The sequence below is a fragment of the Heterocephalus glaber genome, unplaced genomic scaffold, assembly GCF_053883595.1.
Source record: "Heterocephalus glaber isolate CG9 unplaced genomic scaffold, H.glaber_assembly_v1.0 deba00001532, whole genome shotgun sequence".
NCBI lineage: Eukaryota > Metazoa > Chordata > Mammalia > Rodentia > Bathyergidae > Heterocephalus > Heterocephalus glaber.
In genome coordinates, this window is record NW_028258330.1 from 25,173,282 (window position 1) to 25,317,460 (window position 144,179).

At 41.2% G+C, this 144,179-nt stretch overlaps 2 protein-coding genes across 5 annotated transcripts; one reads left to right on the forward strand and one right to left on the reverse strand.

The window, feature by feature from the left end:
* Window positions 1-1,025: 1,025 nt before the first annotated feature.
* Window positions 1,026-79,358, forward strand: Raly (RALY heterogeneous nuclear ribonucleoprotein). 4 transcript variants are annotated; one of them, XM_013066709.3, is made up of 9 exons: window positions 1,026-1,698; window positions 34,196-34,278; window positions 71,558-71,822; window positions 72,661-72,733; window positions 74,927-75,093; window positions 75,735-75,848; window positions 76,091-76,353; window positions 77,669-77,717; window positions 79,005-79,358. In XM_013066709.3, exons 3-8 carry the CDS (start codon window positions 71,567-71,569, stop codon window positions 77,711-77,713), a joined length of 918 nt encoding a protein of 305 aa, XP_012922163.2. In that variant the 5' UTR covers window positions 1,026-1,698; window positions 34,196-34,278; window positions 71,558-71,566; the 3' UTR covers window positions 77,714-77,717; window positions 79,005-79,358. The 4 variants fall into 4 exon arrangements, with proteins under 4 accessions (XP_012922163.2, XP_087045010.1, XP_021102593.2 ...); XM_087188884.1 differs by having other exon boundaries at window positions 1,236-1,360; XM_021246934.2 differs by lacking the exon at window positions 1,026-1,698 and adding an exon at window positions 2,066-2,446.
* Window positions 79,359-85,705: 6,347 nt separating this feature from the next.
* On the reverse strand, window positions 85,706-104,188 carry Eif2s2 (eukaryotic translation initiation factor 2 subunit beta). The gene is made up of 9 exons (XM_004867922.3): window positions 104,010-104,188; window positions 98,107-98,284; window positions 95,384-95,487; window positions 92,127-92,262; window positions 90,845-90,945; window positions 90,247-90,395; window positions 89,336-89,392; window positions 86,896-86,981; window positions 85,706-86,169 (listed from the first exon to the last, which is right to left on the reverse strand). Exons 1-9 carry the CDS (start codon window positions 104,022-104,024, stop codon window positions 85,994-85,996), a joined length of 1,002 nt encoding a protein of 333 aa, XP_004867979.1. The 5' UTR covers window positions 104,025-104,188; the 3' UTR covers window positions 85,706-85,993.
* Window positions 104,189-144,179: the final 39,991 nt, after the last annotated feature.

The following is a 144,179-nucleotide window of genomic DNA, read 5'->3' on the forward strand; positions in this document are numbered from 1 at the left end:
AAAGTTGGCTGCAGGTTCATTGGCCCTGAATTTACATCTCCCCTCAATACTGAGGACATCAAGATAATGGATTTATAGGGCCTTTAAAACCCAGAAATCTAAACCTGTTATCACCTGGATACCAGAAAAAGCAGAGCCCCACGTGAAACCACAACAAACCCAGACAATCTTATCATGGGAACAAACCATTCCTCAGCCATGAGGATTCCAGAGCTGAAACCAGTACAGAGATAACGATCATCTGGGCCTCAGCTCACCAGCTAATCAATCCTTAAAAGCTGGCCTCCTGCCTTTGCAGTGGGTCAGTCTGATCCCCTTCATCACAGGGTATCCTTTCCCATTTTTCTTACTCTCTTTGTTGAGCCCTGGCCTGATCTTTGTCAGATTCTTCAACTAAAGCCCCTTACTATTTTCTCTTACTTTCTAATTATAGCTTTTTCCTGCAAATTTGTGTAGTTTTTACTTCTATTATTACCAAAAACAAGGACCCATGCAGCTGGTGATAGTGGGAGACCCTAGAGGTTGGAACACTGATTCAAGTGTGAGACTCCAACAGGAGAAATGTTTAGGAGGAAGGCCTACTACCAAGATCAACAAATAAGACATCTTCTGCACCCCACAAAGGTAAAGCTATTTGAATATAACCAACCTTATTTATCATATTTTTTGGAGGAAGAGTGGCACCTCCTCCCCAGACCACCCTCACTGCAGCCTCTGCTCAGTCTCCGCTTTGGCAGCTAGGGAAGACAGTCACTCAGCTCAAGATCCAGATACTTCTCGCCTCTCCCGGTTCGCTCTGGCACTGCCCCTAGACTACAGTTTTGGGTGCTGTCTTCAGGCCTCGCCCACCTCAAGCACCACCCACTCGGCCCTCCTGCGGGGCCCGCCTCCTTCCGGCTCCTCCCCAGAGTGGCTATCCTAGTCCCCCTCCTCCCTGCTGTGCTTCCGGGTCCGCCTCCTCCAGGCATGTTCCCCCTGTAGCCCCGCCTACATCCCCTCCTTCTTTCGAGCCCTGCCCCGGCTCCGGGCTCTCTGAGGCCTCCAACGCCTTCTACATCTGTCGAGCGTCCTTTTTCCCTTGGCACCACCACCCTCTCACCCGCCCCGCCCCCAGATCCATACTGGTGAAAGCAACTCTCATCCCTCCTCTAGCCCCGCCTCCCACCTCTGTCCCTCCCTCCTGCCAGACCCCGCCCCTGCCCCTCCTCCCTGCTCTCCGCGCCCAAGCTCTGGGCCTTTCCAAAGCCAGGCTCTGGGGGTGGGGAGGGCCCGCACTCCTGGGAAGCCGAGCTGGGTAAGGGCGGGGCTGAGGACTCTTCAGGTTGTGTCTCCGGGTCCTTCGCGGGAGACAAGAGGCGAGGTGAGGGGAAAAGCTGGTGTCAGGACGACAGGCGGCACCAGCGGAGGGAAGCTGCTCTGGGCGCCCCCACCCCCGCGCACCTGAGTGGTGCCGGCCAAGGGAAGGACTCGCGGCTGCGGGGCTCGCGCCGCTGTCAGTGCGGCTGGGCGCGCGAGCGGCGCGGCGCGGGGCGCAAAGCGGAGAGGAGCTGAGTGGGTGGTAGCGGTGGCGACTGGCGCGCGTGTTCAGCCTCCTCAAGCCGCAGTCGGGGCCACCTTTTAACCCCTCCTTCCCTTCCGCCCGAGTGCGGTGGCACCGCCTTCGGAGTCGCGCGGCTTCCTCCAGACCTTTCGGCACCGGTAAGTGGGGGCCGCGGGCGCCTCCTTAGGGGTGTGTGGGGGTGTTCCTGGTGTCTTCTGGGTCGCCCACATCTTCAGGCTGGCCGCTGCCTATTTTTAGAAACTCTTTTTTTGGCCATTCGGGAAGTCTTGGGAGCCAGAGTAACTCCAGGCCCCCTCCCCCTCTGCTCCTCCCTCCTGGGTTCACTGCCTTCCGTCCCCTGCCCCGGCCCAGCAGTGCTCGCTCCCAGCTCCCCGGGCATTTGGTGCAGGCTTCCTAAACGCGGACCGGGCCTGGGCCAGGAGTTGGCGGGGTGGGCCCGCGCCCGCTCGGAAGTTGGAGTCTTTTGTGCTCGTGCCCCGCCCCGCCCGGCGAGGGGAGGAGGGAGGAGAGCGGAGGCTGCGCCGGGAGGCCTCGGGCGGGCCCGGCCCCGTTCCTGCGCGGGCCCAGGGCTTCTTCCGGCTCTCCCGCCTTGCCTGGGGCTGTTCTCTCCCCAAGGCGTGCAAAACTGCTGCTGTCTTCGCTCCCTGCGGGCCAGAGCGCCTCAGCCCCCGCCTCTGTCGGTCCTGGGCTCGTGGCACACCTTGATCTCGGAGAGGAACAACAGGCCCTCGAGCTCGGGTCGTATTCCCCACTTCACCCAGACCCTTCGCATCCAAGTCTTAATTTGCCCCACTTTGAAACGGGATAAAGAAAAACTAATCTCACAGGGTGTTCGCGAATTCAGGGAGAGAACTTATATGTGAGAGAAGCGGTTAAAACCAACAGGTAACATTTAATAAGACTGAGGAACTTGATAAGACTATCATTTAATGCTCACAGCGGCTTTCTACAATTGCCCCCATTTACAAAAGCCGAAATCAAGGTGCAGAGAGGTTAAATAATTTGCTCCAACTCGCAGTAGCCAAAGAAGTGCAAAGCAGTGGTTATTTATATTTTATATTTATATTTTCTGGTGTATGTGTCATCACTTAGCATAGGGAGTGTTTGGATTTACCTTTAGGTAACATTTTCCCATTTAGTTAGAGACTCTGGCTTCTCTCTGACTCCTGGGCCAATGTCCCCTGTATTATGGATGAAGTTTCATTCTGGGACTACCAGGGCTTCAAGGGAAAGGAAGTTCGGATGAATTTCTTGCTGGTATTTCCCTTACAGGTTGATGAATAGAGGAGACTCCATATCTCAGACACAACTGAAATTATCTGGCCTTTGGCTCAAGGAACACTTAATTCTTTATAAACAGTGAAATTGATCCTGTATTTTGTTCATAGCATGTTCCTCCTCCAAACCTCGCATGTTCTCTTTGTTGTTTTGTATGGGGGGGGTGTCACAGTATAGCTCAAATCATCTTCTTCTACTTGATGCCTTCAAATAGTTTTTGTTTTTCCTATTTTCAGATAAGGCCCAGAGGAGTTAAAGTAAACTAAAATTAGCTTTGCCACTCTTTCAGTGTGTTTGATCCTGGTTCTGAGGAATGTCTAAAAATAAGAGTTCTTCAGCCAGGTCTTGAGTCTGCTAATGTTTGCATTAACTATTTGGAGCTGGTAGGTCTGCTCTTGCTCCCTCCACCTTCCAAGAGTCTAGATTTATATTTAGGAGTGGTGGCATATAGGAGGTTGAAAGGGTCTTACCAACTATCTGGTCCAGCTTTAGTATCTGCCTTCCCCCCCTTTTCCTGTTGACTGAACCTTGGAAAGGAAAGTAAGTTGTCAGATTCACAGATTGCTTAGTGTCAACAGAACAGGAATTCCCAGTCTTCTTCCAGTCTGGTAATTATTTCTCCCATACCTTGCCACCTTTAAAATGGCACTAAACCACTTACTTAGGGTTTAAGATCAGGAATCCTGCGTAATTGGAAATCTAAAGGAGATTGTATAGTCCCAGCCACTTCTTGTGCCTCACATTTAACATTAAAAAGAAGCCAGGTTTTGTGCACAGGTGTACCAGTTTTTGTAAGTTCTCACTTTTTATATTTATAATTTACAGTACTCTTCTGTAACCATTATTTGATCTTTAATCTAGTTGTGTAGGTTACCTGATTTTTATTTTTGGGGGAGGGGGATCGAACTCGGGTCCTTGCACTTGCGCAGCAAGCGGTGAAACCACTGAGCTAAATCCCTGGCCCGGTTACCTGATTTTTAATCTAGTTGTGCAGGGGAATTTGCAGAGGCTAGGGCTTGGCTTATGTCTCTCTGTGTACTATATGGCAGTGGAAACATAGCAAGATTAGGGCACTTGCCTTCCATCATAGAATTAATAAATGTAGAGTACAAGACGGCTCATGGGTAGAGGGTTTGGTGTGGCATCTTGAACTGCGCTATTCAGTGTGGACTTCTGGGCCTCATGGCCTCATTTTCCTTATCTGTAATCTCACACAGGATTGTTGTGGGGACAGTGAGAAAGTGTATTGTTGTAGTAAAAATGGCCAGTGTTTATTAACATCAGTCACTGGAATGAGGACCTTCAATGGAGTATGTCATTTAACTCAGAGCAACCTATTAATTAGGTATTATCATTATAGAAGAAGACAGAGAAGTTAATATGACTTGCTTGTTACATAGCCAAACCGGGATTCAAACTGCAGACAGTATAAATTTAAAAGTAGCTTACTTTTTAAAGTTGTGGAGTTTTATATACATACATATATTTCATTTATTAATTTAACTTCTTAAATGTACAGTTATGTAGCATTAAGTGCATTCACAGTGTTGTACATCCATCACTACCATCTATCTCCAGAACGCCCAGTAATTCCCCTTCCCTTTTGCCTTATCCCCTGGCAACCACCATTCTAATTTCTGTCTGTGAATTTGTCTACTTTAGGAATCTCACATAAGTGAAATCATACAATATTTGGCTTTTTGTGACTGACAGAGCTGGTACTCAGTGCCTTCATCTCAGAGTGCTCTGTAAATGCAAAGTGATTATTCGTCCTCATCTTCAGTAGGGTGTGGCATGAAGCCCCAGAGCATGAATCTAGGCTTGGTTCTGTCTCTGAAAGCTTTCTCTTCTTTTTTTCCCCTTCTGTGGATTGAAGTTTCTTATTGCTGAAGCCTTTCCTGGATTTGTACTAGCTCCCAGCTATATCTTCAGAAGAGACCTCCTACTCTTGAAATAGACACCAGACAGTTCCCCACCTTTACCTTGTTTGTTTGCACCTGCTTTTCTGACCAGGGTTTGAGCATATGGGGCTGCAGTGATCAAGAATAGCAGTGCTGTGACAGCAACTTGGATCAGACTACAGAGGCTGGTTATGTGGATTAACTTTATGACACACTCCTCTGGGTTTTCTTTCCATAAAGTTACATAGGAAGGATTAACATTTAGGTTCTTAGAGGGTATTTATCAATTCTTACTGCTTGTAAGTGTATAGGATAGAGTTAGATGATGCATTTAGCCTTTCAAAGTTCTCTTTGGTTTGACTGTTTCTATGTGTGGGTGTTTGGGGTGGGTGAATTGTGTATGTTTATGAAAGGTGCTTGGATTTTGTCCACATGACAACATGATTGAGGGTAGGGAGTATTCTGGAGATGGGGACTATACCTTATCTCTAGAACACTCCCTACCCTCATGTTCATATCCATGTCCATGCTCTCCTTAAAACTCTGATGGCTCACATTGCCTACATATTAAAGTCCAAACCACTGAAGTCAGAGTGTTGAATTGTTAATTAGGTAGAATCTTGTAGTTGAAGGGCCATAAAGTCATTTAGACCACCTGGCCAACATTTGAATTGACTACTTGAGACTACTTGAGACTGTTTCATCGGACATGTCATTCATTATTGGAAAGTATTCCATTCACTGAACAATTTAAAACCATCTGCCAGCATGTACTAATCTTGGGAATTTGGATGCATACAGCCTAGTGGGGAAGATAGGCAAGGAAACAGACATGTGAGAAGGGTTGTGACAAAGACAGGCATCATAAAAGTATGGAGGAATGGGATCTGACCTAGCATCGGAGGGTCAGGGAAAGCTTCCTTGGAGAAATTGACCAAGCCTGGACTTTAAAAAAATTAGGAAAAGAAGAGCCAGGAAGGAGGCATAGTTAAGACTGTTCTGGGCAGAAGGAACTACACAAGTCCAGTGATGGTGATGATAGGTGAGACCTTTGGCCATTTACCGTATCTGTCGGTTACTATTCTAAGCATTTAAATGTAATAACTCATTTCTTCCTATAACCACCCTGATAGGTAGGTGCAGTTGTTCTCATCCTGTTGGTGAGGAAATAGGCCCAGAGGGGTTAAATAAATTTCTCAAGATTTCCTGGGCGAAGCATAAAGCATCAGGTGAATGGGTGTGATGAGGGAGAAGACTGGCAAGTTAAGCAAAGATCCAATCACAAAAGAACCTTGTTGCTCCTCTGGAAGACTTCAGACCATATCCCAAGGGAAGGAGTCCGTGACTGTCTTAGAAGGATATTTCTGGCTATCTGTTATGGCAGTGGACCAAGAGCTAGAGCATCATGGGTAGAGACCAGTTAGGCTGGGTGGAGTAATGCAGGCCTGAAGTGATGGTGTTTTGTATGAAGGTTATGGTAGTGTATTATATATATGTAGGAAACAGTGGAATTGAGTGATAAGGCAATCAAATGTTTGTTGGTTTGTAGGGTAAGGAAGGACTTAGGGTGGGTGACATCTAAGTTTCTACCTGGTGCAATTGTGTAGATAGGAATAGAGCACAAAGGAGCCCATAAAGAAAGGGAGAGAGGGCCTGGGGATTTAGCTCAGTGGTTTTGCCGCCTGCCTCGCAAGCTCAAGATACTGAGTTTGATCCCCGGTACCAAAAAAAAAGAAAGGGAGAGGGTTTCTCATGCTGAGTCTTCTCCATCTGATTTCATTTATTACGGAACTGTGTTCTCTGTGTTAGATAGGAGGTGGGGGAAGGAGAATGAGGGAGAGTGACAACAAAAATCTGATAACTATCCCTGGCTAAATTGGATGATATAAACACTAGTTTTGAGAAGGAGAAATACTAGATCTTAGACATCTAGGCCCTGCACAGTGCTGAAGACTGCTGTGTTGAAGTCAAGAAAAGCATACTTTTTTTTCTCCCCAATGCCCTTTAGCACTTTATATGTACCAGAGTATCCCTTTTTAAGTCTGAAGTCACCTCTTCCTAGGCATTGGGAGAACAAATATGAATAAAACAGCCTAAGGGGTTCATGTTTCCAAAAAATTCAGGAGATCTCTGTAGCTTAGATACCTTGGTGGTATGGTGAGAAGGTGATGGGGTGAGGCAGACAGGGCAGAATAGGGAGAGATGGGTGGGTTTATTATAGATCGGTGGCAGGTCTTGCTCTAATGCTTTAGCTTTTTCATCAGATGGCAAATACCTAGGTTTATTTATCTAAATAATGAGTGGATGATCCCCAAGGTCTCTCCTAACAATAACGTTTTATGATTTTAGGTGATGATTTAGGCAATAAATATATCTCTAGGAGAGATATTCCCTCTCCTTTCTTAGGTAGTGATTGGGATTGGGAATAGGGTTGAAGATAGTGAGAGTTTCCACATGAGTATCTTTAAAAATCTGCCGTTATTCAATTTTAGCTTCATGTATAGAATGTGTAACTGGAAGGGAGAAAATGACAGCAGTAATGTTAGCCTGCTTTTCCTTGGGTACTTTGAAGAAAGTTTCAGACCTGTGTTCAGAGTGCAGTTCACAGACCCTGAGGACGTGGAAGAGGGGGCTGTGGGATACATTGAAAGTTTACTTAGCTGTGGGATCATTTGATCCGATCTCTGCAATTTAGTGTGTGGGCTTGACCAAATCCTTTACCTTCTCTGGCTCTGTTTCTTCATAAAATAATCTAGAGGTCCCTGAAGTTCTATAAAGATCTAAAGATTAGGGATGGAATATGGGGACAGAAAAAGGGTCTAGGGTTCCTTTGAATTTACCTCCCCCCAACTTAATCGAATACATAGAAATAGGAATCTGCCATGTATCATTCTTAGTTATCATTTCTGTCTTCACAGCCTCTCCTATTTCCTCAGTGTTAGTATCTTATTTCATAATGGCCTTCATGATTATGAATATCTGTACCTCCTGGAAGGAAAAGACGAAGGATGGTCTATTGTCCTTGGGCTCTAGTCTCCATCTTCAGAAGAGCCATTCAAGCTGCCAGTGCCCCTTGCTCTTTGTGCGGGGGTGAAGGGGCTTGTGGCTAAATACTCAGGTTTGGGAGTGCTCCGCTAAACTGAAGTGAAAATCTGGCTATCCTCCCAACATACCCAGTGAGTCCACTGGGGAAAATAGCACTCAGTGGGTTTTTGAGTCTTGCCAAGCTTACATTAATTGTAATTACCTAATACTCTCTGGGATCTTAGTCTTCCTGTTTGTAAAACGAGGATGAATTAGATAATCTGTAATGACTTTTCTACCTTTTAGCAGTCTCATAATCTCTGGTTTTATGGAAATAGTTTAAGAATTCTTCTCTGGAAGGAGAAAGAGCTTTATTAGAATCTCAGGGTTAAATTCTGGTTCATGAAAGATACCTTTTTATGTATAAACAAATGGATATTACTTTTTAGAGTGGATAGATTGCTTATGAGATGAATTTATTGGATTGTCTGCTGAGTTCCATTATAACTTGGAATCATAGTCCCATGGAACAAATTTGAGAGTCTAAGACTCTAAAAAGTTACATTTAAACATTTAAAAAACTATTGAAAGATCACACAATAAAGGGAAAATTTTAAGAAACTCTTCAAGATTTTCAAGGGACCCTCTAAGTTTCTCACATAGTAGGACTGGAAAAGCACTAGACCAGAAACTTACATTTTCTTAGAGGTGTAGTCTTATGAGGTAGGTATCCCTTCTGAGGTTACCTGGCCCTTGAAATGCCATCTGTTGAGACTCAATAGTTCTGTTTGTCAAGGTGGGAATCATTGTTTTATTCTCTTTTAGAAAGCTAAGTTTGAAGCTTAATGTTGTTGGCTAGGTTTTTTCATTCCAGAGGCATTTATCTGGTATTTATCTCATATTTATTTGTTGTATTAAGGATTTTAGTAAGCTTAGTTAAAGGTGCTCTTTGTATGGTTTCTCTTGATCTGTTTGTCTAGTTTCCTTAGTAATTCTTTGTGCTAGTGAAAGCAAACCAGCAGTAGATTTAAAAGGGTCATTTTCATAACATCATTTCTGTAAGTCTGAATTTTCTTTGTGTAAGGTATGATCATTCTACGCTGAGAAATCAAATGTTCCTGCTCCTACAGGTGATTTAAAGGCTTTTGGACTGCTATCAATATAATGAGGATTTCTGCATGAATCAGTTGAACACAAGAATAATTTTTCTTCAAACCTTAAAGACTCACCCTAAATTGATTTTCACACCAATTAAAATCACCCCTAACTACAGTTAGGTAGAGTTAGTTACCATTCTGAGTAGTTTACTTAACTGGTATAACATTATGCTTTGAAATTCAGCTGCCTTTCATATCTAAGTCGACCATTCATTCTACTAATTTGGAATACCTGCTATGTGTTCTTCCTATGTAGAATGTAAAAACCAGGCAAAACATGATTCCTGCCTTCAGATTATTTTTTAGTATTGAGAGGGAAAAACATGTAAGTAAAACAGATCCTTGGGCCAGGGATTTAGCTCAGTGGTGCCGTGCCTGCTTCGCAAGCGCAAGGTCCAGAGTTTGATCCTTGGTATCAAAAAAAAAACAACAAAAAAAACCAGATCCTGGCCTCTTCCTGCCTTTGCTGCCCTGGCTCAGATATTTGTGTTGTGAGTTCAGACTGGAACTAACATAATTGGTAGATATTGTATATCATTAGGCAAGAAAATTTGTATAATTATTTGACTTCTGTAGATTTATTTTTGACATACTCTTTCCCTCTCCCTTTCTTCTGTCTGTTATCCATATATTTTCAGTTGTAAAGGTGTCTGCCACCCAGTGTATAAAGCCAAGAACATTCAGGTAGGGGACAGCATTGTCCTTTAGGTTTGAGTGGCAAGACGTCTGGTTGGTAACTTCCCTATTCTCCTCACATTGATTCTCTGGCTGGGTTCCAGAAAGATTTGGTATTGTCTAGCTTCTTATTTAGAAATGAAGAAAATTAAGTTTCATATTGAATTATTTTACATTTTATTATACTATGTTTTGATAGAAAATAGCTCTTTTGTTTGCAGGTGGAAGTGTGATTTTTATGTGAGGTGTGATTTTTGGCATTTGATCAGTTTATGGCATAACTAATTGTGATTAAATTGTTGTTTGCAAAGCCCATTGCTATGCCTCTGTTAGATTTCTTTGAACATTTTGTTGCATGGAGCCCTAGGAAATGGAGATGGAGAGAGGGAATATCGAGGCTGCCCTAATCATAAAGCTCTCTTGTTCCCTCTACCACCCTAAAAAGAGAGATGTTATTTAGGATATTGTGTTGTGTTCATGGCTATAGGGTTTAAAAGGACAGGAAGTATGCCTGTGTCAATCCCTGAAGGTTGGGACAGTATTGAAATCAATCGGCCCAAGTGTTTGCATCCTACTAGGTACATTACTTGGTGCTGGAAGGAATATAAATTTGTTAGGCATACTCTGGTCTTCAGGAACCTTACAGTTTCTTTAGGGGAGATAATAACATTATGAAGATGTAAAATAAGCTATAAGGCAGTTAGGTATAGACGTGGCTCAGGTGACTTAAGTTCTGTTCCTTGGCACTAATAAGGCCAGACTGGAGAAGTCATTTTCTCTCTGAACCTTTCTTTTCTCATCTATAAAATATCAGGAAGAGTGGTCTGAGCTAGTCTCTTATGATTGGGAGAAAGAATGAGGAGGGAGTATTTGAGCTAACTGGGCTTTGTAGCACAAGGATAGTGACTATATGTTGTTCAAGACCATCCTAATCTAATATTCTGGCAGGCTGTGCTTATAATTTATGATATGTTAATATTTCTGTTTCTGGACTGTTATCTCTCAGACTACCCAGAAGCAACAACTATATTTCTTTTCAGTTGACATTCTTTCTCCTCCTCTCTTCCCCCCTTTACCAGGAAGTCATAAGAGATTTAGGCTGTAGAGATAGAAGATGTTTGTATAATGGGAACAACTGGAGCAGAGACAGATGCATGACCAAACAGTAGCATTCTTACTTCTCCTAATAAGCAGTGGGTACAGCAGTGTCCCATACTTGGTGAAAGGGTAATGCATTTTTATAGCCTCCCAGAGGGTGGAAAACATCATACTTTTCTGAAGCCAGTTTGTATGTACATCATAGAAGGATGAGAATGACCTCTTTACATCATTTCAGGGAAGAAAATACAGCAAACAGTTATATACTTAAAGTATGTGAAAAGAGAGTTTGTGTGCTCTTAAAATGGAGGGAAGGAAACACCAGAACATAAAGAGCTTAGTCTCTCAGAGCTCATCTATTACTTGTATATTTGCTCAGGAAAAGATTGCCATTTCTAGTCTGCTTTTATCCTGCCAGTCGACCCTGGCTGGATGTTTTTCTGTAGTTTTACCAAATCACTTTGAAGGCTGGCACGAACATTGATCATGTTTTAGAGCCTTTCCTTTTTGTTCTGTCAGCAAATATTAGAAAATGTACCTTAAATTACCTGGTTGAGGAAAATAAGGTGTCCCTGGCTGCTCCCAGGAAGCGGCACTTCCATGTTGAACATTAGTCAGCTCCTAATCCTATAGGATACAGGTTGTTTGTTAAGAGAGACTGGGGGTGCCAGAGCTGCCATGGACATTCGCCAGAGGGTATCCAGGCCCCATGTCAAATTGAGTACTAGATTGCAAATCTGATCTAGGTTCAAAACCTAACTGCCTTTCATATTAATACAGCAGTACCTTGGTGGTATTTGTTGTAACTGTTTCTAGGAGGCGTGATGAGTACCAAAAATGATGAATACCAAACAAGTTGTTTTGGCTGGAAAAGGGTATTGTGTTACAAGGCAGACGACACTGACAAGTTCTAGCTTATATTGAGTACCAAACAACTGAGTACCAGGATAAAATTTTCATGTCAAAATCTGTGAAATATTCAATTTGATAAGTTTCAAGGTATGCTATAATAGCTACCTTGAATTGTGTGCCCACTTTGTCAAAATACCATACTTGGTACCCTGTGTTCATGCTATAGAGCTAATATTTATTGAAGGTTATCTTGTGGTAGGCCCTTTGTACATACAAAATCTTATTTTTCATTTCAACCCTAAGAAGCAAGTTCTGTTGATCCTTTTAGGTGCCTTTTCCTGTAAACTGAGAGAGAGAGAGAGAGAGAGAGAGAGAGAGAGAGAGAGAGTGTGTGTGTGTGTCTTGTGTACCCTGCTCATTAGTCTAAATGACTTGGTAAATAGAAAACAGAGGTTTTCTTGGTAATAAAACAGTCCATTCTTGGGTTGAGTTACTATTTCAAGGGCAGCTGGCCTTTTTTTTTTTTTGCCCCCCCTTCTCTTTGGCAAAGGTGTTACTGCATTTATGGAAATGCTGAAGAAATCTGTAGATGATAGAATAATGATGGAGTGAAGCATGGAAATACCATCTTGCTTCAAGAAAGAACAAACATTTAGCATTGGTACTGTTCATTCCCAAGGGTATCTGACTGGATTTTCCTCTTTTGCAATAAAAGAAAATTTTAATTGTAAAGTTCAGGAAGAATTTTAAAGGTAACCATTTAGGGGGAACCAAGCTGCTCAACCTTCATCTCACTGGGGATTCCTACATGCTTTCTGCTCCAGAGTGTCTTGCCCTCTACATAAGAGATTGAAAACTGGCAGCCCCTTGAGTTGTGCTAGGCCCGCATACATATTTTGTTTAGCTTACAGTATTTTTATTTTGAGTTGGTCTCCAGCCTGGAGAGATTGGTGCTGCCTTTCAGTGGAGATAGCCCTGGCATGTCTTGTGAAACAGGGATACCATATGAAGAGAGCAGGATTTTTGAGAAAGTAGCAGAGGTTTGATGATGCTGCTGACCATGAGCAGTTCTTCACAGGAGTAGGAATAAGGCTGTACCTATTCTGCTGAAGACTTCTCTCCCTGAGTCTTCTACCAGGGTTCCATGTATTATGGCTCCTTATACACTGTCTTGTCCATGTTTAATCACTTATTACCTGTCTCTGAGGCAAAGAGATGTGGCTGTGATCCTTGGCAACTCTTTGGAACATCAGCCTGAGTTGGCAGAAGACTTTAGTTTGCAACATCTTATTCTTCATTTCTTTCTCTCTGTACTTACTGCTTCCTTATTGGCAAGCTCCTTCAGGCAGGAGCATATTTTGTTCTCAAGTTTGTCAAAGCATATTGTTTCTTATTGTCTCTTTGATGCCCAAGCCCAGAGCCAGTTGCTGTTTATCACCAGGCTAGCACTTTTTTTGTTTTTTGTTACTGGGGATTGAACTCAGGACCTTGTGCTTGTGAGGCAGGCATGGTGCCACTGAGCTAAATCCCCGGCCTGACTAGCACTTTTTTTGAAAATACTTGGTCAACTCAGTTTGCTGCCTGCTTAGCCCTCAAAGACCAGCCTAGCTCTAGATGGAACTCTCTCTAGTTATAATGTTGGTAAATCCTGTGGGACTAAGTGAATTATCCTGGTTTTACTGAGAACTTTTAATTGGTCCTGCTGCTGGTTACTGTGTCCTGGCCTGTGGTAGGATGTCCTAAGAACAGCAAACTAGCTGAGACTTACTGGAACTTGCTCTTAAGTTGCGCGTGCTCTGTCTCTGTCTCTGTCTCTGTCTCTGTCTCTCTCTCTCTCTCCCTCCCTCCCTCCCTCCCCCTCCTCCCCTCCCCCCTCTCCCTCCCCTCTCCCTCCCCCCTCCCTCTCCCCCTCCCCCATGCTCTCTCTCCCTCTCCCTCTCCCTCCCTCTCCCCCCTCTCCCCCCCTCTCCCCCCTTCTCTCCCCTTCTCTCTCTCGCCCTCCTCTCTCTCCCCCTTCTCTCTCTCCCCCTTCTCTCTCTCTCCTTCTCCTCTCTCTCCTCTCTCCTCTGCCTCAGGCCCTCAGCTAGAATTATATCACTCAGCTAAATTGGCTGGGAGGGGCCAGTACTGGGCATAGAATTTAAGAACCTTCACATTGAGTCATATCCCAAGCCCTTTTGTTTGAGATAGGTTCTTGCTAAGTGACTGAGTTGCTCTAGATGGGCTCAAATTTGCCATCCTCCTGCCTCAGCCTCCTGTAACTTGGATTACAGGTGTGTGTAGCACCTGGCTCTAATTATTTGTAGTCCCTAATACTTACAAGTTAGGGCAAGGGCAGTGGATCTGGTGCCTCCTGAAAGAAACTGTGACATCTAATTAAAATCAAAAGTATTTTACTTAGGAATTAATGCATGGTCTTTTTTTTCTCTTCAGCTGCAATGAGATGCAGCTCCTATGTGTTGGAAGTAGATGACTTTCTGAGTAAGTGACTTTTCTCACTGCCTGTGACTTCTTGTAATTACTGTAACATCATCATCCAGTATGTGGAGCACCATGGTAATTTCCATGACAACTGAACATGATTTCCCAAATAAAAAGAGAAAGCTAATAAGTGTTAGGAACTCAGAAAGGGTATTGTGCTAAGTTCTTATGATGGTAGAATTTTGAGCTGAAAGGAATTTTCAGCAGCAAGTGCCTAACTATACTTTACAGAGGAGGAAATAGGTTCAGAGAGGTTAAGTACCTTGTCTAGGTTGTTCGTGGAATAAACTCTAGATCCTCAGCATAGTTTTGTTTTTGCAGTACTGTATATTGAACCCAAGTCTCCACACATGTTATGCAAGCAGCCTACCACTAAGCTACAGCTCTAGTCCCTTTTTAGTTTTATTTTATGTTTTTGGTACTGGGGATCGAACTTGGGACCTTGCACTTGCGAGGCAGGTGGTGGAACCACTGAGCTAAATCCCCGGCCCCTAGTTTTATTTTTATTTTTATTTTTGGTACCAGGGATCAAACTTGGGTCCTTGCACTTGTGCAGCAGGCGGTGAAACCACTGAGCTAAATCTCTGGCCCCCTGGTTTTATTTTGAGATAGAATCTCATTAAGTTTCCCAGGCTGGTTTGAAATTTGCAATCCTCTTGCCTCGCCCTCCCAAGTAGCTGCCACCACTCCCGGCTTCAGTTTAGTATCTCTTTGTTCCTCCAGAATACTGTATGACTTTTCCCCATTACACCTCACTGAACTGTGAATTCTGTGAAGGCGGGAGCCATCTGCCTTATTAATGTTTTCCAGCTGTATGTGGTGGTGTACTCCTGTAATCCAGAAAGATTGAAGATAGCCTGGGCTAAATAATGAGTTCAAGGCCAGCCTTTCTTAGGTGGGACACATGGCTGCATATTGGATGATACAAAAAAATAACAGGATAAAACATTATTTTTCTGAAGTGTCAGTGTATTCATATTATTCTTGAAGTAGGATTACTTTAAATATTATAACAATTTAAAAGCTTGCTCTTTTTTTAAGTAAAATATCCTAAACATTTAGATAGAACATTCTCAGTGCTCAGGTTTATAAAAACATGAGCATAATAAAAACTAAAGGCATAGTAAAAGTTTCCTCTTAACGCTAAATTATTATGGAGTAGATGATAAATTAGCATTTTTTCAGATAAAATGAGAAAGCATATAATTATAAGATTATAGCAGGCCTCTTGACTTCTACCCTTACAGGCTAGTGTTGCCAAATCTCGACAATTTCAAGAGCAGGTAGAAATATAAATTTTTTAAAAAGGAAGGTCTGATTTTGAATGTTTGCAGTTAACTCAGAAGTTTTTAAACAAGTTTATGTGGATCAGAAAAGACACTGGTTTAGGGCTAGGCATTTGTGTATAGCCTGCGAGATAAAATACAGGTCTGGGCAGGAACTTTAGACTTTGGACAGGGCTAAATAGGTGGTGGTATCAGGAAAGCCTTCCGTTATGGGCGTGGCTCCTTCTTAGGTTGAAACAGGCCATAGCTCAGACTGGAAAGAGTGAAGCTAAGAGACGTCCTATGTTAGGACAGATTTCCCACATCACTCTTTGGGAAGCAGCTTCTATAGTCTCATAGGCTCTCTCAGTCCTTGTTTACTCCCTTTGTTTCCCATGTGAAACTGGGGTAGAGAACGAACCAGAGTTTTCTTCTAGTACCCTAATCAGTAAACATAGATCTTGAGTGGGCCCCGTTTTGAACTCCACACCTTTGTGTTTCTGCCAAATGTATATTTAGTGCATGAGGCAAAGGGCTTTGGGTATACTTTGGGATAGTTGGTAAAGCTGGGCTGACACCTTCCACCCTTGCTGCAGTCCTGTCATGCTGGGGAGGAGAGTTGAGGTGGCAGTTGGTAATGCGTTCAGCCTCTTCTTTGTGCAAAGGTTTTATTTCTGTCAGTAGCATCAGGTTGATGACATCATCATCATCATCATCATCATCATTTTTTAATCTAGAAAGATGTAAAAGATAGCTCAACCCCAAGGAGCCTCAGTGTGCCAAGATAGATGTTTCCTCCTTGTGCCTTTCTTGCTTCTCCCTCTTTTGTTTCCTTCCCATCACCTCCTTGCTTTTTACACCCTGTTGCACTCCTTTTTGCATCCTTCTGCTCTCCTGCTTTGTGTGTTTTCTCGAAAGTTGTCTCTCCTGGGAACTTCTTGTAATGCCACTGCTATGGGCAGAATTTTTTTGTGTGTTTAGAGAACTTGTGTAAAATAGGGGGAGATGAGACTTCTTTAAACTGTCCCTTCCTCTCCACCTGAAGTTGTAATGGATAAAATTGAAACACTGGCCTTGACTCCTAGGTTTACAGTCTGATGCCGTCTTACTTTGCTGCCTTATGTCAGCAGTATAGTGGTCAACACTGAAATTTTCCTGTGCTTGTACTCTAAAAATTCCTAGATGTGCCAGGCTCTGTCATTACTTTGTTCTATTTCCTCTAAGTAAAAAGCCCTTTCATCTCCCTTCCCCCTCTACCTGACAGATTTCTTTTTATCTTTTATCGTAATTCAAATGCCACTTTTTCTGTGAAGCTTTCCCTGATCACTACACAAACAATTAATTTTAATCTTTTAATCCTCTCATGATACTGAGACCTTACAGGCCAAGGGGCAGTGGGTGTGCTCCTAATCTTGTTTTTCTTGTGACTCTATAGTAGTACTAGTACAAATAGTGCTTGTAGAATGAATGACAGAAGTTTATGTTAAATGCTATAGATGAACTACTACGGAGTGCTCTGGAATTACAGTGAAATTCCTTTTTTTTTGTTTTGTTTTGTTTTTGTTTTTTGAGACGGGGTCTCACTATGTAGTTCAGGCTGGTCTTGACCTCTTGGTGATCCTCTTGCCTCAGCTTCCTGAGTGCCAGGACTACAGGCATGCTAGGTGTATAGTGAAATTCTTGAGAGATAACTGGGAGAAATCTTGGATGCATCTAGAAGTTGATAGTATTTGAATGTAACTTTGAAGATTCAGATGGTGAGAAGAATAAGATGGAGAGAATAGTTGGAGTGGAAACAGTGAAGAAGTACAGAGGTCAGGCCCACCTATTAATCCACCCATCCCATCATCCAGAATTTCCTGTTAGAATGTGTGGTAAGTCTCTAGGATAAAGGAAATACTCTTTCTTTTGCCATTTGTTTTTCCTTTCCTTTTTCTTCTCCCTACCTCCTAGGACCTTCTTAATTTTTTTTTTTTTTTTTGGTACCGGGGTCCTTGCGCTTGCAAGGCAGGTGGCGGAACCACTGAGCTAAATCCCCGGCCCATGACCTTCTTATCTTTTTAGTTTTGGTTTCTTTCCAACCCTTTTCCTTTCTTTCATCTATCCATTTTCCAGTTCTTTTTTTATTTTTTACTTTATCATTTACCTTTCTCTATTTACTTTTTTCTTTTTCTCAGCTAACCCAGGAAGTCCAGGCCTATGAGTGGAAATGTGAATTACACAATATTTAACTCCAAACAACACCTCCCTTTGTGAAGCTGAGAAGTAATTGTGGCATAATTGTTTCTCATCTGTCTCTTAATGTTTTATTGGCATTAACTTTTTTTTAACCTCCCACAATGCTGGGGGTGTTGTTATTATTTTATTTTATTTTTTTTAGTAGTAGTCAGAATGTCAGTTTTAATGAGAAATTTCTGCAGACAGGGCTGCTCCTGACTAGTATGAGCCTTCAGGCATAGCTGGGGCTGAGGGAGTCAGAAATGCTTGTGGATGTCTGTTTTCTCATGCCCACAGGTGTATGGGCCACACAGATTCACTCTTCCTCTTGCTGCATGGGGCTTATATGCCTTTATGGGACATGCATACACACATAATTGAGTCATTATGGTGCACACATTTCTTCTCTTTCATATACATCAATACTGTCTCCCTTACACTTTCAAGTCATTCCTTCCCCCCTCCAATATATACACATATTTACTCTCTCACGTGCCCTGTCCCACTCTGTTTTATCCAGGTACCTAGAATTATATGTGCTGTAAAAGTATCTGCAAGCCTTTCAGTTACCACACTCTTCACTCCTGTACATACACACATATGTCTTCCCCCCACATACCTACACATCTACTGACATTTCTAGCCATACCTCAGACCATACATATACTCCATGTAAGAGTATATCCCACATACTCCTTACACCCTGGTGCTACTACTGCCCTTCTTAAGTTTGTCTGTCTTTAAAGACATTTCAGACTAGTTTTGACAGGAAGTGTCTTTGCTGACAACCAAGTTAGTGGACTATTAAGTCTGAATTATTTATCATGACAGATCTTTTTTTTGAGATAGGGTTTCCCTATGTATTTTAGGCTGGCCTTGAATACACTTTCGCCTAGACTGGCCTTGAACTCAACGGTCCTCCTGCTTCAGCCAAGTGCTAGGATTCTAGGTGAGTGCCACCATGCCTGGCAGATCCTTTGGACTTAAGCCACTAGAACATGGAGGAGAGGGAGGGCTGGATCAAACAATGGTAGGTTGCTTCTTAATGACATTATTATGACCCAAGATGGTTTTTTTGGTTTTTGTTTTTGGTACCAGGGATCACACTCGGGACCTTGTGCTTGCAAGGCAGGCTGTGGAACCATTGAGCTAAATCCCCGGCCCTATTATGACCCAAGATGAATTTGAACCTAAGTCCAAACCAGATCAGTGATTTCGGAGCTCATTTCTGTTGGAAGATGTTCACATATGTAGCAAAAGAGCCACAGCCATTGCATGTACCCAATCGGAATCTCTGAGATGGGCCCTAGAAACTAGAATTTTTAACAAGTTCCCTGTGTCCTTCTGCTGTATAGCAAGGTTGGGAAGCAGTTATCTAGAGGAAAGAACTAGAAGTAGGAAGCTCTGTATTGTCTTCCTGTACCAATTTGGACAAGTTACTTTTCTGGACCTCAGCTTTCTTGACTAGTGCAACAAAGCTGATGTTCATAAGGGACTCTTTCCATTTTTAAAATTTCCTGCTGTTTTATGAAGAGTTTAGTCTGGGATCTTTTTCTGCTTCACTGAGGGGTAATCTGGAATCCTCTACTACACAGGAGTCTACCATGGGCAGGGCATTTCAGGGCATTTGGCCTGAGGCCAGCAGAGGCAGCCTAGGCCTTGACCTTTTGTTTGAATCACTGACACACCCAATTAGAAATGGATCAATATGGGCCTACAGCCAGGCCTGGAGAGCCTGGGAGGAGTCAGGGGAGTGAGTGCTTCTAGCTCTGTTAGTCTTGTGTGCATGTGCGTGCGTGTGTGTGTGTGTGTGTGTGTGTGTGTGTGTGTGTGTGTTGGGGGGATCTGATTACCATGACATGGTTCTGGTTACACTTGTCAACAGTACAGTAGTTCTGGTATAGCCCTCCTCTCCTGGGACTAGCTGGCTGTCCTGGGCAAGTGATAAAATGAATACCTTGTATCTGCCTTTGTTAGGTTTTCTTCACTTTTTGTTGTTATTTGAGACAAGGTCTGGCTGTGTAGTTCAGGCTGGGCTTGAACTCACTATGTAGCCTAGGTTGGTCTTGAACTCACAGCAATCCTCTTGCCTCAGCCTTTGGAGTGCTGGAATTATAGGCATGTGCTACCACGCCCAGCAGTTTTCCTTATTTTTGTGAACATATGTAGTAGGGTTCTAAAGAATAGTATAGGCCCCTTCCTCAGATAGGAAAGTCACTTAATACCTACAGAGTGTTAAGTGCTGGGGTAATAAGCCTATTTGTGTGGCTATTTCTCCCAGCCTACTGGGAAAAGGAACTGAAACTGAGAGACATCAAAATGAAGTCATTAGGCTGCCCAGTGTCACATAGCATATTCTCTGTGGTACTGTAGTACAACATTTGCAACCCCAGTTCCAGCTGATGAATTGTTTTGTGCCCTCTCTTAACCTCCTACAGACTAAATTGGAGGGCAGGCCCCTCTCTCTGGAGCCCCACAAGACTAGAGGAAATTTTTAAAAAGTGGTGAGGCAGATATGGAGTGAGGGTAGGCGCAGGAAGGGGATAGATTCTGCTTGGTTTTCCTTTCTCATCTTTTCCAAGGTCCCTGAGAAGTGAGCAGACTCTAATGGGAGAGATCAGTCATTTGGGATCAATGGGAGGGCTTTCTTTGTGGAGTGCAGAGTCAGGTTTCTGAATTGGTCCTATATGAGGAAGGGGAAGGAATTTATGACTGTATATTTCTAGGCATTGGAGAACCTGAAGGCTTAACATGTGCCCCAAACACCATGGTCAGACAAAATTCCCTTTTTTTCTTGATTGATCAACAAATGTTTGTTGAGTCGGGACTGTGTGTCAGGATTTATGCTAGTGTTAAAGACTTCTAGATTACTTTACAACCTAGCATCCTCGTCCGAAGAATATAAACCACAGTTTATTTTGTGTGTCTTAATAGAAGCGTGCACAAGGAACTCTGGGATTACAGAGGTTTGAAGTTGGGCTTTTTCTAGGGGACATAATTCATCTGTGTTTTGAAGGAAGCATAAAAGTCAGGAAAGAGCATTCACTCCAGACCAGGGAACCAACAGAAATAAAAACATAAAGATGTGTCCTTGAACTTTTGGTAAAGGGGTGGGCATACAGTTCCTAACATGTAGCAAATCACATTGCCCTGAGCCCTTTCCCTTTGCCAGATTTTGGACTATAGAAGTAGCCATTGGATGTCAGTAACACTGGAACAGCAGGTAGGAAGGAGGCGTTATACTTATTAGCCATACCAGTTGAAACTTATTTCTAGAATTCTGTGGGGAAAAAAGAGAAAAGCTAAAGAGCAGCAGCCCTCTCTGTCTTCTGGGCCAAGCTTGCAGAGGTGCTCTGGTTTCTTGGCAGTGGTTTGAAATTTCTGGCCTGGGCAAGGAGTTGGCTTCGCTGATGGCACAATCCTGTTTGCTACACACAGCCTGCCCCTCCCCTCTGTGTTCTTTTAAAAAGAGAAATTAATGGAATCTGTTCAAAATACCCCTGAAATGAAATTACATTTTTAACTCTAATTACCCTAATTAAAACTTGACAGCCATAGTCCTGGAATGGCAGATATGCTAAGTACCCCATGCCTGTGACATGTTCACTTACCCAGATGGAATAGTGTTCTGTTCCGTGCTTAGGAGAAAAATTCTTTTGTAATTGTTTTGTTTTTCTTTTTAGCAGTTTAGTCTTTGGTCCCACATATTTCCCAAGCTAGGAGAGTTATTCTTGTGGGCCGCAGGCTTACCTATGACCCCTATTTTCTGCATCCAGAAGTGATATTCCTGATGATTACTCACATACCTCTGAGTTTTCTCTTCAGTAGGAAAAGATAAGGCTGCAGCCATTTCCTTCAGTAAAATTCAGGGCCTTTGGGGACCAAGGTTCTGCACTTGTTAGAAGGCTATTTTTTGGTCTAGGGCTAAATCTGGATTTAGGGTCAGTATCAGATGTATTTCCTGTGTCCAAGTGCTCCCAGTAAATTAGGACAGGTAGGCATATGAAGGCTTGCTGTAACGTGAACATATGGAGACTGTGCTGGTCAGTTTTACCTGGGGAAGATGCTGCTCAGGAAATGAGAAAGGATTAACTCCCATAGGTGAGGCAAGTCGTTAGCAAAAACTTGCGACAAGTTTTGGCAGTGGGCTTACCCCTTAATATAGGGAATATTGGCAGAGGGATAGAGAAGCATATTGCAGGAGTTAAGGAACAGCTTAGCCAGAGGTCAGAGCTGTTCAATGACAGCCTGTTGTGATCAGAGTACAGTGTGCAGGGAAAGGATATAATAGAGAATAGAGTAGAGTTTAACCCACATCCTAGAAGCAGGAGGGTTCCATTGAGGATGGAGGGGTGTGATAGCATTGTGTGTGATGAATTGATTGTTGGATGGAGGTGATTGGAAACAGCAGATTAGTTAGAACAGGCATCAGCAAACTGCCCATTGGCTGAATATAGCTATCTGCCATTTTGGAACACAGCCACAGACCCAGGGAACTTATTTGTTCATCTATGATTGCTTTTGCACTACAGAGGTAGAGTTGAGTACTGTAGAGACTACTGTAGCTCACAATGCCTAAAAGATTTACTGGCCCTGTACAGAAAAAGTTTACTTATCTCAGAGTTAGAACGTAATTATGTCTTCTGTAAGAGAAGATAAACATTAGAACTAGGCCTGAAATGGATTGGAGGTATTAAATGAGAATCTTCCCTTCCCTTCCCTTCCCTTCCCTTCCCTTTTCCCTTTTCCCTTTTCCCTTTTCCCTTCCTTTTTCCCTTCCCTTTTCCCTTTTCTGTACCAGGGATTGAACTCAGGACCTTGCGCTTGCCAGGCAGGTGTGGCGCTACTGAGCTACATCCCCGGCCCATCAAATGAGAATTTTCAAAAGGGACAACATAACTTAGTGGGGAACACTTATTTACCTGCCCCCAGAACTTTGTAAAAGTCACATTTATTGAAAGTCACTATAGTCACAAAAGGACACCCAGTACACAGACAAGTCCTGATTTGCTTTTATTAGCTGTATGACCTTGGACCAGTCATGTAACTGGCTGGAAGGTCAGGTGAATATAGTGAGCAAGATAAATAAAAGCCTCATCAATCCAGTTCTTCATGGGACAGAATTATTACTCTGCCTATTTGTTTACTTTACCCCTAGTTTATATGTCTAAGGGCCCTCTCATGGAAAACTCAAGATATCTTAGAAAAACTGGAACATAGTTTGAATTGAGAAGTTGGGGATGGGTGGGGAAAGGGCTTATAATACTGTGAGGATACACCATACCCTTCCGTGAAGTAACTGCTGACATTTGTTGTGGGCAGATTGAGTTTGTTTCTACCCTTCAACTGGCTGGGCAGTTAAGGCCCCTTAAAACCAAAGGCTGGGTTTATCCCTCAGGCATCTTTCTAGCCAGAAACTGTGTAAGTACCACTTGACATCCTTGTGTGCCTCTTCCTGTCGCTACACTGAGATCTCTGTGTTTCACTCCCTTTTTCTATAGCATTGTGTATCGGCCCTGTACAAGGGAAAAAACACTAGGGAAATCACATTGGTAGGCTCCAAGCTCATTTCTGCCTTCAGCTTATTGTGTGACCTCAGCCAATTCATTTCCTATCTGGCCCTTGTAGGCTCCAGTATAGACAGATGACTGTGGTCAGTTTCTGAGCACAGCCTTTTTTCCTTTTCCCCCAAAGTTCTCCCCTCCTTTCAATCTAGAATATTAGTATCTGCCTGCACATTTGCTTGGAATTCACGGCATTTAACTGAAGAAAGTCGTATCTCTAGCTTCATTACACTTGATCTTAGTCAAAAGGCCAAGAAGGGATTCTCTAGCTTTCTTCTTTGGGAAGGGTCTAGGAACTAGCAGTTGATCTGATTACTAGAGTGGAACAGACCCTGGGAGTCAGGTCCAGCTGACTCAAGTTTCAACAAAGCATAATGTCTCTGGGATGTGCAGTCTAGTTTAGGCAAATACTTGGCTCTGCGCATCCAAGATACAGTGGAAGGGCCAGACACTATCTAGAAAATTTACGTAGTACTCCCTCTTCCACATTTATCCTCTTAACTCTGTTGATTTTATTACCATTTTATAGACATGAGAACTTCTAGAGTAGTGGTGGCGAACCAATGGTACACATGTTGTTTTTAAAACAAAAGATGTTAATGTATGAGTTATTTTTCCTAAACTAAAACCTTAGTTTTCAGGTTTAATTGTGGTGTTGGAACTTTGCAATAAATAAGTGAGTTTTGGGTTGCAGTTTGGGTACTCATCTCTGAAAGGTTTGCCATCACTACTCTAGAGTATCTTTTGGTAGACAGTGGCTATTGTTGACTGACTCATTGAAGATATAAGGCAACAACTAGACATCCCTTGCTTCCAAGTAAGAAAGAGTGGTAGAGGAGGCAGACAAGTAGTGATAAAAGTACTAAGTTTACTCAGTTTGGGTGGCAGAGTCAAGGCTGAAGCCCAGGTCTGTTCACATGTTGCCTGCCTTGCAGTGGACGCCCTGGCTAGCAGTGGTCTCTAAAGAGTGGCCATTGGTGGAGGCCTGGCCTTAGATTCAGAGCTGGACTTTAGTGCTGGGCAGCTGACCAAGGTAGGGGCTCTCATGTGGACCTGGGTCTATTCATAGATTATAGCACTTAATTTTGTTCCCTCTAGAAGATGAACTCTGATGGTCAGCACTAACCGTATCCCGGAGTATCACAAGAGCCCCATTTGGTCTATGATACCAGATAGCAGTGAGGAAGTGTTGATACCCAGAGTTGCGTATGAGATAGGAGTCGGGGCTAAGATTGCTTTAAGGTATTTTCTGCCTAGAGTCTGAGAACTGGATTTAAATTGCTGAATCCTTCCCAAAGTGATAGAGGTAGGTTGGGTAATCAGTGAGACAAAAGCAAAGGATGTTAGAGACTGTCGGGATCCAATTTTCAGGTTGAAAATCAGGCTTTTTTGGATTCTATAATTTATTCCAGTTTAAGAACCTTAACTGTTGTTTTCTCAGCACAGCATTTATAAGTGTTGGCTCCTTTTGTTAGAGATACATCATCCCTGGGCTATAATATCTTTTAATCTTCCTGCTTCACCTTGGGCCCTCTTCTGTGTAGCTTCTGATAATGCTGGGTTTAGTTTCTTCACTGCTAAGATGAACTAACAGACAGGTTCTTGTGTGCTGAAAAGGTTCTTTACCCACCAGGCTGAAGTTCTTTTTTTTTCTTTTTTTTAATTTGTTTTTGAGACAGGGTCTCCCTTTATAGTTCAGGGTAGCCCTGAACTCACTGTGTAGCCCAGACTGGCCTCCAACTCACAGCGATCCTCCTGCCTTAGCCTCCCCAGTGCTGGGATTACAGGTGTGGACCACTATGCCAGGCACTGAAGTTCATTCTTATGGAGAGCTCCACCATTCAAACACTCCACCATTGTACCTATAGTCTTCATATAACTGAGTTGATTTCCAACTAAAATTTAGACTCTCCTCCTCCCCCATCTACTTGTGGTTTTAATTTTGGGGGTAAAATTAGCGTCATCTCAGATTCTAGCCTTCCATCCCAGACCTGGGTTTCAGGGGTAGGGGGTTGTCAATATCTGCAGGACATTGTCATTGCTGTTTAAATACCTATTCAAGGACTGTTATGAGAACTTGAAACTTGTAGTTTTAGCTTCTGCATTGAGGGCACTTCCAGTCATTCTATATTGTAGGAAGTCTAGGAGATATGGGAAATGTCCTGGTTGGGAAAAAGGAGACTGGTTCTGGCCTTGCCACGGACTTTCCTCTGTGACTTTGGGTTTTCTGTAAAATGGTAGAGGGCATTCCAACACTGGTCTCATCAGGGACAGAAAGCCATCCTTGACACAGTCTCAGTTGCACAGAGCACTGTCTGGCCCAAGCTACAGTGTGTTGGTTACTGATTATAACGCTTTAAGAGTCTTGCTTCCAACTCAAGAGGGGGAAGGGGAACCATCCAACTGTCTCATTAGCATGGAGAAAAGAAAACAGTAATTACTTGTGCCTCCCTTGATAATTCCTGCTGGGCTGGTTCTTCTAGGGAAGGAGGAGGGGAAAACGAGATAGCTTCAGCTGAGGAAGGAGAAATGCTGTTAGCTTTCAGAGTGTGCAAGAATGGTTATCTTGCACGTCTGTTGTATTCTCTGGACATTCCTCCAGGCAGCCTGGAGATTGCCTGGATTGAGTTTCATCTGTTTATGGCATGCATTATGTTCCCATGCATGGACATGGGTTGGGGCTCAAGAGCCTTAATATCTCTTGTTGAAAAACCAGCCGCTTTTCAGGGCCTCTTGTGATATGTTGGGCATCCTGACACCTGCCTTTGTTGGAGTTTAGGGAACGATTACTGGGCCATTTTTTGTGACTTGGCTGCATTTTTATTATGTTGTGAGGTCATCTTTTTGACCCCCATGGCAACACAGCAGGTTGGTTTATTACTGTAATCACAAGACTCAAGGTCAGAAGCTGGGTGTGGTGGCACACGCCTGTAATCCCAGCACTTGGGAGGCTGAGGCCTGCTGAAACTACCTAGCGAATTCAAGGCCAGCCTAAAGGCATATTAAGACCCTGTTTCAAACAAACAAACAAACAATCAAGGTCTGGTATCCTTGTGAGTGGGAGGTGTTTGGTAAGGCTGTAAAACCGCAGGGTTTGGTAAAGGCTGAGAAAAGCTGGCCTCTTAGAAAGATTGAGGCAATTTTGAAATTAGAAGGTTAGGGGCAGCTGGAACAGAACCAGCAAATCAATTGGCAGCTTGGCTTGCTGAACAATCAAGGGCTGTTTGCTTTGTATCAGTCTTTTACTCCCTGCCTGTGACCAGTTGTGAGACCTCAAGTGCTGATTGTAGCAATCTGCAAGTGAGCCCAGGCCCAGGGAGCCTGGAGGTTAGGCTATGATTATCTTCTGTGCTGCTCACTCTGATCCTGGTTGCCACCCCAGGGGCTTAGAGAACCCAGCTTCCATTTCCTTCTCCTCCTGAGGAAGATAGTACTCTCCAGCAATACCCTTTTCTTTGTCCAGTCTTCCTGCAGCTCTTGGAGATTGCTACTCTATAAACAGCAAGTGTTCTACAGGAACATGCTACTTTTAAAACATTTCTTTTACAAGTGTAGTAGCTAGTTCTGTCAGTCCTCTTGCCCACTGAAGTACTCACTGTCTTTTGTCCCATAGCTTTTGCTTGATTTTCCTCCCTTTGATGTCTAGGCTCCAGTCTTCTCATAATTTTCTCTTTATATCCCCCCCCCCCCCCCCCGGGGATTGAACTCAGGACCTTGGACACACCAGGCTCTTTATATTCTCTTTTGGGCTCCATCTCTTAGCCTCCAGCTGTAGATTCCTGGTTTCTCTATCCTCTTGTAGAACCTGTTCCCTATTATTTTTAGATGGAATGCTTGAAAATAATAGCTTGGCCCAAGGGAGGAGCACTTCTTTTTCAGATTGACTTGGAATTATTTGGGCCATAGTAAAGTGCTTTTCAGAAATAGGGATGGAATGCCCACCAAGGACACAGTCCGTACTGATTCTTGTGTCCATATCATTGTACAAAATGTTTTGAACCAGTATTTCTGTTCAGGCCAGTCCTGCTTGTTTTAGTAATGTCTTGATCTTTAGGGTGTGATATCTAAATTGATAAAAGCCCCTGTAAGGTAACTATAGGAGGGGGTGGGGGGGTGTTTATATGTCAAGTTAGACTACAATTTGCTATTGTACTTGGCTTATGTCCCTGCCTATTTTGCCCTAGGTATACAAGACCAAGTATAAAATGGGAGAGTTTAATCTGCTTCCTAAAATGTTATTGTTGGTGCTTAATTTGATATGCAAGAGGCTTCTTATCTTTGGGAATAAGAAAGTGCAAGGTCCATACAGTAGTAGAAAAGACATTTTGGAGCTGACCTATGTTCCAGTAAATTATGAAAATAATTAGGGTTTTGGGTGCAGTGCATGATACATAACAGGTGTAATAGCAAATTACATTTCTCTCCTTTCTTTTAGGACTTTTAAAAAATTGCTTCTGATTCGTCCTTTTGTAATACCTGAGTGAAATAAAAATATCTATCATTGAGTACTTATGCCAGGGCCCTGAGGTAAGAGCTTCTTTCATGATAACTCATTTATGAAGCAGGAACCTTTTTAAACAAATGTGAGGAACTGTGGCACAGAGTAAGTACCTTGTCTAAGGTTACAAAGTAGTGAGGCAGAGAGGCCGAGCTGGGATTGAGACCCAAGTATCTCTCAATCTAGAGCCTGAGCTCTCTCTCTCTTTTTTTTTTTTTTTTTGGTACCAGGGATTGAATTTGGGTCCTTGGGTTTGTGAGGCAGGCAACTGGAAACACTGAGCTAAATCCCCCCCCCCCCCGCCCCACTTTTATTTTTGGTGTTTTGAGGCAGGGTCTCCCTTTGTGGTTCAGGCTGGCCCTGAACTCACTATGTAGCCTAGCTGGCCTCAAACTCGAGGTGATCCTCCTGCCTCAGCCTCCCGAGTGCTGGGATTACAGGTGTGCGCCACCATGCCCGGCTAGAGCCTGAGCTTTTTACCGAAATATTGTGGTCATTACAGTGGTACAATAAGTACCTCAATCTTTATCGTTAATTGGTGAGAACCACATTGTTTTGGCTGGAAAGGATAGCAAGTCATGAGCCAATCGACACAGACAAGTTCACAGACATGTGAAGTACCAAACATAAAACAAGGACAAAATTTTTGTGCCAAAATGTGTCGAATATCAAATTCAGTGTGTTTGAAAGCAGTTGAGTGTACCAACGTATTGCTGTATGACCTTTCTGTTATTTTTCCTGAATAATATATGATTTTTAGTGGTTCTTTGGTTCTCTCTACTTGCATCTGTTGAGATTTGTGTGCACGTAGTTTTATTAGTTTTTTCTGGTTTGGGTTGGTTCCTGTCTTCATGGAGGTACAAACAGTGCCACTGTCTGCAGTAGCACTTCCTAATTCTTTCACCCAGAGTTAGTTAATTCCTGTAACTGAAAAGGTGATATAGCTTATTATAGAGGCCATCTTCTTATTCCTTCCTTATTGCTTCCTATCAAACCATAGATTTAAATGTTAACTTGTTTTTATCAGTGTTCTTTGATTCTTCAGAAAGAGGTAGGATCACCCTCATTTTACAGATCTGAAAACTAAGTTTTGTTCAGTCACACAGTGAATTAGAGGCAAAGCTGGAGCTAGGCTTTAGATTTTCTGACTCTCAGCCCAATGCCCTTGAAAGGAGAAGTTGCTAAACTGATTTATCTATCCTTTGTTGAGAGGACATTTCTACCCTTATTCAACAGAACCAGATTTTCAACATTTTTTCTTGGCTCACTGATGGGCCAAAGTCTCTGTAAATCTGCATATGCACATTATTTTCTGGCTTTTGTTTTATCCCTCCTATAAGTTAAAGTACTTCATTCTGAAAGGGGGTGGGCCACCTGCCTTCTTTGTTTGGTCAATTGTAAATAAATTCATTTTTCCATTTTTTATGGGCTTTTCTGGCAGGTGGCAAATGAATCCCAATAGAATGAATCTGGATATTCTGTGTTCCAAATTCAGGCCTCTGGGGACACTTTTTTCACTACTTTTAGTAAAGAAACATTTATATAATGTGCAGGTCAGGCTTAAAAATGAGCTGATCTGTAGATGTAGAGTTCCAAAGGGACCCTGGCTCCTCCATCCACATTTTTACCCCAGTTCACTTGTACATATTTAAGAAATTCACCAGACCAGGGGCGTGGTGTGTGTGTGTGTGTCTGTGTCTGCCTGTCTGTTTTTAGGCTTCAGTAAAGCTTTTGTGACAAGATGTGGAGAAGGTTCCAGAACATGATTGTTTCCCCTTATCCATAAGGAAGGATTGACTCCTAGAGTTTATTAATATGTAATAACCTTGGAAAGAAGCAGTGACATAGAAGAAGAACCTACTTGTCTTTCTACCTCTCCAGGCTTTCAGCCTATACCAGGCTAGGGTTGGCTGAGACAGAACCAAATTCTGAGGAGCTTGTTGTTACCTCCTACTGAAAGAGTTGGTCTGGGGTTTGGACAGGCAGGTTCCTTTTGTTTACAAAAAGGAAATTCTGGTACTCTTAAAAATTCTTGGTTTTTAAACCAAGAGGAAAAAGAAACCTTTTCCAAAGTCTAGGCCTCAGACATTTTGGTCCTATCCAGTATCCCTTTTTTTGTCTCCTTCCTTAACCTCTCTCCTTTTAGCTCTTTTCTCTTCCTCTCTTTACTTTGCTCCTTATGCAACTTCCCATCTTGTCTTCTTTCTTTTTCTCTACCTCATGAAAACAACAGTGGGAAAAGGACACCTTCAACTAACAGATTAGTAGCTCTTTGAGATTGATATAGATTATGAGGCTGAGAGTCAGAACATAGAGCTTGAAATTTTAGAACTTCTATTCCTCAGAACAAAGATTGATGGGACGGGTGTTAGTTTTTTTTCATTTGTTCATTCGTTCACATGTTCTCCACATACTTAGTATCCCCCTGTCTGCTAAGCTGGGAGTTAGGTGCTTGGGTTTTTACTGGTAATAAGACCCTAACTCTGCCATAAGATCAAGTCTTGAGGGAAAGACATAGAAACAGGCAGTCCCCTTTCCCATAAATCAAATAGTTGAATTTTAAGATAGAAAGAACTTTAGAGTTTATCAGGTGCTGCTTTCATGTTATACTTTAATGAAGTAAGGCAGTCCATAAAGTAAGGGAATGCACATAGGCTTTGGAGTAAAAGTGTTCCCAGAGCTTAGGGCAAAAGGCCAGCTCCTGGGGTCCTATCAGATCAGGATTGGCCACCAGTACCATAATACCAACCAAGGAGATGAGCAGTGGGAAAACCCAAGACGGGAGATTTAATCAGCAGCGCCAGGCTGGGAAACACAGATGAGATTCAAGATCTGTCTTTGATTGAGGGCCTGACAAAAGTTTTGGGGTTTTATAGAAAAGGGGAACAAAGTCAAGGGTTGAGGTTAGCATAGCTGGCACTATAGGTAATCCTGGTCAAATTGTGGTCTAGTTGAGCCATATCTCCAGACTGATTGTGCAGGGTTCTGGGGGAATGTTATGCTTGTGTCTAGATGTCCCCCCAAAGCCTCATCGAGTCATAGGTGGGGCTTTTTCAGAGGTGGCTGAATCTAGAGTATGTGATTGATTCATGGTAAAGTGGTAGGATTAAGGGTGGTTACTAAATCAGTCCACTGATTGGTTTGGTACTGCCCTAATCCTAGTAGCCTAGGTAGAATATAAAAGGGGCAGATAAAAGCTGCTTAAGGTTCCCTGATTGCTTTGCTACCTTCTGCTTGCTGTGAACTGTTTCTCCTTTGCAGTGCCTGTCCGCCATGCCACCTTCCCTTGGAGCCAGCCAGTTATGGACTGAAACTTCTACAAACTGGGAGCTAAATAAACCTTTACCCCTTTAACTTTGGGTGTCAGGTGTTTTATCTCCGCAATGAGAAAAGTAAGACAGCCATCATCGTTTGAGGGGATTGTTCTGGTTCCTATCATGAGATGATGGGTTCTGCTCATTAGATGGGCAGAAGGGGGGAAGATGGGGGGAAGCCTTGGTTTCTCTCCTGAAGTAACTTTCTTGTAAGACATGGAGACCAAATCATGGGGTGGTCTGCAAGGCTCTTCTTTCCCGGGAATCTGAGGTGGCTGCAGGTTTAGGATAATGACTGGAGACTTACAGGCATCCAAGGGGGTCTGGATCTGGATGTTGTAAAAGCTAACAGTTGGACGTCTCTCTGCAAATCGTGAAAATTACTTTTGTTCCCTGTATCTTGATGTTCTCAGTTTTTAAGGGGGATAAGATAGGCTAGATAAATTTAGGGCTAAATTTAGGGCTAATAAGCCAGTTGAGCAGCAGTATAACCCAAAGTTTTAAGGTAATAAATGGGACAAATATAAAAAAAATATAAAGGGCTGGGGATTTAGCTCAGTGGTTCCACTGCCTGCCTTGCAAGTGTAAGGTCCTGAGTTCAATCCCCAGTACCAAAACAAACTATAATCAACCAATAAGATTACAAGTATAGCTACTTAGCTAATATTGATCCAATAGGGAAGCAGGTCAAGTGGCAAAGGGTACATGGAAAGAACAAAGGCATCTTTAAGAACAGATGGGTCTAAAAAAAAAAAAGAACAAATGGGTCTAGATGCTCTGGTCACTCACTTGGGTGCTTGATGTCTATCTGGACTTTGCTGGACCAGGTAATACCAATTATAATACAATTCCAAGTTACTGTTTATCTCTTAGGGGGGCATGTAGGTCTGGTCATTGCATACTCCCCCACCCCCAAACTCAGGACCTTGTGCTTGAGAGGCAGGTGCAGTGCCACTGAGCTAAATCTCAGGCCTCAGGTCATTACATCTTTATCTTAAGGCCTGGTCTTCACATGTACCTCCAGTCACAATTCTGATGTCTTTATTTTTCCACTGACTTTCTTAAGAGCCCAGTTCCTTTCTGACTGTATACTAATTTTTGTCTAACTTAGCTGCCTGTTATATTAGTATTGTAATTGTGTCTTCCTCCATCAAGGCCTTAAATCTTCACTCCTCTGTGGAGTTTCTGAGGCCACCCCACATCAAACTTAATTTCATTGTCCATTTTTTGTAATACATAAAATTATTTAAATTGTTTAATCCTGCCTAATAGTCTCAGATAGTTGATATGGTCTCACCCTGGGTTGCAATCTGCCTAAGAATAAGTTCTGTTCTCGGTCACTTTGCATTTTCCACAACCCCTAACTCGCCTGTTTACACAGTAAGGCTGACCGGGAAGGCAATCTCAAGAAATATTTCTTGATTGGATGGAAGGCTCAGGGGTGACAGTGTTTTTCAGCTGATAGGACCTGTTATAGACCTGGGTGGGAGTCTCCCATCCAAACTCCGCGTTTCCTCACCTGTCATCAGATTTCTCACAAAATCCCTGTATTGGCAGTATAGGAATTGTTTTGAGACAGGATCTCACTAAGTTCCAGGTTGGGCTTGAACTTGCCATCCTCCTGCCTCAGTCACTCAGAATGTTGGGATTACAGATTGTGCCACCACCATGCCTGGCTATTTTCTTTTTAAAAAATTTTTATTGTTACATTTTAGATATACATAATGGTAGCATTCATCATAGGGAATTTGTACCTGTACGTGATATATCTTGATTCTTTTTTCTCCATTCCCTTCCCTTCAACCCCACTTCCCCTTATTTACAAAAGCTTTGTTTCCATTTTTTTCCTTCTATTCTCCTTTACCTAGTCTATTTTCAGGTGTATAGTAAATGTTAGTGGCTGTTAAATTGCTGTTGTTTTCCCCATAGCTTTGCATCACAGTACTTTGAGATTAGAGAAGTCTCTGGAACCACCTGGCTAAAGGCTGATAGACTTGAGTCCTTCAATTTGTATGCAGTAAAAAGCCTGAGCTGGGCATGGTAGTGCACACCTGTAACCCTAGCACTCAAGAAGGCTGAGGCAGGAAGATCTCAGTTCATGCCTATCCTGGACAATTTAAGGGATTTAGTGAAACCTTCTCAAAAAAATAAAAAAGGGCTGGGGATGTAGCTCAGTGCAAAGGCCCTGGATTCAGTCTCTGTAAACCCCCCCCCCCCCCCGCAACATACACAAAAGCCTGGAACTGCAAGAAAATGGAGATGTCAGGCTTACTTGCAAAGGAGTGGGGAAGCTCCAAACCCTGTCAGCTAGAACTAGAGAACATGTTTCCTGCTTGCTTTCTTCTGTTTTTGAGAAGTGGAAAGTATAATGTGTGGTTAAGAGGCAAGCTTCTGGAGTTGGACTTCCTGGGTTCAAGACTCAGCTCCACATTTTATTAGGCTGGTATGTGTGCTGCCAAAGTGAGTACTAGCTGTGAGGCTTGGGCAGATTTACTTAATTTTTCTGTGCTTCATTTTCCTTACTGGTAAAATAGAGACTATAATAGACACTGACCTTTATAAGATTGCTTCAAAGATTAAATGAGTTAATAGAAACAAAAGAGTGGCAATAGTACCTAGCATGCACTGCACTTCTCTTTGCACTTCTCTCTCCATCCCACATTCCTGGAAATTGATCTGTTCTTAACCATTCTCATCCAACAGAGGGGAAGAGTGGTGTAATCCTAGAAACCTGAGGTCAATATCAGAGTGCTTGAAAGATTGTTCCAGCTAGGTTAACATACTGAGCCTTATTCTTGCCTACCTGTTACTGGCTTAGAGTCTACACTTGATGTTGCCCTCTTTGGGATACTCATCCTTCAGGATTTTGTATGTCCTACCCTCTCACTTTATTCAAGTTTCTGTCTGATGTCATCTTTTGGAAAGGCCTTCCCTGACCATTTTATCTGGATTAGATGGTCCTCTTACCCCTTGCCATTTTTTCTTTCCTTACCCTGCTTTAATCTTCTTTTTTTTGTTTTTTTTTTTTGATTTTGGTACCGGGGATCAAACTCGGGTCCTTCCACTTGCGAGGCAGGTGGCGGAACCACTGAGCTAAATCCCAGGCCCTGCTTTAATCTTCTTTATGGCACTTAGCCCTATCTGAAATGGTATATTTAATAAAGTGCCTTTCACTAGGGTGCAGTATATGAGAGAACAGGAACCACTGAGCTAAATCCCCGCCCGAGAGCAGGAACTTTGAATGCCTATATTATCCTAAGTAAATGTCTGTTTATGTAGAACCCCTAATGGACTTCTCTGTTTGTTACAGGTAAGCCCTCTTCCCAGAGGCAGCTGCTGCTGACCTGATAACCCAAAAGAGGAAATAGCTGGCTAAGCTCCGCCTTGGTACTGGTAAGTTGACAAATTCTGGGCAAGCTTGGGCTAAGACACAGGTAGAGTAACTAGTTTGGGGACTACTTTTACACTTAGTACAGATAGCATACTGGTCATTAATCTACTTTATATCTAAGAGAATGACTTTTTTTTTTTGGTACTGGGGATCGAACTCCAGTCCTTGTGCTTGCAAGGCAGGCGGCGGAACCACTGAGCTAAATCCCTGGCCCCAGAATGACTCTTAGCAAAGGTGGCCTCCTATTCTGAGAGGGGATTGAGAACACTTTCGTGGAGTTGTCAGTAAATGTCTGGTATCATTTGCCATGAATACGGCCAAGCAGGCTTCTTGTTTCTGCCAACTCCTTTCTAGTAGAGGTATCCTGGACCTGGCAGTGATACCTTTACTTCCATATGCTTTTTTTTTTTTTAATGTGACCCCACAGGCCTCACAGACTTTCTGACTTCAGTCTCTCCCGTGACCTGCCAAGCCTGGAGGTCAGCTTAAAGAAGTGATAGAGTTCTTCACTCCTGCATAGTGTGATCCTGAATAGTGGTGGGGATTGAGTGATAGAGTAGGGCTTTCATATGTGCACCAGCTCTGCAAGGATGTTGTAGAGAATCAAAAAGAGAAGTGCAAGTTGGAAAATTTTGTGAATTGTAAAGGAGCATGAAAGAAACCAGAAAGTAAAGAGAAAGCATTATAATTACCTTGCAGCATTTCAGTCCCTGACCTTTTTGCCACTTTACTTACCAAAGGTGACAAGGAAAGGTTTTCCTTTAGGAATTTGTGCTATAAATCTTCTCCAATGTCCTCTTCTTCCTCTGGTGCCCTACTCACAGCTCAATCTGTTTGTAAGGAAAAAGATTGCAGGGGTCAGGTGGCAAATTCAGGCAGCACTGGCAACCACAGTTTGCAGCATATGGGCTACAGAGTGCAGGTTTAAATGCATTCAGGCACCCAAGTTGCAAGGCCACTCCTGGCATAGATACTAAAACAGTTTCCAAGAGCCCATCATAACATGATTCTGCATTCACTCCTGAGATGTTGTCTTGTTCCCTACTGGCATTGGGGAAGAAGAAAGCTATTCCTATTGTGGCCCTAGGTATCTTCTGCTCCCAGCCCTCCAAGCTGCTAGTGAAAAAGGCAGTTAAGCTGTAGCCACTATGTTATTGAAGGCCCCAGTCATTGCAGTTTTCCTACCGTCTTGCTCTCTGTCTTTGCTAGTGATGTAACAATGGACAAGGGCATTTTTTCTTTCCTCTGTCTGCCTGAGGTATGCATCAGAGGAATCTTGTCTCTTGAACTTCACATTATCATGCTCCAACCTTCCTTCCTACTCTGAATTTCTGGGTTGTTACTGCCATTTCTTTTTTTCTTATTAAAGTTCTGTAGCTTCCAGCCTTTCCATCGCCTGGGTATCAAAGTTGGATCTTATTTTTCCTACCTTGTGAAAAAATTTCACTTTTGACTATTTTAAAATATGAATGATTCCATATATATAAGGATATAATACACAGGTATGCATAAAATACATAGCTTATTTATCTAACAGCCTCATTATTCCAGAGCCCAACTAAAAAACAAGGAAACAAATCATTGTCATCCTTAGCCCTTACAGTGGTGCTGATTTATTCTTATTTTTATGTATCATCATAGCAATCTGGTTTCTAACCCCCCTTAAGATTAAAAACAGCAAATAAAAAAGGAAAGGAGGTGAGAGCTGAAAGCTGGCAGTATTGGGGGGCGGGTAAGAGAGACAAGTTAACAGACTGAAAGGCATATAATGCAGGGGCAACACCCTGACAAGCACCGGTGCCTCAGTAAATTGGGGTTAGGTAATTTCTATGTTTGTTTTAGATTTCTCTTAAAGGCTAGATTTTTCAGAAAATGTTAAATTAATTATTTATAGTGTCTACTGTATTGCCAGGCATAGTGTACTGAATGCTCTACATAAATTTATTTCATTTTCACAGTAATTTGAGAGGTAGGTGGTGGTTTTCTTGTTTTATAAGTTACTGAGACTTAGGGACATGTAGGCAGTGCTTGAAAGTACAGTTGTGGAATGCAGAAGAATCTGATGCCAGAAAACTGAGTTGTTTCTGTTACTTTATATTAGCTTTTTTCCCTGTGACCTAAACTTGTTGTCCTGAGTCTCTTGAACTGAGTTTTCACTTTTTTAAAAATTTATTTATTTATTTATTTATTTATTTATTTATTTATTTATTTATTTTTGGTACCTGAGATTGAACTTGGGACCCTGCGCTTGCACAGCAGGTGGTGGAACCACTGAGCTAAATCCCTGACCTGTTTTCACTTTTTACATTAATTCTTATATATCAGTTTTTCTTTTTGAAGACACTTATTCATTATTCATTCACTAATTATTATCTACTGTGAACTCTAGGTACAGTTTCGGGTGTTTGAGATATAGCAGTAAATAAAATAGTTCTACTGTAGTTTACATTCTAGTGGAAAAAAGCAGACACATGAATAAATATGAAGAAAAATAAAGCAGGATACGAGAATAAGGAGGGACTGGATTATCAAAGAAGGCCTGTCTGATCAAATAAAATCTGTGTGAAGATGCAGGAACTGAAGTAGTGTGCTATGTGTGTGTCTTGGGGGAATAACATTCCAGGAGTTAGGAGTTCAGCAAGTTCAGAGGCCTTGAAACAGTAATGTGCTTATTGTGTTTGAGGAGCAAAAGGAAGCCAGTGTGGTTAGAAAGGAAATGAGCAAGACAGGGGAGTGGAAAATGGAGAAATCACAAGGATAGACAGGAAAGTCTTTCTTCTGAGTGAAATAGAGAGCCATTGGAGAATTTTGAGTAGAGGAATGGACAGATGTCCATTTAAAAAAAAAAAAATCACTGATGCATCAGTTGGTGCCTCTACTACTCTCTCTAGGACGGTGTTGAATAGAATTGGTAAAAGCAGACAGCCTTACCTCTCGGTACCAACTTGGGGAAGGGGATGGTACTCAGTCTTTGACCATCAAGTTTTTTTCCCCTTGTGGATGACTTTTATCAGACTAAAAACGTTCTTTTGTATTCCTAGTTTGTGAGGTTTTATATGGATGGATTCTGGGTTTTGTTGATTATGTGGTTTTTGTCTTCTGTTCTACTGACATGGTTTTATAGTAATAAATTTTTGGATAGTAAATCAACTTTGTGTTTGTAGAGTAAATCCAACTTGGTTGTAGTATATTAATTTTTAAAAAAATGATAGTGGGTTTGATTTGCTGGGGGATTGGTTTATAGTATTCTTGTAATGTCGTTGGTTTTGGTATGAGGGTAGTAGAGGCCTCAGGATGAATAAGACTGTTCTCTTCTCTATTTACTGGACAAGTTTGTAAAACATTAGTGTTAATTCTTCAAGTGTTTGATAGCGTTCACCCCTGAAGCCATGTGAGCTTGGGCTTTTCTTTGTTGGAAAATATTAATTACTATTTCAGTTTTTTCCTTACCTATGGGTCTACTTAGATTTTCTTTTTTCTTTTTCTTTTTTTTTTTTTTAGTCATTTTGATTTTCTAGGAATTTGTCTATTTCATCTAAGTTTTGAATTTATTGGCTTCAAGTTATTTACAGTACTTTGTTAAAATCCTTTCAATTTCCATAAGATCAGTGGATAACCCCCCCTTTCTTTTTTTTTTTAATTTAATTTAATTTTTTTTTTTGGTATCAGGGATCGAACTCGGGTCCTTGCGCTTGCACAGCAGACGCCGAAACCACTGAGCTAAATCCCTGGCCCTAACCCCCCCTTTCATTCCTGGCTTTGGTAATTTGTGTCTTCTATCTTTTTTTTTTCTTGGGCCAGTCTAACTAAAGGTTTATCAATTTTGTGGATCTTTTCAGAGAACCAACTTTTGGCTTCATAGTTTTTATTTAATTCCATTAATTTTCTACTTTAATCGTAATTATTTTCTGATTTCTACTTGCTTTTGGTTTAGTTTGCTTTTCTTGTTTTAGTTACTGATTTTTGAGGTGCTACACAGCTCAAACTTAGCTCTTCTTCAAGCTTGACTAAAGTTGTTGGTGGTCAGTGGACTGTCAGTTTGCCCTTCTGTTGTGGTAGCCTCTGGTGAAGTATTTAGAGCTTCCTAGAAGGCCCACTTCAGAAACAGTAGGGATAATCAAGCGGTCTACATTACCCATAGAGAAGGAGCAAGGCCTAGACCCATAGTGCTTGGCATCCTGGATCCTGCCTGCCCCAAATCAACACTGGGCAGGCAATGGAGCAGGCGTGAGCCTTGACCTGGGGTTATGGGGGTGATGGCACATGACAAACCAGAGCTCCCCAGGCTTCTGAGGAAAGTTGACAGAGCTACCAGAGACAGCTGCCCACCTCATGGACTTCCCAGATTTCTGAATGACTTTCAGGGCCTTGAGAATACCTCTGTTGCCTGTTACGAATGAAATTCTAAGTGGAAATTTAATTCCATTACAGAAGAAAGGTTTAAAGAGCAGGTGCCATAGGTAAATAACATTAAGATGGGTAGAACTCTGGAGCAGTGCTTGGGCTTACTGGTTATTTACATGTTTCCTTTCATCTTTAAATGAGAAATAATAGTTTCTGTCCAGCCTGCTGTTTAAGGCACATTATGATTAAGTGCTATATAAAGCCATTAGGTATTGTACAAATGTAAATTACTATTAATGTTAGCAATTATAGTGATAAGGACCTGGAACAGAGTCTGAGCAGGTCCAAGAGCCGTCGCAGTATATCATCATCCTTCAAGGTATAGGAATGAACATCTGACCCAAGTGGGATTGGTAGCTTCAAAAGGCAGGAGGCCCATTGTCTGCCAGTATAATCATCATATGGTGTCTAGAGAATTAGTGGGGGAGTCTAAGGAAAGCTGCCAGAACAGCTCATATAAGAACCAGCTGTCCCTATTCACTCCACACCCAGGAATTCTGGCCACATCTTATTACTTTGGTTCCAGAAACAGCTGGCTCTTTCTTGAAGGTTGCTATCACAGCAAAGTAATAAAGTCCAGTTTTCTTATGGAAAAAGAATGGCAAACAAAAGGCTCTGGGCCCCACTTCCCTCCCCTTTTCACTAAAACTAAAGAGAATCTTTCTTGTTTCCCACTAGGACAGCAGACCAGAGCAAAAGATCAGCCCAATAGGAGAGAGACTAACTTAGCCTATGTAGATAGATAAGATCAACTAGAGGGCGGTTCTAGGGATGTTGGCTATAGCAGAGAGAGAGAGAGAGAGAGCGAGAGAGAGAGAGAGAGAGAGAGAGAGAGAGACCGACCTGAGCCTGAGACTAGGGTCCAAATATCAGAATCCAAGCTAGGAGAGTGGGAAATTACATTTCAGAAAAACAAGGTCCATCAGCAAATGTGGTGCTAGAATCCTGAGATGAAGGGGTTTCATTATCTAATGGGACAGAGGTAGGAGGGAAATACTGTTCTGTAACAACAAAAGACCCCATTAACACAAAACAAAAATTGCTTCTTTGAGGTTATCTGTTGTCATTTTGTATTACCTGAGACTCCACTCCCCATACTTAACCCTCATCACTACCTGCTTCCATCTCTTCAGTTAGCATAATCTGTCGAGAGTTAGAGCATAGGCTAAAGACAAAAGCTATTGATGGGATATCTGGTCTTTAGCGAGATTAATTAGCTGCATCTTTCTCACCATTGTATGTATTCTTTAAAACCATAGGCCATCTGATGTTGGAGAAAGGGAGGTTTTTAGAACCGAACCAGATTTACCAAGATCTGAGTCTTTGCTGACATTTATTTTCTGTGTGACTAACCCTTTAGTTGTACTTTCCTCAACTACAAAATGAGAATAATCCTACAGTGTGATACCTCAGTACTTACTAATTGTTCCTAGAGGTGTGGCAAGTACCAAAATCAGTGAGTACCAAACAAATTGCTTTGGTTGGAAAAAGGAGTAAGTAAATCAGGAGACAGTTGACAGTGACAAATTCTAGCTTGTGTGTGGAGTGCCAAACAAATGACAAGTACTGAGACAAAATTTTCATGTCAAAATATGTCAAGTACAAAATTTGAAGTTTCAAAGCAGTCAGGTACCAAAGTATAACTGTACTTTCTGTGGTTATGATGATAATAGTAGATGGGAAAAAAAAATGTGGCCTGGATTGGTTCTCAACTACAACTGACTGAAGTAAATTTTGAAACTATGGGTTCAGCGTTAGATTGAAAAAGCAGAGTATGGTGACTCAGGCTCTGAGCTTTATTCTACTAACTCAGCCTTTGGGAACCATTTTATTCCCGGGCCACAGTTTCATCAGTTCTATAAGGAGAGAATGAAGTAGAAAGGTGATCTATAGTTGCTGATGTCCTTTTTTGGGGGAGGTGGTCTCACTTTGTAGTTCTGGTTGTCTTTGAACTCACTATGTAGCCCAGACTGACCTCAAACCTCACGGTGATCTTCCTACCTCAGCCTCCTGAGTGCTGGGATTACAGGTGTGTGCCACCATGCCCAGCTTCTTTCCAGTTTTGTTTCTCCAACCAAAGACATATTGTTCTGTGGTCCTAAGGCATCAAACAGCCAAAGGAGAAGCCTCAAATTCAGTCCTGCTTAAGGCTTTAGCAGGGACTGTTAAAACATTGAGCTATTATCTGTAATGAAAGGATGTGGGAAGTGACTGGGTTTTTGCTGCAGGGGCAGTGACCTGCTTGTTACTCAGCATTTAGGGAAAAAAAGAAAAAAGAGAACAGTGATTTGGAAGTTTGGGGACTGAGTAGCTAGCAACTGTGAGAGAAACCTTGAGCAGAGGTCCCAGGTTGTGCTCTGTGACCCACTCGCTAGGAGTTCCAGTCAAACAAACACTTTCTCTTTTTGCAGCCTCCACATCCTCATCTGATAGTTAATTTAGTTAGGAGGTGTTTTCTCCAAGGGCCTCTTCATTGTCCACTCTCTTGTGGCTCTTAAACTCCGTTGTATCCCAACTTTGTCCTTGGTATTAAGGGTTTCATTGTGGAGAAGACTTCAACCAGCCAGACTTTGTGTAGCCCTAGAATATTTAGAATGTTCTTGAAACTGTAATTTCAAGCCACCCAGAACCATTCAGTTTTCAGCTCTAGAAATGTCTTGGTCCATCTCATCTAATCCCCTTGTTTAACACTGAGAGATAATGAAGCAGGAAAGAAACGTGGCAGAGTCTGAATACCAGTTTCTGCCAATACTAGCTTAATCTTTCTGAGCCACAGTATTGTCATCAGAAAGTGGGGATAGTGATATAGAAAATTAATATTCAAAAGAGGAAAGTAAAAAGCAGGTCTGAGAAATGAAGTCATGGCCAGGGGTTTGAGCTCACACCAGAAGCCAGGTCTCTTGTGTTACATTTTCTTCTAGATCCAAGGTCAGTTGCTCCTATCTGTATGTAGTAGCAAAGATTGGAACTGAAAGCATGTCAGCTTTCTTAACCGCCAACAGCTTCCTCAAATCCCCTGTGGCATGTGTCAATAACACAGCCTGTACTTGTTTTGGAAACAAGCGCTCCATAAGCACTCTTGTTTGATTTGCTTTGGCTGGTACAAGATCCAGATGCTCTTAGAATAGCACAACAGATTCTCCAAATCAACCCGGTCCCATTCTCATCCACTCAGTTCTGATCTGCCACCTGGGGTTTGTTGTCTCTGAGTCTTCCCTGCCTGATACATGAATCATATTCAGTGTTCTTTTGCTAGTTCACCCTTTCTCCCTTGAGTAACATTTATTATGCACCTACTGTGTGCCTGGTATTGTGATAGGTACTTTAAATAGATTATTTCCTTAACTCATTAAGTTAATAATAGCTCCAGTGAGGGTGGGGGAGCAGAGGCTTAGTGAGGTAAATGGACTTATTGATGTCACATATGTAGTGTTTGAAAGAACTGAGATTTGAACTAAGAACCTCCTTACCCTATAGACTGAGCTCATTCCTGAATACCATACTGCCTAGCTGGCCTCTGGCCACAGCCTTCTGGGAGGGTAGAGTGTTCACAAGTCCCCAAGAACAGATATTGGTCCCTGAGAATAATGGAAATATCTTCTATGCCTTCAGTACATTTTTTTTTTTTTTCTGGTACCAGGGATCGAACTCAGGACCTTGCACTTGCAAGGCAGGTGGCGGAACCACTGAGCTAAATCCCCAGGCCCCTTCAGTACATTTTCTCACTGCTCTCCTTCAAACAACCTCCAGAACCCAGTTGTGGGGTCCAGAGATCCAGGCACTTGAGAGTCTTCTATCTTCAACAATTTAAGTCCTCCCTGGGAGGGTTCTCTTCCTGGCCTTGGGCTTACCTAGATAGACTTCAGTTACAAAAGGGGCAGGCCTTCCTTTGTCTCTGTCCCTTTCTGAGCCCCTCCCTGCCCTTTTGTCCCCCTCCTCACTAATTCATACTCAACTGTGAGACTTCTTAATGAGACCCCCTTCTAATGATGTCTTTTTAGGGATAAGATGAGAGGAGATATTTTTATCTCTGCATTTCCCTGAGCATCATTTGCCATAAAGCTATGGAATTTTAGGATATTAAGAGTTAAGGGCTGGGTGTGGTGGTGCAGGCCTGCAATCCCAACACTCCAGAGACTGAGGCAGTAGGATTGCCGTGAGTTTGAGGCCAGCCTGGGCTACATAATGAGTTCAACGCCAGCCTGAACTGCATTTTGAGACCCTATCTCAAAAAAAAAGTTAAGGGACCTTAACTGACAGTCATCAAGTTTACAGAAGGACCCTTTATTTAAACATGTAACATTCAAATGGAGCAACACTGATTGAAGCAGTAGTAGTAGGCTTAGTGGCTCAGCTTCCCTACTACCTTTATCAAAAACAACCCCTGAGACATATGCCTTAAACTTGCAGGGATCCTAGGTACACAGTTTATAAAACAGCACTGACCTGCACCAACTTTCCCATTTTATAATTGTGGAATTGAACCCAGAAAAAGGCAGTGATATGCCTAGGGTTACCCCAGAAGTAAGTGGTGGGTACCCTGACTCTCAGCATGGGGCCCTTTCTACTACACTGGCCTTTATGTCATTGTGTCCTTTAAGTGACCATCTGTAACATTTCACTGGCATCCTGTGCCAGGGTGTCAGGCTTCTCCTGACTCTCAGTGTCTGGTTTCAGTGAGGTAGGCAGGTCTGTGGCTATATATACCGCTGTTAAGGCATAATTCTCACATACAGTGAGTATATGTCAGCTTTGTTTAATTGTTTAATGTGGAAACCATTAGAAAGAGAATGGCTGACAAATGGTTTAGGTTGTTAGTGGAAGAAGGTTATTGTGCTAAGATTGCTAAATTAGGTCTAAAATCGGCTCATGTCCTACTAAAAATGTAACCCATGGAGTTACCTTGTCTGTTTAAAAAAAAAGTGTACCCTTGTCAGTTTTTGATACTTTAACTTCTAATGTTGTAGAGCTTTAAAACATTCAGGCCCTAATCATTGGTGAATAAGTCAAACAAAATTTCATTTTCTGTCAGATGACTCACAGATACATAATAAAAAATATTCTAATATGACTTTAAAAGGTCTCATAATGATCTTTTTGCCTTACATCCAAGTTTAGGATAATTTTCCTTAACATACAGTCATTGAAAATGATCAGAATCTATTAAAACTAGCTAGAGTCATGCCAACCCAGGAACGCACATTTCTGAGTTAAATAATGTATTTCTCTACTTTTATATATCACTGTGCACTAGGATGTGTGTGCTGCATCTGAAGAACCACTGAGGCAGAACATACACAAAGCTGGAGCCTGAAGAGTAGGTTAGACCTAAGCTCATCTAGGCTTGGAACTTTTAAAATGGTTCCTAGTTCCAGCCTATAAGTCACAGCATGTCAGAATTGGAAAGGACCTTAAGAACTTGAAAATATATATATTTTTAATATATGCAACAAGTGCTTGATATTGCTCTTAGAGCTGAGATAGTTTGGTTTTTTTTTGCTACTGGGGTTTGAACTCAGGACCTTGCACTTGTGAGGCAGGTGGCGGAACCACTGAGCAACCCCTGAGATACAGTTTTTGAAAATGAAAAAATGCAAACAATAATAACATTTTCCCTTCCTCCCTTCCTTCCTTTTTCAGACAGGGTCTCACTATGTAGTTCAGGCTGGCCTTGAACTCTCTATGTAGCCCAGCCTGGTTGTGAACTCTAGGTGATCCTCCTGCCTCAGCCTCCTGAGTGCTGGGATTATAGGCGTGCGCCACCACACCTGGCAAGGTAAAGTTTTTAAAAGTGGCCAGAGAAGTCCTCTCTGAAGAGGAAGCTCATTTCTAGCTGAGAAAAGAACAGGTGAAAAGGCCCTGAGGTAAAAATATAGAATGATAGAAGGCAGGCAGTATGGCTGGAGCAGCACCAATCTTACCTCTAGAGAAGCAGTGTGGAAGAGGCAGAAGAATGGAGCAGCCATGGCCAGAACAGAGCTCTGAGGCTTATTTTTCTAATGAAATGATGCCAGCGCATAGCCAGGGCACTGGAAGTTCCTCCCTACCAACTTTTTTGGATTTTCCCCAAGATTAATTTGAAGCCCATTTTAATATCTTCATTCTCATACAGCTGTCTTTCCCAGCATTTTTCAGACCCACATTTGCTCACATGACCTGGTAATAGTGTGTTCCTTGGAGGGTCAGAGCTAGAGAGGTTCTTGGACATGTTTCAATTCAGAAACCCAGAGAAGGCAAATGATTTGCCCATGGCCATTTATATACTTAGTGGCAGAACTTGATTTATTTTTCCCAGTTCTCTTGCCTCCTTGTTTCTGGCTCATACTTTTCTGCCTGCTGTCTCCCTTTCTTTATTCTCCAGCAGAAGGGAATCAAGTTGAGACCCATGTGGTTGGCAAGAGCAGCTAGGTCCTTTTGCCATTTGTTTTCTTCCTTTAGCTTTTTATTTGGTCTTTGTTATGTGAATTTATGGTTTTATTTTGGCCAGCATATTTGAACTACCATCCTCTTTGCAAAGAGCATGTTGCCAGTTCTCCAGCTGTGTTCATGCTACCCCTATACTTGAACTGGCAGCCTGCTCTTAACCACCAGTTGTCGTGCACACCAATCTTTGAAGGCCAGCCTGTCTTAACCTCCAGAGATGCAGTGTGGAAGAGGAATAAGATCTGGAGTTGACTGTATTTGGGTTTGAGTCCTAGCTTTGGCACACACTGGGACAAATCTCAGACTAGGTACTACTTCTTTGTTTTGGGGGGGGGGGTTTTCTTTTGGACCTTGATCATGCAAGGCAGGCGCGGTGCCACTGAGCTAAATCCCCCCGCCCCTTTATTAGTACATGTTTGTAGTGCAAAATGTTTACATTCCTTGGGGGGAGTTGGTACATGTATGTAATACATCCCAGTTCCCTTTTTCATCCTGTTTCTCTTCCCTCTCTCCCTCCTCCACCCAAATCTTGGAAGTGGCCTGCCTATATGTCCATCAGTAGATGAATGGATGAAGAAAATGTAGTGTTTACACACGATGGAGTACTACTCTGCCATAAAGAAAGGCAAACTTGAGTTATTTGTAGGAAAATGGGTGCACCTTGAGATCATAGTGTTAAGTGAAACAAATCAGACACACAAGCTTGAACAGCAAATGGTTTCTCTTATATGAGAAATTCAAAGCATAAAGAGCAAAATAGTAGATAGATAATAGGAAGCAGGGAGACAGATCTTTCTCTAAGGGGAAAGGGATCAAGAGTTGGAGGGGAGGGGTAAGGATGGGGAGGGAAAAGGGATGAAAAGGGAATTGGGATGTGTTATGTACATGTAGCTGACTCCACACAAGGAACATAAATGTTATATATTGCAAACATGTTCCAAAAAGAGGGGGAAGGGGATTGGACAAGTTACTTCGACAGTTTGCTCATCTATGAAATGGGGCTGTTAATAACTTTTCATTGGAAGGATATTTAAGGTATTATATGTGTACATTTTAAGTACACTGTTAAACTCATTCACTCCTTCTCAAAGGCTCCTCTTGGAAGTGCTCTCCCATTTTCTTAATTTATCCAGTAGCTCACATTTCTTGTTTGGTGCTTCCTGGAAGGTCAAAGATAAAGAGAGGTTTTAGTTCAGTCTCTTAATATTAGAAACCAGAGACACTGTGCTAAATGTTTTAGCATGTGAATCTATAGTTATTTCAAATTAAATGTTAAACATTTTTTTAAAGCACTGATTTCAGTTTTATAGATTTGGGTTATTCTTGTATATAGATTGAGAACAGGTTAGGATTTAGTATGTTGTTATTCTGTAAACTTGAACAAGCCTCTTGACCTCACTGTTTTGTGTTTCTCACCAGAGTCCTAAAATTCAATCTGTAACCATTTGGAAACCTGACTTGTTTATCTGTTCACTTTGGAAAATGTCTCTTGAAGACTGAGCATTAGCAACTGGGCTGGCCCTGCATGATTTGGAGAACAGAATGGGAGGCGAAAACTGGGTGCCTGGGAGCTCTTAGATCAAGGATTGGAAATTCCTCACAAATCAACTGTATAAAAAGATTTGTAGGGTGGAAGCCAAGGGTAGTATTGATGATGACTCTTTGAATTATCTTCTGGGATGGGGATTACCAGCTCTGAGAGTGGAAGGACCAGTGATGCACAGCTATACTTGTACCTGGGTAAAAGACAGTGTGGAGACAAGTGTTCAGCCTTATTGTGGTTGCCTACAGATCATCTCTACCATTCAGGATATGAGGTTCTGGCCTTTGTTCAATGCTGCTGTTTTTTGACAGAGCCCAGTCTTTGGAATTGCATAGTTCAAATCCCTGCCTGCCAGTTACTAATTGTGTTCCTTAACTCTTACTTTCCTTCTCAGAGCTGCAGTTTTCTTGTCTGTAAAACAGTGCTATTGATATCTACTTTTGTGAACTAGTTGTCAAATAATGCCTGAAACTTACTTGGGTGAATGGCTGGTTAATCTGTTGCTGTTAGCTCTTTGAAGACTAATATCCCTAAGAGATGACAGTAAAGTCAGGGGTGCTCTGAATCTCTGACCAGCCCTACCTCTACCCTAAAAAATGCCCTGGATTCTTAGTTGCTTCTTCAAGCTCAGGCTCTAGAAACATTGGGGAGAAAAAAAAGCCTTCATAGGCCAGGCTATATACCAAGCATCATACCTGAGTAAGCAGAATTGTTGTCTAGCAGATATACAGGGGGAGGGCAGGTAGCTCAGGCGACAGCAGCTGATGAACAAAAGACTTCTCTCTTTTCCCAATAAATTGGTCCTTGGGGATCCTAGCTTTGAAATTCTAATTGACAGAGGAAGGAAAAGATTCATTAGAGTCTAGACTCATTAAAATGCTCTGCTGCTCACCTACAATTTATTCTTGGCATTTCATCAGGAGGGATTAAATAAACCAATGGTCTGGGAGGCTGCTGGCAGCAGAGTCCAATGTGCCTGGTGTTACTGAGGGCTGCTGGTGTTGGGCCTCCTATATTGAGGAATGCACAGCTGTCTTCAGAAGTACTTTACTCCTAGGACTAACCAGAGTATAAGTATTACTACGTTCTGCCAGCACTGGAAGGACCTTCTGAGATTATTCATAAATAATAAGATTATTAAGCACAGTAGTGGAGTTAGAATCAGTCAGGCCACCTGACTTCCAGGCCAAGAATATTTCCCCTGAACTCATCTTGGATTTCTAGACCCACTGTTTCATTCATTCAACTTTTAAAAAATGTTACTTTTCCTTTTTTTTCCTTTTCGTTTTTTGAGACAGGGTCTTGCTAATGTACTTCAGGTTGGACTTGAACACACTGTGTAGCCCAGGCTGGTCCTGAACTAGCAGCAGTCCTCCTGCCTCAGACTTCAGAGTGCTGGGATTACGGTTTGTGCTACCATGACTGGCTTCATTCAACTTTTAACAGACACTTTTAAACACATTCTGTATGCCAGGATTTGGTGGTAAACAAAAAAGGCATGGGGCAAGGTAGCATACTTGATGCAATATTAGCGGAAATCAGAAAGGCCTTGAGTCAGAGGTTGGATAAGAATTACCTTACGAGAAAGATAGATGATGAATGTTAGGCTGAGGAGCTAGTGCCTACAAAGGCCACAGACTTTTTCCAGGAATGGAACGTTGAGTCTTATTATTGTGGAGGAATTGAAGAAGAGATGAGAAATTGACAGGTTTGGGCCACTTTGTGTATAGTTATAAAGAACCTTAGTCTTGAGATTAGAAGTCCTCAGTTCTAGATGTGTTTCTGCTATTAATATGTTAGTAATCATTTTGGTAATGTATAGTTAACATCTTTTAAGTATGCCATGCTGGATATCGTGAAACAAAGGTGCCTAAGATGCATAGAGGTCCCTTTCCTCAGACATCTGACAGTTTAATGAGGCATACAAACTGATAAACAGCTCCCTTCCCATAATAAACCAAACGAATAATTACCACTGCAGGAAGAAGTCAGGGTTGAACTGTGTTACTTTTAGTATTTTCTCTGGTCTTTGATGGTAATACTTGTCAAGTGATAAATAACCACTGCACTGTGTCGCTCATGAGCTGATGGGAAAACAGCTTAGTAATGGCTGGTATTTGTGCGACAGTTTGTGGGTTACAAAACACTTCACATCATTAGTTCATTGAGTCTTAACTACAGTCTTATGATTTAGGAAAGTCTCCTAGTTTACACATGAGGAAACTGAGACTCAGAAAAGTTGAGTCTTGTTCATGGTTTTACTGCTTTTGTTTAACACAAGTTAGGATTATAAATCCAAATCCTGAACTCTGTTTTGTGGTACAGTAGATCTGAACAAACTTTGAACAGTAGTAGGAAGATGACAACCTCCCTCTACCCTACTTCAGTGGCATATTGTCTCCTAAACTCTTAGTACCATGAGTCCTGCTGTTCCATCAGTGCTTGCTGCTCCAGCTCATGCCCTTTACACAGATACATTGTTTACTCACTGGTTTTTCATAGCAGCTTGTAGGGGAGACACACCCTGCTTTACAGATGAGCTTACTGATGTCCACGAAACTGACCCAGAGGCCTTGAATTATTCGTGCCAGAATCAGGACTGGAATCTAGAGCTCTTGACACCAAACAGGTGCTCTTAAATCAGAACATAGGCTCCTTTGGTTTAATTTACTTTAGGCAGTTCTTTTTTTTTTTTTTTTTGGTACCAGGGATCAAACTCAGGTCCTTGTGCTTGCGCAGCAGGCGGCGAAACCACTGAGCTAAATCCCCGGCCCCACTTTAGGCAGTTCTTAAATATACTGTGTGTTAGCCTCTAGTTAGGTTCAAACCTTTTTGGCCTTCCTTGAGAATACAGACTTAGGTTATTTATTTCTCTGACCACAGCTAGGGCCTGGATCCAAGAATATTTTGCTGTGTTTTTGGCCTTAGTCTGCCAGAAGCTGGGGCAAGTTGATGGTGCTTGCAGAGTGGATTGTGAGGGTGTGATCTCAGGCAGAGCTAGAGGATGAGTTGAGAGCCCTGTACTCAACTACTGCTGTTTCTGTGCCTAGGCCTCAGCCAAGGTATTCTCTATCCCAAAGCAAAGTGAAGCTGGCCAGCCTGATCATATTTTTCATTTCCAGTCACTTTGCCCTGACTACCCCATATAGTTGGTCTCATGGCTCCTGGGATCTACTATTCCAAATGATCCTCTGTACTTATTTCCCAAGCATATTCCAAGGGAAGGTTAAGATGTGTGGCCCCAGAGCAAGTCTTGTCATCTCCTCTGTCGACTGTTCTTGTTGCTGCAGGCCTCCCACCAGGCTCCTGTCCGCTCTTCTGTTCTTACTCTTGGCTTCTTAAGAAACAGATTGTCTAGTTAGTGTAAGGCTCTGCCAAACAGCATAAAGAGTAATCAGTACTGAGAAAAACTGATGTTTCCTCTTTATCTAAAATCTTATCTGGAAAAATTTAAGGACCATACCAATATGTGTTCGTGATGTCTCCAATATTCCCAATGTTTTTATCTTTATACTTTACAGAGCCCTTTCATACCCATTACCACCTTTGAGGCATACAGTCACTCTGTGAGGGAAGTAGTGCAAGAATTTCTATTCCCACTGTACAGTTGAGACTAGGGCCTAGGGAAAGTTGGTGACCATCTAATAATCATGAAGGCAGAGCCCAGACATAACCAAGAGTTTGAAGACAAGCAGTTGCAGGCTTGAAATCTGGAGCTTACCTTACCACTTTGTAGCTGTGCCACCCTGAGCAAGTTACGTAGCTTTTTAGAGCCTCAGTTTCCTATCCTCTCACAAGTATGACAGTATCTACTTATGATACTAAGGATTAAATGATTTAACATGGAAAATACTGGCACACTACAGAACAAGTAATAGCTCAGTAACTGCTGATTTCCACCTCTGTGTTTAAATGTATTATATTCTAAGCCTGAAAATTAGTACTCACTACAGTAAAATGAACTGCACGTACTAACCAGAGTATAGGTTCCAGACCTGGTTCTGGCTGTGAATAATTCAAGGCCTCTGGGTTCTGTGGACATCACTTTGCCCATCTGTCAAGGAGGATGTGTCATCCCTACAAGCTGCTATGAAGAGCCAGTGAGATAACAATGTATCTCTGTAAAGGGCATGAGCTTAGTTAAAAGTACTGGATTAGAGGGAAGCAAAGGTTCTCTGGGCACAGGCTTAGTATTTCTGATGCAAATCCCAAGAGGGTAGAGCTAAATAGGGACCCTAGAAATCTGTCCCAGTGTGTCTGTCTCAAACTGTATATTCCTTAGAAGAGACATAGTTTGGGGAAAGTAAGATCGAATGATGTAAAGTACATTTCTTTTCTTTGCTGCTGATTTCAGCTTTACTGGGCCCTGGGTGTGGTTGGGAGACTGATGGAAATTTGCTAAGACTTCTTATTTGACCGTGGAGCCCCTTTTCTGAGGAACTCTCATTGACATCTTGAAGAATACTGGACCTCCATGAAAGAGTTTATAGAACACTGATCTGTTCTGATTCTCTCATTTTCTAGGAGAGGCAGGTAAGGTCTGTAACTGAGTTTACAGAACCACATACAAACCTCAAGGTGCCCAACACCCTTTTGCACCATCATTTGCATTTTACTGTGTGTGTGTGTGTGTGTGTGTGTGTGTGTGTGTATGATGGTACTGGGGTTGGACCCAAGACCTTTACACTGAGCTACACCTATATTTTATTTTTACTTTGAGATAGGGTCTCACTAAGTGCCAAGTTGCCCAGGGTAGGCTTGAACTTGAGATCCCCTTGTCTCAGCCTCCCAGAGTACTGATATTATAGCGATGCGTTACCACGCCTGGCTTCTTTCTTTTCTAACCAGCAAATCATAAAATTACAGAGTCTTCCTGCAAACTCCTAATCAGAGAGCATTGTTAGAACATAAAGCTTTCTGTTTTGATGTGTTTGTTCCAGTTAGCAGGAAAATGAGGAAACAACAGGCTTAGTAGCCACAAATGTTTTCAAACAGTTGAAGGATCAGGGGTCAGGTAATTAGCTCCATTGCAGATCTGGAAAGGTGCCTCTAACCCACAAACTTCACCTCTCTTCTTTTGTAAGGTGTTTGTATTATATTTGGGGATTGTTGTAGATCTAGAAAGTCCACAGACCAGCTCCCAATGCAGATCACTGGGCTATCAGTAATTATAGGAGAGATCCTAAGTAGCCTTTACAGATCATATGTCAACTTTTGGCTCCTCCACTAAAGTCTCCACTGTGAGGTTCAGTGGATAGGAATATACTGTGATGTTTCTTTTTTTTTTTTTTTTTTTGGTACCAGGGATTGAACTCGGGTCCTTGTGCTTGTGAGGCAGGCGGTGGAACCACTGAGCTAAATCCCTGGCCCTACTGTGATGTTTCTATCCCTAGCAGAGGGAACTGTCCTTGACATTTGGTGGGGACTAACTTGTATTTTACTAAGCACATCTAATAAAAATACCTCTTAATATTGGTAAAGTTATGCAGTAGACTCTTCAGAGCTGATCTTTTATCTAATATTTAAGACAGTCCTATGATATTGAGGTTGTGTTTCCCATGTTACGTGAAGAAGGCTGGGCAAGTCATTCTTGGATCTGATAGCAAATTAGTGATATTCTTTGTTTTGTCACATGTCCTCAGTATAAGCCTGACATGTAGTAGATGTTTAAGAAATATTTGTTAATTGAAATTAATAAATATATAGTACTGTATTAAATCATACATACAGTCTCAGAAATGAACTTCAGAGCTTTTAACACTTTGTCCAGTGTTTCTTCCAGTAAGTCAGCATGGTGTGAGACCCAGTAGTTGGGCGCATGTCAGAGTCACCAGATAAGACAGACAGGAAGAGCTAGGACAAACATGACATTTTTTGTTGTTGTTGTTGTTGTTGTTGTTGTTGTTGTACCGGGGATCAAACTTGGGTCCTTGAGCTTGTGAGGCAGGCGGCAGAACCACTGAGCTAAATCCCCGGCCCCACTATTACATTTTTATTTTTCCTGCTCTCTGCTTGGTTAGAATGCTTTACTTCTTCCCCACCATAGAAAGCCCAGATTCAGTAGTGTGGACTGCAAGCTCAGCCACGTGTCGCCTCTGCTCCCATTGACCCCCCAGCTTTTTCACTCAGCCCTACTTTTTCGTTGTCTCTTATCACTGTCTTAACCTCTCCTGCATGAGGAACTTGGTTTCATCTCAGGAATACCAATTACATAATTTACTGTTAAAAGAGTCCCCAAGTCAAAAAGCCTGGGAAACTATGTATTGAAACAGAGGCTCAGGCCAGGGATTTAGGTCAGTGGCGCTGTGCCTGCCTGTAAGCCCAAGGTCCTGAGTTTGATCCCTGATACCCCCCCCCCAAAAGTCTCCCTAAAGTTCTAAACCCACCTAAAATTCTGTTTGTTAGCAAGAATACCCTAAACAATTAAAAGACAGAGCTAGAGGCTGAGATTTCGGAAAATATAAAGCAGTCTGCCATCAAGGAGTTCAGAACCTAATAGAAGGAGATGTATGAATGCAAAAGTGTAGCCATGGTTCATAGAGAATATTGAAATCTGAATGAGGGATTGGCTGGATATGCTTAGGGTGGGAAACAAAGGCTTTCCTGAAGAGTTTTGTCAGGGGCAACACACCAGCAGATTTGTAGTTAGAAAATTCTTGGCCCCAAGTCAGGAATTTGTTCCATTCCTGCTTTACTGATGAAATAGTCTCTTTCTTAACCTTACTCAGTGTTAAAAGAGTGTGATATTTGGAGCCATCTGTTATATGGGGGCTAAAGCAATAATAATCATTTTCATTTAGAAAATTCCTGAGTGTTGAGTTTGCTCTAGTACATTATTTCATTGAATCCTCATAACCTGTGGGGGAAGACTGCAATATTATTCACATTTTATAAATAACAAAACCAAGACGGGGGAAGAAAACACTGAGAAAAAGTTAAATCATTTACCTAGGATCATACAGGTGATACATGATAGAACTAAAATTTGAACCCAGGTAGTGTGACTCAAAAGTAGTTCTCCTAAAATGGCCTTGAACCAGGTATGGTGGCACACGCTTGCAGTCCCAGCTACTGAGGAAACTGAGGCAGGAAAGTCACTTGAGCCCATGAGTTCAAGACCAACCTGGGTAAATAGTGAGACCCTGTCTCAGAAAAAACTTAACTAAATAAATAAATAAAAGGGCCCCCAAAAGAGTAATTGAGATCTTGATGTAATTCTTACCTGGAAGAGTTATAAAGATGAGAAGTGAAATACTTAGCAGTTCATCTACTACCACCTAAGCAATTAATAAATTATGATCATGGTAACATTTTTTTTTTGTACCGGGGATTGAACTCAGGACCTTGGCTTGCAAGGCAGTCGACGGAACCACTGAGCTAAATCCCTGGCCCAAATTATGATCATTTATATTACAAATTACCTTTTCTTAAAGGCTGTCTATTGGATCCCTGCAGAAATGTTTCCTTCCTGTCTCTCCTCAGCTTATCCTGGTTTTAGTATCTGCAGCCTGCTTCTTTGTGCATTAAAAAATATGGATTGGAGAAAGGAGGGCAGGGGTAGAGGTGATGCTACATGGATCAGCCATGTTCAGTTTAGTGACTAGTCTCTACGTGCTTACTCTGAGCTTGGACCTATTCTGAAAGTCAGTGAAGATGCGGATATAGATTGTGGTCCCTGCTGTCCAAGAATTCAGTCAGGCTAGGGAAAGAAATGACACTGAAACAGATCATTTTAATACAGTTTCCTCATGTGGATCTGAGCCAGCACATCAGATCCCACTGCCCATGGTTCATACCACAACTGGCAAGGCAAGTATGCCTTGCTATTGTATTAATTGTTAAAATCATCATCCTGTTAATATCCTTGTCATCATTAAGGCAGCTGTTACTAATGTCAAAAGTAGTAATACCTTACAGAACGTCAGCAGCTCCTTAAATGAGACATTTAATATGCTTAATTGGAAAAACCTGTTTTATTTTTATGATGGGGGAGGTAGTAGCATTCTGAAATTGCTAGTAGGGATGAGGGAGTACTTAGCTGAGAAGGGAAGGATTTATGTCCCCTGAGGTCTCCTCCCTGGTCACCCAATGTGTTCTCTAAGTTACCACATACTTTATAGCTTCTTGTATTAGGCACTTTTTTGGGGAGGCGGGGGTTAGAATGAACAAGAAGGGGGAGGTAGCTTTCTGAGGCAAGACCTCTGCCAGAAGAGGTAGTGACTGCTGAGATTGGCAGGTGCTATCCCAGGACTTTGTTAGTGTATGTATTATTGCACAAGGTGGCTCTAGTTAATCAGTCCATGAACATTTTTGGCACTTTTGCCATGTGCCTAACACGTGAAAATACCCAAAAAGCTCTGTGCTAATTGGTGAGAGAAGACTATATGAGACAAAAGAGAAGTCGGCACAAGATAGGAATATTTGGGTTAGGGATTGAATTGGTGGTTAAGCTCTTTTAAGAGGTATAAGGACTTAATTGTACCCCCTTACTGAGCACCATGGGGTATGACATAGGAATGGGTATTGGTTCCCCTGAAGTCCAGTCTCTTTAGTGATCCCAGGTTCCTCCTAATCTGTTACCTCTCAGCCTCTTTGGTGTCATTTTCCTGCAACATGCTTTCATAAAACTTAGACCCCAGGTGGTGAACCTTTTAGAGCTTTCAGTGATACAGATACCCTGCTGTAGCATGTGTGCCATTGGATTGCCATCACCAACTTAGATCATGGCCAAGATATAGTATATTACTCACTAACTATGAAAGCTTATGCTATTTTTGTTGTGATTAACTTTTACTGTGGGCTAACTTCATCTTATCCCTCAGGACAAGTTTTCAACTTTTTTATTTTTTATTTTTGGTGGTACTGGAGATTGAACCCAGGGCTTTCACATTGAGCTACATCCTCATCTTTTTTGTTTTTAATTTTTTTATTCCTCAGTTGTCCAGGCTGGGCTCAAACTTGTGATCCTCCTGTTGCTTATGAATCTGTGGAAGGGCCACCACATCCTGGCAAGAGGGCTTGGTAGAGCAGAACCACTTACATTTTGAGCCAGGAAGCAAAGAGGAAGAGAGTGGGGGCCTCACAATCCACTTTGAGGGCTCTTTGGTGTTTCCAGCTCCATACATTCTTACATCCTCAGTGACCTAAGGACTTGGAGCTAGGCCTCCCTCCCACGGATTTCACCACCAGGACTGAGCCTTTAACACACGGGCCTTTAGGGGAACATTCAGCATCCAAATTACAGCAGAACAGTTACGTTTGGATTGACACCTTTGAGAAAGGTAAACTTTCCTGTCTACCTCTGTTTAAATGTGGGAAATAAAAAAAATACATATGACAATACATATACTGTCTTCAGGATTGGGCCTTTGTAGCACTGTGAGGGGTAGCATTTGGTGTTTTCAAAGAGAAGAATTGTTGTAATGAGGAAAATATTGATTCAGCATGAAAGGATTTTAATCAACTGCATTAGTACCTGAGGGGCACAGCACTTGGCTGCAGTGCCAGCTTGTGCACCATCCAGCCTTCCTACTACCTGATTGGCTGCATGCCTGAGTGCCTAAGAAGACCTTTCTATCTGGGAATATTCTTGTTCACACCCATGTAGCACATGTCACGTATCAGCATGTTATCTCCTTTGACGTTCGTAACAACCTGTGCTACCTGTGGGTAGAGCAAGGATTTGTATCCCCATTTCTTAAACAAGGAACTTAAGAGAAGTAAAGTATTCCGGGGTCACATAGCAAGTAGAGGTAAAATTCAGGCCCCAGAGCTCCACTGCCAATGAGTACAAGCCTAATAAGTTCTCCATTATTATTTTCACTTAAAGCTAGACCTGTTGTGAAGTTTAGGCTTCCTTCTCTTCTTTTTTTTTTTTTTTAATTTATATATTTATTGGTACATTTTAGCTATACAGTACATTTACATTTATCATTGGGTGCTTGTACCTTATCTTAGTTCTTAATTTTTGTATTTTAGTTCTTATTTTTTCCCCCGTTACCTGTGAGCCCTTCACCCCCTCCACCCTTCCCTATTTACATAGACTTTGTTTCCTTTTTTTTTCCTTTTCTCATAATTTTTCCTTTCCCTTCTTCCCTTTCCCCTTCCCTCCCGCCACCCCTACACCTTTGGACCTTTTTTCCTGTTTCAAATTATCAATTACTCGTTTTAATCATTTTCATCCTTATTTACTAGAGAAACTATTCAGTATTTACACGTGTGTCCTATTTATTTCACTTAAGAGTATGGCCTCAATATGCATCCATTTAGCTATAATTGTCTCTAATATCTCATTCTTTATGGCTGAGTAGTACTCTGGTTTATAAAAAAACCACATTTTTATCCAGTTTCCAGTTGATGGGCACTTGGGCTGTTTCCAGGCTTTAGCTATTACAAACTGTGCCTCTATAAACATGGGTGCACATATATCGCTGTGGTATGGTTCGTTTAATTCTTTGGGGAAGATACCCAGTAGGGGAATAGCTGGGTCAAATGGGACCTGTAGTCCTAGTTCTTTGAGGTATCTCCATACGGATTTCCACAGTGGTCGCACCAGTCTGCACTCCCACCAACAATGGAGAAGGGTTCCTTTCTCCTCACACCCCTGCCAGCATTTGTTATTGGTTGATTTCTTGATAGCCATTCTTTCTGGGGTGAGGTGGAATCTCAGTGTTGTTTTCATCTGCATCTCTCGAATGACAAGTAATGTTGAACATTTTTTCATATATTTATTTGCTGCTTTTACTTCTTTGAGAAATGTCTGTTCATTTCGGATGCCCATTTTTGAATTGGGTCTTTGAATTTGTGGGGTCTGATTTTTTTCAATTCTTTATATAGTCTCGATAGTAGACCTTTGTCTGAGGTACAGCTGCTAAAAATTTCTTCCCACATTGTAGGTTGTCTCTTAGCTCTGTTGGTAGTTTCTCTTGCAGTGCAGAAGCTTTTTAATATGATGAGATCCCAGTTGTTGATTCTTTGTGCTAGCTCCCATGCTACTGAAGATTTGTTCATAAAGTCTTTTCCTATGCCAGGGTCATTAAGAGTTCTACCTAACTTATCTTCCAGCAGGTTTAGTGTTTCTGTCTTAATATTTAGATCTTTAATCCACTTCGATCTTAGTTTAGTTCACGGTGATAGGTATAGGTCTAGTTTTAATCTTTGGCCCTTCTCTATCTTCTTAAGAGAGTTCCTTGCTTCCTTTAATATAGATTGGGAAATGGAGATGTGCACTACCATGTCACAGCATCTACAGAATGTAAAAGCTCAACAGAGTAATAGAATAGTAAGCAAGCAGGGGTTTCTTGCGCTGTCAGCCCCTGGAGCCCTGTTGTCCAGAGTTTATGTTGGAAACCTTGGCTAAAAAGCCTCTTTTTCTCCTACTTTTCACTTGTATTTTTTGTGGACTCTGTAGGCTGCTTTATTCCAGATATTTACTTATTTTTTCATTAAACACTTAATGAGCACTTACTCCTGTGGTTCCTACTATGTTCAAGAAGTGTTTCCAAATACTAGAATTTTGGCAATACACTTGAAGAGACTTTTGCATCCAATGACACTTGATCCTTGATTACATTTCAGCTCTTGGTTACTATGATAGTAGGACTGACCATCCTCCCTTTTCTGCTCACAAGGGAAAGTTGTTATAGATTTAAAAATAATCATAGTAGCAGCAAGAGTTAATTACATGAATTAAATTATTGTTACTGGTAGCAGTTCTAGTGGTTTGTATTGGTATCCCATTTTGTAGGTCAGATAACTAAAGCACAAAGAACTTGATACTTCACAAAGATTACATCACACAGGTAGTTTAACTTTTGGGGGGTAAGGTGGGTGGGGAGACAGAGTTCTGCTGTGTAGTTCATGCTGGGCTTGATCTCACTTTGTAGCCCAGGTAAGTCTTGAACTTGTGGCAGTCTTCCCGCCTTAGCCTCCTGAGTGTTGGGATTATAGGGAGTGTTGGGATCACAGGTGTGCACCACCATGCTTGGCCACACAAGTAGTTTAGTAGCAGAATGAAGGCATTTTGTTTTCCGAGACTACTGTTGACCACATTCCATGGCCTCACATGAAAGTTAAGGATTCAGTCATTAGGCTGAAAATTGAGCTCACTGGTGCCCCCGCCTGCCTTGCAAACGTAAGGTACTGAGTTCAATCCCTGGTACCAAAAAAAAAAGAAAGATTCAGACATTAGCTTCTCCTTGATGGCAGACTGTGTTTAACTCCTACTCAGAGCAAGTTATGTGCCTCTCTACAGTATGTCCTATGACCACTCAGCTCTGGTAATGCTGGAAGATATCACTACATAAGCTTAATTAGAGCAAAAAGTTTTGTACACTTAGGAACATTTGGCTATGCACTTGGAAGAGTCAAGGTATACTATTGTGTTTTCAAAACACTGATTAAGTTACTCCTCTGCCCAGCCAATCACAGTGCATAGTAGCATTCAAGAATTAATCTGGTGTCTTTATTCTCAGCTTCCTAGATAGAGAAGGCTTGTGTATAAACAGCCATGATACAAGACTAAAAATTAGAAATACCAGAAAAGTTACAACATGCCTTTCATCTTCCTGTCTGGTTTCCTCATGTCTTCTAGTTAGGGAGAGATGGTCTAGGAGTTCCAGCCTCTTTAGAAATATTTCCTCTTTTTAGATCCCCAGGACTTGGAAGGTTGTTCCAGTCCTTATTAAACTAGATTGTCTTCTCTTGTAGGATATAGCATGATCTAGAGCAGATAACCAAACTAAGCCACCTCTAGAAGAACTCATCCTTGGCCACCTACCATTTTTTCTCTAGAAGGGATGGGGGGCAGTTTTTTTGTAGGTTAGTCTGAAAGAAAGAAATCAAACTAAAGGACTAGAAAGAAATGAGCTTAACTCCATTCTTTGGTTTCCTAGAGGTTTACAGGGTGGGGCAAGGATGGTTTTGAGCCGGGTATTCAAAGTATAGAAATTGAAAATAAGCAGTTTAAAAAGTTCAAATACAAAAGAAAAACTGGTTCTTCTCCACAAATAGTTTTCAGAAGCTCTGGGTTATTTAGTGTGACAAAGAGGAAAGGGGCCTCAGTGTTGTCTGTAAAATGAAATTAATACTTTTCTCAAAGAATTGCAGAGATTATTTGATGGTAAATAATATTTTGGGTACTTAATATGTTCTTTGCATTGGGTACTGTATGTGTATTGTTTTACTTAATCCTGACCACAACTCTGAAGAAAGTTTTACCATTTTTTTTTTTTTTTAATTTTAGAAAGTTTTAGAACTTGCCATAGTCAAACATGTAGTAAGTAAGCAAGTGGGATTTGAATGACAGCTATGCTGACTTCCGTATCCAGAGTCTCACACAGGAGGATAGATTTGTCACTTTCATCTTCACTGTATTGCTAGAGGTAGTGGATCAGCCACTTTTCCATTGCTGAGACAAAATACCCAACACCTACAACTTAAAGGATGAGAGATTTATTTTGGTTCACAGTTTTTCAGTCCATGTGGCTGGCTCCAAGGCAGCAGATTGGCAGAGAGGCATGGTAGAGGAAAAGGTGCTCAACCCATAGCAGCCAGGAAGCAGAGAGGGAGGAGAGAAACGGGGATAAGAATATACCCTTCTAGATCATGCCCCTGGTGACCCAAGTCTTTTGACCAGGCCCTATCTTCTGACATCACATTCAGCTACTGAACTCACCAGTGAATTAATCTGCTGAGTGTAGCACCCCCATGATCCAGTCACCTCCTAAACACACAAGGCTTTTGGGGAATATTTTAGATCTAAACTGTAACGGGTAGATATCTTCTAATACTATCCTTGAACCTGACTTATTTTGTGATCTTGAGTAAGTCACTTTCGCTGGACCCTACTTTTCTTATCTACACTTCATGGCAGGCCCTATACTTTCTTCATCTTCACTTTCGTTGCATCTTGTTTGACAGAGACTATTATATAATGGGCATTGAATACAGAGGTCATTGATTACACTATGATCTCTAAGGGTCCTTTCACTTTTGGCTTTTTCTGAGGATCCTAGGTACTTAATCTTCTGCCCTCCCTTTGTAGCATCATATTTCTTGCATAGTCCACCTGGCAACATGATATTAACTTCCTTGCGTCTGTTTGTCTTAGGCAGTATTGATTCTGGGTGCCTTGCAGTAACCCAGTTGGTGCTAGGAAATGTGTCTAGGGTAAACTACCAGGGATACCACAAGTTAAGGGGTAGAAAGGGCTAGCTACAGAGCCAGGAAAGCACTCTTATTCCATTCCTGCACTGTGAGGCTTGGGCCTACAGCAGCCCTGCCAGGCCTGAGTAATGGCTGCAGCCTGGAGTAGGGTTTTCCATGAGCTGCATCAGGGTCTCCAGTAATTGGAACATGGCAGCTTCCGACTTATAATGGATGGCAGAATGAGAAGGGGTATTTGTCACTGCCTGACTTCCCTGCAGGAAAGAGGCTCATAAGTCACAGCTGACAAACCCTTTGATGACTTTTAAACTTCATTTACAGAAAAGAATAGCTATAATCAACCAACAGCAAGCAATGACTAATCTTGCCACATTATCACTGTGAGGAGCCAGCCCTTAAGGCTGGGAAAGGAGAAGGGGCTGTCCTCTAGACTCACACTCAGCAAGTGCTGATTGCCTCTTAGACTTGAGAGTGTGCTCTTTGCAAGGCCCCTGAGTTTGGCTTGAAGGATCAGAAAATGTTAAAAGCCGACTCTAAGCATACACAGGGCTCACCCAGCATTGAAACCATTTGGGACCAAGGTTAAGAGGACCAGCTCTGGTCTCACACAGATCTTTCCACCTCTGCCATTTCCTGGCTTGAACAGAACTAAGCATCAAGCCTTACTTTTCTTCTCTGTGAAATGGTCGCAATACATATCATCATGTGTCTCTTAGCAAAAGACAGCACAGTTCCAGGTCCATAGTCAGTGTTATTATAATCACCTGTTTAGACCTGGAAAGGCCTTTTGTGGTCCCCAATCTAAAACCCTAAGTTGTATGGCACCTCAGCAGCAAAGCCAGGTTCATTCTTCCTGTGTTGTGTGTGGGTTGGCTTTGAGGGGAGTCAGTGGGAGCAACTTATGGAATAGAAGAACTCAGGTTTTAAAATCAAGACAAGCTTGGAGGTCTTTCAGTACTAATCATTTCAACTCATTGTGACTGGATAAGTTACTTAAGCTCTCTCTGAGCCTCTGCTTTCTTCATCTGTAGAATGAAAGTGATACTACTTCATTAGGTTGTGATGAGGATTATGAGAGTTTATGCCTGTAAACCTTCAACCAAGTGCTTGGTATAAAGTTGATGCATGTTAAAATTGTATGGTTGTTTTTTGAGCTCCCTTAAGACAAGCATAAGTATGCATCTATCAAGCAAACAGGAGGCACCAATGAAGACATTGTCCTATTTCCCAGCACTGTATTCTTGTGGGACAGGGCAGGCGGGCACATTTTATATATACATTGTTTCTGCTGTACCTTTTGTCACTACCCAGTGTGAATTCATCTTAAACACATTTCCTTTTGGTAGAACCTCCTATGATGCTTCTAAACCTTCTCTGATCTTCCATACTACCTTGCTTTATTTTGTATCTGAGGCAGGGGACTCCATCCCATTGCACATGCGCATTGTGGCCATGGTGGATGCTCCCTACTGGACTGGGAGTTGCTTAGGTACCAGACAACTACTGGATGAATAAATGAACAGTTCATTTGTTAATTAACACCCGACCCATAGCTAGCTCAGTGTTTGGATTTTTATCGTTATGATTAGATGGATAGGTAGATTTTTTAAAGGACTTCTTTGGCAAAAATAAGGAAATTGACATTCATTTGTAAGTTTCCAACTTTACCTTTTCCCAGGGCTGTGAGGAGAGTTCTCACAAGATGCTAAGCCTCAGCCTAAAGCCACAGTTGGGGTAGAGTTAGTGTAAAAGAAGCAGGGCAAATAGGATATACTGTATACCCAGACCATGCTGTGGGGAGAGATGACTGAGGCGCCCACCCAGCCCTTCTGCTTTGGGCTGACCATTCAGGAACTACCAGATACTTATACCAATGTTATAGTATGTGTAAGACTAGAGCCTTGTGGTACAACTGAGGGGTTAGAGTGGCTTAGCAAGGCCTTGAACCCTTCCTGGCCAGTGTTCTTTCCTCTCCCAGTCCTATATTGGAATAGGGGGACAGGTCACCTTTTTGAATTTTCTATGTACTAGCTTCTAGAACAAGGGGGTGGTCTCCATACCACTGACTCCCTTATTCTCAGGCAAAGTGTGCTGCTCTGAGAGACAACATAGGTAAAGACCATTAGGAAATGTGGAAGACCTAGAGTACCAGGCTGCTTTAATAGGGCATTTGGGGTATCTACTTTCTTGATTGCCTACTGGTGCCAGCCATTAAGACTGGACATGTTTTGCAAGGGGTAGTCAATAATAATGATTAAATTTTAAAAATTATTACAGTAAAAGACACATTGCCATTATCCCTCCACCCCAGCACTCCACCTGACTTTGTTGTTGCCACTTTCTGAAGCAGTTCTGAAAGTCCTCTTTCGACTCTTTAGTTGCACTGTGGTACTTTCCTTGATGTACTGAATTGATTCAAAACGTTTACCTTTCATGGTCATACTGACTTTCAGGATGAGCCGAAAGTCACCTTCTGACTTTGGTGTCAGATCCAGTGAATAAAGTGGATGAGGATACATCACAGTGTTTTTATGGGCCTACTTTTCCATTGGATGACACTCAGCAGCAACATTCACTGTTTTTTTTTTTTTGGTACCAGGGATCGAACTCGGGACCTTGTGCTTGCGAGGCAGGTGCCGGAACCACTGAGCTAAATCCCTGGCCCTACACTGTATTTTTTTTAATCATACCTCTTAAAGACATGAAAGAGGACTCCCAGAACTGCTTCAGAATTGACAAGAACGATGGAATAAGTATTTTCAAACCAAGGGGTAATATTTTGAGGGGAGTTAATGGCAATGTGTCTTTTTTTTTTTTGGTACCAGGAAATGAACTCAGGACCTTGTGCTTGGGAGACAGGCGTGGTGCCACTGAGCTAAATCCCCAGCCCTGGCAATTCTTTTACTCTGATAATTTTTAAAATTTTACTTATCCTATATTTTGATTACATCTCATACATGTTATCTCTAGTCCTGGAAGGTTGGTATACAATTCCTGTTTGGAAGCTGAGGTAGAGTGAGGTTAAGGGACATGGCCAAGGGGACAGTTCTTAAGTGATAGGGAAGAATTTGGAACTCAGTCCTTTTTGACTGCAGAGTCTGTACTATTGTGCTATTTTGTTTGCATTTTTCTTTGTTATTCAGAAACAGTTAAAAAAGAAAAGTTTTCTGGAAAGAGGGCTTCTTGACAAGTAGAGCATGAGGCCTCTGAACATACTGTTTCCCAGTATCTCCACAGGGCCAGCACTCAGAAAATGCTTGTTGAATGACTGAAGGAGATAGGAATTGAGTGATAATAAAAATAGGTATAATCCTGTATCCTTTATAATTTGTTACAGATGCAACAGAGCACTTTTACATTGATTAGCCTGTTTGAGTCTTGTATCAGATCTGAAAGGTGATCAGGGAAAGTGGTATCTCTTTTCAGAATAAGGGTGATAGGCCTGGAGAAATTACATGACTTAAGATCACCGAACCAAGAACAGAGCCAAGGCCAAGCCTTCTGGTCCTGTAACTGGCACCCCTTATACTTTCACCCTTCTAGGAGCCCTCTGTGTATGGCAAACTAGGAGCTGAGATTTCTTATGGGAATGGAAATGGTCAGCAGTTGAAGAGCACTCCTTGGGAAATTAGTCCAGTCTGGCCAATAGTGATCATTTGGGCAGTGTTAATGAGTGGGACTTGGTGAGTTTAATGAGATGAATAGATGTTCTGTCATCCCTGGCCGCCTGTAACCAGGAGTCTCTGGACCAAGGAGGCCCTGGACACTGATCTGTATAATTGCCTGGCTTTCTCCAGAAATAGTCTCCACATCACAGATAGCTATTGTCCTTCTAAGCCACCCAGATGTCCCCAGGGTCATCTGAGGTTGCTGTGACTCTCATCTCCTTGCACGAGAATAAAGCCCGATATGTCCGCAGGTCAAGCAGAAGCACAGAATCTAGACAGCACTAGCACCAAAGACCAAGAATAACAGCTCCTCCTTTGAGATGAATATTTCAGGAGAACGGGGCCAGTGCTGGCCAGCATTTAAAGATGACTTGATCTGAGAGGCAGAATGGAATGGACAGAGGGGTGACAGGGCAGAATCAGAGGCATAGGACAGCCGTTGAGGCAGTGGTATCAGGTCTCAAGCAAGTTCTCTGGCCACTCCCCTTACTAACTGGTTGACCTTAAGTAAGTCACTTTGCTGATCCTTGGCTTTTTTTTTCAATCTATAAAATTGCACTAATGATGTCAAGAGAAAGGATATTGTCTTAGTCTTTTCACGCTGTCCTAACAAACCACTGGGTGGTTTATAAACAACAAACATTTTTCCATACAGTGGAAGATTATTCAGTTGAAAAGAATGAAATAATTTCATTTGCAGGAAACTAGAACCGGAAATCATCACTATCTTACTTTTCTTGTTGCTGAAACAAAATATCTGACACCTAAAGTTAAAGGAGGAAGGGTTTATTGTAGCTCACAGTTTGTAGAGTTGTAGAGTTCATAGTCCTGTAGCTCCAAGGCAGTGTGGCATGGCAGAGGGACATCCCAGAGGAGAAACAGTCCATGGCAAAGAAGGGTAGACAGAAGGCAACAAGGCGCAAGCACCAGGACTGCCTTTCCTCTCTCCCTTTTATCCCTTCCAGGCTACCTGCATTTTGGGTGGACGCCCTTAATCAGCATCACACACCTTAGATCCAGCCACCTCTGAAAAGCCCCTCCTGTGACTGCATGAGGCTTTAGGGGGACATCTAGACATAAGCCATAACAACCATGTTAAGTGAAATAAGCCAGACTCAAAACAGATATTGCATGATTTCTCTAATATGTGGAATCCTAAAAAATAAAAGATAGCAGGAAAGTGAAAGGGAGATTATTGTTAGGTAAAAAGACGGGACTAAAGGCAGGAGGGGATGTAAAAGGAAGAGTAGTAACAGGGAAAATGAATATGAGCAAAATATGCATGTATGAAAATATATTTTATACAGTTAAGACATTAATAAAAATAAAATTTAAAAAGACACTCATGCATTTAAAATCAAAGACAAAAACAATTCTGTCAAATAATTATCAACTTTTAAGTGGTACTTTCTCACCTAGCTAAGTGATCTGTTCTTTTGCCTCTTAAACTTAAATATTTTTGGGAATACATGAGCAATCTTTTATTGATTTTTATAGTATCAGAGATCAAGATTTAAACAAAAATGAAAAATGGAGAAATATAATTTTTTTTATAAAGGAGAAATTTCTTACATTTTTTAGAGGCTAAGGAGTTCAAAATAAAGGCACCACCAGTCAGCCTCTGGTGAAGGCCTGCTTACTGGTTTGGTGATAGCTGTCTTTTTGCTGTCCCCACATGGTGGAAAGGGCAGATCAGCCCTCTGGGGCCAATGAGGGCACTAAACCCATTCATGAAGACTTTGGCCCCTACTCACCTCCCAAAGGCCTCACTGCCCAATGCTTTTAAGTAACTCTGGGAACATCCAGAGTGGTTTAATAGAGAAAGAGCTGTTAGTGATGGAGAGACTTTCTGGAGAAAGCCAAGCAATTAGATCTTTGTCCAGGGCCTCTCTGGTCCAGAGGCATCTGGCCACTAGGCAGCCGGGCATGATTGACATCTATCTACTAATCTTATTAACATGTTCAGGACAGGGCCATACTTAATTCATGTCTCGCTGCCAGGTGGCTCCGAACCACTGGTGGTACATGCATGACTATTCTATTAGGCTGCATGGGACAGTTCCATCTGGTGGTAACCCTCCCCCCATGGGCCAGTCATGCATGTAAGCACTGGTGGTTCAAACCAGCAGAAATTCGTTAAACTTGTCAACCCCCCGTCACATTGAGGATTAGGTTTCGACATAGAGTTTGAGGAAGAGAGTGAACATATACCATAGCAGACATAGCTGGCTTTGTTCACAGAAGTCTTAATACAAATATGAGGAATTGTAGTAGAAATGGAGAAGGCAAGGACCAAAGAGAGGGTGTGTGGCTGACCTGGAAATCAATACCCAAGGCATATGTATTCATACACAGTTTTGCCCCACAGGTTTGTTCTTGTAGTCATACAGACCTGAGTTCTAGTTCTGGCTTTGCTCTGTTAACCAATTACTTTATTACCTCTTTGAGCCTCTCTTGAGTTTCCCTATCTAGAATACCTCCTCACAAACTGTTGTGAGGAATAAATGGGGTGAAATATGTAAAGCCTCGGACATAGAATTAGCACTCAGAATTAGAGACTTTTTTTTTACTAGGATGGCTCATTGGGGTTTCATTTACCCAGAGTTTAGGGTTGGTGGTTCCTTTTAGGGCCTCTGCTTTTGCAAAGCTCCCATCACTTTTTTTTTTTTTTTTAAACATGTTTAGGCTTGGCTCTAAAACGTTTCTGTTTGAACTTTTCAACTGAGAAATAGTTTTTGCCAAATTTCTTTGGTACTTACTAGCCTGGAGAAGCCAGCGCATCCTTTTGAGATGTAAATTGCATTTCAGAGCCTGGTGGGTTTTAATTCGCTTAAGGCTGCAGCTTTTATGCAGCCATTGTTTCTCTCCCAGGTAAAGGTAAACACTTTTACCAGAGTAGCAGCCCCATTTCTTCTTTGTTTTTTTTTTTTTTTTTTTGGTACCAGGATCGAACCTCCGGTCTTTGCGCTTGCACAGCAGGCGGCGAAACCACTGAGCTAAATCCCCGGCCCGGCCCAGCCCAGCCCCATTTTTTCTGATACTGTGTCCTCTTCCAACTCCTGAGAGGGGTGCTGTGGGGGGACTGTCTTGTACTAACCTAAAAGAAAAAATAGAATATAAAAATCCTGGGCCTAGAGGATCTTGGGGTAGTCTTGGCTATGCCGTTGAGTGAGTTAACTGTGACATCCTGGCCAAGTCCCTTTTTCTCTCTTCACCAGAGTGAAAGCATATAAACTTTGTATTTACCCAAGGTCCCTGCTAATCTGACCTTGGAGAAGTCTCTAGAAATGCACCTGGTTTTCTCTCTTCGTTCCCCATCATTACCACCAAGAACAGTTCTGCCACCCACCTCTCAGTTCATGGCTAAGCCCAGGCTCTGGAACTGCAGATACCTTGCTCTCTTTTACATCTGGTCTGTGAGGCAGGTTGGGCCAGGGAAGAAAATAGCCTATCAAGTTAAGCACCTTCTGCCGAATAGGATATCAGTATTTTTTAGGGTTCCTATTCTAAAGTAGGAGGAAGAAAAATATAGAGTGGAGGAGGGTTTTGAGTTGAGGGGTGGTTGCTGTGAACGTGGGGTTTTGAGTCAGAGAATAGAAGAAAGGTGCCTGGGACCTCTGTGTGTGTTGTCCCTGTCCCCCGTCTCTGCGCCCCCCCGCCCCCAGTCCCGCCATTTAAGGAAAGCCTGCCAGCCCCTTCTCATCATTTCCTGGCAGAATATCATCACGTTCTCCTAACATTTATTAAACACTTTGTCAAGTCTGCCTTCTACATTACAGGACAAAGTAAGAGTACAAATGGACACCCTGCACCATATGTCTAAATACTTGAAGGCTGTAAGCAAAGCTCACAAATTGAGATAGTTATAATAACTAGAAGAAACATGTCTATATTTAGAATTCTTGAACTCTTAGGATTTCTGTACCTCAACTCGCCAGTTCAAGGAGACATAGTGTGGATCCCACTTCCTTTTCATTTCCTGTTCCTAACTCCATTTCTCACTTTGAAATGCATATGGGTAGTCATTCAAGTTTTACCACACCCCCACAGATGATTGTCCTTTTGGGGTTAGGGCATCTATACAGCAGCAGCACAATCCTCCAAAGGATTGTGTGGGTCTTAAAAGTGGGTTTGTTATTGGCCACTCAGGTCCACATGCTCAGGTCTGTTTGTTTCCTGCTGACCAAACCAAAGGTGGCTAACTCCAAGGAGATAGAAGGGCCTTGTTTCGCATCAAATCACTATCTCACTAGATATAGGTGTTTGAACCTTTTATAGCAAGGACCAGAGGGAAGGGGGAATACAGTGAGACAATAGACTTCTCTGTGTTTCTTTTATCTCTCCTGGACCCTGACTTCTTGGTGCCAGCACGTGCATATTCTGTCTGTTCATCTGGGCTGAGGAGGAGAGAGAACGGCATTTATGCCCTAGGTCTAAGTTTGGAGAAGCCACTTGTGTCTAAAGGAAGCAATTCTAACTTTTTAAAGTTCCATTACTATGCAGGTTGCAGACTGGGGGCTGGTTAGGTGGGTGCCTAAGAGCATGTTCCAGGTGGACTTTTCTCCTTAGCCTGGCAGATTCCTCACCTAGAAGATACATTTCCTGAGTTTTTTGTTGTTTTTTTTTCCTACAGATTAGCAAACAGACCTTCATGTGATAGGGCTCCTGGCTGATTCTCTTTGGCATAATACAAAATGTGCTCTAGTTTGACCTTGACCTTCATCCATAATGGGCCCACGAGTGACAGTGTTAACAGAATGAGAAGCACTATGGTCAGAATAATTAATCTTGTAAGGACCTAACAGTTTGCAAAGTTCTTTTATGTACATTTTCCCAGACGCCAGGTAATGAGATAAAAAGACTGAGTAGGACCAAACCTGAAAGACTACTCAACAGCAAAAAGTGAGTGCTAATCCCTTCACACTACCAAGCTGAGGTGCTCAGCAAATGCTTCCTGCTCAGTGGTGGTAGAGGCCCCTGGCAGAGGTCTGAGGGAACTCAAAACTGTCGTGTCCCTGCTAGGGCAGTGGCAGAGCCAGCAGTCATCAGCAGGTCTCTGAACCATCATCACTCCGTCTCTTCCGTCTCAGTCCACAGCACAGACCTGGTTGGCTCCCATCAGCCAAATCAACTGGCATCTCTGGCATCAGCTCTGAACAGAACCAGTCATCTGTGTTCATACAGGCACCCACAAACTTTTTGTATATACTGGTAAATGTATAAGGAATTAATCCTTGAGTCACTTGTCATCCAGGTAGAGGGACTTGTCAGAACTGTGAAGAATGGGGAGTCTGAGGAAACTAACATTGCATTGAGCATTTCCTGCTGTGTATGGACAGTGTTAGATGTTTTTATGGTTTGTCTCCTGTGTGTCCTTTACTGGTTTATAAATGCTAATTATTGGGTCTAAAGATAAATTGAGTAACAGGTGTCTGTCAGTTCCAAGTCCCAAAGCCGATACCAGGCCCTTTATCGGTAGCAATATTACCCTTCAGTCTCCTTGCTTTAGAATGTTCCATGCCTGTCCCCAGTATGTCCATTGAGCTTAATGCAAACCCAGCTGTAGGAACTGTCAGAATCCCAAATCTCTGGTACAGCCTGTGAGTTCCTTGTAAACAGTGCCACCTGCTGATCAGAACATGCCAATTTCCAGTCTGGGAGCATCTGGGAGAAAAAAAAAGAGGTTTCTATCCTGGTGGAACAAAAGCTTAACAGATTTCCTTCCCCAACTTACACTCTTCTCCACTGAATTTACTGAAAAGATGACCTCTCTAGCCCATTTTAGGTAAATGAGCTGTCAGGGTGATGAGTTTCTTTATATGCTAGGGGGCTTTAGCACCTTGTGAAATGGCTCTAGATTGAGATTGGAGTTTCAACAACCCATGCACATGAGCATAAGACTGGGACAAGGAGTACAAAGGCCAAGGCTTAACTGTATACCTTTTCTAATGAAGGTGAGCCTTCTCTTTCTCTTTGAAGCTTGTGCCCAGCTGTAACCCCTGGGGTAAGGGCTGGGGGATCTTCGGGGTAAAAGTCATTGCCACAGTGTAGAAAACAAAAGCCTAGCTGAAAATTCATCTCTAAGACACGGAACAAAATTTTGACTGTGTAATTAAAAATGATAATCACTAAAAATAATTTTCAGGGCCAGGGATTTAGCTCGGTGGTTTCACCGCCTGCTGTGCAAGCACAAGGGCCCAAGTTTGATCCCCGGTACCAAAAAAATAATAATAACTTTCAGATAAATATGCCATCATGCTAAGATATTTAAATTGGCTTTAACTTGGGAAGCAGAGTGATGAAGCTGAGGGAAATGGCTTTAGAAACCAATTGACCTGTGTTTGAATGTCTGTTACTGGTAAGTTAATGATCTTGACTAGAGCCTCAAATTTCTGTAAAAAATAATGACAATATTCACTCTTGGGGTCTGAGGATTATTCTCTATATCATATGCCACATTTTGTTCACAGTGAGTGCCAAGACTTAAATACTTTTTTCAAAACAACGGTACCAATAAAGACAGTCATAGCTTTGTCCATGTCTGTATCAGACTAAGCAATTTTTGTAATATACTGTTATTCTGGAACAAGCATTATAGAACTTGAGTTACCATGTGTCCTCTGTTATAGTTTTACACTGAAGGAACAGAAAGAACATGTAGAAAAATCTTGAAATCTAGATTCTAAATAGGGGTAACGTTTGAGACGAGTGTTAAAGATGTTGTGGGCTTAAAAGAATTAAGTCAAGCAGACTAGACAGTCCCATTCACTAGCTATTATTCACCAGTATTGTGAACTCTCAGAATGTTAGATTCTTCCTATGTACAAATATGTGGATCTAGTTATGTGAATACCAAATAAAGGAACATACATAAAGATAAAGCATCTAGCATGAAATAGCCAGTAAGTGGCAAGCCTTGGTAATACAACAAGAAAACAAGATGTGGAAACAGGAGGCTAGATGTTGTAAGGGTGGCAGGGTGTAGGAAGGCAAAGAACAATCCAGTCAGGAGTGGATCATGAGCAGCCCTTGTGCCCATCCTGGGGACCTAGACTCACAGTGACATTTTGTCCTCAGGTGGCTACCATGTCCTTGAAGATCCAGACGAGCAATGTAACCAACAAGAATGATCCCAAATCCATCAATTCTCGAGTCTTCATTGGAAACCTAAACACAGCTGTGGTGAAGAAATCAGATGTGGAGACCATCTTTTCCAAATATGGCCGTGTGGCCGGCTGTTCTGTGCACAAAGGCTATGCCTTTGTTCAGTACTCCAACGAGCGCCATGCCCGGGCAGCTGTGGTAGGAGAGAATGGGCGTGTGCTGGCCGGGCAGACCCTGGGTAAGTTAACCCTCTCTCAAAAGGGCTCTCCTAACATCCTACAAAGTAGCTGGTGTCCTTTATTCTCTTGTTCTCCTAGTAGCCTCCTTCTTTAGCCCCACCACCACTTCCACTCCTCTGAAATGTTATAACTAAAGTAGTTATAGGTGGTATTTGTTGTAAATTAAGTAGTTACAAAGCCCCTGGAAAATGCTTCTATCCTGTCCCTGCTTTCTCACTACTTCTTAATAACAAGCTTTTTGGTTCTATTTAAAAGGTAGGTTCCCCAGAGAAAGGGAACATAGTGGACTGTTATCCCAGCCTATAGTTTACTCAGGTTGGAACCTTTTCTGAGAGCCAGGAGAGAGCTAAGAACACAAGAACAAAGTAGGGCAGATCCCCTTGGCCTTGGTGGTACATGCATGTGATGTGACTATGCTGTTGGTCTGCCTTGGAATATGTACTCATTGTTGTGTACATATTTCTGTATATGCATAAAAGGTGACATCTGTATATAATGTATTCGTGAATACAGAATGTATAGATGTGACAATATGTGGGAACACCCTTATATGTAAATGTGTGTGATGTACATAGTATGTGTGGTTGGTTTGGGAATGTGCGTGCATGTGTCTGAATACATATGGAATATATAAAGAGGCATATCCATGTGATATCTGGGTATGAGTCTGATTTTTGAAGACTTAACTATATGAAGGCCTTTGTCTACTGCCTCAGTACCATGTATATGTCATACAAACACATGAATTACTGTGTGTGTGTGCGCACAGTGGTGATATGAGCACAGGCTCACTGCCATCATGCCAGGATTCTGACTGTCCCTCTTCACTCCCCACAGACATCAACATGGCTGGTGAGCCCAAGCCCAACAGACCCAAGGGGCTAAAGAGAGCAGCATCTGCCATATACAGGTGGGGTACTCTGTCTGTCTGTCTGTCTTGGTAGGATGGGGTCCTCTTTCCACAGAGGGAGTAATTGCTGGTAGTGACTGTGCTGAGCCTAGAAGTTGGAGAGGCATTTGAAGTTGAGGGCCTATGGAAAATGGGCTGAGTGGCCAGCCACCCCTAAGCTCCAGCCCTCTCCCCTTTGTTTCCCTAGTGGCTACAGCTTTGACTGTGATTACTACCGGGATGACTTCTACGACAGGTGTGCAGGGGAGGGGCGTACCCAGGCATGAAACAGCCAAGCTGGAAGGGTCCTGAGAGATTGCTGGTGCAGCCCACTAAGTCCTCCAGTTGGGAACTGAAGCCCAGAAGTATGGATAGGCATTTGCCCAAGGTTGCTCCACAAATGACTGGCAGAGCTGGGACTAGGGTCCAGTTCTGCAGGTGTCCAGAGTTCCCATCATCACACCACCTTGCCTTATAGTCTGAGTCTGACTTTTCCTTCTGATGAAACACCAGGGGACTGTACAGCCAAGGAACACATAAATGTAGCCAGCTAGAAGACAAAACAGTACAGTGCCAGTTGCAGGGAGTTTGATGAATCCTCATACTTTGCCTTTTCAGTCACACACACACACACACCCACACCCACATCCACATCCACCCCCGCCCCCACCCACCCACCCACCCACCCACCCCCACTCCAGTACTGGGGATCAAACTCAGGACCTTGTGCTTGCCAGGCAGGTGCAGCACCACTGAGCTAAATCCCTGACCCTTAGCCTTCTATTTATAGCCATGTGGAGGTCTGAGTTAGTCCTTGGTGGGTTGTGTCCCACTCTCAATACCCAAACTTACCCAGACCCCAGACTTCAAGCTGTGGGCTCCCACTCCAGTGGTACTAGCCACATTGTTGAGTAGAAGTCACGGTGAATACTGCCCCACCCTTCTTCCTCCCTCTAACTTACCCCAGGCAACCCAGGAAGAACAATCTTTTTGAGCCTTGATATTTCTCACCTGTGAGTGGTTTCAGGCGATGTTGTGATATGGTGGAAAGTGCCCTAGACTGGGAATCAGAAGACTTAGGTGCTAATACCAGCTCTGCCACTGAGTGAATTATGTGACTTTAGGCAAATTCTGTGAAATGAGCTTGCACCAGATCATCCCTCAGGGCTCCTCTACCTCTGGGATTCTGTGGTTCAGTGATTCTGACCAAGGCCAGAGCCGCCCCCTCCCCTTGGGTGTAGAAATACAGGGTCCAGGATTGGGTCCACTTCCAGAGACTGTCCATCTCTAGCCTCATCACCATCCCCAGGGTAGGGAATTCCTGAACAAAGGAGTGCCACGGATGGCACTTTGAATTTCCTGGTGGTGGCAGGTGTCATATATGGCATGAGGAAATAGTATCAAAGTGTACCCCTCACCAAGGCTGTGATTCTCTGTAGAATAATGGTAGTAACACGTGGGAGAGACATCTGCTAAGCCCATTGAGCTTCTGTCTGGTCAGCAGAAAAGGAAGTCCTCCTGGAGAGGGCTGGGTGATAGTGCTGGTCTGGGGGTCCTGGCGTCTGATTTGAGTTCCCCAGCCTTGATGTGCTGTCAAGCTGTGGCCTCTGTCTGGAGAGTGGAGCAAGAAAGGTGTTGAGGAAAGGGATTGAAATCTAGCCTCACATCTCGAAGTTCTAAGTACCCTGAAATTCTGCCTAGCATGCATTATAAAGTGTGTTTTTAACCAAGGTCTTATTCTTTACCTTCGCTGACTTGACGCTGAGTTTAGTAGCCATCCTCATTAGGTAGATGGGAAAACTGAGTCAGCTCAGGGAGACTCAGTGATTCCCATTTGTACTGCTTGTAGATGTGCAAACTGACCAGATGTTGGGGTGGCAGAAGCCAGGTTGTGTAATAAGGCAGGTCTGGGTCTCAGTGATCTAGGGAAGGCTTCCTGGGGCTGGTCTGTTTGCTTCTCTTTTGACTTGGGATCATTACCACCCACTGCCTCTCCTGCCAATACCTGTCCAGACAGGCTGGAAAGGTAGATGTTAAGAAAATAACAGCAACCATCAGGGCCCAGAAAGTCTTCGCAGGGCCTTTTGGGAGCAGACAGAGGTGTATAGTGCCCTCCCTGCAGCTGCTCACTAGCCAGATGTGTAGGGCTAGTGCTGCAGTGCTTCCTGGTGGCCACAGGCCATACTACAGCCTCTGGCCTGTTTGCCCTCACAGGCTCTTCGACTACCGAGGTCGCTTGTCACCAGTGCCAGTGCCTAGGGCAGTTCCTGTGAAACGACCCCGGGTGACAGTCCCTTTGGTCCGTCGTGTCAAAACTACCATACCTGTCAAGCTCTTTGCCCGCTCCACAGCCATGACCACTGGCTCCACCAAGATCAAGTGTGAGTAACTCTGTCTTCTTCCTGGGTAATTTATATTTTTATCATTAGCAAATAATACAATAACATTTTTTTACATTGGAAAATAGAAAAAGGAACAAATCTCCCACGGTTCTACTGCTCTAACACAGCCAAATATTTTCATGCATTTCTGAGAAGAAAATGCTGACGTTTGAGGAGGAGGGCCTTGGGATGGGTACAGAGTCTAGTGTTGTTACATGGAGCACAGTAAGGAGATAGTATTATCTTTTCCTCTACTAAGGACGAGGCCAGGACTACACAGCCCCATTACTCTACATTATTTCTGATGTTCACACACTGTAGTCAGGTACTCAGGAAATCCGACTATAAGAGAGTCTCCAAAGAGACTCTTACACACTGTAAGATAAACTCCAACTTATAAACAGAGACACATGTTCTTGCTGAGGTTCTCGGTCCCTTTCAGATTAAGAGGTCTTGGAGAGGAATAGCCAGATTCAGAAGCATGGGCTAGTCACTCTTGGGGTGGCCTCCAGGCAGTCTAAGAGGCCTTTCCCCTGGCCAGGAAAGGAACAGCAAAAATCTGTCTTTCTGATTGACAGAATAGGACTGGGGTTTTGTTAGATTTAAGCCCCCAAGTGACAGCCCTGTCCCTCAATTCCCAGTAAAGAGCAGTGAGCTGCAGACCATCAAGACAGAACTGGCACAGATCAAGTCCAACATTGATGCTCTGTTGGGCCGCTTGGATCAGATCGCGGAGGAGCAAAAGGCCAACCCAGGTCAGCCTTTGAGGGTCCTCACCCAGCTCAGTGACAGGGCAGAGTATGGGGTGGGGGGGTTAGAGCCTGGGGTGGGGGTCAGAAGCTGGGGTGGGGTTCATATGCTAAAGTGGCCTTCAATCCCAGAGCCCGCAGATCCCAGTCTCCTTGGACCCATGGTGCTGAGACCAGCTTCTGCCAAGGTGCTGGGCAGTTGCTCTGGGCTGAATTTTAGTCCCTCTTCCTTTACCCCAACCCTCAAGATGGCAAGAAGAAAGGCGACAACAGCAGTGGTGCTGGTGGTGGCAATGGCAGTGGCAGTGGCGGCAGCGGCGGTGGTGGTGGTGGTGGTGGCGGTGGCGGTGGCAGCGGCAGTGGCAGTGGCAGTAGTGGCGGCGGCGGCAGCAGCAGGCCACCACCACCCCCAGAGGACACACCTTCTGAGGCAGGCACACCCCAGGAAGAAGCCCAGACTCGAGACGACGGTGATGAGGAGGGGCTGCTGACACATAGCGAGGAAGAGCTGGTGAGGGCTGGTTAGGGGCGTGAGTGAGAGGGGCTGGGACTGGACTTTGCAATCTAGTGGCAGGAGGGCAATGGGGGGACTCTAAGCTGGTTAGTTTCCCTGTAAGCTCTCTCTCCCTTCTCCTTCCCAGAGGTTCTAGTCCTATGGTGTGGAGGGAAAGTGAGCAGGGAAAATAGGGTTGCCTATTTGATAATCACTCAAAAATCCCACTAAGAACTGAGGCAGACCTAGGTGAAGCCCAGGGTCTGTTTTGGCTTCTGTTTTCCACATGGCCTAGAGAAGGGCAAAAACTTACATTCCAGGAGAGCACACAATCTGCGAAGTTCTGGAGGGCAGGACTAGGGTTGCTTAGGGGATCCCACAGGGAGGAAGTGAGCATCAGTTCCACAGGAGGATTTTCTTCCTTTTTTTTTTTTGGTACCGGGGATCGAACTTGGGACCTTGAGCTTGCAAAAGCAGGAGGCAGAAACACTGAGCTAAATCCCCGGCCCCCACAATGACCCCTAAAGGTCGTTGCTGCTCAAGTATGAAGCAGACCATCTTATAAAGGAGCAATCTCCTATCCATGTTGCACATGTTCAAGCTGAGTCTGGGGAGCTTACATTGAGTGGGAGGGTGGATTAGACTCTTGAGTCTGTAAGATATTTGCTGTATATGTGCAGCTTGTGTACTTAGTGAACACCTGTTGAGCACCAGCAAACTTGCTAACTTCGTTAATCTTAACAGACCTGTATTACTGTTCCCACGTTTTACCCCATGAAAAAACTGAGGCTGTGAAGGGTCAAATAGCTTGCTCAGGGCTTTATAGCTAATAAAGCCATGCCAGAGTTGGAGCCCAAACTTCTCCATTGAGTCTGGACTTCATACTTTTCATCACTGGTGGGTTCTAGCAAATAGACAGATGGGCTCATGGCCATGCCAATCAAGTCCTCTGCATGTCCAGATTGTCTCTTTCTTTGAACCTAGCCTGGTATTTCTACCTTATTCTCTTGGGCTTAGTAGTCTCCATAAAGTCCCTAATTAAGACTTAGATGCTCCAAAGATAGGGAGCCCACCAGTCTCCAAGGCTTTCAGCCTACTCTGGTCCATAGAAGTGTGCTCTCTGCCACTTCTACAACTGTCTGGCCCCTTCTGTCTCCTATGGGGCCTTTGAGGAGTCCAACCCAGCCTTAGTCATTTCCCTTGGCTGTCCCTCCTCTTTCAAACTGGGTCCTCCAGATGTGCTCCAGGCCTAAGACCTCCTGTATAGGTGGCTCAGGGAAGAATTCAGAGCTTGCAGTGAGTGATGTGCGGTTTCTGCTTGCCTTCTCCTCAGGAGCACAGCCAGGACACAGATGCGGAGGATGGGGCCTTGCAGTAAGCAGGTATGGTGGTCCTGGGAGCAGAGGGAGGGAAGCAGTGAAGTGAAGGGTATCCTTTTTCCCTGAAACAGACCTGGTAAGCTAGCGCTATACTCAGGAGTGAAGGTCCTTCCACCTGTAGCCATTTTGCCACATTCCTCTGTGGCAGGAGCCTGACAGGTGGAGGACCAGGTGCCATCATACAGTGCACAGCTAGGCCCACCCAGTAAGAGTTCTCAGCACACTCGGAGCCATGTTGCTTTTTTTTTTATCCTTAAGGAGCTCCTTGCCTGAGAGAAAGACAAACTGTTGCAAACCAGTGTGAGCAGGACAATAGAGGGAAGCTCAAGTGAACAACCTACTCATGATTGATGGAGTGGCATTCTGCACTGAGGGAATAGCCTTAGCAGAGACATGGTGCTCTGACAGTCCTGGGAGTGTGGTGAGGCCAAGAGCCTCCTGTGCTGTATGTAGTCTACCTCTGCACAGTAGTGAGAAGACACTGTTTGTCATCACAGGGTGATGATTGTGAAGTATGTTCTGTGCTAGGCTTAGGGGCTTGGACTTGATCCTGTTGCGTGGAGAAAATGCCCTGTGTGACAGGAGCTACACCTTCTTTATCTGATTTCATCTTCAACTCTGCTGCAAGGTTAGGATTGTGCCAGTATTACAGACATGGAAACTGAGGCACTGAGGGTGCAGGGAGATGTCATATATCTCACAGGATCCCAAGGTAGTGATAGGTGGAACTTAGGTTTGAACCCAGTGGTGTGCAGCCTCAAAGCTCACTATCTGGCCCCTGTCCACCACCTTGTACTGCTCTAATCTAGAAGAAAGCCAGGTCATGCCTAGCTCTGCCCACGGTCTGACCCATTCCCTTGGGGCCATGTTCAGAATAAGATGGGATTGGTAGAAGAAAATCTCAAAATACCAGTGCTCCCAGGGGTGTCTTGATACATGACCCATTCATGCTGTTAAGTACTCCATCAGCAAAAGCTTCCAGAACAGTTTAGAAAATTCTTCATGTGTAGTCTTTCCTCTTAGAATTTTATGACATGTATTACCTGGGAAGCTAAGTTTTACTTTGGAAGCTAGTTCACAGATAAGTGTAAGGGGCTTGCTCAGGTGAGGACATGGAGGCTCAGGAAGGGGTGGAGGCTCTCTATGGTTCCATAGCCAAAAACGTGATCATATTACAAGGCCAGAGCCGTAGTGCAGGCATATCTGTCTGCAGACATCATTCCACCTTCTTTCCTACCCCGGGTCCCTTCCTGTGAGCCTTAGTCTCTTCTTTGTCTCTCTGTTTCTCAGCCTGACAGGAGCAATGGCCACCAGCAGGAGAAGGGCATCACTGTCCAAGGCCTCAAGCCAGGCACCCACCCCCTGGATGCCAACTTGTAGCGGGTACCAGAGGAAAGCTGGCAGCAGGCACTCCTTTCCCCCATGCATCCCAGGCCAGTGCCACATCTTCTGCAGGTGGAGTTATCGGCTACCCCTTCCCCATGACCCTCCCTGTCTGTACTGTCCAGGCCTGAGGGCAGAGCACAGAGATCTCCCCACACTCTGCCTTCCCTCCCCAGGACATTCCTAGGCTTAGGGTTTTTCTATAGGTTTGGAGGGGGTTGGTATAGGACGGAGACCTTAACAATAAAGAGATTGGATCCAGCCTGTTTTGAGATGAGATGGTTTGTTTTTTGCATGATAGTATCCTGGCCCTTCCGCCCACTATAAAGCTGGTCTGATGAACCACTTCTGTCTTGACCTTCTTTACTTCTCTCTCCCACAGGACACTGTCTAGGGCAGTGATGGCAAACCTTTTAGAGTTTTTAATGATAAACAGCCTGCTGCAACATGGGTACCATAGGTTCGCCACCACTGGTCCAGGGTATCTAATACTCATCTGTACGGGCCTTAGTTTCCTCAGCTTAAATGGTAAAAAGTGGCCATTGGGAGTGCCAGAGAGGGTCAGATGTGCTAGTGCCCATGAGTGTTCCTTGCTGGCTGAAGTGCCAAGTAATTGTGACCCATTTACCATCCAGTAGTAGATTGTAGTCTGTACTTTTTCTTAAGCTTCTCACTTAAGTCTGTGCCCACCTCTAAAATGATTTTAGAATCTGCCACTCCCTCTCCCTTCTGTTCTGTCCTGCCTTAGGACACCATGATTTTATTCACTTAGACTTGTTCCCTCACCAACTTCTCCCATTTCGCACCACCCATCCATAGTGGTGTGACCGGCCGGCCTGCCTCCCTCCCTCTTCCCTTTCTTCCCTCCCTTTCTTTTTTTCCTTTTCTCTCTTCCTCCCCTCCCAGAGGTTACACAGACAGAAAAGGGCTATGAAGGAAGCAAAAACAGAACACAAAGTGGATTGGTCATTTCAAAGTTAACTTCCCCTTTTTGGTCAGGCTCTCCTTTAGATACGTATGTAGCCAAAATTTAGGCATTTGTGGTACTCTGAGTCACCCTTTTTGGGGCCTTCTAAAGATCTCAACATAGCCTCATAGATATAGAGCCCTCATAATCACACATTTGTTTGAATTTCAGCCATTCTCACCAGAGAGACATATTCAATAAATGGCTATATTTGAACATTAAAACTCTTTAGGAGGGTACAATGTGGCAGGAGGACTACTTTTGTTAAGAGGATAATACCAGGTTTGGAGTATGCTTCACAGTCAGGGTCTCTATGAATCAAACCTAATGAAATCAAATAGATTGAAGAAGTCAGGGGAGGAATCTGTTTCAACCAGGTAGTATGTTTGTTAATTATTACAATTGAGTCTCTACAATACCTGTTGTAGTTCTATGTGGAATAAGAAGTGTCAGAAACTGCAGATTCCTCCCTATTCGGGTAGTAGTTAGCAATTTTAGCATCCCAGGAATGGGTAAGAGCTGGGGGTATAGCTCAGTGAGCACTCATCCTGAATGTACATGGCCCTGGGTTTGACCCACAATACCACCACCCCCAAAATGAGAAGAGGGCTAACTTCAGTTGCATTAGGGATGTAGATAGTCTATAAGTAGACTAAAGACCTGGAAAGATCTGGATTTGATATAACCCACAGAAACTACTGAAACTCACATAGTTGTAGCCACCAGTTCTGTAGCATACCTTCCACCGAGGCCTTGACTGTAGGTTTTAGTGGAGGATGAAGGCTGGGCATGGGATGATGCTCAGGCTCACTGGGGAATGGAAACTCCCAGGGAGGCCTGTTGCCTTCTGTATCTACTACAAGGGAGAGGGAATTTCTTGGGTGCTCTGCCAAGTCTTTTACATAGATTCCATTATAGCCCTGGTAATCCCTTAGTGGGGTAAATATATTCACCCCATTATAGGTTGGGAAACTAAGACTTAGGTTGAATAACTTGTCCAAGCTTATGTCGCCTTCTTGAAAGTGGATGCATGATGCACATCCCCAGTTCCATCATGTGACTAATGAGAATGCTTGATTTCCATAAGCCTCTCCTCGCTCTCCTCCTCTATGCACTCTTCAGTTTTCCTGACTGCCTGTGTGCCTATACCTCTACACCCTTTTACAGTACATACTCCCTAGATAACCTAACCCATGGCTTCAGATTTCGTTATCTCTATTCTTTCCATGGGCACCAAGGGGATGTGTAATCAGATACCCACTGAGCAGCTGCATCTGCATGTCCACAAGGAACTCAGTTGAGCCCTGTCTTGTTCAGCTCAACTATTTTTTCATGAATCCCCATTTTGGGGATCAGCACACTATCTATCCTGTTGCCCACATCAACATCTTCCACTTCTCCCTCTCGAGATGTTAATTTGTCCATGGCGTCTTGACTCTTAACACCTTTACATCCCACTGTTAGATTAGACCTTTCTCATGTCTTACTTGGTATTACTTCTGTAATGACCTTATCTGCCCTGCTGCTTACTTCCCACCAGCCTTTGCCTGTCACTGCTAGAGTTCCTCACTACCCACAGAGTAAGATCCAGACCCTTGGCATGGCATAGAAGCCCTCCTTTCTCTGGCTTAACACTTCTGAAATTCATCCTCTAATCTTGGCCCACAAGGAACTAAGACTTGTGCCATCTGACTTAAATGAGCTTTTACATATGTTATTGCCTCTATCCTGAATGCTTATGTCTTCTCCCTCTGGCTAATTCACACACCTTCCTGGCCTGATGCACAGCTGCCCCTCCATGTGCTCCTTCTATCACAGCTCTTACCACATTATGTTTACCACTGGTTTGCTCTGTTGTTACCACTAGATTAAGGTCTTGGAAGACAGAAACAGCCCTGAACTGCAGCAGGCACTTCTGAACATGACAGCTGTGTGGTAGCACTGCAGTGGTTAAGAGCACTCTGAAGCCCAAATTCCTGGAATTGCATTCTGGTGGTACTTGTTACCTTGGATGAGCTGCTTACCCCAAGACTTCAATGTTCTCATCTGTAAAACAGGACAATAGTAACATAATTCAGAGGGTTGCTATAAAGAGGGTCTGGCATACAGTAGACTTATTATTGTGTAAGAATGGCCCAGGTTCTGAGCCATAAAGAGGCATGTCATAGTACAGTGTAATTTGGGATTGGAAAAAAAAAGTATAAATTCTCAGAAGCCAAAATAGTTACATCATATGTTGCCATTCAAGGTATAATTAGGTTTGACCCATTTTCTGATATTTTGGTCTTGATTTGGCTTCTGGCACATTTAAAAGCTTATGAAAATCTATAGCTGATGAATAGTTTTAAAAGATGCCCATTAAAATAGTCAGATCACATGAATATCCATTAATACTTACCCTTCAGAACAGCTGGTCCTCCAGTGGCTTCAAATGTAGTCATAAAATAAGCCAACTTTAAATGAAGGAGTGATTGTTACAAAGTTCTTGGAGTATCTTATCTGGGGAAGGACTGAAAGGGTAGGACCCACAGCAGCTACTAGGGCCCTAATAGGTGTTTGGTCCTTTCTTCTCTCACAAATAATTCACCATTAACAAAACCCCAGGGACTATGCTTCTGTTGCAAATCCTTCCAAGTTTGGTGTCCCTATAGCCAAGGGTAGCAGGGCTTATTAGGTTAACTGAGGCAGCCATCCCAAGAATAGCTCATTGTCACCATAAAACAGCACCGTTTATAGTTCCCAAGGTTTAGTGTGAAAATCACACATTTGGACAGGCCAAGTGGTACCACCTTTTATAAAAAGGACATGGTTACAAGTATTACAGGCCAAAAAGTCTCCTGACTGCTTTCCCTGAAATTCAGCCTTGGAAATCAAGCGTAATAAACCCTTCAACAGAAGGAGAACAATTCTTATGTGCTGGGCAGACCTGGATTAACCATTACCTCTTAGAGACAAGTCATTTTTCTTTTTATAGATGAGAACATAGGGTGATAGGAGAGGGTTGCCCTTCTAGATGTTCAAAGCCCACACTCAGCATTACCAAGAATTAGCTTAACAAGGTGTTGGGCACATGCCTGTAATGCTGCCTACATGGGCTGAGGCAGGAGAGCTGAGGCCTTGGCAGCTTGGCAAGACCGTTTCAAAGTTTAAAAGGGGTCAGGTATAGCTCAATGGTTACTGACTTTTATAAAAGATACACTAACTTGGGGGAAATAATGGTCTTGACACTAAAAGGCTATATGGTGGTAGGGCTGTATTTCATCTCCCCTAAAACACAATATCATATACTACAAAACCTAACTAATAACATATTACTATATCCAATGTTCTGTTCAAATGTGAAATCAGCATTTGACCGGCAAAGGAACTGGATGAGGAACTCGTGTACAGCTTAGCGGCCTTGTAATACCACCCTGTATATTCCTTCAGGCTTTCCAGCCAACCATTTTTTTCTGCAGAATATGTATCTGAGATGTCTGGCAGAGGAAGGGAAAAGTGGCTGTCTGCATGTTCCATACTCCTTCAGAAACTCATTTAAGTAATTACACAACTTCTACAACTTTCTAGGCACTGCTTCTCTCTCAGCATGGGATACACAAGTAAAAATCTGTGCTAGGGGAAACAATGTATTGCATACAGTGGGCAGGGACCTGAAGTGTGAAGAGTGAGCCAGATGCGAACCCCCGCCCCCACTGGGGGTGAAAAGTAAGGACTTAACAGTATTTTCTAAAGAGCAGAACTGTGAATATATATTTGTTGAAGAAACAGCACATCAGCATAATAAACTTTCCTTAGGCAGTTATGAAACTTGTTTACCTCTACTTTTCTCTACCATAGAACTTCTCTTTTATTTGCTTTGTATAATTAGGGATGGTCCTCAACACTTTTTTTTGGTACTGGAAATGAAACTCAAGACCTTGTGCTTGCAATGCAGGTGCAGTGTCACTGAGCTAAATCCCTGACCCTATACTTTTTTTTTTTTAAGACAGGGTGTCTGCAGTTCAGGCTGGCCTTGTAATCACTGTAGCCCAGGCTGGCCTCAAACTGGTGATCCTGCCTTAAGCCTCCTGAATGCTGGGATTACAAGCATGTGCCCCTACACCTGGCTTTTTTCCCCTAAGACACTGAACTGAAAACGAGAAGTTGAATTCTCTTCTCACAGGTAGAATATGGCTCTTAATCAGAAATACTCAACTGCCTTTACACTTTGTCACTTCATAGCAAGCCACAGATGGTGACAGGCAGTGGAGATGTTAGAGGTTGGTGTTACTATGTGGGATGTAGAGCAACCCTCATCTTCAAGCTACAGTTCATTTTTAACCAAACAGTATCTTAACTGAAATACCATAAAGGGACAGGGTAACTCCTGGGAGTCTTGCTTTGCGCATGAAATTAGAAACTGGAGTTGAAATTGCCAACATAACTGCTTTCTAATCTTTCACCAAACTGTAAAGTCCCATGCCTTCCCCTAAGAAGTCCTACTAAGTACAGAAGTAAACAAAACACACATAACATACACACAAAAGCACCAGAGTGCTAGTTACACAAGAGGCACTGATCCTTGCTTTATTCACAGTATTATTCAAAATTGGGAATCCTGTGGTGTAGATATAAAATAAGGAAAATGGTCATGAACAGCATCTGAGCTCATCATGGCAGTGGTGGTAACTCAACCAGTATGGAGGTCTTCTCAGGAAGACCTATTCAGTTGAGGGAAGGCTCCCTCTACCACTTCACAGCCTAAGTACTTGACAACACTGGCCTATATTAAAGGTCACAGTCATTAAAAACAATGTGGAGAAGACATTCAGGGCTGAGTGACTGCTGCTAGGCCACTTAGTATGAACAGTGTGGCACCAAGAAAGGGAAAAGCACTGTGTATGCCTTATCCTACACAGGTGCAAGCAAGGCAAATCACAGCACAGACACACAAGACAGTCTTCTCCCCTGGGTTCCAATAAAGAATACCTTTCCAGCCAAGTCATCAGGTAGGAGACAGACCTGGAGGCACCAAAACACCACACAAGCAACAGCATCTCTTGGTTTCTCAGTCACATTCAAAGTTATTTTAGTACAGAAAATAGAAAAGCATTTGTGGTAGGGCCTTTTCAACCCAAAACACAAGGTTGGAGAAAAAAGAAGCTTCTTTTGGTGTCATCATTTAGACTTTCAGAGTTGTGTGTACTGCACACACTATACCACTTCATCACCAAAAGTCACCCAACTAGTGTGCCAGTTACAAGACACAGAGGCCAAATAAGGAGGAAAACTCTGAGAGGGGTACTTAGCACCTTGTATTTCTCTCATGTGGACTGGTGGGCTGGTGGAGAGGTAGAAGCAACAATCCTCACGTAAGAAAAAGAAATCAAATCTACTTAGTTATTCCACGGATAGTGAAAACAGGCATTCGTCCCAGATCTTATGTTCCAACTACCCTTTCATGGGAAGCCAGGTCTATGTTAGCCTTGTTATCTCAAGAGAAGGTGAGAAGGAAAAGTGGCTGCCTAACTGAAGTGCTTGCCAATCCAGTTTTTCAGGAGAAAGATACAGTGACCTTGCCAGAGCACAGGCACAAACTTGCTTGTTGAATTCACTGAGCACTTTAATAAAGAAAACTGAAGGACAAACCAAATTGAAAGAATCACTGTTATAATAACTTTAATTTATCTTGTGTTTTACAGAAGTCTATGAACGATTTTAAAAAAGCACCTCCTTACCCCATCTTGTTTCTCTGACAGTTGTTAAAGTAGGCAATAAGTATGTCAACAGCTTGAGCATCGGCAAGGATTTCAGATCAACCAACCACTCGCCAAAGAACTTGGCAGCTTTTCTATCTTGTTTTTAATACAATGATATATCCACTCTGATGGTAAACCTGTCCAGCCAATTCCTCAGAACACGCTTTGCAAAATCAGTGGTGATTAGCAAATTAGTTAGCTTTGGCACGGAGCTGTGCTCGCTTGCCTGTGACAGCCTGGAAGCCAGTTTTGATACTGGCAACAGAGCATCGAGAATGACAAGTTTCACACTGTAAGAAATAGAGCCGAGTGTCCTTCTGCAGAATTGTGTCCGGTGATCGGCATGTGTGACAAGTGACATATTCCTCTGTAGAAAAAGCAACACAAAGCATTACCTGGTAGCCACACTAAGGCAGAGATTTCTACCCTTTGAAATATAGCTCCGCTGAACTCTATCTGGCTTTTTTTCGGTACCGGGAATTGAACTCCGGACCTTCTGCTTGCAGTCCCACTGAGCTACATCCCCAGCCTTCTGCTGAACTCTGTGCATCCAGGCTCACATGACAGTTTACTTGGGCACCCAGAACAGGGAAGCTTAGCTAAACTTAACTATTCTAAGAGTATGGAAACACAAGCTGTCTGCTGTAATGCAGACAGGCACTAACACATGAGTTCAAAAAAAGGACTCCAAATGCCCCAGGATGAAGGGAAGCCTTGTTAGTTACCTATTCTTGGTTCTCTTGACAGGAGAGCCACTCAGAGAACTTACTAGTCTGCCTATGTAGGAACAAATACAGAATGACAATTTTAAGTGATTAGAAAGATAATAAAAGGGGGCCAGGCCACACCTGAATCACAGGCAGGTTTCTCTGACTTGGTCTTCAGCCCCGGAAACAACCAGCAGGTTCAATCAGCTGGGCCTTCCAGGAAGCCCCTTTCCTGCATCTCTAATCCATACCCCCTTTTCTCTTCACTATTATTTGCCCCAGTCATTTTTAAGGCTTGCTTTTTCAGGCCCATAAGCAAACAGCTTTCCCCAAAACACTGCAGCCTGAGAACATTTCAGAGTACTGTAATGAAATTATATACTTACTGATATATCTTCTTAAGACATTTTCTATCTGTTTCTGTTGGAATCTTCCTTTAATTACAAGTTGGTTATTACCATCTATAGAACCACTAAGAAAGAAAACAAACATATTGCCATTATTTTTTCCTAAAGGAATAAAATTCCAGCACCTTTACATTTAATGATTTTAAAGTTTATTTAATGGTGTAGGATAAGTTCTAGGATCAGTCTGCCATACTATCTGGTCTGTCTCTCTGTCTTTGGCAGTACTGGGGACTGAGGTTTCTGCACTAAGCTATACCCCAAGTCTTTTTTCATTTTTTATTCTGATACAGGGTCTCACTGAATTACTAAACTGCCCAAGCTGGGGTTGAATTTTCAATTCCCCTGCCTCAGCTTCCCAGTGCTGTGATTAGAGATTTGTACTACCAACCCAGCTTATTTTTATTAAATTGTTAAACCCGATGACACACCCCTAGTTCTTAACATTAAATCCAATTTCAACCAATTATATTGCCTGTGACAACAATCAGACATAATTTTCAGTCTAAAACAAACGGATTCATTAACTGTGTGATAACCAATATACTCAACAAAAGAAAACAAACTTATTAAATGCATATCATGTGCAAATCAAGTGAGGGAGCCATATGTATAAAAATACAAAAGGAAAAAGCTAAAAAGATATACGTGTCTCCTTGAACTCACTACGTAGCCCATGGTGGCCTTAAACTCTTGGCAATCCTCCTGCCTCAGCCTCCCGAGTGCTGGGATTACAGCGTGTACCACCATGCCCAGCTGACAAGCACTCTTGAAAAAGCAAGATTCTGTGCTAAACATCATTTGCTAAAAATTACAAATCATAAAATAAAACAATGAAATTCAGGCAGAGTTAAACTTGTATTTCTTCTGTATTTTATTGCAAAACTGACATTTATAACCTCTATGGCTTGCCTTTAACTACAAGGATTTAATATCATCCTCTGTGGCCTGTAATCCTTAAGCTCCAGGCTACCTTGATTCCAATGTAGGAAATTTTGTTTTCATGGTCAAAAGAAATGCAATTTTCTCAAAACCATAAAATATTTAACCTACTGATTAAAGTTCACTTGAAGTTCACTATTGATTAAAGTTCACTTATCCTGCCTCCATAAAAATTTCAGTTATTCTGAAAAGGAGACAAAACACTGCTAAATGATTTGAACATTTATGTTTAAAGACCACAATTCTTGCTAGATATGGTAGTGCACACCTGTAGTCCCAGCACTTAAGAGGCTGAGTGCAGGAGGATCGATTGCTGTGATTTCAAGGCCAACCTGGGTCACATAGTGAGTTCAAGGACAACCTCAGTTACACAGTAAGAACCTGTTTCAAAAACCAAAAAAAGAGGGCCCGGAGATTTAGCTCAGTGGTTCCAGTGCCTGCCTCGAAAGCGAAAGGTCCCGAGTTCAATCCCTGGTACCAAAAAAAAAAAAAAAACAAAACCAAAAAAAGAAAAAAGACTACAATTCTCCAACAGAGCTTACATATCCACTATGGTTGAGTATACTTCTTAACATCATAAACATATAGCAAATTCCAACTGTTGAGTTTTAAGAGTATAGGAAAAGCGCAGAACACCTTAATTATCTTTGTACTGCTGGTGAGGCAGATGTAATTAAGCCCTTTAAGAGCTCAAGCTCCAGAGGCAGGTACACTTAACCTTGTATATTGACTGTACCACTAACTAGCCATGTAACCTACAACTTCACTAAACCTGTTTCCAAATCTGAGGACGATATGTTCTACTTCATGGACAGTTGCAAAGATTGTGATTAATATCCAAAGTAGCACTTAAGACAATGACCAGCATATAACAGGCACTTAGGATGTGTTATCATTATGATCTAAGCCTATATTAATATTTTTAAAGGGACATTTAGCTTCCTGTTTATAGCAGTCAAACTCCTCAGCCTGGGCTCTATGAGATCCTGGCTTTCCATTCAGGAGATGGACAGGTTCAGTGCCTTAAAAAAGGTGAGCCTAAAGACAGGGGAAGTGGCTATTTAATCTTGGATCTTTGTTTCAATGGTTTCTTATATACCGCTCATTAACTTAAAAGACCTATTTCTTCAAGGGCCTCTTATCAATTTAGAAAAATTCTGACTTAAGAAAATGGATTTCTCTGAAATCTTAATATTTGTACCATAAAAAGACCCAGGAGGGCTGGGGATTTAGCTCAGTGGTGCCAGTGCCTGTCTGGCAAGCACAAGGTCCTGAGTTCCATTCCCGGTGCCAAAAAAAAAAAAACAAGACCCAAAAGTTCCTATTAATAGGAAACTCTAATAAACATAGCAGTTCCTGTTCTACTCATTTTCAGGTTAATGTTTTTTCTGAGCATGTTATATATCCTTGTCAAAATAAGAGATGGTCTTAGAAAATGTCCACTATTACTTATTGTATATAAATGCAAACAGTTTCTCACCTTGTACCCAATTCTGCCAATAAAAATGCAAGGAGATGTTTGGGCTGACGATGTAATCTAAAAGAAAGTCAAATACATACGCTTTATATCTTTCATGGAAATCTAACCAAACTCGAAACAACCATCCTGTTCACTATTTCCATCTGTGAATACTCAGCTATTCAGTGAATTTCAGTGCACAGTTCATTTAAACTGGTTGATACTATATGATACATTTATATTTCAATGCTTATAAACAGTATTTCTATTCATAAACATATATACATGAGTAAGTACATGAAAACATGGCAAAAGTAATACTAACTTTAGAGGACAGTATCCTTTGAGAAGAAAAAAAAAAAGTGCTCAGAGACACAAAGGTGCCCTTAACTATAAAACTCTTTAAAGAAGAGATCTGAAGTAAATGTGTCAAAAGGTAAATATACACCAAACTTTAAGTGATGGGTATTTGGACGTTTATTATGCTAATCTATATATTTCCTATTAGAAACTATTCATCTTTTTAAAATGGAAAATATATATGTATTTATTTCAAGGCAGCACAACAGCTTCTCTTAATGGTAGATTTTGTATTTTTCATTTTCCATAGAATTTATTTTCTAATGAGCATATATTACTATTGTCATCAGCAAAAAAAATTCCTAAGATATTTTAAGTAATGCCTGTAAGTAATGAAAGCAAGTAGGAGTCACACTTGTAGGTCAGTATGAGCTGATTTTCTCATCTCTTGATACCATGACAAAATAAACTCGACCTATGAACTGAAAGAACTGACAGAACTGAACTGTGTGTGACCTCCCTCAACTTAAACCCTATACTTGTGCACTTTCTTTTTCTAACTGTAATAAAGTCCAAAACTCCATTGAGAATCTGGTATTTAGAATGGAGGGTGTCTCCATTGACCAACTTACAGTTTACAGATGTCTGTAAAGTTGACAAAAGAAGTTTTCTTGGTTCCTACTCGGACGACCTGTGGAGGTTTCATGACAAATTTTCTTTTTTCTCCAGCAACCATATCTGGATTCTTTTCCCTCATGATGTTGAACACTCGATTCAGTAGCTATAGGGATAAAGTTGTATTCAAGCACATTCTTAGAACAGGAGTATAACATTCCCATTTGAGTCACTTTGCTTTAATGCACTGTATTTCATTTTTTACTAAATGTACATACGAATCACTACATGTTCTGAAGCTGCTTGAAGGAAGGAACTCATCACCAACCAGGATCTGGCTCATTATGGATGCTCAGTGATTCTTTGTTCAAAGTTAAATTAATGAATGAGCCCCCACTAATTCTACTGTTTTTATGGAAAGTGTATCATACATGGAAAAGATTTAGGAAAGCCCAAACAAGCACACAAACGCCATACTATCATGGCCCCTCTGCATCTGGTTTACCATCAATCTGTATCTCAGTAGCCCTTAAAATTTAGAGAAAATTTTCTCTTGCTTTTCCTTTGAGCCCTGGTGAACTGCTTGGTGCATTCTCACAACAGAATTTATCTTACCTCTTCATATGTGTAGTCTCTCTCTGAGCCTGCCCAAGCAGGGCCTGTCTGGTTACTGAATGAGATACCATCATCTTTTTTGCTGTCTTCATCTTCTAAAGCTACAGATAACAAAGACTGTAAGAATAAGGGGAGGGGCCTGGTACAGTAATGGGATGGGTGTATAGAGATATGAAAGCTTTACAGATAATTTGTTTTCCTCTTCACAATGGCATTCACAACAGCCTCGAATGTAAAGGGCCCAAGTCTCACAAACGTGTTTTCCTTAAAGACGTTCTGACTTTCATAAAAAGATTCCTGATAGTGACATTCATGATCACACAAACACACCAAAATGTTTTGTTTCTTTTTCTTTCATTCTTTTGAGATGGAGTCTCCCTATGTAATCCAGGCTGGCTTTACACTTGCTGTGTAGCCTCAACCTCCTAAATCCTGGGATTACAGTTACAGGCTTGTGTCACCATGCCAGCTCTGACACCTTTCTTGATTTAAAAATCACAAGATAAAATAATGGATTCATCTTAATAATACATTAATTCTAATACCTGAAAATAATGCATTATCTTAATTAGAAGGAGTACTATCTTGAAGCACTTATGAAATTTCCACAGCCTTAAAAGCTCATCTGTGGGCCGGGGATTTAGCTCAGTGTTTTCGCCGCCTGCTGTGCAAGCGCAAGGACCCGAGTTCAATCCCCAGTACCAAAAAAAAAAAAAAAAAGCTCACCTGTTAGGCTGGGCGTGGTGATGTATGCCTATAATCCCAGGACTTGGGAGGCTGAGGAGGGCTGAGGCAGGAGGATTGCCCTGAGTTCAAGGCCAACCTGGGCTACATAGTGAGTTCAAGGGCAGCCACAACTACATAGCAAGACCCTGTCTCCAAAAAAAGGGCCATCTGCTATTGCCTAAAGTTTTCTAAAGTCCTAACAGCATTTATAAACTATTAAAACAGTACTCACAAATTTTTAGACATTAAACTTTTGACTACCATTATCAAGTTAAGAGTTATATTTTCATATTTTTTTGTCACACTGTAGAGAAAAGGAGCAGAAAGAAAAAAAAAAAGATACAGGGTCTCTCTTTGTAATTCAGGCTGGCTCTGAACTCATTATGTGGCACAGGCTAGCCTCTAACTGGAAGCGATCCTCCTGCCTCTGCCTCCCAAGTGCTGGGATTATAGGTGTGCGCTACCTGCCCAGCAGAAAAAATTTTTTTAAAAAGACCTCCAACCCCAATCAAGGGTTAAGTAACCTAGGAACAAGATGCTGAGTCCCCAGTACTACCTTCTTCTTTTTCTAGTATTTCATCCTCATCTGGGAACTTGACATTCTTCTTTTTCTTCTTTTTATTGCCAAGCATAATATCAAGGTCATCCTCTGGTTCAGCTGGCTCTTGGATATCACTTTCAATCTTAAGATCCTAAGAAATCGAGATAATTCTCAGCATTTTGATACTGGGACTAGTTTTTTAAAATGGCATGGGCTCACATTATTTGGTGGGGGGGGACGGGACCCAAATATTCAAAGTTAAAGTTACAGATAAAAAAATGCCTCTTATAAGTGAGCCAAAATAGTTGACATTCTGCCATTTAAATTGTGAAATCTCCAGATACTTTTGTAGGACTGTTCCCCCTATTTTAACCCTTGTTATTCTTCAAGCTTGGGATCTTATAATTATTATCCATCTTTCCAAACCAGACTACTATCAGCATCACTTGAGGAAACTTTAAAAGATTCTTAAACAAGTTTCTAAGTAAATATGATAAAGTCAAGGGGAGGGATTTCTTCTACTGACACCATGTATGAGGTGTTTTCTACAGCATTCTCCAATTCTCCAATAACAACTAGAGGTTCTCCAATTCAATTCTGACACTACCTAGAATTGTCAGACTATATAAAGGCTCAGTTTCATAGTTTAAGGGCTCTCGCTTCAGATGTCAGTATCAAGTACCAGATCTCAAAGTTACCCACATTTTTGTCTGTCTTGGCCATAACTTCAGTCTCATCCCCCAAATCAACAATTTGCCAAAATGACTCAGGGAACCCAGGGACAGCCAGAAAGAGATGCACACAATAAGGTATGGAGGGTGAGGAGGTGGGAGTGTGTTGAGGAAGGCAGCTGTGTCTCTAGGTGCACCACCATCTCAGCATCTCAATGAGATCACCAACCTGGACGCTGTCTGAACTCCATCACTTCGGGGTTTCATTTACAAAGGTATGACCAATGAAATCACTGGCCACTAGCAACTGAACTCAATCCCCCGAACTTTCATCCCCCAAGGTGGCAAGGGTCATAGAAAGTTCCAACCTCTAATCATGGCTTGGTATTTCTGGTGACCAACCCCATCTTGAAGCTATCAAGGGCCTCCCAATCCCAAAGCTTCTTAGTATACAAAAGTCACTTGTTACTTGGAAGATTACAAGGATTTTGGGAGCTGTGTGCAAGAAACCAGAGCAAAGACCAAATATTTTTTTTTTTTTATTATACTACCTAGATTTGGCAGATTGTGGAGAGATCTCTGAGCATCATTTTACTGGATGATATCATGAAAGAGTTGAAGGCAGAGTCCATGGGGAATTTGGGTCACATGAATGGATACAGACATGGTCTACCTGACCCCAAGATTAGTTGCTATAGACATGGATGTAAACGGCACATAAAGGCCTACAGATAAGTCACAAACACCCTAGAAGAGCCTAATTTCTCCCTCTTCTCATTAGCTAGCTTACCCAGATCCCTGTCCCACGTATACTGTCAATATTACGAACAAGTGATATCTATATTTTGTGTGCCTACATCCGAAACTACTCTGACAATGGCTAGAGTAATTTCAGAAATGTTACCAGCAAAAAAGATGGAATAGATAGGAGTAAATCAAACTCAAATTTGGGATCCCAAATCCATCTGTGCAGTCTTGGTGCCACACTAATCAGCCCATGGTATTAGTGAGATACCATACAAAAAAGAAAACATACTGACTTGTTCTCTGAAACGAGTTAGAAAAAGAGAAACTTACCAATGCTGAACACAAATTGGCACACATCAGCTAGCTCCTACTCCTACACTGTTTATCTATTTTATCCCAGTAAAGACCTAGATCCAAACTGAGACCAAAACACAGAGAAAGGCAGACAATAGCAAAAAGTATTTTTCAAGGTGGTTCAAAAGCCTTGCAATGGTCAGAAAATCCAGATGGAGAGTAATCCAAGACCTTCAAACACTTCAGGTGATGCCCTTGCCTTGCCTATGACCGAGATACTTGTAATAATATCCTCTTATACTACGACTTCAGCAGCAGACAAAAAAAGCATCCATACACTTAATAAAAATGGAACTTATCAGTGATTCTTCAGGACAAAAGCTACTGGGAGAATCAACCAACAAATCCTTGTTAATTCCCATGACATATTTCTGATGTGTCACTTTGTTATCCAAGATTTTTAAACCCTGCTGGTTCTAAGCACTTCTACTTTCTGAATTTCTCTACAATAACAGAAGAGAATACCCAAATAGGGAGAGAACAGGTAAAATCATTTTGTTCTAAAGGATTCTATATTATCCCTGAACTAAAACATCTCTAAAAACAGGAAAAATCTTAATCATTACCTTACCAATTAGTACACAATCCCTAACTTCCTATAATCACCCATATGCATTTGTAGAATTAACCTTTATCAAAATCATGATATTGTTTCCAAAACACAATGTATAAATTTACTGCTATATATGGGTTTGAGCAATAAAGTATTTACCAAAGAAAAATTGGAGGAGTTGTAACATGGGATGCTTGCTGTATGTCCCTGTTCTTTCTCTGAACAGCTAACGTGCACACACATAAGCATGCACGTGCAGACACACACACACACACACACACACCCCTGCTATATGCTAGGTTTTAAAGATACATGGGCTCTACTAAAGTGATTCCTACACAGGGTATTTAAAATGGTAGCTGTCAGGAAGGGAAGAAAACTTTTAGTTCCTTCTTCCTTCCCTCCCATTCACCTATCCACCCATATTATTTACTTCTTGTTCAAAAGAATTTTGAAATATTTATTTTGGAAATCAATGCAGTAGCAAGATAATCACAGGGTCTCAAGTCCCTACAACATCAGAGAACTCCACCGAACTAGTCCAAGTGTTCTGGTTTGCCTACTGGCTACTCTGTCATCGGCTACCAACTACCACAGGCTGGGTGGGGTTCATTCTTTGATGCTTCCAAAAGTCTACCGCTGTTACACAAGATGTCTCATTTACAGAACTCTCTCTCCTCAAACAATCTCAGTATGGTTAAGGACAATGAGCATTTTGTGATCATCTTAGTAGCAAACAATAAAATACGTAAGACTTAAATTTACATTCCTTAAATTATAACTTTCCAGATAACTAGTCAGATATACACCCAAGAAAATGACCTTAATAGTGGTGATTTAAATGCTTAACAAAAGCAAAAGTACTAAGATATGAGACAAAGGTGGAGACAGCCATTTGCAACATTTTAAGAGGTCAAATTTTACCTTCAACAAGAAAGCAATACTACCTTTATACCCTCTTCAGCTTCATCAATATCAAATATCTTTTTTGTTTTTTTCTTCTTTTTCTTTTGATTAAAGAAATTCAAGTCATCTAGATCATCAGAAGCATCTAAAAAGACAAATTAAGTATTATCAGTTATTAACATCTAGCAGAAAGTAAAGAATCAAATTATGTGAGTTATTAAGCCACCAGAAAAGGGAGATAAGGTGTTTATTAGTATAGTAGTCCTTCTACATCTCAAAGGTTACAGATCTGAAAAACACTGACAGATCAACTCAAAGCTTTCTAGAAAAATCCGGTTAGAGGACCATGTTGAGAATATTTAGTAATCTGACCCTGTCATTTCTCACTGTTTCCAAGACAAAGAGCTTTAATACAATTTCCACGACTCCTCAGCTTTATCTTCACTTCTGCCTACCACTGCCTTCCAACCCCCAGACCTCAATCCCTGAACTACTTTTGTACTGAACTAATTCCTAGTGCAATGTGCATGTAGTGTCTCACATCCAAGCCTCCCCATAGACCTTATCTCATAACTCCTAACCTCCATCTCACAGTTCTTAGAAGTACTTTCACAAAGAAGCCTTCTATAAGCTTATACAGTGGTACCTCTGTTCACAAACTTAATCCTTTCCACAATTCTGGTCACAAACCGAACTGGACAAGAACTAAATCAAATTTAATGGTTAGGTTCAATGTTGACCTTATGGGGAAATTTGATTCGGTTCTTTGCAACCAGAATCATGGAAAGAATTAAATTCATGAACCAAGGTTGTAACTTGAGTGAGATGCTCATATTATGTCCTGATGACCCCAATTGCTACTACCTTGCCTGTCCATTTCCCTTCTAGATACTAACTGGATAAGCCTTGTTCAACTAAATCCTGGTGCCAGGCTCAATATTTTACTGAATCAATCATCATGTAAATTATTTCACATTCATTAAAATAAAGCTGCAAAGTATTTGGTGTGATTGAAAAATACAGTGAATGCTTTTTTTAAATTATAGTAAAAGACACAGCACCATTAACCCCCCTCAAAATACTCCCTCTCACTTTGAACACCCTTATCTCATTGTTCTTATCATTTTCTGAAGCAGTTCTGGAAGTCTCTTTCATGTGTGTGTTTAGTTGTGTTGTTGTGACTGCCTCAGTGTCCCAAATAGATTCAAGATGTTTACTTTCATGGCCATTTTGACTTTAGGAAAGAACCAGAAGTTGCGTGGTGCCAGATCTGGTTAATAAGGTGGATGAGGATGCATGTGATGTTTTTACAAGTCTTCATTTCAGCTGCATATCACTCAGCAGCAACATTCACCATATTTTTGATCATACCTTATAAAGAAGATTTTCCAGAACTGCTTCAGCAAGTGGCAAGAACAATGGGATAAATGTGTTCAAAGTGAGGGGAAATAATGGCAATGAGTTTTACTGTATTAATTTTAAAGTGTTTTAACATTCACCGTATATTTTGATCATACCTATGTGTGACAATCAGAATCTATCATGAATAAGTAATAATGGGTTCTGTTCACTAACTTTTTTGGGTTTTTTTTGGTACCAGGGATTGAACTCGTATCCTTGTGCTTGTGAGGCAGGCAGCAGAACCACTGAGCTAAATTCCCTGCCCTGTTCACTAACTTTTATTCGCTCTGCTATGTTGTACACTAAGAATACTTTAGGATCCCTCTGCTACAAAGTTTCTCAAGGAGCTTTTTATGAATTCACTTTATCCTTTTTCTTCCTTTTTTGTGGTGCTTGGGATTGACCATTCACACTAGGTAAGTGCTCTACCACTGAGCAACATCCTCAACCCTTTGTATTTTTTATTCATTTTTTTGGAGCCAGGGTCTTGCTATGTAGTCCAGGTTGGCCTTAAACTAGTTATGTAGCCAAGGGTGGCCTCGAACACATGGTGATCCTCCTGCCTCAGCCTCCCTAGTGCTAGGATTACAGGTGTGCATCACCACATTCGGCTCCTCAGCCCTTTTTAAATTTTGGTTTGAGGCAGTATATGGCTAAGTTGCCCAAGATAGCCTTGAACTTGCTATCCTCTTGTCTCAGCCTCCAGGATAGCTAGGATTACAGGCATGTGCCACCACACCTGGTTCATTTTATCTTATTACAAATGAAATGATTTCCAAGTTTGCTTCAAAAATGTACAAAAAATTAACATGGTTATTTGCTCAATGAATCTAGTTCTATCCCAACAGTCTTATATTCAATATGAATTATGTTCAGAATCATTTATTTCCTATAGTCAAATTGTGCTTATGTCAGAGCAGCAGTAACACAAGTGAAAAAGCTGTGGCCTAATCCCAAACATTTTAGGATATTATATTAATCTTTCATACACATTTTCAGAATTGCTAAAACAACCCAACCCTCAACACCCCCTCAAAACAAAAACTAAAAAACTTGCCTATCTTGGTCCTATTTCTTTCTGCCTACTCTCAAAGAGAGCAGAAGAGACCTGACAGGTTAGACTGGAAAATCAGCCCTGAAATGATGAGGTTTTGTCATGCCTGCAACTTGTGAATTCAGTGGGAATTTTCCCACAACAAACCTATCAGAAATCTGGCAAGGTCCAGTGCATACAGACTGCTGATGGCCTCCACTTCACTAGAACAGCCTCAACAGGCTGAAAGGTCCCTGCATGCACAGAATCTAAACCAGTGAAGGAACCAAGACTCCTGGGATAATAGTGACTCTGACATTAACTACTTGCCTTTCTTCTTACTGTCCTCTTCATCAGCTTCCACATCTTTGTCTTCAGTTGGTTCTGGTTCCACTTCTTTTGTTTCTGAGGGCTGGGTTTCTTCTGTCTGGGCATCCCCTTCCTCATCTAACATAAAGGGCTTCTTCTTCTTCTTTTTCTTCTTGCTCATAGTAGGATCAAAAATCATCTATTTAAGACAGTAAGAAAGAAAAAGAGACCAAATGATTGTTCTTAATAATCCTCATATTCCAAAGATGCTTTACCTTAAGGCAGACTCTTTTAAAGAGTATTTGATGCATTAAAAAACGAGTAAGAATTTTACAAAAGTAAAAAATTGTCCATCAACCTTCCTTATGTTACTAAATATGAGGCATGATAGGGGAATGTCAGAATGAGTAAGGTACAATAAGATACAGCGTCACTTTTAGTTTCATAAGCAAATTTGGACATTCTGAATGAAACATGGAATTCAGGGAAGTACAGAACCTCAGCAACAATCTGTTACAGCTCATTTGGATGGCAAATGCCAAGGCAGGTTATGAACATTTTATTCAAGTTTGGTAAAAAAACAGGGATGCCACAAGGAGACTTGTTACTTGATCTCATATTTTAAAAATTTTATTCTGAAGTTCAGACAAACCTTAACCTTTAAGGAAATCCTTTCATACAGTAAATCTCTGATTAAGAAAAACTTCTACAGAAACTTTCACTGTTTTTTGATTGTGGAATGTGAAAAGTTCTCAGATTATTTTATCTAAATGTCCACAACAGAATAAATTTTTTTTTTCTAATTGTAGACTTTTGCAATGACCACTTGAAAAAAATACAGATATTTTAGACATAATAGTTCAAACTTACCAGGCAGGCACTTGATAGAGCAGAAAGTAAAGTCTTTTTGTTTTTTGAGCAGGGTCTCACTATGTAGTTAGGCTGGTTTTAAACTCACCATGTCTGGCCTTGAACTCAATGATCCTTCTGCCTCAGCCTTCCCAGTGCTGGGACTACAGGCATGTGCCACCACGCCAGAGTCCTCTTTTTTGTTGTTGTTGTTTTTGGTACCGGGGATCGAACTCAGGACCTTGAGCTTGCGAGGCAGGCGCTGGAACCACTGAGCTAACTCCCCAGCCCAACAGAATCCTCTTTAAGTCAAACAGAATTGGATTCAGATCCCAAATATTTTATTCCTGAGCTTCTTAACAATCTTTGCCCACATTTTACCTGGCTTAAATTTAGCATTTTGCCCACTGATTTGCTGTGAGCTGTGTAGTAATTAAAAGGACTAGTCCAAACCAGCCTGGTTTGGGCTGCATAGTGAGTTCAAGGCCAGCCTGAACTACATAGCAAGACCTGGTCTCAAAAAACCAAAAAAAAAAAAAGACAGGTCTGGAGCCCTTAGCTCATACCTGTATTATCCTGTGCCTCATCTTTAAAATTGTAAAATAAAGATTACTAAAACCAAACCCAACAAGGTTAAAGGATAAAATTAGTAAATAAACACTTGCAATTATAATTTATATAAATATTTACAGTTCATAAAGTATGGTATTTGAAAAAAAATAAAATAAAGTATGGTATTTGATTTCCCCAGCCATATCATGAAACTCTCAAAAAAAATTCATTATAACAATATTTATTTACGTTCCAAGTACATTAAGGAAACTAAGCTAAACTGAAACAAAAGTATAGAAATGGAATAAGGTAAGGTAGTTAGTATCCTCACCCAGGAAAGAAGTATCTGCATGGCATTCTGGAAATATTTTGGGGGGGGGTACTGGGGATCGAACTCAGGACCTTGCGCTTGCGAGGCAGGCGGCAGAACCACTGAGCTAATTTCCAGCCCCTAGAAATTCTTATACAGCCTCATTTCAAAGTTATTCTGTCCTACCTTAATAAGTATCTAGTTGTGTAAATGAATAATTCTGAAATGCAGTCAGTCTGGAGAACATTAACTGGGAAACAAAGAAGCATCCCTTTCCACAGAAGAGCCAGGCAGAAAGAGGACCCCCACATACACACATTGCTGCTGACATACTTGAGCCTTAGGTTGCCCTCTACATGGAATACTGCAGTCTGTTCTAGGGAGGTCGCTACAGTTCATCCTCATTCTTGAAAGAGAAAGACTTGGCAACAGGACAGCACTCCAGGCACTTTAAATTTGGTTCTGGCAGGCCTTACCATCCGTTTATTCCATTTTTTCAAGCATCGCGTTCCCTGGAATATTAACTACCTTTTAACTATTATTATTCAGCAAGACAGACCAAAGAAGGGAGACCCTGAAACCATCAGAGGACAGCCTCACAGTTACCTTCTTACCCCTGAAAAACAGTCTTATTTGAACCTACAGGTAAACTTAGTTATTTATTGTTTTGGGGACAAGGGCTTGCTGTTTAGTTCAGGTTGGTCTTGAACTCACAATGTAGGCTGGCCTCAAATTTAAGGCAATCCTTCTGCCTCAGTCTCAGTGCTGGGATTACAGGCATGTGCCACCACACCCAGTGAAATCTACAGGTAAAGTTAGACTGTAGTCTTGTGAAGGGTAATAAACATGCAGGAATTATATACTGAAATAAGTCTCTCTTAATTACTATCTCTGGGAACTTAATATATACTTGCACTTAAGTATTTAACACACTCTGCCTCATTTTATTTGCCACAACCCTGCAAAGTAGTTCACAAATACTGCAACCAAGGATCCCAAACCAGTATTCAGAATGGAACTCCATAAAGCAAAAGGCCATGTCAGTCTCAACTAAAATCATGGCTTTTTAAGACTTTCATATCTGACACTCAAATTATCAGATGACTACATCCCAAATGTTTTGTTTATGAGTGTAATTTGGATTTGAGAAGCAAATAACTGCTGATGATGCACCTATAGAAAGTTACAGAACCACCTGAGCTTTCTTTAAAAAAATCCACAATAAAGCCCATAGTTTCCATTTTCAACTTCTTATATTGGATTGGAAAAGGCAAAGAAAAGGGATACCTGCTAAAATTACCCTGTCAATAGCCTGAAGTGATTCATCAAATTGCCTCCTTCCAACCATCATACCCCACACCCAGGAGGCCATTCTCTAAGACCCACAAAGAAGCAAGAAAGGCATTGATCTAAAGTTCTTTTCAGTGGTAAAATACTAAGAGCATTTTCATCTTTGGGCAATAGGATTCTGGGAGATTGTTCTTTGCATTCTTCTGTGTTCTGTAAATTTCACACAACATACATTCTATTTTTACTCCGAAACATTCTTTTTTTCTTGAGGTTAAAGCTTCTTTTGCAAAAACATCTTATACTCTGAAAACCGATGTTCTGACACCTTGTGAGACCAAGTAGTAAGCAAATCTTAGCTATTGGCAGTGCTTTAAAAAAAGAAATTTAAAAAGTCTAAAAAATTCTGAATGCCTGAAGATTAGGGGATTTATTTTTCCTTACCAAGTAGCACTCAAATTTCTAGGATACTGCTTTTTAAAGATTACAGTTCCCCTGGATTAGAAAAGGTCATGTTTTGAAGAGTTCTGGCTTAACTGCCAGGTTTAAAAAGAAATGTGTGGGCTGGTAGTATACCTTAGTGTACAGTTTATTTTATGTCAATTATACATCAGTAAGCCATTTAAAGAAAAAAGAAATATGAAGAAAAAGCAAACTACTTTTTAAATAGTAGGCTCTTTAAACCTCTATCTTAGCTACCAGTCAGAATAACTTCCACTCTGGGAAGTCCCTAGAAGTTTATAGATCACTGTCAAGTACAGGTCTTCATTTGGTCCTTTTAAGTCTGTAAGCAGCCAGAAGTTAAGGGATTTGCTTAAGAATATTTATCTAGTCAATAGTACTACATGAAACCAGAACCTACACCCCATGCTTCAGACCTCCCACTACCAGTAACATCCACCTGACAATGAAGCCAGAGGCCAGGGTTCTAGGCCCACTAACTTGCTGTATGACTACAGCCCTCCCTGGGCTCCACTTTCCTACCTATAAAATGAAGTACTGGTAGATTTACTCAATGCTAAACTACTGGCTTCCAAAGTCCACTGCTGGAATGCTGATTCTATCTCTTCTTGACAAAATCCTTTTCATCCTTCAGTCATGTACAGTATTCACAATCCACTTCTTCCAAAACCTGATCCCATTACTAAAAATGATCCCTCTAGCAACCCCCATCATTACTGATGACCTTATTTCTACTTCCTGTGGCACCTAGACAATTTCTACCTTGCATTCCAGTTGTCTCTTACCTCCCTTTTACATTGAGCACATTACCATAGAAACCATATAGAATACCCCCACAATCTTGCAATAAGTACTGTAGTGTATTTGCTAAAAGTTACGAAAAGTTTGGGAAATAAGTAGAAATAAAACAAGTGTGAAGCACTGCCTCTCATAACTTTTGTAATACAGAAATTTAGAACAGTATCTACTATGACCTCAGAGAAAGAACCTTCTACATCCTTCAGATTGTTTCTCTAAGCTAATAGGAGAGCCTCCTACTCACCTAGATGGAGGCAATATTGAATAGATCTGGAATTCTACTGGTTCAGCCACTTAGAATTTGATCGTGGGCATTATGAAAAATGGGCACCAAGAACTATCTTACAGGGTTGTTGTGAAAAATTAAATAAGATAATAAAGTCCCCTCCAGGATACATTCCAAATTCCTTAACTCAGTCTTCAAAGTCCTCTATGAACTATCCAAAAAATACTTTTCAGGTTTTCACTCCTTACCTTAAGCCCAACTAGAGAATACTCCACTTTGTGAGCTCACTTACAGTACGTGCTTTTCTCGACCATTCCTGACCCTACAAATCAAACCTTCCCACTGCTTAAGAAAATTCTAAGCATCGTTCAGGGCCTACACATAAAGCCAACCCTCTAAAGCTTCGAACTCCTCCTCTCCGGAGCCCTAGAGGCCAACTGAATTATAAATTTTTTAAAAGCTGTGTTTTGGAGGGTTGTAGGGTGAGCTCTACCTTCAATGTTAAGGAACACCCACTGAGCGCAATTAACATCAATTTAATTTTTTTTTTTTTTGGTATGGGGGTCGAACTCGGGTCCTTGCACCTGCGAAGCAGGCGCTGGAACCACTGAGCTAAATCCCCTGCCCCATCAATTTAATTTTTAAGTCGTTCGACTTTACATGAAGAAGGTAAGTGGGAGAGAAAGGTTGGGGGCGGGGGATAGTATTTGAGGAAATTTGCTGCGATCCCAGCACGACGACAGGAAGACTGTCAGCTCCGCAGCCCGGACTTCCCGCTCATGTCGCTGTGAGCCCTGTTAATGGAAGCCCAAGGACCTCGGCCCGGAAACTTTCCAGAAAGGTTATTTTTTAGGGAGAAGGATCTTTTCCTTTGGTCCTAACTCCCTCACCTCCTCGTCTTAAAACAGTAGTAATAATAATAATAATAATAATAATAACAATGATAATACTGCTGCTGCTGCTCAAGAGAAGAACAAGGGTGTGATACCTGCCCGGAAAAGCCAGCCTACAAAAGTTTTAACCAGGACGCTCGCCGAAGCCGAGGGAGGCTCCTCGAAGGATCCACGGAATCCAGCGGGGCGAGGCGCTGAGCAGGGTCCACCAGAAAGGAATGCAGAGTCGCCAACCCCAATTTCACTCAGTGGAGGAACCCCCTGGCCATCAAGCCCCTTCACGGGGGGCGACCCTACGTGTGCTCTCTGTTCCCGAAACGCCTGCCACAGGAGCAAGCCAGGCTCAGCGCCGATGCCTTGAGAGAACCGAGTGCGGCCAAATCTGCGGATCCGGAGTCCTCGCCAACTCTACAACTCCGGGCTGCCGAGGCCCGGTTCCCCACATGGCGGCGGCTGGCCTCTAGGCCGCAGGCCCACTTTCCCACACGGGGGTGGGTTCGGCTTCCGGCCTCCGTCCTTAGCCCTAGCGCTAAGCTCAGGCCCTTACCTCGTCCCCGGACATGGCTGCAGCTCGAGTGGGCTCAGCAAGGATGGGAAGTGAGACAGGTCAGCCCCAGGCCCCGGCGTCACCGCTGCTCTTGCCGATACACTTCCAAGAACCGCACTAGGTTCTTGCATCAGCGAAAGGGGAAGACACCCCGCCCTCCTCGCAAACTTTGGAAGTGCGCCTGCGCAGAATTCGCCGAGGCGCAGGCGCGCGCAAGAGCCAAATTTGCTTGCTTTGGACGGCGCGAGTTACCAAGTGATGCCGCTACGCCAGGCATGATGGAACTTGTAGTTCGCCTGGAAGAGGCGGGCGCCTTCGCTGGAGCGACCAAAAGTCTGTCGGTCTGTGACTTTTTTTGTGGTCTTACCATGCTTCACAGCCTTTGTGAGATTCTCTATTGCTTGTGAAGCGCTATTTTAGGCTGTTGGTAGAATGAATTTGAGGTTATTCACTTCCAACTCCGGGCTCAGGGTAGTGGGTAAGACTGTAATATGAACAAGTGAGGAGGGTTTCCCACATGGCCCTGGGGTGTTGTATTTGAGGAATTTAGATAGGAGCCGAAGAAGTACACCTCACTAAAGGGATTTTACTTCCTTAGAATTCAACGAGTTGGTTTTCTATTTGGAAAGTCGGAAACCAAAAAATTTTCTCCCTGTCTCTCCAAGGAAAGACTGAGGAAAAAAGTCGTCACCTGAAGAGAAACTGCCTGGCAAGATGCTGAGCGTGGTGGGGCATACCCCAAACCCAGCTATTTGGGAGGCTGAGGTGGGAAGGTTCGAGGCCAGGCTGGGTAATTTAGGGTGACCTTGTCTCAAAATAAAAAGGAGTACAAATCAATAGAGCGGCCCTGAGTACTGGGAGGGAAGGAGAGATCATGCAATTCCCCTTAGGGTGTAGTAGCTGCCATATAAAGAGTTCTATTACCATTGCCCTTCAGATAGAAGGAAGAATACCTCTGTTAGCTAAAGTAGACTGGCTAATACAGGCCTGTAATCCCAGCGCTGTGGAAGGCTGAGGCAAGAGGATCCAAAATTCGAGCCCAGCCTGGGCAATTTACCGACTTTGTGAGATCCAGTCTCAAAAATAAAAAGGTCTGGGGATGTAGGTCAGTGCACAGGCTCTGAGTTCAAGTCCCAGTACCGCCAAAAAAACCCCCAAAACCCTCTTGTAGGAGATATCGCTCAGTGGTAGAGCACTTACGTAACATACTGGAGTCCCTGAGTTCAATCCCTAGCATTCTCTCCTACTTAAAAAAAAATACCCCTGTAACTGGACAAATTGGACTTATTATCTCTCCTTGTAGGGAGAAAGGCCCACCAAAGGGAAAAGCAGGACATCTCAGGAAGTGTGTTAGAAAGAATTTAAGTTTGGGCTTCATAGGTAATTTGGGGTTCAAGGAAGCAGGGCTTCTCTCTAGATGCTCTCAGGAGGTGGGAGTAATTCTATGAATGGATATTTTAATGATTCTTACATTCAAAAGGAGAACCAAATAAGGCTATAGCTTTTTTCTTTTCTTTTCTTTTTTTCTTAATTCTGGGGATTGAACCCAAAGCCTTGACACTGAGCTACACCAAAACCTTGACATCGAGCTACATCCCCAGCCTTTTTTAAAATTTTGAAACAGTCTGGGTAAATTGCTAAATTGCCCAAAATGAGTTCAAACTTTTGCTCCTCCTGCCTCAGCCTCCCAGAGTCCTGGGATTATAGTTGTGTGTCACCATACTTGGCCTACAGCTTCAACTGGTGAAAAAGAAGTAGTCCCTCGTGGGAGGCAAGAGAGAGAGATTTAGTCTTTTGTTTGTGTTTGGGACAATGTTCCTTTTTGTTTTGCCAAGTGGTTTCTTTTTGTTTTGATCCATTGTGGTCATAGAACACCCTTACCTGATGTTGGTGTTCTGTGAAGTTGTTTAGTTCAGCTGGTCAGCATATCCTGGGTGATAGTGCCAGCCTAGCTATCAGGGACTGCTTTTCTCCTTTTTATGCTTCACATTACTTAATATATGTTTTCTGCTTTGGGTTTCAAAAGAACTGTATGAGATAACCCACAAATACTTAGTACTCCCTACTAAATTCTAATTTGAGCATTGCAGTTCTTTGCTCCAAGGAGCTTATGGTTTGCCAAGATGGATACTTTATTAGTCCCTTTTTCCAGATGAGGAAACTGCTGGAACTAGAAATGCAAGACCAGACAATCTGATGCTGATGGCTACCCTTTTACCACCTTGAAAATCTGAACTACTAAGCACCCTAAATTGTTGCCTCCAAATCTCAGTCATCTTCAGCTACTGATATTTGTGCAATACCAGGGTTTCTCAACAACAGCAATATTGACATATTGGGCCAGACAATTCTGTGTTGTGGGGTGATGTGCTATGCATTGTAAGATATTTAACAGCACCCCTGACCTCTAGTCATAGATGACAGTAGCACTCTCCCCCTAGTCATACCAACTAAAAATGTCTCCAGACATTGCTGAATATCCCCTTAAGGGACAGAATCACCCCATGTTGAGAACCACTAGTATATATCATTTATCTTTTCCTGGGTCTTTGAGATGTAACAAACATTTGGGACACAATAGTCCCCAAGTCACTTGGAGAAGGGGAGGCCTTGAGGAAAAGAGAAAGAAGGTGTAGACTAAGTTTTTGAAAATCATGTTCAACTGGGAAAATGAAGATTAAGAGAAAGAAAATAAAGTAGAAAAAATGTGGGGAAAAGAGGAGTGATAGAGATGGAAAAAAGGAGCTCACAGTAAATCATCCTTATATTGCTTAGTTCACACTAGCAGAGTTAGTTCATACTGACCAAAACACACAAAGGAAGTCTTAAGGATGCCTTACTGTACCTCCACTTCCTGTTTGGGGAATGCTGGTATGCTTAGCAAATTGTCTTGGTCACTGTTGTGAAAAGATTTCTTTTTCTTTACACCATGGTACCAGCTATAACCTCCGTGAACTGGCTAGTTGAAAGAACTCATCCTACAGAGATTTCACACTTCTTCCAAGCTAACATATTATTTTCCAAGAAAAGCCAAAGTTCCCTGGTGGCCAAATTCACAAAGCAATGACAGCTAAACTTCTCTAGGTTTTTAAAAAAATAATCACTTGTATTTTCATAACTTCTCTCATCTAGTAACCTCTACAGAGCATATAAAATATAAAACATATATTAATTTTCTGCTCATACCTGTAAAGAAAATCCCTGTGATTTTCCTATACAGAAGGCAAATTATGGAGTCCACAAAAAATAGTGAGAAATCTGGAAACAAACTACTGGAATCTTTACTCTGGATCATTCTTTATGCTTAGCACCAACTCAGATCTTCAGTAAATTAATGATGATAATCCCTTAGTTGTATACAAAATTAAATATTTTTGTTGGCTAATATTTCAAAGCCTCTTTACTTAAGATAGACCTATAGAGACTGTGATTTTAAAGTCAAGTAGTGACAGTACTTGAAGTAGAACCAAGATCTTATGATTCTCCAATACTCTATATTTTATAAACAAGGTCATACATCTTCATAATAATGTTTAACTTCAGAAAACATAAAGTAGAGATTTTAATCCACACAGAAATCCATACCTGTTCAGCCCTATAAGTACTTCATTTCATGAAGCCTGTAGAGTTAATTGTAATGAGCAAAGAGGAAAGTCACTAAAATATTAATTAAAAGCATTAGTAAAAGGCAAAAGATTTATGCAATCTGAAGGGAAACCAGAGTATAAAAAGCTTTTAGTAAATCAAATTACATTTACCTTTGGGTTGATGCAGTAGACAAAAGGTATAGCAAGGCAGCCCTCAAAGAAGGTCATCCTTTGAGACATAAACTAGTAGAAGTGAATTCTTTTTTTTTTAACTTTTCACAAATTTAATGATGAGTAAGATCAATAACTACTTTGTGATATACATATATATTTGGCTCAATTTTTCTTTTTTTACAAATGGAGTTTTCTGCCTGACTCAGCCTCACAATTCTTGTGTTTAATTTGCAATAATTAGCAGAAATCTTAAAGTTACACATCAAACATTCACCATTTCTAGTGGAACTTAATGAACTAGAGTTAGCAGGGATTTTGAACAGTTGGGTTCTATCTGCAGCAAATCATGTGTGAATGCAGTTCTGAATTTACATTTCTAGAGCTGTTAAGTAGGAGTCCCCAGTGTAATCCCATTTTTGACTGCTGATGATTGCCAGGCCCTCTACTTCTTTGTAGAAATTAATTCACTTAATCCTTATAGGCACTCTTCCAGGTACATGCTTATGTTATTCCCAGTTTACCTAAATGAGACTGCTTAAGTCCCTCTCTAGCTGGAACAGATGTTTTCACAATATCATCAATAGCCCACCACTGATCAGCAAGGTAAAGAGCCACAGCTGTGAGTGAATCCTCAGGAGCAAAAAGAGCAAGAATTTTCCGGGTCTGATCGCCACCATAAAGAGGTACAAAGCCTACATTTGACAGACTAATAGGAATCATAGTATTGGGAAGAAGAACACTCTGGGTTTTCAGGATCCCCACATCTTAAATCTGACATGTAGTCTTCAGCAGAATTTTCCAGTTCCTCATGACTGCAATTATCCAGCAAATCCACAGGGAATGCCATCCTCTCCATTCTGAAAGCTGAAATGTTTAGTGTGCAAAAATGAAATAATTCAACAGACTGCTACAACTATCCAAATCTCCAGTGGCCTCAACACTGCTTGGCAATCCCTTTTCAACAGTTTGTAGAGGTTTCAGCTCATAGTTAGCTGTCTCCAAGGCAGAAGGACATGGTAGAAGGCGAAATGAATTCTTAATTATTAAAATAAGTCATATGTATAAGTGATTTAAGAGGTTATCTTTCAATGTGTCACTGAGGAGATTTTGCAATCACAAATTCTAAGCAAGTTGACCTTGTTGTCTCTAATATCACCCTTATTTCAGTGATTCCCGGATCCCTATTTCCAATCCAACCTCTCCTCTGACTTTTAGCCTCACGTATCCAAATACTAACTTCTCACGTTTTCTTGTCTTACAGAGATTTGAAAGTTATTGTGTCTAAAACAGAGTTCTTGGTATTTCCCACAGTAAGTCTTCCTCATCTCAGTTAAGGATACTGCTCCCTACCCAGTTGCTTACATCAGAAACCCAGGAGTTACCCTCAACTCCTTCCTTTCCCTTATCTTCTTCATCCAATTCATTATTAAGTTTTTTTTGTTTTTTGGGGGGTTTTTTTGGTACGAGGGATTGAACTCGGGACCTTGTACTTACAAGGCAGGCGACAGAACCACTGAGCTAAATCCCCAGCCCCAATTATTAAGTATTAATAAATTTTAAATATGAACTACTCTATCTTCTGACCACTACTGTAGCCCAGGTAATTGTCATCTCATCTCTTTCTCACTCAACACTTTTCTCTTGTCCTTTCACAGTACTTTGCACAATTTAATTAATGATCAATTGTTTAGTTGTAATTTTCTTAACTTCAACCTTATCACCAGAATGTATGTAAATTCCTTGAGGATAGGTACAAAAATTTGTCTTGTTCACTCAGATATTTCCAGCTTCTATCACAGTATGTGGCCCATCACAGGCACTTAACAAATATTTGGTTAATATTTGTTGAATTAATAGATGAAAATATAATAGTCTAAAACTATAACATAATTGCTTGTATGAAATTGGGGCCTTTATTTAATCATACATAGTAAAACATGGCTGAAGCTGACATAGTTAAAGCCAGTTGTATTACAAAGTGTCTGAAAGTGACTGTTGGAATTGAAATGGTACAACCTCGAACCCAGAAAGGGAAGAATCTGCTAGGATTTGGCCATATTTTTACATCAAGCAATTTTCAAGATAGAGAAATCACGAATCCAAAAAACACTGTTAAGCTAGTTATTAGAGAGGCACACGCAGAAAGCATAGTTAATTTCTTTGGCTTTACCTGTGGCCTGAGTGAAATAGACATTAATATATCATCCACCCACCCTTTTTTTTTGATCACCAAACAATACTTGATTACCCACTTATACTCACTGGCACCTTTACATTGGGAAGAAAATGCTTTAGACAGCAAACACAAATATTTTAGTCATTGGAAAAATACATTTCACATTTCAGTGTAACTCTGGGAACAGAAAAATTGTTAATTAGTTATATCCCTAGCTCCTTTAAGTGTTTGGTGAATGTGTATTAGTAAATTAGAATTATACTTTATACCACAATATTTTATGAATTTTGTTATTGTGAGTCAATCTTCAAGTTATCTGTTTCATGATAGATGCATTATAAAAATCAGATTTCCAATTTTGGAGGCCAAATTTGAGATCCTAAATTCAGGTATTCCTTCAGAGGTGCTCTGAGATTATTTGATAAGCTAGCTTACCTCCTCTGACATCTTCCTGGTTCTCTGAAATTCCAGTTCATCTTCCATCTAATGGATAGGGTTTCCTAAAAACAAAAATCTAATCGTGCTGCTCCCCTGCCTAAAAATCAGTCACTTCTCTGTTATTTTAATACTAAAAGCTATCCACAGTCTTTCTTTGAAGTTCCCATCACCATTTTGCTGCCTTTCTTTTTTACCATTCCTTCCCTGTCACATACACTAAGTTCCAACCACCCTAAATCACTTAACATTTCATGAACATGCTGTGGTCTTTAATTTTTTTCATGCTATTCTCCTGACTGGCATGTCTTCCCCTTCTTTTTCCACCTGATAAATTCCTGTCATCTTTTAAGATTCAGCTAGATGTTACTTTTTTTTTTAAAGAAGCTTGTGCTTTCTTAGGAGGGAAAAGGCTATTTGTTTTCTATTACTCTGCCACAGCTCCTACTGTATCATAGTGTAACTATCTTTGAGGTCCTGGAGTAGAGAATATGTGTTTTACTCATCTTTCTTTGCTTCTCCAATGCCTAGCACATGTTTGTGAGTACAAATACCCATATGAGGTGATAGATATGAGTACTAATAACTAACTTGCCAACAATCTTAGTTTATTGAAAATAACCTCCTTCCCAAGGGAGAATAAGAAACTTCCCAGCTGTATCCTTTTTGGAATAATTGAGTGTGAACACAGTCAGAGTAGAAATGTGTTTTACATAAATTCTTTATGATTCATTATGAAAGGAGGTAAGACACCACCCCTAGGGATAAACAATATACCATAATCACTATTACCTGGTCCAATAAAGTCTAGGTAAGCATCAGTCACCCAGGTAGGTGACCAGGACCTCATGATTCATGTCTTCCAAAAAAAAGTCCTTGCTCTTTTCCATATATACCTGCTTCCCAACTGGATCAATATTACCTGAGTGGCTATACTTGTAATCTTATTGGTTGATCACAGTTTTGTCCCACATTGTACCCACCTGGTGATTTTTTTTACCCACCTGGAGATTTTGGTCTATAATGCTTCCTCTATAGAGTGGAGTTTGTGCCAACACATTGTCTGGGTCCCCTCCTGTCTCTCAGGAGATGTCTTTCTCTCAATAAATTTTCCTACTCTTAAAAAAAAATTAAAAAATAAATAAATAAAAGGAGATGATAACATCCTTCTTGACAGATCAGCAGGCCTTCAAAGGAATGTTTCAGTGTACCTCATACACACTCAGCACCTTGGATTGTCACTACTCATTGCCCATTTTTCTCCCTTGCTCTTGAACGATCTTAAAACCTCAATACCCTACACAGTGCCTAGTACTTATTAGGAGCTCAGTAAATATTTGTTGAAAGGATGCATTACTTAATAAGTAAAATAAAAGCCAAACTTCTCTCTCTGTCCTTTTGGATAATTTAAGTCCTCTCATTTAAGGTATTTTTAGGTGCCAATTCCTCTTTATAGCCTTTTCTGATCAGCCTAGTCTACTACATATAAATTTACCCTTCTCTTATTATCTTGTAATACTTATCACTAGTATTGGATAAGCATTTGGACTGTGTTATTTTGCATTATTATTTTTAAATATTTGTTCTTTCTTTCTAGCTAGATTATAAATTGAGAGTGGAGAACATGGTTAAAACTGTACTTCCCACAGTTTCTTAAATCTAATAGGATTGTAGTACTATAAATTGTTGTTGATATTACTCACTCAGGGTTATTTAGTTTCTAGGCCAGTGATGGCAAACCTTTTATTTATTTTTTATGGCAATATGTTTATTTTATAACTGAGCATCTGCTCAAAATGTGTCATTACTATATAGATCAGAACCTTCTAAAAATCTGAGAAACTTTCTATAGTCAGAATCAACCACTAATATCTCTTCCCTCCAGCTCTGCAGCATTCCAGCAAAAAGGCTTCTGCAGCTGATTACACAAGATATCCCTGTATGAATGGAGTAACAGGTATAACGTGTGATCGTGATAGATTCAAGCCTTTCTCCTATGTCAGGCTGTAGGGGAACCATTTATAGCTCACAAAGACTGCAGCTTCTAGGGAATGGCCACGAACACCAGGATAGAGGTAGGATATTACAAAATAGATCAGCATGAGAAACACCCATCTCCAGAAAGGAACTTGGCCAATTCTGGGCTCAAGTATACATCTCTTACTTCTTTTACATATTATAATAGGTAATATAGCACTGAAGGAAACACAGTCATGATGGATGCTATAAATGTAGTTAATTCTGCTGAACAAACAGGATGTAAAATACAGTCCTACAAGAACCTAGTCAGTATCATAATTAGAATAAATTAGCGCAACAGCCCCTGTACAGTTCTTGAATTATTCTGGTCAAAATGACTTTCAATCTATAATAACTCATAATCAACAGGTTGGCTATTTTCCTTGTTTCTTACTGCCACTGCTCTATATTCTCTTGCACAATGTCTTAAGTTGCCATTTAATGGATTTGAACTACTTGTGTAACTGAACTCAGGATCTCTCCCTCAATGAGGCTACAGAGCAAATTCATGCAACAGTTTGTGGTGGCCTTCTGTACCTCTTCCAATTCTAAAACTGTGAGTTTAGAAGGGACCTTCCCAAGCACGGCCTCTGCTGCTGCCTCTGATTCTCCAGTCACTCTCACTCTGAGAATGGGTAGAAAGGCAAGCCAGACCGCAGCAGCAGCAGACACTCCAGAACCACCATGCACTCTTTTGTAGTTATTTATATTCTTTTCTTTTTAATCATCCCCAATACCTAACATTCTGGTTACCAGATGAATCTAAAGCTGGAGGTGCACCAATTGTGAAACAGCTCAACCCTAATCTGAAACAAAACTGAAAACAGGTCCTCTAGAAAATGATCCACCAAGCTTTCTGTGGGAAGAAGTGTCTTCTTTAACACTTTGGCTTAAGAGAAGAGTAGCTGGAGATGAAGAAGGAAAGTTGACTGGCAAGTCCTGTGAAACTGACTGGCTGGGTATCAGTGGCCCTGAGAGGATCCCCCAAAAGAGTGCTGTGATTCCTTACCATCTTAACTAAAAGCAATAACAACAACAAGATTTACATTCACAGGGCATCATCCCAAGATTCACCTGTGTGTCCTCAGTTCTCATGACTGCTTCCACCAAGTTAGAGAATAAGGGCAACAAGGAGGTGACGTTCAGGCCCTTATGAGAACTGCTGGTCAGAGTCCACACTCAGTGACTCAGTCCCCGGAAGATGGGTTCAGTGCATGGGGCCAGGGCCACTGTCTGATTTAGCATCATGTCCATTATGCTGATTTTAGCTTCTTGCTTCTTAAAGTCCTCATTTGGAATCCAGGATAAATCATGTTGTAGTTTGTAGGCACCAAGGAAGTCATATGGACAACTTGCTCCCCATTCCTTTGGAGAAATAATGGAAAAGTATCACTGGCTACTCTCCCGTTGATAAAGATAATAAATATTGCCAGGTTTTTTCACCATGTTACAAGCTATGTGGTGCAAGTCAGCATCTCTCAAAACCATCATGTCAGGTTAATAATTTTATAAAGGAGAAAAATAAAACTCAGAGAAGTCATTGCTCAAAGATCACACAGTGAATGACAAAGATGGAATCCAAGTCTACATGGTTTTTTTCTACCATGTAGATCTGGGGATCCTCCAGAACCTTTCTGGCTTGTTCTTGCAGATGTTGGACTTGTTCAGCTATGACTGACAACTTGCTGGAGACATTTGCTTGGATGAATTCATCAGCTTTCAAGAAAAACTGATTAAATTCCAGTGGAACACAATTATCTCAAGGAAAGAAATTAGGAAGTTAAACTGGAACTAAGACGTATTAAGGACGTAACTCAATGGTAGAGGACTTGTGAAGCATGCAGAAGTCCTGAGCTCAATCTTCTAGTCCTATTCGGCTAGTGCCACAAGGTCCAGTGGGTCCCCGACCCAGTGGGTGTGGTAGGGGCTCACCAGGGCCAGGCCGCTGGGGGCTGGCGAAAGCTCCACCAGGCCTCCTCCCTGACCAGCCGCTGCTGGAACTCCTTGACTTTCCACACCTCCCTCTGCCTTCCCGGGGACCTCAGCTCCTTCAATGACAGTGCCTGGCTCCGGGCGATGGCAAACCTTTTAGATCTTTCAGTGATACAAACAGCCTGCTGCAGCACACGTGCCATAGGTTCACCACCACTGATCTAGGCATTTCGACCTAAGAATTCAAAACTCTTGAGAAAACCACAATGACCTTATGCTCATTAGAATGGCTACTATAAAAATGACAACAAAAAACAAAAGACCTGCACACTAGAAAATGACAAGTGTTAGCAAAGATGTGGAAAAATTAGGACACTTGTGTATTGTTGACAGGAACATAAGATGGTTTAGTAACTGTGGGAAACTATATGGCAGCTCCTTTAAAATTTTTAAATACAAATATTATATGACCCCCTCAATCCTATTTTGGGGTATATATCCAAAGAACTGAAAGCAGGGTCTTAAACAGTTATTTCTATACCCAAGTTCATAGCAACATCATTTCCAATAGCCAAGAAGTGTCTGTTCTTCACCAGATAAATAGATAAGCAAAATGTGGTATATTTATATAATGAAATATCAATCAGCCTTAAAAAGGAAGGAAATTATGACATACGCTGCAATGTAGATAAACCTTGAAGACTTTATACTAAGTGAAATACAGGCACAAAAAGACAAATACTGTATTATCCCATTTGAATGAGAAACTTAAAAGTAGTTAAATTCATAAGAACAGGAACTAGGGCCGGGGATTTAGCTCAGTGGTTCCATCACCTGCCTAGCAAGCACAAGGTCCTGAGTTTGATCCCCGGTACCAAAAAAAAAGAACAGGAACTACAGTGGTGGTTTCCAGGGGCTGACGGGGGTTGTGAAGGAGCATTGTTGTTTAAAGGACATAGAATTTCAATTTTGCAAGTTGAAAAGAGTTCTGGAAATTGATTACATAACGATGTGAATGTACTTACTTGAACTGTGCACTTAAAACTGGTTATGATGATATATCTGTATATTACCTCAATTTTTTTCAATAAAATGGTACTGGATGGGATGTCAAAAGACTAAGGTTGGAGTCATTGGTTGTCCCCTGATGACTGATGTATGCTAAGTAAGTTGTTTCTTTACACAGAGCTTCTGTTCCTCCATCTTTAACCCGCATAATAAAACCAACTAACTGGCTCTGGGTTTGTATGGTGATGAATAAAAACAAACAAACAAGCATAACCAACTCTTAAGACAATCTTTTGATTAGTAGTTTTTCCAGTTGTCCCTTGTCTCTTCATATTTATTACATGTTTCGCGTCTTCTTTCATAACAGAACATTCCTGAAGATGCCTCAGCAACAGCTTGTTACTACTTCAAAAGACTTATATGCTGAACCCTTTCAACTTGGGATGTTCATCTTATAATTTGGTTCCAGAAAAGCAGCAAATAAACAGCCTTTATGAGGACTGTTGGTGATCTAAGATGCTAATTATCAATGTGGTTTAGCCTTAGCATTAACTGAGGAAATATAGGCTCAAGATTTTCACCTCACTATGAGAAAGCCAGTCTGAAATTAAGGGAGTTACAAGGAAGAATTAAATTCTGTTGAGTATCAGTTAGGTATTTGGCCCTATAGCAGATACATTACATGTGCTATCTAATTTAATACTCAAAGCAAGCCAGGTGTGGTGGTGCACCCTTGTAATCCTAGCACTTGAGAGGCTGAGGCAGGAAGATCACTGCAAGTTCGAGGCCAGCCTGGACTACAAAGCAAGACATTGTCTCATAAAAACAAAACAAAACAAAAAAAACCCAAACCTCAAAATCATCATGTCAGGTTAATAATTTTATAAAGGAGAAAAATAAAACTCAGTGAAGTCATTGCTCGAAGATCACACAGTGAATGATAAAGATGGAATTCAAGTCTAAGTGTTTTTTTCAACCATGTTATGTTTCTTCTCAAAATGTATTTGACTATACTTATTGGTATAGATTTCAATGATTAATGATATGTATTTGATGATTTGTACATTTATATCAATTATCTTGGTTGCAAGTAAAATCGACTACATAGAGGTGAGTATCATCACTTTATAGATAAGGAAACAGGTGGTCAGAAAAGTTAACCTACCTAACATAAAGCAACTAGCAAGTAATAATAGAACTTGGACATAAGTACTGCAGTTCTCAGACTCTTACTTTTTCCCATTCAGCCCCACAAGAGCCGAATTTCATCTCTGCATTTTTGTTCTGGGTCTTTTGTTTATTTGTTTTTGTTTTTTAATATAGAAGCAAAGAGTAGACATCTTGAAAGTCTTGTATTCTGGCTGTACACAAAAAGATTAAACTCATACATTTAACTAAAATGATGGTTAATGTATTTAACAGCCTACAGGGACAGGAAAATAAGAAAGAACCCTTCCTGGTGTGTATCGTCCAGTTAGAGGAAGTGTGGCTCAGGACTGGCTAGTTTACATATCAAAAGAATGTGCCCAGTGTGCCTTTACTAGATCTGCCAATTGGCTAGTCCTGAGAAGAATAATCTCCCCATTTTTATGATGTTAAATATCATAAAGAAAACTAAACATGCTCCATTTTCATCAGTCTATCCACATGTCCGAAATGCATTGCTTCATCTGATTTGTAGCTTTCTTTTGCTTAAAAAATGTGTACCAGAAGTAAGCAATGGGGCAGATGTGGATATGCAATTCATTCTTTCCTTTTTGTTTTTTGGGGTATGTGTGTGGTACTAGAGCTTGAATCCAGGGCTATCACACTGAGCTCTATCCTGGGCCTTTTATTTTATTGAGATAAAGTTTCACTAGATCCTTGAGTTACTGAGGCTGTACTTGAACTTGAGATCCTACTGCCTTAGCCTCCCCAAGTTCTGATGTTATAGATGAGCAGCACCACACTCAGCCCATTCCTGCTTTAATGGATCTTTAGGTTGTTTGTGGACTTATTTCACTGAGGTAAAGAATTGATGTAGTTCCATGCTCCTAGGGCAGAGAAGGTGAGCAGGTCCCAGAACCCAGAAGGAAGCTCCTGTGCCACCATTCCACGCTCCAAGGGCAGAGAAGCTGAGCCACAGATGCACCAGAAGGGGACCCCCCCCTCACTGTGGAAATGAGAAGACACGTACACAAGCCTCAAAAACAGACTTCCAGATCACCTACAGCAACCCCAAAGGGAAAAGAGATGGAACAATCTGATAACCACCTGGACTCTCTGAACTCGCAACAAAAGAGGATCTGGGAAAAATGAAATCAGAAATAATCACTCAGATAACAGCAAAGCTTTTGCTCATGGTGCAAGACATGATTAATAAATCTAGAGAGGACACAGATTAAAAAATAGAGGATCTGAGGAACATGATGGAATCCCAACATAGGAAACAAATGGAATCCATAAAACAGATGCAAAACAGATTTCCAGGAGATTAAAAACTCCATCAAAAGTCTGCTCAGCAGAATGAACCAATGTGAGGATAGAATTTCAGATATAGAAGATAAGATTGCAATTAGTGACCAGGAAAAGAAAAATTGCTTTAAAATTGTAAGAAAACACAAGAAATCAATCCAGCAGCTGCTAGACGATGCAAAGAAGAATAACATAAAACTGATTGGAGTCAATGAAGAAACAGGAGAGAGTGCAGATGACATAAAAAAACTGTTCACAGAAGTGATGGCAGAAAACTTCCTAAGGAGGGGAAAAGAACTTGACATACAGATAAGTGAGGCATATAGGATTCCAAATAGCCTTGATCAAAAAAAAAAATCTCCACATAGGCATATAATAGGATTCCAGAAACCCAACAGAAGAACAAAATTCTACAAGCAGTGAGAGAAAAGAAACAAATCACATACAAAGGAAAGTCCATCAGAATCACAGCAGACTTCTCACTGCAAACCCTCAAGGCAAGAAGAGCTTGGAGAGATGTATTTCAAGCCCTAAAGGAAAGATTGATGTACCTTGCAAAACTATCTTTCAAAATGGATGGAGAAATAAGACACTTTCAGGATAAAGAGCACCTCAGGAATTTCATGAATACCAAATCGGCACTCCAAAAAATTTTAGACAATACCCTAGGAAAAGACAATGAGAATAACAACCCCAGGAAGACCAGCAGAATGAATCCACTGGGCGTGACAAATTAAATGCAAAGGAGGAGAATCCAACAAAAAGAAAAAGTCATGACAAGGCTTTTAAAACTTTTAACTTCATCTCCCTAATGAGTGTATAATTCAATCTTGTTATTATACTGATTAGTATTTTTCTGATTCTAGAGTTGCACACCTTTCCTTGTGCTGTACTGGCTATTTATCATCTTCTTATGTCTACTTTTTAATTGGGTTGTCTATTAATGAGCTGTAAGAGTTCTTTATATATCCTGGTCATAGGTTATATGCATTGTAAATATGGTCTGTTTAAGGACTACTTTTCATTTTAATGATGTCATTTAAAGTTCTAAATTTTGATGGAATCTCATTTATCAATTTTTTTCTTTTATACATCATGTTTTCTGTATCCTAGGTAGTTCTTGCCTACCCTAAATTCATAAACATTTTCCCTTATAATTGCTTCTTAAAGTTTTATACTTTTAGGCTTTCATATTTAGGTTCATAGATCCCTTCAAGTTATTTTTATGTATGGAAATAAAGGGTTGAGGTTAATTTTTTATATACGGATACCAGGTGTTCTAGTGTCGTTTGCTGAAAACACTATCTCTTCCTTGGCTCTTGAATTGAGTTTATATTCTGTAAAATGCTAATGTTAAATAATCTTTCAAAACTCAGTGGAACATATATGTGTGGTTCTCTTTCTAGATTCTCTGTTTTATTCCAATGATCTATATGTCTTTCCTTACACCAACACTGCCTTGATCACTGTAGCTTTAGAGGAAGTCTTAACATTAGGTAGTAAACGCCTTCCAACACTGTTTTTTTTTTTAACTTTTCTAGATCCTTTGTACCCCTACATAACTTTTAAATTTCAATATCCAATTCTTCATTTATAGCAAGTATACACAGACCTGAATTTTTATATATACCTTGTGTTTTCTAATCCTGCTAAATTCAAATACAAGTTCTAGGGGCTCCTAGAGATTTCTTAGTATTTTCTCTGTAGACGATCATTTCATCTACATATAAAGATTTTGCTTCTACCTTGCCAATCCTATCCTAATTGTGTCATTTTATTGCCAGACTATTTTGATTAGGCCTAGGTTTCAAAGTTTAATGGACAGATGAAGAGTAAGCATATCTGCCCTTGTTCCCTACCTTAAGGAGAAAGCATTGTATCTTCACCATTCATATAAGGCGTTCTCACTGGAAATATGGAGTACATGTCTTTAATCTGTTGAGAAGGTTCTGTTTTGCTTCTAGTCTCCTGATAGCTTTTACCATGAACAGCTGTGGAATTTAGTCCAATACTCTTTCTCCAACTAGTGACAGGATCATATGGCTTTCTCCTTTCCTCTGTTAAAATGATGACTTTTGCGGGGTGGATCTTCCAATGCTGAACCAACACTGCCATCCCTGTAACAAAACCACTTTCTACATACTGCCAGATCTGACTTCTAATAGTTTGTTTTGTTAAACAAATTTCTATCTATGGTCATACTTTTTTCTTCTGTTATCTTTGTCCAGTTTTAGTATCAGCACAATGTTGATTTCCTAAAATGAGGGGAGAAGTGTTCCTTCTTTTTTCTGCTTTAAATATTTGATATAATTTATCAGTTAAAATGTATACAAGCCTGCTGTTGTCATATAGGTAGGTTTTCAAGCTAGGAATATACTTTCTTTAATAGGTGCTATTCAAACTTTATATTTCCTCCAGAGTTAGTTTCATTAATTTGTCTTCCAAGGTACTTCTTAGAAGTTGTCAAATTTATTTCAAAAAAGATTTTTGAAATATGCTTTCTATATCCTTTTAAATTCCATAAAATCTGTAGTAATGTCTCCTAGGTCTTGATATTTTAATTTTAAAAATGTATAATTGATATTGTGTAATAGAAAGTAAAGGTCTAAAGGAGCAGGGGAAGTGGGAGAGGTAGGGGAAAGGAAAGAAGGGAAAAAATATGAGATAAGGAAAAAAATGGAAACAAAGTCTTTGCAAATAGGGAAGGGTGGAGGGGGTGAAGGGAGGGCAGGGAAAGGGTAAAAAAAAAAGAACCAAGATACTCATGTAATGGTACAAATCTCAATGATGTATGTAAATGTATTTTATACCTAAAATGTACCAATAAACTTAATGGGGGGGGAAGAATTGATGTAGTAGAGAAATGTAGTAAAGAAATGATGAGTAGAACTGATGGGTGAAAATACATGTTTAACATTTGTTAAATTATTGCCAAACTACCTTCCACAAAATTTGAAGCAGCTTATATTACCACTGACATTTGAATTGGTTTTGTATTCCCACCTATAGTGCATGACACTGTTTCCTTGAAATTTCATCATTGCTGAATATCTCATAATTTCTTTCACTGGAATTTCTTTATCAATGAGGTTGAACTTCTTTATTTTTTCCAGTACTAGTATTGAATCCAGGGCCTTAGCACTGAGCTGTAACCCTAGCCCTTTTTTTGAGATAAGATCTTACTGAGTCACTATATTGCCCAGGCTGGGTTCAAACTCAGTGCCTTAGTCCCACAGAGTGCTGGGATTACAGGTTTGCAGCACCTTACCTGGCTGAACATTTTCTGGTTTTTACAGTCAATTGTATTTCTTCTTCATAACTTTTCCGTACATGTCCTTTGCCCAGTTTTCACTTTTAAGGTTTCAGTTGATTTGGAAAACACCATATATATAATTGTATTAGTAATCCTTTATCTGTCATAAATGTTACGTGTATTTTTCCCATTTCTTTTTTTTTTTTTTGGTACCGCGTATCAAATGTGGGACCTTGCACAGTGCAACCACTGAGCTAAATCCCTGGCCCTTGCCCATTTCTTGTACTTCAGTGCTACTTAAGGTATATTTTTCTACACCAATTTTTTTTCTTTCCCACATTTATACCCTTTGTATAAGTGGTCAGGTTTAATATAGGATTAGATTTTCTTGTATTCATTCCCTTTATTCCACCCTTTGTACACATTATTGTGGATTCCAGCTACTTCTGCAATGCCATCTACTTCTATTCACCATTTCTTGTCATTTTCCTTTGAAGTCCATTTTCTTTTGTCATAAAGTAATAGTCATAACTTTAATAGTTCCTTGAATGAAGATTTTAAAGTAGTAAATATGTTCATTTTGTCTAAAAATTTCTACTTTGCTGCTATTTATCATAATTTAACTGAGCATAGATTTCTAAGTTGAAAGTAATTTTTTCTGCCCTTTGAAGATGTTATTCCAGTGTTACTCTTGAAAAGTCAGCTTTTGGGCTGGGGATTTAGCTCAGTGGCACCGCACCTGCCTCACAAGCGCAAGGTCCTAAGTTCAATACCCGTACCTTCCCCCAAAAAAGTTAGCTTTAGTGTAAATATCATTCCATTGTAGATAAGCTTTCTTTTTCACTCATTGCTTTTTTTTTTTTTTTTTTTTTTTTTTGGTACTGGAGATTGAACCCAGAACCTTTGTGCACTAAGTTACACCCCTAGCTGTTTTTAAATTTTGAGATAAGAGTCTCACCAAGTTTCTAAGTTGTCCAGGCAAGGCTTGTACTTTTGATCCTCCTACTTTAGCTTTCAGATTATTGATCTCTGGTCACTTTCTAAAGTGTATTTTCTCTGTTGTGCAGCCATCTCTGGGGTTTTTTTTGTTTGTTTGTTTTTAATGGTTTGTATTATAACATAAAACACAAATAGAGCGTGTTTCATACACACACACATCACACATATCTGTATAGCTTAATAAATTGTTATGAAATGAACTCCTATTTGAAGTAGGGATATAGCTCAGTGTTAGAGTACTTGCCTTGCATGTGGGAGGCCCTTGGTTTGATCCCCTGCACCGTAAAAATAAAGTAAACTCCTTTTTTAGCCAATTAACAAGATCAAGGGAAAAAACACATTTTACTTCCCACAAGGCTTCCTTATACTTTATTCCAATCAAAAGCATCTCCAAAAGGAAAGAAGGGAAAGGGAAAAAATATGAGAAAAGACAAAAATGGAAACAAAGTCTTTGTAAATAGGGAGGAGTGAAGGGGTTGAAGGGAGGGCAGGGGAATGGGGAAAAAATAAGAACCAAGATAAGATCATGTAAATGTACATGTTCCCAGGGGCCAGGGATTTAGCTCAGTAGTTTCGGCACCTGCCCCGTAAGTACAAGGACCCAAGTTCGATCCCTGGTACCAAAAAAACAAAACAAAGCAAACAACAAAAAAAAGTATAATTTCCCAATGATGAATGTAATTATTGTATACCTAAAATGTACCAATAAACTTAATGAAAAATTTAAGAAACAACAACAACAAAAAACAGCATCTCTTTCCTCTCAAAAGTAGCCACTATACCGACTCCTTACATTTCTTTATAGTTTTATTACCCAGGTATGATATACAGTTTAATCTTGAACATTTAAAAACATTACTATGTCTCTTTTTCTTTTTTGTATCTTTTAAATGTTTCTTTTCCTTAGAATTTATCTGTTGAAGAACCTGGTCCACTTGATTTGTACTATTCACACATTTTGGACTGTACTGATTGCATATTAGAAGTGCAGTTTAGCGTTATTGTATGTCCTCTGTACTGCCTGAAAATTAGCAACTGGGTGGCTGAAGCTTAATCAGACTTAAGTTTGATTTCTTGACAAAAGCACACAATATATTGTGTAGTTGTTTGGTGGTCTTTGTATGTGTATGTGTGTGTGTGTTTGTGTGTGTGTTAGAGAGATGTGAGCAGCTATTGATGCTCATTGCCTAAATTCGTTGGAGGTTATAAACTGGTGATTGTTTGATCATTTCTTTTTATTTATTTGTTGGAATACTTCCATAAAGAAATTATTCTCATTTACTGTTTGTTCACCTAAAGGTAGAATTCATAAATAGAAGGCTGAGTAAATTCTTGATTCTTTCCCTTTGCTAGTTTTCAAGATAATTTCCTATCATCCTCTAAATGTGGCCAACTAGGGTTTTAAAAAAATATTTTATCATGAGCTCAAGGATTTAAGCATATTTGTTAGATTTTAATCCATTGCAATTATTATTTAGATCAACATTCCAATTGTCCCATTTTTGTCCAGTGAAAGCTTCTCTAAGTTTCCTAAATACTTCTGACTTTATCCTAGAAGTAGTGGATTTCGTCCTTGCTAGATGGCATGATAAAATGTTCCAGATTCATTTTGTGCTTTTCCTATCACAGGTCTAGAATCAATTCATGGGCCGACTCACTCATTGTGTAGTTTTTGTTGCAAATTTTGTCATCTTAAAGTTATACTTTATAATGCTTAAGAGATTATCTTTGGTGTGGCTTTGTGTGAATTTTGTGTGTTCTGGGTTGAGGCTATGTCCCTCCAGAGAGGATTAGTGTTTGTTCTTATCAAATGCTTCCATATAAGACTGATTTTTTACTTTAATTTTCTTGCTTGAAGGTTCTGAAAATGTGGTTAGTGTAAATATGATCCTCAGACCCACCTGAGGTTATAAATTCTTGAGGGAAACCTTTTTTTTTTTTCCATGCAAAGCAAGGCTAAAACAAATATACATCCTTGTTTCTCTGTGATAGTGGAAGAACTCTACAGCTGTGAAAAACTTCATTCTTTGACTGAAGGCCCAAGTTCTTCCTGGGCATCTGAGTTCCAATTATCTGCTTTGTTTTCTGTCCCTGCATGACTATCCAAACACTCTGTCCTTCATTACTGAATAAATAATATTTTCCACTTTCACATTCATCCAATTTGTGTTTCTCTGCCAGTTTTAGATCCTTCTTTTTTCATCCCTGGAGGAAAAAAAGACAGACAAATATCCTGGACTTCTTTCTTATGTGCTCAATGTGTATTTAAAATACAGTTTATATTTTGGTCAGCAATTTTAGGTGTAGCAGGTTTCAGAAAATTTACACTGATAAATTTTCAAAAACAAAAAGCCACATACTTTTGTACCCATCAAACTATTCTTTTCTCATCTCCTCAGTCCACTGGGAACAAATGTGTAACAAAGATGTGAGAGCCTTTGAATCAACACAGACTTATTTGGAGGTGAAAAACCAAAACAGTATGACATTAACTTTCTTCATTAAGATTCTGGTTAGTCTTTGAGGATATTCTTAACATTTGGTTTTGCTTAATTTTACCCATTTCCTTTTCTCAGAAAGAGCACTACGGGGAGTCTAATGACTTCTTGAACATCAAATAACTCTTAAAAGTAAAACTGTGATGGATTGAGTGTGAATGAAGCAAACAAGGATTAAATTTCCCTTGAAATACATATGGACTTAATAATTAGTAGGAAAGCTCTTCATAATTAGAAAAAATGTTTCTATTCCACTATAATGATATAATGTTAGAGATGCTTGAGAAATGGAGAATGCTGCTGGATTTTGCTGTCCTAGATTATATGCTTCTTCTAAAACTGCTGTCACATCCAGAGAACAAATTGTCCCAACTAAAGGTGGGAAAGTATAGCACAGTTTATGGCACACAGCAAGAAATTAAGAAATGTTTGCTTAATCCCTGTTTTACAAAGTTCCAAATACTGTTAAGCTTAGTTTTGTGGAAGAATATTCTTTCCCATGTATTCTTAGGAGTTCACAGTCTAGAGAGGGGTCAATGTGCAAAGTAATAAAAGCAGTAGAACGTTCAGGGTCTGATGCAGAGAAAAGAAGGGGTTAGTACATTTTGCCTAAAGGAATCTAGAAAAACAGGACTGATGGTTCTTGGGCTCAGTGAAGGGCTGCTTGCCTGGTAGACTCTGATGGATAGAGCACTCAGAGGCAAGAAAACCACTTGGAACTTTTAGGAAACCACAATTAACGTGGGATGCCAAAGTGTTAGTGTAGTGCCAGTTACCAGGGTGCTGGTGGGTCCCAAGGGTCCAGCTTCTTGTGTGTCACAAACAAAGAATTGGACCAGTTATAGATACAAAAGAACAAGCAAGCAAAGTTTATTCAGCTGATACCATGCTCAACGAGGAGGGAACTCACACCAGAAAGGGAATTGGCATGAGCCTTGAGGGTATGGATGGAGGTGTCTTCTATTTCTGGTTAAGAATCCAAGTCCCTCTCAGAGGGCTGTCCTTGGCAAGTTTGACAGCTCATGCTGAGTTATGTCCTTTATGTTAATTGTGCATGTTCTTTCCCATAATTCTCTCTGTTATAATTGTATCTGTGAGCTGCAACCCATATGAATGAATAGTGAGTTTGTCCTGACTGGGGTTAATTTTGGATACTTTGAGATGTTTTTGCATCTGCACCCAAGTTGGGGATTTCCCCAAGAACTGATTTATGAGCTAATTCTTCAACTATGGCTATGTTTGAGAGGCAGTCCCAGGCAGGACCAGGACCCTTAAAGATTGATGGGAAGGTGTTCCTTAGCCTGTGAGCTACAGGAAGGCATGCCCTGACCTGTTCTAACTACTATTCTAAAGGCACAGTAGAGGAGAGAGACACACTGAGAGATGAGGCTGTAGGGCCACTTAAGAGTCCCTACTGAATAGAGATTATATTCCAAGACCCTTGGACTTCATTCCAAAAAAATCAATACTATGACTATCATCACAGCATCTCAGCACTCATTTTATGTAGCTATATTATAAAATAACCTTTATTGAAGCATAATTTACATAGAATAAAATGCACTCAGCCAGGCCATGGTAGCACATGCCTATAATCCCAGCCCCCTGGGAGGCTGAGGCAGAAGAATTGCAAGTTTGAGTTCAGCCTAGGGAATTTAGTGACTTTGTAAGACCCTGTCTTAAAATATAAAATAAAAAAGGGCTGGGGATATAGCTAATGCAAAGACTCTGGGTTCAGTCCTCAGTGTCACAAATAAATAAATAAATACTCACCCATTTCAAGAGTATGTCTTGATGTCTTGGTGACTTTTGACAGATGTATATACCTGTGTAATCACTACCACTCAATCTGTAGAATTTTATCTTTACCTTAACAACTTCACTGATGACCTCCTCAGTCTACTTCCTACAAACACCCAGGCATCCAAAAGTATTGATACCCAGGCATCCAAAAGTATTGATTTGTGTTATTATAAATTGGACCTGTATTTTCTAAGGTTTTAGTTAAATTGAATTAAATTGTATTATATACTCTTGTGTCTGGCTGCTTTTGCTCAGCTTGATGTTTTTGAGGTTCACTCATATTGTAAAAGTCATTCCTGGGCTGAGAAGGTAGGTCAGTGATAGAGTGCTTGCCCAGCACGTACAAGGCCCTGAGGTATCCCTAGCACTACAAAAATAAAAAAGTTTATTCTTTTTCATTGTTGAGGTATTATTAGATTTTTTTATTGTTTTACATTTTTGAGACAGGTCTTGCTATGTATTCCAGGCTAGCCTTGAACTCATTTATGTAGCCCTGGCTGGCCTTGGAATTGCAGTGCTTCTCCTGCCTCAGTCTCCTGCAAGCTGGGATTATAGGCATGCACCACCACACCCAGCTTTGGGGTTTTATTAGATTTATATAACACATTTTTGTTTACCTATTTACCTATTGATAACACCTATTGCTGGAAATTTTGGTCACTTCCAGTTTCTGGTTTTTATCAAGCTGCTATGAATATTTGTTTACAATGCTTTGTTAGCACTCTGTTGTAAAATGTGGTGTGGTTAATGAGAAGATCCTACCATCCCACCTCAAGTAGCCAAAGTAGGGGAGTGTTTGGCTGGGAGTGGAGGGAGGGCAGAGTGAAGAATATGCCTCACCCCTGGATAATCATAGTCTTATTTCCCTGGCAAAAGTAATTGGCCAAATACTCTGAAGTGAAATAAATAGGACACACATGTCAATACCAAATAGTTTCTCTGATGTAAGAAACTGAAAGTGTAAATGAGGATCAAAATGTATAATAGATAATGTGAAATAAGAAGAAAAGGTCCAAAGGGGAAGGAGAAGGGGAAGTTGGATGGGTAGGAAAAAAGAAAGAAGGGAAAGGAAAAAATATGAGAAAAGGAAAAAAACAGAAACAAAGTCTTTGTAAATAGGGAGGGGTGGAGGGGTTGAAGGGAGGGCAGGGGAATGGGGAAAAAAATAAGAACCAAAATATATCATATAAAGGTACAAATTCCCAGTGATGAATGTCATCATATTGTATACCTAAAATGTACCAATAAACTTAATGAATAATAATAAAAAGTAATTGGCCCAAGGAGCAGCCATGTGACCCAAGAAACAATCTTGTCTCAGAAGAAAGAAAATATTTTTTCTACTTGGGCTGCTAAAGTGGGACTATGTAAGCTTGAAGCTGACCCACCTTTCTACCCTGGTTGGATAGAGGAGACCCTTCAATGGTAGGAAAGAATAAGAACCATAGAGAGGAAAAACAGAATGGGGAGAAAGAAAGAGAATCCCAGTTTCCTCTAGGAATTAAACTTAGACCTGAAAAAACAACCACTTTGAGATAGAACTGGGAATCTGAAGAACACAGTAAAGAAACTAGAGGCTGGAAGAGAAGAGACAATAGTGGAGACAAGTGAAATTCATGATTCATATTCTCAACGTCTTTATTTCCACAGGGACAACTCTTTTTAGACTTTGAGATCAGACAAGGAAGCAGCCAGCCTGAGGCCTTGACAAAGAGGAGTAATCAATCAGGCTCTTTATCCGTGGAGAAAAAGATCCCCAAGGTAGAGTGGTGTCCTTTATCATCTTCTTTTCCATCAACCCTTAGTTCAGCTCAACAGATAAATATTGATATCTGCTTATTAATGTACCAATGTGATGGAATGTGAAGATGTAAAAATGAACAAGGGGCCGGGGATTTAGCTCAATGGTTCCACCGCCTGCCTCGAAAGCGCAAGGACCCGAGTTCAATCCCTGGTACCAAAAAACAAACAAACAAACAAATAAACAAGCAAACAAACAAAAATGAACAAGGCAACCCAAGTTCCATCCCCATTACAAAAAAAAAAAAAGAACAAGGCAATCTCTTCCTTCTGGGACCTCACATATTAATGGAGGAGAAGTACCTCATGCAGCCTGGGGAAGGGTAGAAAGGACCTAAAACTACTATATAGTAGCTGAGACTATAATTTAATTATAAGATCTCACTATAATTTAGTGAGATCTTGTCTCAAGAAGGACTGGGGATGTAGCTCAGTGGTAGCCCTGGATTCAATCCCCAGTCCTGCAAAATAATAATAATAATAATAATATTAAAAATTTAAAAGAAGTTTACATTTTGTCATAGGCATTGGGAACTTGTATTAGTCTTCTAGGGTCACCATAACAAAGTACCACAGACTGGATGGCTTAAATAACAGAAATGTATTTTCTCACAAGTGTGGAGGCTGGAAGTCCAAAATCAAGTTTGTTGGCCAGTTCAGTTTCTTCTGAGGCCTCTCCCCCAGGCTGGCAGATGTCTGCATTCTGCTGTGTCTTCACACTATCTTCCTTCTGTGTATGTCCATGCCCACATTTCCTTATAAGGACAGAAGTCAGAATGGAATAAGAATTACCCTAATGGCCTCATTTTAACTTAAAGACCCTGCCTTCAAATATCATCACATTCTGAGATACTAGGGATTAGGACTTCAGCATCTGAATTTTCGGAGGCCCAATTCAGCCCATAACAGAAATCAGTGAAGGAGTTTAACAAGGGAAGTACACGAACAGATTTTATACTTCAGAAACATTACTAGTAACAATAGGGAGGAGGGACTGAAAGAGGACAAGACCAGAGACCTGAAGTTTTGTTGAGGGCTTTTGGAATGGCTCAGGCAATGTATTGGAAAACTAGTCAGTTTTTCTGCTATCATACCACAATCAACACAGAAGACTTCTATGATCCTAGAAGGTGTAAGGATTTCTCCTCATTGGCAAGCCAGCAATTTTGCAGCAAAAGACTGATGTCCTCTAATTCAGTTCAATTCTGACACTGTCAACATAAAGACATTGTCTTACTTTCTCATCACTGGGACAAAATGCCAGACACCCACAAGTTTAAGGAGGAAAGGTTTATTTTAGCTCAGTTTGTAGAGGTTTTAGTCCATAGTCGGCTGGCTCCAAGGCAGGGAGGCATGGCAGAGGAGAAACAGTCCATGGCAAGGCAGGTAGAAGGCAGCAAGCCTGCCTTATTTCTGTTTCTTTATATTCCATCCAGGCTACAAGCCTATTGATTGGTGCCACCCACACCTCAGTTGGGCTTCCCATTACCTTCTCCAGAGCAATGCTAAACCAATCAGTTGCTAATCCAATTATCACATCCTTAATTAATATTCACATGCATCCTTAATCCACATTCACATATCTAGTATCTCCAAAAAGCCCCACCAATGAGTGCATGAGGCTTTGGGGGACATCTAGATACAACCCATAACAGATAGCCTCTGATCCCACATGTTCTAAGACACCCCTCAAAAGATGTCAGTTAAAAGCCTTAGGTTGTTTTTCTATGGTTCTGATTAATCAGCTACAACCCCTTTTTCCTACAACCCCTGCTTTGGGTTTGATTAATATGCTTGAGTGGCTCACAGGACTCAGGGAAACAAGTTCACCAGTTTATTATAAAAGATATAGATGAAGAGTTGCTTTGATGGTGGTATAGGAGAAGGTGCATGGAGCTTCCATGCTGTCTCAAAGTTTGCCACTCTACTATCTGGAGCTCTGCAAACTGTCCTTTTGGGGGTTTTTTTGTGTTTTTGTTTTTTGGTACCGGGGATCGAACTCGGGACCTTGTGCTTGAGAGGCAGGTGACAGAACCACTGAGCTAAATCCCTGGCCTGCCCCGCTTTTGGGTTTTTATGGAGACTCCAAAGCATAGGTATGATTGCTAATAGACTTACTAGGAAAACCCAGCAAAGCCTGTTTATTCAGATTATTCTTGAAGCTCTGCACTCTGCAAAGCATTCCTTCTTCCAGGGTATGGTACAGGACTCCTCTGAAATAAGGAGGATTTTATGACCTACTATCAGAAAAAGCCAGAAACTTATTTTGGCACACTTAAAGATAGGAAGGTGGGAGAATCTTAGAGCTTCTATGACCTTCCTTGGGGAAGAGAAAGTCTAGCTTCTACAACCTGGCTTGAGGAAGGAGTTATAAGCTAATAATCATGGACAAAAACAAAAAAATACATATTTCATGATATCACACAAGGGATGTTAAGGGTTTGATATTTACTCTCAACTGCTACCTGATTAAATCACTGCTGGACGTGGTGGTGCACGCCTGTAATCCCAGCACTCGGGAGGCTGAGGCAGGAGGATCACCACAAGTTTGAGGCCAGCCTGGACTACATAAGTTCAGGGCCAACCTGAACTATAAAGGGAGACCCTGTCTCAAAAAACAAAACAAAACAAAGTCACTTAAATATAAATATAAATACAAATATAAATATAAATGCTTCTAAGACACCTCACATAGGTGTCTTACTCCAGCCCGTTTACTGAATGACTCAGAAGGCTTCTAGTTTTGAGGGCCGGGGATTTAGCTCAGTGGTTTCGCCGCCTGCTGCGCAAGGACCCGAGTTTGATCCCTGGTACCAAAAAAAAAAAAGCTTCTAGTTTTGAGTGAGGCCCAGAACAAGAGAAGGCTCTGCAACAGATCCAGGCTGCTCTGCCAGCTGCTCTGCTGTTGGCCCATATGATCCAGCAGATTCAATGGTGCTTGAAGTGTCAGTGGCAGGTAGGGATATTGTTTGGAGTCTCTGGCAGGGCCCCATAGGTGAATCACATCAGAGGCCTTTAGATTTTGGAGCAAGGCTCTGCCATCATCTGCAGACAACTACTCGCCATTTGAAAAACAGCTCCTGGCCTGCTACTGGGCCATAATGGAAACTGAACACTTGACCATAGGACATCAGGTTGCCATGTGAGCTGAGTTGCACATCATGAGGTGGATATTATCTGATCCATGAAGTCATAAAGTTGGATGTGCACAGAAACAGTCCAACATTAAATGAAAGTGGTATGTACATGACCAAGCCAGAGCAGGTCCAGAGAGCACAAGTAAGTTATATGGAGAAGTTGCCCAGCTGGGTGTGGTGGCACATGCCTACAATCCCAGCACTTGGGAGGCTGAGCAGGAGGACTGTTATGAGTTCAAGGCCAGCCTGGGCTACAGAGTGAGACCCTGTCTCAAAACAAAACAACAAAACAAAACAAACAAACAAAAAGTTGCCCAGATGACCATGGTTCCTACTCCTGCTATATGGCTTTCTGTCTCCCAGCATGCACCCATGGCCTCATGGGGTGTACCATATGATCAGCTGTCAGAGGAAGAGAAGGTTAGGGCCTGTTTACAGATGGTTCTATATGTTAGGCAAGCACCACCTCTAAGTGGACACCTGAAGCCTGAGAACCCCTTCACGAGACATTCCTGAAGGACAGTGCTGAAGGGAAATCTTCATAGTGGGCAGAACTTGTATAGTGCACTTGGTGGTACATTTTGCCTGGCAGAAAATATGGCCAGATGTGCGACTATATACTGATTCATGGGCTGTAGCCAATAATCTGGCTGAATGATCAGGAACTTGGAAGGAACATGACTGGAAAATTGATGACAAAGATATTTAGAGAAGAGGTATATGGATAGACATCTCCATATGGGCAAGGGATGTAAAGATATATATATCTGAGGTGAATGTTCAGCAAAATGTGACCTCAGCAGAAGAGGACTTTAAAAATCAAGTGGATAGGACGACTTGTTCTGTAGATAGCAATCAAACTTTATCTTCAGGCACCCTTGTCATTGTCCAATGGGCTCATGAACAAAGTAGCCACGGTGGCAAGGATGGAGGTTATACATGGTTTCAGCAACATGGACTCCGAGTCACCAAGGCTGATCTGTTATCTACTTACAGCCACTGGTGAATGTCCAATATGCCAGCAGCAGAGACCAACACTGAGTTCCCATATGGAACCATTCCCTAGGGTGATTAGCCTGTGGCCTGGTGGCAGGTTGATTATACTGGACCACTTACATCATGGAAAGGGCAGCACTTTATCCTTGCTGACACTTATTCTGGGTGTGGATTTGCCTTCCCTGGCCATAATGCTTCTGCCAAAATGGTCATCCATGAACTCAAAGAATGCCTTATCCACCATCATGGTATGCCACACAGCATTACCTCTGACCAAGGAACACATTTTACTGCCAAAGAAGTGAGGCAATGGGTTCATGCTCATGGAATTCACTGGTCTTACCATGTTCCTCACCATCCAAAAGCAGCTGGATTAATAGAAAGGCAGAATGGTCTTTTGAAGATGCAATTACAGTGCCAGCTAGGTGGTATTAGCTTGCAGGGCTCGGGCAAGGTTCTTCAAAAGGCTGCTGTATATGCTTTGAATTAGTATCCACTATATTGTACCATATGTCCCATAGACAGGATTCATAGATCCAGAAATCAAGGGGTAGAAGTGGGAATGGTACCACTCACTATTACTTCTAGTGACCCACTAGCAAAATTTTTGCTTCCTGTTCCCACGACCTTATGGTCTGCTGGTCCAGAAGTCTTCATTCCATGAGGGGAAGGCTTGTACCAGGAAGGGCAACAATAATTCCATTGAACTGGAGGCTAAGACATCCCCCTGGTCATTTTGGTCTCCTCACGCCTCTGAGTGAACAAGCTAAAAAAGGAGTTATGATGTTGGCAGGGTAATTGACTCACACTGCCGAGGGGAAATGGTACAACTACTGCACAATGTAGGAAAAGAAGAATATACTTGGAGTGCAGGAGATCCCTTTGGGTGCCTCCTAGTATTACCATGCCCTGTTATTAAGGTCAATGGGAAACTACAACAACCCAATCCAGGCAGGATAACAAATGGCCCAGAACCTTCAGGAATGAAGGTATGGGTAACCCCACCAGGGAAAGAACCAAGACTTGCTGAGGTGCTCACTGAAGGCCAAGGGAATACAGAATGGGTAGCAGAAGAAGGCAATTATAAATACCAGCTACAACCCTGTGATTAGTTATAGAAACAAATATTGTATTTGTCATAGTTCTTGCCTAATATGCTTTCTATATAATTCTGATAGACTTAATATTGGTTCTTAAGTATTGTTAAATCTGTGTTATAATGTTCAAGTTATGAAATGTTAGGAGTAAGCATCACCCAAAGAAAACTTGCCTTCTTTTCTGGGGAGGGAATTAGTGTGCTTCCATTTGTACACAGAATAGTTGTACCTTGTTAGGCATAAATATGATCTTGTCTTTGTATCTGGAGACTAAGTATGGTTTAAGGAAATGTGCCTGGTTGTTGAGTTGACAAGGGGTGGATTGTGGTAATGAATTGTGTCAATTTGAGTAAGAAATGCTCAACTGATTGGATTGGCATAGTTCTGGGTGTGGCTGACCAGATTTACTGAGGACAGAAGACCCACCTTGGGTGTGACACCAGCTGGTAGGCTTGTAGCCTGAATGGAATAAAAAGGGGAAAGAAGGAAGTCTTCATGCTGTTTCTTTGGAGGCGCTCCAGTCTTTGCCTTCACCTTGGCTGTCTGTCTCCCCGCTTCCACTGCAGACACATCAGCCTCCTGATTCAGACTACAGTGATCACTAAGCCTTTGACTTTTCATTGGATCCTTCAGATCTTCAGAGGGTAGACAGCCCTTTTTCATTTTTCCACACCTGACTCTGCAGGTGGCCACTGTAAGCCAACCTTTTATTTCTTTATATATTTATATCTTATATTAAATCTGTTTCTCTAGTGAGCACTGACTGATACAATTACTAAAAACATTTTCACATTTCTGCATTTGATACAACTTCTTAGCAAGGTGCTTTTCTCATGTACAGTAAGATTTGTAAAAATGGGGACGCCATAGCAACATCGCGAGTCGTGCAGAATGCCCCAAATCAGCCCGCTGCAGACAGGCAGGTCTGCGGACGCCCTAGCAACACTGGGAGTCGCCGAATCAGCCCGCGCCCCTGCAGCAATCCACTGGACACACACACACACACACACCCCACTCCTCTGTACAGCCACCTGGTTCCACACTACAAAGACGCAGAGAGCACCGGACCACCAGACCACTGTACTGGGTAAGTTGAAGTCATCGTCCCTTCCATCAGGACGGGGACTATCTCCAGGGGAAGGGTAGCTGGAACCTGCAGTACAGCTCTGAAGAGTTCAACCCTACAGGAGGACAGGGAGCTCAACTTGGGACTTGCAGCCAGAAATCTGCCTGAATCTCATGGGTCTGTGACTAGCTTGCTGAGACTTATTGACTTATATCTGCACACTGCAACCCACGTTGTCAATTGTGACAGCAGAGACATACCCTGAAAGAGGCCCTTCATCTTCATGGTTATTTTTTATTCCCAAAATTAGTTTTATTATTTTGGTTTTTTTCTCTTTCTTTTCTTTTGCTCCTCTTATCTTTAATTTTTTCCCTACTCTTTGCAAATATTTGTTTTTCTCTTTTTTTCTTTTCTTTTCTTTCTTTTCTCTTTCCTTTCTTTCTCTCTTACACTCACTCTCTTGCTCTCCCACATTGTTCATCTTCCCTTTTTGTCCCTGTTTTGGTCCTCATTTGGAGTTCTTCTTTATTTTCCTAGTATTCTCTTTTTTCTTCTCACCTGTGTTCTCTGACCACACTGCTAACCTTCCCCTATCCTTCTTCCCATCTATCCCTCCCTCCCCAAACCCTTCTAACTCCCCATCCCAAAGGGTAAAGGTGTTATATTGAAGAGTTTATTCACTATACGTTGGGTTGGTCCTTGATCTTGTTTTAATTCACACAGCTAAAGGTGATAGATTAATAACTACCACAAAATGTCATTTTCAAAGATGTACTTGATGCAGTGGTGTTGCTGATTGTATCACTTGGGCTAAGGTGTTGGTATTGATCTAGTCAGTGAACCTTCCTAGTATAAGGGAAATGAGATAGCCTTAGAGTCATTAGAGACTCAAAACTTAAAGACCAGCTATATCTGGAAGACACCTCTGAGAAGCAATCATTCCATAAAGGTTCTAATTACAAGCAACAAAGATACCTACAATAAGCAATTTCAAACTATCAACCCAGGAGTTAAACCAAGGACAGTATCAAAAACAAAAATGAGGAGACATTTAAGCAAGGCACAAACTCAGACTTCCACCCCACCAAGGGTAAATCCTGGGGGAAATGAGATGGAAAAGTCCCATAACCAACCACCTGGATACCCTGAACTGATAGCACAGGAAGTAACAAAACAGATGAGTGAGGCTCTAGAAAAATTCAAAGCAGAAATAATCTCTCAGATATCCACAGAGATGGTGAGCAGAATGAAAGACATGATTAGAGGATCTAGAACAGAAAGAGATAAAAAAAATAGATGAGCTCAGAAACATGCTGGAAGCCTTGAATACCCAGCATAAGAAAGAAATGGAAATCATGATCACCCAACATAAGAAATAAATGGAATCCATGAAACAGATTCAAACAGATATTCAGGAGATCAAAAACTCCATTGAAATTATCCACAGCAGATTAAGGGAATCTGAAGATAGAATATCAGATATAGAAGACAGGATCGTGGTTAGAGATCATGAAAATAGAGATTTCTTAAAAGTAGTAAGGGACCACAAGAAATCAATCCAACAACTGCTAGACGATGAAAAGAATAATAACATAAGACTGATAGGAGTCCATGACAAAACAGGAGAAAGCACAATAGACATAAAAAAACTGTTCACAGAAGTAATAGTGGAAAACTTCCCAGACAGAGGTAGAGAATTGGACATACAGATAAGTGAGGCATATAGAACTCCAACTAGCCATGATCAAAAAAAATCTACATCTAGATATATAATAGTCAAGATCCCAGAAACACAACAGAAAAACAAAATCCTACAAGCAGTTAGAGAAAAGAAACAAATCACCTACAAAGGAAAGCCCATCAAAAGTACAGCAGACTTCTCAACACAAATCCTCAAATCAAGGAGAGCCTGGAGTGAAGTATTTCAAGCCCTAAAAGAAAATAACTTCCAACCTAGACTGTTGTATCCTGCAAAATTATCTTTCAAAATCGATGGGGAAATTAGATACTTCCACAACAAAGAACACCTGAGAAATTTCATGAACACCAAACCAGCACTACAAGCAATTATAAACAATATCCTAGAAAAAAGCAATGAAAGTCACAACTCCATGAGGCTGAACAGAGGGAAGCCACCAGGCAAGGTAAGACACTAAAGGGAAAGGGGGAAAAAATAAGAAATAAAAGAGCCAACAAAAGTAAAACATCATGACAAGGATAAATCAATATCTATCAATTATAACCATCAATGTTAATGGCCTCAATTCACCACTCAAAAGAAATAGACTGGCAGAATGGATTAAAAAGGAAAATGCAACAATATGCTGTATACAAGAAACACACCTAACTCAAAAAGAAACTCATAGACTGAAAGTAAAAGGATGGAAAACAGTTCTTCATACCCCAGGAACCCAGAAGAAAGCAGCGATAGCAATCTTATTTGCAGACAAAGTAGATTTCAAACCAAAACTAATTGAGAGACAAAGATGGTCACTACATCCTTGTGAAGGGAACAATCCAAGAGGAAGAGATGACAATCCTAAATAAATATGCACCAAATACTAATGCCCCCAACTATACAAAACAAATATTAATAGACATGAAAAACTAAATAAACACTAACACAATTGTAGTGGGGGACCTCAATATCCCACTATCACAAATAGACAGATCATCTAGACAAAAAGTTAACAAGGGAATTCTAGAACTGAACCAAGCTGTTGAACAAATGGACTGAATAGATGTTTACAGAGTGTTCCACCCTACAAAATCGGAATACACATTCTTTTCGGCTGCACACGGGTGATTCTACAAAATAGACCACATGCTAGCTCAAAGGACATATCTAAGTAAATGTAAAAGAATTGAAGTTACCCCCTGTATATTATCAGACCATAGTGCAATAAAATTGGAGATCAATAACATAAGAAACCACAAAACCCCAACAAACACATGGAAACTGAAAACACCCTCTTGAACAACCAATGGGTCACAGAAGTAATTAAAGAAGAAATTAAACAGTTTCTACAAGTAAATGAAAATGCCAGTACAACATACAGGAATCTATGGGACACAATGAAAGCAGTTCTACATGGGAAATTCATAGCAGTGAATGCCCATATTCAGAAAACAGAGAAAACTCAGATAAATAACCTAATGCAGAACCTCAAGCTCCTAGAAAAGAAGAGCATAATGAATCCAAAGCTTGTACAAGAGAGGAAATTATAAAGATTAGGGCAGAAATCAATGCAATGGAGACTAAGAGAACAATACAAAAAAATCAATGAATCAAAGACTTAGTTTTTTAAAAGAATAAATAAAATCAATAAACCTTTAGCCAACCTTATCAAAAAAAGGAAAGAAAAGGCACAAATACATGCAATTAAGGATGAAAAAGGTAGGCCTGGGATTTAGCTCAGTGGTTCAGGTGCCTGCCTCAAGAATGAAAAAGGTGAAGTCACAACAGATCCAACAGAAATCCAGAGGATCATCAATACCTACTTCGAGAACCTCTACTCCAATAAAATGGAAAACACAGAAGAAATGGGCAGATTCCTAGATACATACGAATTGCCAAAGTTAAATGAAGACGATATAGAAATGCTAAACACCCCAATTACAATCAGTGAAATTGAAAATGTAATAAAATATTTACCAACAAAGAAAAGCCCAGGTCCATATGGCTTCACTGCTGAATTTTACAAGACATTTAAAGAAGAACTAACGCCACTACTCTTTAAACACATCAAGGAAATTGAAAGGGAAGCAATACTTCCAAATTCATTCCTGGAAGCAAGTGTTACTTTGATTCCAAAACCAGGGAAAGACCCAACCCAAAAAGAGAACTACAGGCCAATCTCCCTAATGAACATAGATGCAAAAATCCTCAACAAGATACTAGCAAACAGAATACAGAGGGTCATCAAGAAGATCATACACCCTGACCAAGTTGGATTTATCCCAGGGATGCAAGGATGGTTCAACATTTGTAAATCAATAAATGTAATACACCATATTAACAGAGTCAAGGACAAAAACCATATGATCATCTCAATAGATGCAGAAAAAGCATTCAACAAAATCCAGTGCCCATTCATGATAAAAACCCTACAGAAAATTGGAATAGAAGGTCTTTATCTTAACCTGATTAAGGCTATCTATGAAAAACCAACAGCCAACATCATACTAAATGGTCAAAAACTGAAAACTTTCACGCTAAAATCAGGAACAAGACAAGGATGCCCACTGTCACCACTCCTGTTCAATATAGGTCTGGAAACATTAGCCACAGCAATTAGAAAAGAGGAAGAAATAAAAGGAATAAAGATAGGAAAAGAAGAAGTTAAACTGTCATTATTTGCTGACAATATGATAACTTTACATAGAAGACCCAAAAAACTCCGCCAAAAGACTTCTAGACTTAATTGACAGATTCAGTAGAGTAGCTGGATACAAGGTCAACACTCAAAAAACAATAGCCTTCTTGTACTCAAATAACAGACTCACTGAGAGAGAAATTAGGGAAACAATTCCTTTTACAATAGGATCCAAAAAAATGAAATATCTTTTTTTTTGTATTAAATTCTTTTATTGGTACATTGTAGGTATACAACACAATTACATTTCTCATTGGGAATTGTACCTTTATATAATGCATCTTGGTTCTTATTTTTTCCCCATTCCTAGCCCTCCCTTCACGCCCTCCACCCTTCCCTATTTACAAAGACTTTATTTCCATTTTTTCCATTTCTCATCATTTTTTCTTTTCCCTTCTTTCCTTTCCCCTGCCCCTCCCTCTATCCCTACCCCTTTGGACCTTTTCTTCCTATTTTACATTATTGATTATTCATTCTAACCGTTGGTACATTTTAGGTATACAGTATAATGACATTCATCATTGGAAATTTGCACCTTTACATAGTCTCTCTTGGTTCTTATTTTTCACCCTTGCCCAGCCCTCCCTTTAACCCCTCCACTCCTCCCTATTTACAAAGATTTTGTTCCTATTTTTCCATTTTCTCATATTAATCCCATTCCCTTCTATCCTTTCCCCTAGCCCTCCCACTTCCTTCCCCTTTGCCCCTTTTCTTCCTATTTCACATTACCTATTATACATTTAGTCCTTATTTACACTTTCAGTTTCTCACACCAGAGAAACTATTCTGTATTTACACGTCTGTCCTATTTATTTCACTTAAGAGTATTGCCTCAATGTGCATCCACTTAGCTATAAATGTCTCTAATTTCTCATTTTTTATGGCTGAGTAGTACTCCATTTTATAAAAAAACCACATTTTCTTTATCCAGTCTCCAGTTGATGGGCATTTGGGCTGTTTCCAAGTTTTAGCTATTACAAACTGTGCTGCTATGAACATGGGTGCACATATATCACTGTGGTATGATTCTTTTAATTCTTTGGGGAAGATCCCCAGCAGGGGAATAGCTGGGTCAAATGGGAATTCCAGTCCTAGTTCTTTGAGGTATCTCCATACTGATTTCCACAGTGCTTGCACCAGTCTACACTCCCACCAGCAGTGGAGCAGGGTTCCTCTTTCCCCACAGCCCCGCCAGCATTTGTTATTGGTTGATTTCATGATAGTAGCCATTCTTTCTGGAGTGAAGTGGAATCTCAGCATTGTTTTCATTTGCATCTCTCGAATGACCAGTGATGTTGAACATTTTTTCATGTATTTATTTGTTATTTCTATTTCTTTGTGTGAGAAATGTCTGTTCATTTCAGATGCCCATTTTTGGATTGGGCCTTTAAATTTGGGAGGTCTGGTCTTTTGAAGCTCTTTATAGATTCGAGATAGTAGACCTTTGTCTGAGGAAGAGTAGGTGAAGATTTTTTCCCACATTGTGGATTGTCTCTTCACACTGCTGGTGGTTTCTCTTGGTGTGCAAAAGCTTTTTAATAAGAAGAGATCCCATTTGTTGATTGTTTGTGCTAGTTCACGGGCAACTGAGGTTTTGAAAAAAATGAAATATCTAGGAATCAATCTAACAAAGGAAGCAAAAGACCTCTACACTGAAAACTACAGCACTTTGATAAAAGAGATCGAAGAGGATACAAGAAAATGGAAAGACATCCCTTGTTCCTGGGTAGGAAGAACCAATATAGTGAAAATGGCCATATTTCCAAAACTACTATATAGATTCAATGCAATGCCAATTGAACTTCCAACAATATACTTCACAGAACTACAGAAAACAATCCAAAAATTCATTTGGAACCATAAGAGACCTAGAATAGCTAAAGCAATTCTAAGCAACAGAGACATGGCTGGGGGTATCACAATCCCCAACTTGAAACTGTACTACAAAGCTACCATGATAAAATCAGCATGGTACTGGCAAAGAAACAGACCTGAGGATCAGTGGAATAGATTAGAAGATCCAGAAACAACTCCAGACATGCTCAGCCACCTCATCTTTGACAAAGGAGCCAACCACCATCATTGGAGGAAAGATAGCCTATTTAATAAATGGTGTTGGAAAAACTGGATTTCAACCTGCCATAGATTGAAACTAGACCCATACCTATCACCATGCACTAAACTAAGATCGAAGTGGATTAAAGATATAAATATTAAGACAGAAACACTAAACTTGCTGGAAGATAAGTTAGGTAGAACTCTTGAAGACATTGGCATAGGAAAAGACTTCATGAACAAAACCTCAGCATCACGGGAACTAGCAGAAAGAATCAACAACTGGGATCTCATCTTATTAAAAAGCTTCTGTACTGCAAAAGAAACCACCAACAGAGCTAACAGGCAACCTACAATATGGGAAAAACTTTTTAGCAGCTGTACCTCAGACAAAGGACTACTATCTAGAATATATAAATAACTGAAAAAAATCAGACCCCCAAATTCAAAGACCCAATTCAAAAATGGGCATCTGAAATGAATAGACATTTCTCAGACAAGGAAGTAAAAGCAGCAAACAAATATACGAAAAAATGTTCAACATCACTGGTCATTCGAGAGATGCAGATGAAAACAACACTGAGATTCCACCTCAACCCAGAAAGAATGGCTGCTAACAAGAAATCAACAAATAACAAATGCTGGCGGGGCTGTGGGGAGAAAGGAACCCTTCTCCATTGCTGGTGGGAGTGCAGACTGGTGCAACCACTGTGGAAGTCAGTATGGAGATACCTCAAAGAACTAGGACTAGAGGTCCCATTTGACCCAGCTATTCCCCTGCTGGGGATCTTCCCCAAAGAATTAAAAGAATCATACCACAGTGATATATGTGCACCCATGTTCATAGCGGGACAGTTTGTAATAGCTAAAGCTTGGAAGCAGCCCAAGTGCCCATCAACTGGAAACTGGATAAAGAAAATGTGTTTTTTTTAAATAAAATGGAGTACTACTCAGCCATAAAGAAAGAAAAACTAGAGTCATTTATAGCTAAATGGATGCATATCGAGGCCATACTCCTAAGTGAAATAAATAGGACACACATGTGTAAATACCACATACTTTCACTAGTGTGAGAAACTGATAGTGTAAACAAGAGTTAAACTGATTAAAATGAATATTTGATAATTTGAAATAGGAAAAAAGGTCCAAAGACGAAAGAGTGAAGGGAGGGGAAGGGGAAAGGAAAAGAGGGAAAGGAAAAACTATGAGAAAAGAAAAAAAAAAGGAAACAAAATCTATGTAAATAGGGAAGGGTGGAGGGGGTGAAGGGTGCACAGGTAATGGGGAAAAAATAAGAACCAAGATACATCATGTACAGGTACAAGCACCCAATGATAAATGTAAACCAATTGTATACCTAAAGTGTAACAATAAAATGTACCAATAAAATTAATTTTAAAAAAAGATTTGTAAAAATGGATTCATTTCCCTCATTCTCTACAATGAAAAATTTTTTCCAGTGTATTACCATTTCTATTAAAGGATGAAAATAGAAATGTGTGTGTAGGGTCATTCTCATATTTCTGACATTCATGTTTTTTGCCTAAGTGTGTATATGTTCATTCCTTCATTCATTTTGGTTTCTGAGACATGGTCAGGTTATACAGTCCAGGCTGCCCTTGCTCACCATCCTCCTGCCTCACCTCCCAAGTGCTGGGATTACTGGTATGTACCACCAACCCTAGGTCAGATTACCAAATTTTAAAATATGAGGCAGAACTAAAGTTTCCCCACATGTCTTACTCCCATAGGGTTTCTTTCTACCACCTGTTGTGACTCTATAATATCTGAAGGATTTTTTACATTTCTTAGGTTTCTGAGGCTTCTTACAAGTAACTCTGCTAAAAAATTTCTGAAGGCGGGCCCAGATTTTTTTTTACATACATTGCACATCTCCACTGAGGTGATCTTTTTTTACAGTACTAGAAATTAAATTCAGGGCTTTTGCGCACTCTAGACAAGCACTCTTCCACTGAGCTACATCCTCAGTCCCACTTTTAAAATATTTTTTGAGTCGAGGTCTCACTAAATTGCTCAGGCTGGCCTTGCACTTGCCTCAGCCTCCCTAGTAGTTGGGATTACAAGTGTGCATTATTATGTGTGGTCTACTGTGAGTTCTTAAATCATGAGTTTGTAAGTAGTATGAGGAGAAAGTAAAGGTTTTCTTATAGTCCAGGAGTTCAAGGCCAGCCTGGACAACATAGCAAGACCCTCATCTCAAAAACAAAAGCAAAAATCTCTACTTCTTAGAATTTTTCTCACATGTGGGTTATTATGTGCTATTAAGGAATATGAAAGATTTTAAAGTTATATCTATGACCTTAAATTGGTTTTCACAATGATTTTTAGATATGAAGAATAACAATGTTGGAACAAAAAAGACTATCCCTTCTATCTTACAACCATGTTTTTCTTATATGTGAGTTCTTGCACAGTGGGTAAGACATGAAAAATTAATTGCCTTCTCATAGTCCCTATATTTGGGTCTTCCTACCATGATAGAAATGAAAATTGAAGATTTCTCATAGTTTTTAGTTTCATGAAGACTTCCAGATGAGTTTAGATGTGAACACTAAAGTTTGAGGGACATTCCAGGCTTTTCTCACAGACATTAGTTCTTCAATGTTTAACAAGTGTTGAAGATTGAATAAAGTTTTCCCCAAATTGCTTGGATTCATATGGCTTTGCTCCACTGTGAGTTCACCTGTGGACATTAAGGCATGTGGAATAGTGGGAGGCTTTCCCACACCTTTTACATTCATATGGTTTTTCTCCTGTGTGGATGCATAGTAAGATTTGTGGAACAGGCAAATGTTTTTCCACATTCCTTACATTCATAGGCCTTTTCTCCAGTGTGGGTTTTTAAATGTGTACTGAGGCCAGAGGACAAAGTGAAGGCCTTGTGACATTCCTTGCACTGAGAGAGTTTTTCTCCAGTACAGTATGTGTTTGCATATGTAAAAATCAGTTCCAAGGGATGAAGGGGTTTTTTTTCCATATTCCTTACATATGTTTGGCTTCTTTCCACTGTGAATCCTGACATGTTTTGTGAGTTATGAGACGTGAATAAAAGCTTTTCCACATTCCTTACATTGGTAAGGCTTGTCTCTAGTGTGAATTTGTATATGTAAAATGAGCCCTATGGATTGAATGCTTTCCCACATTCCAAACACACAGTGCTTTTTTCCATCATGAATTTTGGGGTTTTTTTGGTACCAGGGATTGAACTCAGAACCTTGTGGTTGCGAGGCAGGCGTGGCTCTACTGAGCTAAATCTAAATCCTCAGCCCTGGGCAGGGATTTAG

Coding starts and splice junctions, on each gene's coding strand:
- Raly (XM_013066709.3), top strand. CDS start 71,567: ATGTCCTTGAAGATCCAGACGAGCAATGTAACCAACAAGAATGATCCC. Junction 75,849..76,090: donor GGAGCAAAAGGCCAACCCAG/GTCAGCCTTTGA, acceptor CCAACCCTCAAG/ATGGCAAGAAGAAAGGCGAC. Junction 76,354..77,668: donor CACATAGCGAGGAAGAGCTG/GTGAGGGCTGGT, acceptor CCTTCTCCTCAG/GAGCACAGCCAGGACACAGA.
- Eif2s2 (XM_004867922.3), bottom strand. Junction 90,946..92,126: donor AATACTAGAAAAAGAAGAAG/GTAGTACTGGGG, acceptor TGTTATCTGTAG/CTTTAGAAGATGAAGACAGC. Junction 86,982..89,335: donor TTGGCAGAATTGGGTACAAG/GTGAGAAACTGT, acceptor TTTCTTTCTTAG/TGGTTCTATAGATGGTAATA.